Here is a 134,529-nt window from a genome sequence, read left to right as displayed (position 1 = left end):
TATTAATTGCTAAAGATGTGCAATATTTTGTGATAAATAGTTATAAGCATGCCATTATTTAAGAAATTATAAAGTGCACATATAACTACCACTAATGTATATAGAATTCCGTTTATTTGAATGTAGGATAACTATATAGAGCTGCACCGTTGCCGTGCCCTGGCTGGCATCGAACCCCTGACTTTCACGTGCCTTAATATACCGGCCACTCGGCTACGGCTCCTCCATTCCTACTCTCCTCATAAAATAATTTGCATGATAATGCCCCTTCTTCCCCCTCCCATTTTCTCATTTTATTACTCAAAATCATTATTATTTCATATTTTTATATTCATTTGCTTAAAATAATGTTCGGCCAGTAGGCCTATTCTCTCACATTTTTTTCCTCAAACCTAACTGAGAAGAAAAAAAAAAACCTTCTTAGAAAAGCAGGTCACCCCCCCCCCCTTGGCCCAGATGTATGAAAAACTTGATTGCATTGATCAATGATGGTCCCTTTTTCGTAAAGATCGACTTATGATAATAAATACTTCTTTTACAACTGAGTTTATTATCAACCAATCAAAATTAATGATCTCTGACATTGCTTTAGGGACGCACCATTAGATATTCGGGGTCTGATAGCCCCCTCCAAAAAAAATTGACTCACCATCATAGTAAAAAATGGTCCACATTTGAAAGGTGCAAAAAAAAAAAACCTTGTCTCAATGAAGTAAGGAAAAAAATCTTTGCTCAAAGATGAAAGGAAAAAAATTGCTTCAACCCAAACTTTCACCCCCCCCCCTTCCTTCTCACTGCGTGGGTATCTAATGGCGCGTCCCTTAAATTTGTTATTATAACAGGTATAAAAGGTGCCCACTATTAGGGATCTTTTAAAATTTGACAAGCAAAAAAAAGGGGTTATCATCCAAAATGTGAGAAGAATATGGATCCATAAACTAGGCCATGTTGGGGCCATGGACCGGGGCCATGGACCCAAGGCCAGCTATAGTATTTAAAATTTGGGGGCATATGTCTGGGATTTTCCAGCATAAAACCATACCCCATGTTTAGGGATTTCTTCAAAAAAAGCGACCCATTATTTCCAGCGGCACATCCCAGTATGCCTTATTTCGTGAGTACCCCCCCCCCCGCCCCGGTTTATCCAACAGGCAATGGGATCAGTTACCACTTGCGCTCGCGATTGGCCAAAAGTTTGCGCTCACAATAGCTTTCCATACTTTCCTTATACAGTACGCTTAACAATACAAATCGAATAGGAAAAAAAATCTGAAATTGCAAGCTGGCGGTCGACCGGTCCGACACGGCGTTCCAATATCCACTTTTCTCAGTTCGACAAGAAACCCATTACTTTAGTATCAACGCAGATTTTTGCAATCTTCCATTGTAGAATATTCGTGGGAATCGTTTTTGGTGAGTTAATGGCCTTATCCTGAAATAAATCACCTCTCTTCTCGTGTGTGTCAATGACAGTGTTATATTATCATGATTAACCCAGGGATCGAGCTCCCGCCCGCGCAGCGGGCGGGAGCCCAGCCCCAGGGGCCCGTATCTCAACACCTGGACAAGTTAGGCCGTGTTTATGCTTCCACTTTTCTGGCCAGAATCAGCGTTTCCAAACGTGATTAGTCCAAAACACGGTTGCATCCATGCTTACTTTCATTTAAACGCTGTTTCAAAACGCCGATCGTAAACTCACAAAAAGGTGCGTTTGTAAACTTCGTTTGACCAGAATCAGGCTTTCTGGGGAAGTATAAACAGAACCACGATCGTAAAGGTGTTTAAATGACGTCATTTGGTACATGCTTCCGGTGAGATGAAAATCCGCGGGCAAATACAGTCGCATTGCTCCATGGGCATGGTCGCATGTTACCTCCACGGAATTACCTCTCATCTCCCTTGTTTTGCATGTGTAGTACTAGTCACTAGTAGTATTACTAGTATTACTCTTCCAATTTGTCATCACGATGAAGTACGTTGAGGGATTTACAGAAGAAAAAAAACCTGGAACATGAGTTATAATGAGGAGACATCGACACCGCCAGATGCCCCAGTAGCATAAACAAATAGATATTTTATTATTTTGTATAGGGCCTACTTAATATTCTTTATTTTTTCTTACTATTAGCCTCACCATGGTGGAAATTATATTAATTATATGGCTATATCAAGAAGCTCCATGCAATGACTAAGTCTAAAATATCGAAAATTGTTCGATGTTTATATAATAGTCGACGTACCTTCCCCATAACAACACTAAAAAAAAAAAACTTTCGAAAAGGGCGCGCCCAATTTGACCTCGCTTTCCTGCTCAACGAAAATTACGATGCGAAGCCAGCTGGAGATCGTGACTTCACCTCTGAAAAGTTAAGCATAAACAGCACTCCCAGACATGCCAGAACCACGTTTACGATCGGCGTTTTGAATCAACGTTTGAAAACGCTGATTCTGTCCTCGCAATGGAAGCATAAACACACCCATACAGGGCTCGAAATTGGTGGCGGTACGGGGGCAATTGACCGCCTAAAGCTCCGTCGGGCACCCTAAAAGTCGGATAATAGTGCCCGGGCTGACCACCAGAAAAAATAAATGTAGAAAACCGAAAATGAGTAGGTCTAAAACGAATGAAACCTCTCTCATGCAATTGTAACAATTGCATTGAAATACTTGATACAGGTTTGAAAATGATACAGAGGCAATTTGTCAAAAAAATGAACAATGACTGTATTGTTTTCACTGTTAAACACCAACTTCAAAGAGCACCGAATGAATTTTAACCCATCCGGCCTTCCCCTCGATACACAGTGTACATGTGCGTCTTAAAATAGAACACACACAGAACAGCTAATTGCTGATCTGTGATTGGCCAGCGCTCCACTGATGGGAGTTGCTTTCAAGCGTGCGTGTGACCATTATCAGAAAAGGTCATGACTTCAGAGAAAAAAAAATCAACCCCTCCCCATCTGTGTGCGTGTGTGGGTGTGTGAGAGAGAGAGGGGGAGGGGGAGGAGAAAGGGGTTGGAATCATGTTTCAAAACAAAGCAAAGCAATCTGTACTACCCCCTCCCCCATACACAGGCACACCAATTTTCCCCAGAGGCCTAAAAATAACGCTCCAACACGTACCCTTCGCCTATTCATTCCATTTCTCGACTAGTCTCCAAATATAGACCCAGTTATAGGTTCAGATTATCAAAAAATGAAATTTGGAACTTAGGAATTTTGATTTTTTAATTGAATAATATTTTGCAATTACTTTTTTTTTTAAATACAGTGTGTAGCATCGTGGGCAGTCCAACAAGCTTGGGTATGGCACGTAGGCAAGGGATGAATTTTCCCCCCAAAAAAGTGTCTCTGTCACAAGAATACGGCGTGAATGAATTGTTTACTGTGAATTGGAGACAAAAAAAGACGTAAATGGACTTTGGACTGAGCTGTGAACAATGATCTGGACTGATTCATTCATATGCGGGGGTGCATAAAAGCATTGATTCAGGAAATTTTTTAAATTGAAACAATAAACTGAAAGTTATTTCATGTAATATATTTTGACATAGTCAAAGAAATCAAAGGGGGAATAAATAGTCATACTTTCATTTGTGAGAAACAGACCCTTGATGTTCAATGCAGTGAGGTCCAGTTGTATAAGTGTGGCATGGAGAGTTGTAGATTTTCGGTCACTAATAACTAGGTCAGCTTTTGCGATTTTAGAAGACGTGATTCCCGACGAACAATCAAATCATTCGATTGTTTTTTCAGGAAATAATCGAATGGTAAAAATGACATTCGTCCCAGGCCTAAACGACATGATCACTTGTTTATGTTTTGCCTCATCCAAGCCACTTGTGGTTTTGTTCCCTCTCTTTCTGTAATGTATACTTCTGGGGCCCATTTCATAAAAAGTTGCTATAAATTCTTTCGCAGCCAGAGGCTGAATTGTGGAATCTTTTACAAATCAAAAATATAACATTACATAAACATCATAAATAATTACATACCGGTAATTACACAATGCAAAATTAAAATACTAATATGATATCCAAACTATGAGTACAGGATATCATGCATTAAAAGAAAACAAATTAAGCACAGAGACTCAGAGTTTACCTTAGAGAGAGTGACAGAGAGAAAGGGACAGGGACAGAGAGAGACAGTTACACAGAGAGAGAGAGAGAAAAACATGGACAGAGAGAAAGAGAAACATGGACAGAGTTGATACTTTACAATTTGTCATGATACATTATTTTAAATATGCATGTGATGACCACCTAAACTGCCATTTGACCACCTAAAGTTCAGTCCAGGGTGCCCGGCTGACTTCCAAAAATTAAAGTTAATCGAGAGGCCTGCCATAGTCATATCTTTATCCACCAACCACGGTGATAGTTCCAATCTTACTAAACCTGTTTCTCGAAAGGCTTCCTAACTAGAATAGAGAGTGGGGCAAGAATGGAGGTTACTTCTGTGTCTGAAAATCCATTTAAATCTCTTTGATCCTTCTGGTTCTTTGAGTTTTTGTTGCTATCATTCTGTTAATTAGATTGTTACAATCCAGATTCTTGATTTTGGTGGGATATTTTTGACATCAAAAAGGATATTTTGAAGCTGAATTTTGAGTCTCCCTGCATCTGTATGTCCTCTGCCTGGCTCTGGTCCCACATGCTGGATTTCTAGTGGGACATGTCAACAAGAGGTTGTGTGGCACATAGACAGTAGGGCCTAATAATATTCTTACTTTACATAAACTAATGATTAAAGTTTCACTTTTTTCTTCTTCTGAATTTCTGTGTAAAGTTAGTCTGCTTCCTTCAATCCTGAAGATTCTTGCAGAACTTGGGGAAGTGTGTGTCACAAGGTTAAAGTGCATGTGCCAAACATATAATGAATGGTGCAAGTTCTATCAGTCTCAAAATTGGTGATTTAGAGCCAACATGAAGTTCCTCAAACGTACAAATAATTCGCTGCCAATTTCAAAACATCGCATGCGCACGTAGGGTCCGAGCTTGGATTGGACCCGGTACCTCGTGCGCCCGCGCATATGGCATGCGATATGGCAGCGAATTATTTATGTGTGAGGAACTTCATGTTGGCTCTAAATGGTTTGTCAATCACCAATTTAATTTTAAAAGATGCATTTGTTGTTAACTCGAATGTCCATTTGTACAATACACGGCAGAAAAATCTTATCCACCAACCACTTGCAAGAACCAATACTGCTTTGAATTCTTTTGTGATAGTTTAATTTAAGAATGGAATAAGTTACCACAAAGCTTTAGAATAGATCCAGTCCAACACTGCCCATATTTAAAATTCATGTCGAAAATATCTAGGCCTACCGTATTTGAAAAATTACAAAATATCTTAAATTGAATATTGAACCATATGTATTATATGTGTGTATGTGTGTGTGGATTTTCGTGTATTTTTCTTATTTACTCTCTAGATTATCAATTGTCATATATTTTTCATCTCATTCTTGCTGTAATGTTCTATTATAAGGGGCCCCTCTCACAAGCTCTGCTTCTTTGGGGTCCCAAACCTATCATGTATACTTCTCATTTTTTTTGGTTAATAAACTGTAATATCTCTCTTGTTTTGAATAAACTTGAACTTGAGAACGAACGCGACATGTGACATGCCACATGGAGGTCTAACTTTTCCCATTTTTTTTAGGGTCCATGTCCAGGACTCCAGTTTCAGTATGTCCCTCGACAGTAGCGTACCTGGCATTTTCCACGGGGGGGGGGGGGGGGGGGGGGGGGTTGGCAAAACCGTCCGCCAAAAAATTTGACAAGCAAAAAAAAAAAAGGTCTTCAATCACAAATAAAGGATTTCGTACCAGAAAAAAACTGACAAGCAAAAAAAAAAAGCTTGTGGGGGGGGCAGGGATACGTCCTTTGCATGAGTTGTGACTCGTCAGGGGGGGGGCAGACTTCCCCCCGTAGGTACGCTAGTGTCCCTCGATGTGTCAGGATTCTGTGTCACAATAGACTCATATTTATTGAGGTAGACCTAAGTGCATAATTCATTTGTTCCCCTTTTGTTTGGAGTGCTATTGCGACCCCATTCTACCCCATTTCGGAGAGTACCCATGTCTGCCTAGTATTACACGGACGAGTCCTGGGCTCCGGCCCGCAAAGCGGGGCAGAGCTCTCTGACTTAGGCCTAAGGCCGTGCCTGGCAAGTGGCAGTGGCCGATGGCAAGTGGCATGGCTTGCGGTATGCAGCTCTCTTTGGGGCATATTTTTTGTAGGCCCTCTATTGGTGGAAAGTAAAATTTAAAGAAAACCGTCATTTTTCAATCTCTATTTTTAATTTAGACAAATTAAGACTAAGGTAAATAGCCAATTCTTCTGGTAAAGTACAGACTGCCATTGTACTAGTTGTGCTTGTCAAGTGCCCAGTCTATTCTAGTTTAATAGATATTCCAAGATCTAATGCCCGGGGGGGGGGGGGGGGGCACTTCCATTGACGAGTGGGATACCATGCGCGACCTTGAGATCTCAAAAAGCACACTAAACACATTTTCCATATTCTGATAATGCACCCCTTAATAAGTATTGACGTGTGAAACCCTACTCTTCACAAGTATTGGAAACAATACTATACGGTATCTAAAACACCGATTTAAAAAAAAAGTTGGTTTTGAAAGACTGGTCAATCAGGGGGTCAAACGTATTTAGGATAGTCTAGATCTATGTTTTTTTTGTCCAAAGCTTTTTTTTTTTAAAGACTAGACAAATGTGTTTAGGGTTTTTTTTTTCCTCCAAGCCTTTTCCCCAGGACTTTTTAGATTATTACCTGATGAATTTTGGATTGACACTTATTTCAAGTGTTAGCAACTTAGCATTGTATTCCTTTGTGGTATTTTAACCCTAACTGCACTAGGGGGGGGGGTGCAATACCCATGAATATAGTTTAGTCTTTTTAGGCTTATTGTTGGCAAGAAGACGAAACTTATGGGTCATATTCTGGCGACAACTTGTTTAGGGGCCAAAATGTGTAAATGAAGCCAGTGTCTGTGAAAGGGTGTTATACTGCACACAGAGAAAACTCATTTAGGGGGCCGTGTATGGAAATAATTTGGTCACATACATGTATGTGTACAGGAATACATTAGACTGCCCCCCCCCCCCCCCGATGAAACATCGACACAAGGGTAATCATTGATTACTAATCAAGTATGAATTGTTGTTTTGCACACATCTTAGGTCACATGATCATGGTCGAAGGTCATTTTAGGTCAATGGACAGAGTATTTTTTCATCATGCATGATTTCTTTTTTGAATAATTATTCAAGAGCTGTTTTCAAAATCAGCACTGCTGTGCATCAAATTCCATAATGGAGGAGAGACTGCCAGAGGCGTTCTACTTTTTTTTCTAAAACTTTCTCACAGTTTCTGTCTACATCTTATCCTAGGTACGGAGTTATCTTGGTGCATTCAGTTTGCAAACGTGTAAAGTCAAATCACCATGCCTCTGCCAAAGACAGATGAATATTCAGATGTGCAGGTTTACTTCACAGCCAATGAATGGGAAGATATCAGTGATTATGAGAGGATTTGTATCCAGAATGTCAAGGAAAACTATGAGATGATGATACAAGTTGGTAGGTGCAGTAATTTGTCAGAAGAACTTTTCTCTATTCATTGGACAAAAAAATTTAACCATTGAAATTTGGTTCCTTAGGATAATTCAAGACCTAGGCTGGTATTCAATTTGATTCTTAGGCCAGAATATTAAGTATTTTACTCAGCATTTTTGTTCGAGTAAAACTTAACCATCTTTGGTATTCAACTGTATTTTTGGCTAAGTATTTTTCTTAAATCTAAAGTCAGTCGCCTACCAGACTTAAGTTTGGCTTGTGTGCAATATTAGTTATGATACACGCAGTCATACATACAGCACACAGATGGATACAATCATGGCAGGGTTCTTGGCTCAAACTTCATGACATCACAATGGTTTGCTTAAATTTGAATTGATAAACTAAAATACTTAGATGTGATCTGAACATGATTTGTTAATATTTCTACAAGCCAAGTAAAATTTAAGTACAATACCTACAATATCAATATTTCCAATTGAATAGAGTCCCTGGAACTTGATCATTCCTAGACCTATTTTGAAAGTGAGATTGGCTAGATCAGCAGCATTATAACCAGGTGGGTGTTTCATAAAGCTGTCCGTGATTTAAGAGTGACTTTAAAGGAAAATGGTGATCCTTTATTACGTGCTAAACAATGGTGAATAGCATTTACCACAAGAAATAATTACTAGTCGTTCTTAAAGGTCGAGTCCACCCCAGTGAAATGTATACTGAATAAATAGAGAAAAATCAAACTAGCATAATGCTGAAGATTTCATAAAGATCGGATGAAAATTAAGAAAGTTATAACATTTACAACTTTCGCTTATTTTTCACAAAACAGTTATATGCACGTAACTCAGTTACATGCAAATGAGACAGTCTATAATGTCCCTTACTATTTCTTTTGTTTTTTATTGTTTGAATTATACAATATGTAATTTTTTACAGATATGACAATAAGGGCCAACTTGACTGAACCATATAGTATTAAACAATACTAATTCCACATGTTCAGGGAGGAATTAATTGTTTCACTTGGCAATGAGGAGAAAATTAGAATATTTCATGCTGTAATAAAATGCAAAAGAAAAAGTAAGTGGATGACATCATCAGTTTCCTCATTTGCATGCCTACCAGGATGTGCATATGACTGTTTTGTAAAATTAAGTGAAAATTAAAATATCATAAATTTCTTATTTTACATCCGATTTCGATGAAATTTTCATTGGTATGCTCATTGGATTCTTCTCTTTATATTTTATTCCAATGTTTTATTGGGGTGGACTTGTCCTTTAAGGACGTTCCACATTTATGTTTGTGCGCATTATGATCTGCGCATAGTTTACACTCTGCGCGCTGACATCACAATGGATGAACAGGTGATTAATTAGCTGCGGGTATGTGCTGATTTTTCTCATCTTCTGCACTTTAACTGCAGATCAGATGCATTATTTCATGAAGCTAAACAATGGAATTATTCCATGGACCATTCAAAAAAAGATTCTCAAAATTTCAAAATACTTTACTCTGCAGTGCTGCCAAGAATCACGAATATTACCCTGAGTTTGAATAAATGGTAGAGTGGTTTTGATTTTTTCTTCACATAGATGCAAAGCATTCGGCGCATTTTTGGTGTTTTAAAAAGCACATTTGCTCTAATAAAAATAATGATAGTTTAAAAACAAGCACATGAAGCCCTATTTTTTAATGTTTGCACCTCTTCGGTATACCTTCGTCTACAACTCTACAAATTTTGGTGAAAATGACATGGATTTTGAATAAAGTGCAGCATTTATTGTACTTTTGTAGTTTGTTACTGAAATTTCACATTTTTTTTTATTGGGATTTTGTTATCTTTTACGCCATTTTTAATTACTGACAGTGCTGTTAAACTTAAAATTGCAAACAAATAGCACTATAAATATATTCTCCATTCTAACGATACAATTATTAACTCTCTTGCGAAATTTGATGACTTTTTCATGTATTTTGACTGAGTAATACAGGTTTAAACTCATTGTAGTAATCTTGGGCGGTCTAAAAATGCCAAATTCTTTTGAATGCGCAATTCATAAGAACATCAATTTGGGTGAACTTTGAAGTTCTATAGCAAAAAATCAAGCACATGGACCCATGTTAATTTTTGCATATTTCGAATATTAAGGTTCTAAAGTATATATGTGCAAAGTTTGGTGAAAATGACATGGAACGTCCTTAAACTCAATCTTAACTTACAAACAGCTCTATGACAGAACACCCTGCTTGTAGATTTTTGCTATCATTTCATGGGAATTTTGTTTGAATAATGTCAATTAATTTGTTTTTTGTCAATATTGGTGTTTCATACCAACATTGAAAAAGCAATTTTTGTTTTTTATACACAGGGGTACAGGTCAACCCACCAATGTTCATGCAGCGTCAGCAAGGAATTCATAAAGAGATAATTGAGGAAAGTGAGGATAAGGGGACAGAAAAAAGAGGTTTGTGAATTTACCATGTTTCTACATGTAACCTAGCAATATAAAATCAACAGAATGTTACACTGAAATTGTGATTTGCTCTATTGACAGATAATGTTTTGGGGGCAATTTATGCAAAGGTAAATTGTTTTTGTGTCCTTTGAAAAATGAAAATAATATCACCTTTGTGAAAGTTAAGCACTAAATTTTGAGGTGATTTTCAATTGTCTCGTCTTTCAGGTATAAAGGCCTAATTTGTCAAGTGTTTTATGATGTATCACAAATATTCACAATTGTCCAGAGTCAGAATAAATGTTTTGCTGATTGATTGGAATTGAACTTGGTTCATTGTTTGAACGTGATGATTCCAGATGATTACTGTAACAAAAAATTGATGTCGAGTGAGTATGTATATTACATCAGCAATGGCGGTGGCATTGATTAATGTACAATAATCTGTGTATCATTTGTTTTATAAAATGACTGAATTTTCTGGAGAATAATTTTTTTTTACAACCATTCATAAGTAATTAGCGATGCATTGCTAGCCATGCATCCGGTAAATTTGCTATGCATAAGTAATTACCAGATGCATGGCTAGCCATGCGTCAGTAATTACTTATGCATGGTAATCATTCTCTATCTATATATATTTGCCGGTAAATAGTTATCCATCTCTTTTCTTCTTTAGGGTCTTCTGACATTCATAATCAACAGGGAAATACATGTCATACAGAGAAGAATGAGTTACAAAAAGAGAATTTGAATACAGTAAGTACGAGTATGCAAGAAAATATTTGCATGTCTCTGAGCTCACTAGGACACATTAGTACATGCTTCGCTGCCAATGATTACAAGATCATACATTTTTTAATCCAGGTGGGTGTTTCATAAAGCTGTTCGTAAATTAAGAGCAACTTTAAGAATGACTGGTGATCCTTTCTTGTGGTAAATGGTATATTGAATTGGCGATGGTTCACCAGTCGTTCTTAAAGTCGCTCTTAGCTTAAGAAAAGCTTTATGAAACGATGTCCTGGGCCAAGTTCTGGCATATGCTTAAATAAAAATCAAAAATTTCTATGATAATTTTTTTCTTATTTTTCTTCTTAGCATGTTTTTTTGTTGCATCATCTGACATGTCAAAATGTTTGGTTTTATTTTTGGAATGTTTAGTAACTCGATTTTTTTGTAATTCTTTGTTTTTTACATTTAGTTCACTATAAAAGTAGAGACCGAGTTTGATGATGATGGCAATCTGCTAGGTGAGGCTAATCACGATGCAGAAGGGAAAATTACTGATCTTGAATGGAAGAACTATGATGAAATTACCCAGACACAAACCAATCCGATATTATCAGGTGATCAGAGGACCAAATCAGGTGATCTCGTCTCTCCATCGTGTGACCAGAAGGCAGAAATATGTGAGGCTAATCACAATGCGGAAGGGAAAATCAATAATCTGGGATGGAAGAACTATGCTGAAGTTACCCAGACACAAACCAATCCAATATCATCAGGTGATCAGAGGAGCAAGTCAGGTGATCTCATTATTCTGTCATGTGATCAGAAGGCAGAAGAAGCTTCAGGAGGCAGCCAGACTCCAACCCAATTCCAATCCATATATGAAAAGGGTTAGTGTGTGTCGCCTTAAACCATACCCTGAAAAATGGAATTTGCTTATGACTAAAGGGGCTTGATGATTTAGTCCGTGTCCTAATTTGGCTCTTGAAAACTAGAATGCTACAGTAATATTTGGGTCTGGAAAACTGAGGAGTAAGATCACATCGTTGGCACTCATCCGAACCGTTGTATCAGTCGATTATGGTAAAATAAATTGATTTTGAGATTTTTGCAGAAATTGAAAGTAAAAGATCTGTTCTTTATGTGATAAAATTTCTAGGCAGCAATTTATTTTATTTTCCTTAGATATGTTTGGATTTTCACAGCGATGCCTTACAAATTGTTGATAAACTGTGTAAGTCCTATTGGAAACGAGTACAGTAGCAAAGCAAATTAAACAACAGCTGCGCTCACTTAATATGCAAATACTTGGTAAGCCAAACCGTCATTGACTTTGCAGGTGAAAGAGTGATACAATGTTTTGACTGATGACGTGCATTGAATTCACAGTCAAGGTTGTCGCATTTCCTATGTCTTGTACAAAGAAAATATAAACGGCTCAAACCAAAATTATAAGTATTTAGCTCTTTTGCGATATTTTCTCTGATTCTTGGTTTTACATAAAAATGAAGTTACAAATGTCAAGTGATTGTCTTGGTCTTTCCAATCATGTATTTTTTTTCAAGGATTATGTTGTAAGGCTGGGAACAAAGGGTAGAAATTATAGTAAACTTTGAAGCTGATTTTCTCTAAAATGGGTTTTCACCGTCATGTGTGATACGATGGTTCAGATGACAACAGCTTTGGCAAATGTTTTATTTTAATATGTTGTGAAATGTGGAATGTTAGATCTGAGGAGCGATTTCATCAACATTTTCGTCGGACAAGTTCTTAGGTCTGACAACTTTCCTTGATTATGATTTGCTAAGAGGAACTGTTACCATAGTAACTGTCAGATAAAACAGTACTTGTACTTGTAGGATAAAATGTCTGACAAGTCCTTTCATGTAGCGTTCCCATGTTCCAAGGATCCCTTGTGTGTGTTATTCTTGCCCTTTGTAATATACACACCTAGTCCTTTGAGCACAGTAATATAGCATGGTGAAAACCTAGCATTTATACTTGAAACCACTTTTGGACACAACTGAGATAAAGTAAATAGGGGCACACTGTAATCTTCCTCCTTGAGAGGGGGAGAGAGAGCTAGAGAGAAAAAGCACAGCTAGCTCCCCATGTGTCCAGCACTTTGCAACTTGTAGGGCCAGTTTTCAGTTAAAATTTTTTACATCGCGAATTCTGTGTAATTTTGCGTCGTTCAGACTTTCATTTTGGTCTTCATGACTTTTGGACATGGAATTATTTTTAAAGAAGTATAATTTCCTATCTTTTCCTGTCCTTTTTTGTCTCACCTGCATAGCAGAGTGAGACTATAGGCGCCGCTTTTCCGACGGCGGCGGCGATGGCGGCGGCGGCGGCGACGGCGGCGGCGGCGGCGACGGCGACGGCGGCGGCGGCGTCAACACCAAATCTTAACCTGAGGTTAAGTTTTTGAAATGACAGCATAACTTAGAAAGTATATGGACCTAGTTCATGAAACTTGGCCATAAGGTTAATCAAGTATTACTGAACATCCTGCCTGAGTTTCATGTCACATGACCAAGGTCAAAGGTCATTTAGGGTCAATGAACTTAGACCATGTTGGGGGAATCTACATCAAAATCTTAACCTAAGGTTAAGTTTTTGAAATGTCATCATAACTTAGAAAATATATGGACCTAGTTCATGAAACTTATACATAAGGTTAATCAAGTATCACTGAACATCCTGCATGAGTTTCACGTCACATGACTAAGGTCAAAGGTCATTTAGGGTCAATGAACTTTGGCCGAATTGGGGGTATCTGTTGAATTACCATCATAACTTTGAAAGTTTATGGATCTGATTCATGAAACTTAGACATAATAGTAATCAAGTATTACTGAACATCCTGTGCAAGTTTCAGGTCACATGATCAAGGTCAAAGGTCATTTAGGGTCAATGAACTTTGGCCGAATTGGGGGTATCTGTTGAATTACCATCATAACTTTGAAAGTTTATGGATCTGATTCATGAAACTTAGACATAATAGTAATCAAGTATTACTGAACATCCTGTGCAAGTTTCAGGTCACATGATCAAGGTCAAAGGTCATGTAAGGTCAAAGAACTTTGGCCACGTTGGGGGTATTTGTTGAATTGCCATCATATCTCTATAAGTGTATTGGTCTAGTTCATAAAACGTGGAAATAAGAGTAACCAAGTATCACTGAACATCTTGTGCGAGTTATAGTAGTTTTCAAAATCAGCACTGCTGCTATATTGAATCGCGTGATGCAGGTGAGACGGCCAGAGGCATTCCACTTGTTTAAAGTTTAAACTCTGATGTAAGAAAATGAGGAGTACGGCTGAAATAAATAATCTCTCATGGGAAGCTGCAAGGTGCTGACCACTGATTAAATGAGGAAAACAAAATAGGGGTTGCCTGAGATACTTGGGTTCCCGTGTTATAGCGGTGGATTTTAGTTTTGATGATAGATGAACGTAATAGGGCACCTGTCACCTCAATAAATCATTAAAATTATTGATGAATATGTAATATTGTTTTTTCTTGATAGATTCTGGAATCTACAGATGCGAGTATTGTGGATCAGTCTATGCTATTCCTCTCATCTTAGCAAGGCATCTCAAGTACAAACATGGGCTTAATGGTGTTGTCTTGCCATCATATGCGTCAAAGGAAAGCATTCTACAGTTTGTTGAAGGAGAAATACGAAAATCTATGTGTGAAATTAATGATTTTACTCATGGTGAAAAGGGAATTTTGAAAACAAGAAATTGGGAAAGTATGATACTTGAATCACATCTTAAAACACATAAACGAATCCATACAGATGAGAAACCGTTTGTATGTGTTCAATGTGGTAGGATGTTTAGTCAAAAAGGTAGCCTCACAATCCATAAACTAACTCATACAGGTGAGAAGCCCTTTGAGTGTGATCTGTGTGGTAAGGCATTAAGTGATAGAAGTACACTGAGAAGACACAAGCAGATCCATACAGGTGAGAAGCCATATGTTTGTGATCAGTGTGGCAAGGCATTTAATCGTAACTATACTCTTACAATACATAAAAGACTCCATACTTGTGAGAATCTCTCTGTATGCGATCAATATGGTAAGGCGTTTTATGAAAAAATCAATCTCATAGTGCACAAACGTATCCATACAGGTGAGAAGCCCTATGTATGTGATCAGTGTGGTAAGGAATTTAATCATGAATATAATCTTACATTACATAAAAGAGTCCATACTGGTGAGAGGCCCTTTGTATGTGATCATTGTGGTATGGCATTTAAAGAAAAAAATAATCTCATAGTACACAAAAGTATCCATACATGTGAGAAGCCCTATCATTGTGATCAATGTGGTAAGGCATTTAAGCTTAAATCTCATGTTAAAACACATGAACGCATCCATACAGGTGAGAAGCCCTATGTATGTGATCAATGTGGGAAGGCTTTTAGTCAAATACGAGATCTCACGAGACATAAACGAGTCCATACAGGTGAGAAGCCCTATGTTTGTGATCAGTGTGGTAAGGCATTCAGTGTTAGAAGTTCATTGAGAACACACATGCGAATCCATACAGGTGAGAAACCCTTTGTATGTGTTCAATGTGGTAGGATGTTTAATCAAAAAGGTAGCCTCACAACCCATAAACGAGTCCATGCTGGTGAGAAGCCCTTTGAGTGTGATCAGTGTGGTAAGGCATTTAATCAAGAATCTTGTCTCAAAACACATAAACGCATCCATGCAGGTGAGAAGCCCTATGTATGTGATCAATGTGGTCATGCATTTAATCAATCTAATGATCTCACAAATCATAAACGAATCCATACAGGTGAGAAACCCTTTGTATGTGATCAATGTGGTAAGGTGTTTAGTCGAAAAGGTACCCTCAGAAGACATAAACGAGTCCATACTGGTGAGAAGCCCTATGAGTGTGATCAGTGTGGTAAGGCATTTACTGATGGAAGTTCATTGAGAACACACAAACGGTTCCATACAGGTGAGAAGCCCTATCTTTGTGATCAATGTGGTAAGGCATTTAATCATGAATGTACTCTTACAATACATAAAAGAGTCCATACTGGTGAAAAGCCCTATGTATGTGATCATTGTGGTAAGGCATTTAAAGGAAAAAACAATCTCATAGTACACAAAAGTATCCATACAGGTGAGAAGCCCTATCATTGTGATCAATGTGGTAAGGCATTTAAGCTTAAATCTCATGTTAAAACACATGAACGCATCCATACAGGTGAGAAGCCCTGTGTATGTGATCAATGTGGGAAGGCTTTTAGTCAAATACGAGATCTCACTAGACATAAACGAATCCATACAGGTGAGAAACCCTTTGTATGTGATCAATGTGGTATGGTGTTTAGTCGAAAAAGTAGCCTCAGAAGACATAAACGAGTCCATACTGGTGAGAAGCCCCATGTATGTGATCAGTGTGGTAAAGAATTTAATCATAAATCTCATCTTAAAACACATAAACGCATACACACAGGTGAAACGCCCTATGTATGTAATCTATGTGGTGAGGCATTCAATCAAATACAACAGCTCACTGCACATAAACAAACTCATACAGGTAAAAAGCCCTTCATATGTGATCAATATGGTAAGGCATGTTATGAATAGTCAAATCTTACAGTACACAAACGTATCCATACAGGTGAGAAGCCCTATCTATGTGATCAATGTGGTACGGCATTTAACCCTATCTAGGCCGGGGTATTTTGGGAGTTCATATGGCCGGGGGGGGGGGGGGCTGGGAGGCCCCCCCCCCCCTTTGAGATCTCGGCCGCGGGATCGCGTCGAAAATTGGCACGCAGGTTGCCCAGGACATAATCTACAAAATTGTATAGTAACTTATTTCATGCGAATCGTTATTAAGTGATTATGTTAATTTATGCGTAATTAGTATGCGAAATCATACTTTTTCCTCTAACTCCCTAAATAAAGCTTCAAATGTACTAATTTTTGGTATAAAAACTCTTTGTGGTGTTCTTAGCAAGTGTACATGAAAAAATTGCAATATCAAATTGTTTTCTTATGTATAATTTTGTTCTTTGCAATTTCTTATGTATTTCTTTGTTTTTAGACCTTTTGATTTTCACTGTTTTTTCAATGCAATTTGTTGGGGACTCTTCTGAGATCACAAAAAGCATAAAATAAATACATTTAGACCAGCAAAACTAAAATAATCATGCATTTATGAATTTTGGTTGAAAACACAATTTGCATTGACTTTGTACACAAAACCATGTTTTTGAGCAATTTTTGGCCTTACATGCACTTACATCATGTTACATAATTTCGGAACCACGTACCCGGGTTACGCAAAATTGGTCTGAAAAGTTGCACAAGACTTGAAAGTAAAAAGTCAGTGAGCGGCGCGGTCAAAAAAATTTGCGCGGCGAAAATATTGCGCGATTCGTTGAGGGGGGGGGGGCCTCCGAGGCCCCCCCCCCCCAGCATAGATAGGGTTAATGAAAAATCCAATCTCACAGTACATAAACAAATCCATACAGGTGAGAAGCCCTGTGTTTGTGATCAATGTGGTAAAGCATTTAATTAAGAATCTCGTCTCAAAACACAAACACATACTTATAGGTGAAAAGCCCTATGTACGTGATCAATGTGGTTAGGCATAATCAAATACAACAGCTCACTGCGCATAAACAAATCCATCCACGTGAGAAATTGTTTGTTTGCGATCAATGTGGAAGGGCATTTAGTCAATCATATACTGTAGTCTCAAAACACACAAGCAAGTCCATACAGGTGATTAAAAAAAGAGTAAAACCCACACTTCATATTCTCTGCCGAATTTCCATTTCAGGGGATTTCTTTTTCTCTCAAGAGTTTTGATCTAGGCCTATGTTGATTCAGCTGTCCCTTTTTCGTCTTTGAGGCCGTTCTCATTACGCTTTCTAAAACTAGTTTACTGGAAACCGATTCAGGAAACCACTATGGAAGATCGCTTTGCTAGCGTTTCCACTTGATCACACGAAAGTGGTTTTCAAAATCACTTCACGTAAAGCGCTCTTGTTGGTATGGAAACGCTCTCAGTGGGGTGACACGTTTCGCGCGAAATTTGAAACCGCAGCATAGGCATTCTACACCTGTCGTGTGGAGTAGCGCGCTCAAAATGTGCGAAGATCGCTTCCCGAAGAACGGTTTTGTCCTCACTTCGCTAAAACCACTTTAACGAGGCAAAGCGATCTTGAAATCTACATCGCGAGGTGGTTTTCCAAACTGGTTTGGAAGATCGCTTCCAAGACCGCTTTGACCGTTCTCACTACGCGTTAAACTAGTTTCCACTAAACTAGTTTCCAGTAAACTGGTTTTAGGAACGTAGTGAGAACAGCCTCTTTGAAGGACTGCATTTCTATCTTTAATTGTTTAAAAACTTACTGTCTGGCATCTCCTGGAATAAAAACAAAGGTTGACTGATACTTCTAGCATCAAATCATTCAATGAATATGAATTATATATAAGTATAATACAGTGCGTCCCACAAAAAAACTAAACCGAGATTTATCGATGATAACTTAATCACAAATACAATAGACAAATGACCTACCATTGTAAAGCTTAGAATCTCCTCTTTCATCTGAAATTACTTAGATTATTTCTCATTCACGCATGAGTGATAAAAAAAAATTTGAAGAGGGGATACAAAAAAGTCATTTGGCGGGCTGTATCTGGGTTTCAAGAAGAAAACCACATTTTTAGAAAGTTCAATATCTGCTCTTTAATTTGATACCTCAATTACAGAAAATGGTCAAAAAATAAAGTTCTGGGTATTTGAAATAAGGCTTGTGAATTTAAATAATTTCATAAATTGAAGAGGTTTTAAGGCCAGCGTTCAAACTCACTCGACACTCTGTTTTGTTAACGATCAGCCATGCATTAAGTCTTTTGTTAACCATGCGATAGTTTCTGTGGGAAACCGGTGAAAACATGTTTATTTAATGAAATTATGGAAATACAAGCCTTGTTTCGAGGGAACATAACTTTTTTACTTCTTGACCATTTTTTGTGATTAAGGTATCAAATAAAAGAGCAGATATTGAACTTTTTAGGCATGTGATTTTCTTTTTGAAATTCAGATACCCCCCGCCAAATTATTTTTTGGTATCCTTTCTTCAAATTGTTTTTGCTCGCTCATGAATGAATGAGGAATAATCTTAGTAATATCAGATGAAAGAGGAGATTCTAAGCTTTACATTGGTAGGTCATTTGTCTGTTGTATTTGTGATTACGTTATGATAAATCATCGCTTAATCTCGGTTTCGTTTTTTCTGTGACGCACTGTATAGACATTATTGTATCCTATTATGCATACATGTAGTAAAAGAGAAACCGCCCTGTTAGATGATTGCCTCTTGCTGAAGTTATATGGAGAATGGATTGTTTTTATTTCCTCATACAAGGAAATTTTAAATTATTTACTGACATACGATTGATACGTCCTATTTGCCATGTATTCTTATCAATTCTCAGTAGTTGACGAATGGTGCTTTTATTTTTTTTTAAGTACACTTTATTTTTAGGACCATGTGACCTGAGAGAAATGCTGCAGATCAGAATTCAATGCATTATTAAAGGAGAATGAAACCCTTGAAACCAGCTGAATCTATATCAAAGAGAAAAATCAAAGAAACATATTGTTGAAAGTTTGAGGAAGATTGAATGAATAATAAGAAAGTTATGAGCATTTGAATATTGAGATCACTAATGCCATGTAGATCCTCCCATTGGCAATGCGACCAAGATCTGTGATGTCACACACGTACAACTCCCTGATTGCTTTAGTACTTATTTCACTTATATTCTCACTTTTATAGAATCTATCACAAGGTGAGGTGTTCTCTTTATGAGAGGACAAGTACAGAGGTTTCACAACATTATATCATTGATGAATCGTTTGTCATATGATTAGAAAGAGCAAAAAGAGTTGTTTTGGGGTATATTTTCAGTGTCCAAAAGGGGAGAGTTGTTCATCTGTGATATCATAGATCTTGGTTGCGTTGCCAATGGGAGGATCTCCATAGCATTAGTGATCTCGACATTCAAATGCTCATAACTCTTCTATTGCTAGTCCTATTTTACTCAAACTTTTGTTGATCTTATTCTTTGATTTTTCTGCTTTCACAAAAGCTAACTTGCTCCAAGAGTTTCATTCTCCTTTAACTATAGAGAATATCAGGAGTAAACTAAACAAGTATTTTACGAGAATGTTGCCATATTAAAGAGAGAACTGGTAAAATATTAATGCATTTTGTCGAGTTCTTTATTTTTTGTTATTATTTCTGATGTTCATGTAAGCCCTAAGCGGATGCTCCAGGCTAAGTAAAAACAATACGATTTGAATAGCTAAAGTAAATTCTGATGAATAAAAACCCTGATCGAACTAGGAGTAACAAAGATACAATATGTTAATGTTTGGCATTATTTTGGTGAAACAGATTTCATAAATACGCAATGAGCCAGCTTGTCATATTTCTACTTATTATTTTGTATTTATAATATGAAATTATATTAGATACCAAAGTTGAAAAATTGGATTGACGTCTGATATTATGTGTAAGATACCGGTACTCATTCCTCCAAAGTATTTTCTAACAATACAGACGTGCCAAACACATTATGTATGGAAATAAGTCGTAATCATGATTTCATAAAATGTCAATCATAATAAAAGCGAAAGTAATGATAATAATAATAATCCGCTTTTATATAGCGCTTAATACATCGGAACGTGTCTAAGCGCTTTACAGATATAATTATTACCCCGGTCATCGGATTCAATCTGTCATTCCCGCACACAATATGGATGTCATATCCACTCTTTCCCTTATGATTGATATTACATCAGTCCATCTTATGAATATTCATGGTGGGGTGCATGCACATATCTTTTTTCACAAATATGCAATAAACTCTAGAATTCAATAACTTTGATATTTTTTAATGGAATATTTCAGCATTCTGCTACATGTAGGTGAATTTAAACTATGTAGATATGATCATTTTCAGCCTGAATTACCACTTTATTTGTGTAACGTCATTTGAAAATCAAAACTGCTTGGGCTTGTTCGTAGAAATGACCGTTTTAGAATGAAATTACCCAAGTTTGATGCCCTTCCCCATGAATGAAATAGAGCATTTCAAAAAAATCACCAAAGTGCCCCATCTTCCCCTTATAGTGTCTTTGATTTCAATACAATCTCTACCATCATGTATCTTAGCAGGAATCATATTCAGCATCTTTCACACTATCATTGCAATATTATTTTGAGAAACTAAATTGTCATGATGTACTACCCTATCATGTGAACATAAAATCGGGTATAAGAGAAATCTTCCTGTCTTCAATTTTTTTTTTTTTTCAAAAATTATCATTGGTGGACCTAACCCCTTTTGCAAATAAACTGAAATGAATCCAATCTCTCTTGATTAAAAAAAGTGATTTTTCTTCGCCAATTTTATTCACGTTTTCATTTGAATTTCAAATTTTCTTTGGTATCATCAGAGCGACTAAAAATTTAGAGGTTTTTGAGACAGAAAACAATAAAATTTATGATAAATGGACCTAACCCCTTTTGACAAATGAGCTCTTCAGAAGAGTTTGGTTGCAAGAGGGGTTAGGTCCACTTCAAGAAAATATTTTTTTCAATTCTCCCACATTGCAATATTCCTATGCGAAACTAAATTTTCATGATACCCTACCATGAGAATATAAAATTTGGTATAAAAGAAATCTACCTGTTATATATTTTTTAATATTCTTTTCCGAAAAAAAATCTGTGTAGACCTTTAGAACCCCGGCCTTTTGCAACAAAACTGAATTGGAACTAACCCCTTAAAAAAAAAGTGATTTTTTTTTTTGGCAATTTTATTTCAATTTTTAATGGTACTTTCAACTTTTCTTTGGCGTCATCTTATAGAGCTACTAAAAGTCTATACATTGAGAAAAAAAAAAGGTAAAATTTGATGAAAAATATGGATCTAACCCCTTTTGCAAGTGAGCTCTTTATACATGTCATATGTGCTTGAAAATAAGGTTCGGCCTTATTTTCTCACAATATAAATCAGTAGTCATTTCTACTCAAACCTAACTAAGATTAAGAAGAAAAAAAGAAACGACCCTTCTAAGGATAGCAGGTGATCAATCTCCCCCCCCCCTGCCTAGCTCCCCCCCCCCCCCCAAAAAAAAAAAAAAAAAAAAAAAAATTGAATTTGTATTGATCGTGGTCCCTTTTTCATTAAGTCTTGTTATGATAATAAATGCATACTTCTTTAACAAGTTTACTATCAGCCAATCAAAATTAATGATCTCCGTTGCTTTAAATTGTTATTGCAAATTTGTTGTTCTAACACTGAGTAACAGGCTTATTATGTAACATTGGGATACTGATCAGTGACCGCTCCTGATTTGCCATAAGTTTGCGCGCACAAAGACCTTTCCATACTTCCCTTATACTGTACGTTTAACAATACAAACCATAAGGGGAAAAAATCCGAACTGGCGGCGCGGTCGACTCTTCTTCTTTTGATAAAGCACTCATCATATCGTTGATTCCAAGATAAATTACAGCAACAACGGTAGGAAGATCAACGTTTGGTTCGGGGGGAAAGACTGGTAAGTCAAACTCTCTTACTTTTACATTTTTATAACAAATTTTGTCTATGAGTACGCCTCACATACCTGTGCTGTAGTCCCATCCCCTACCTTTTGCTGTATGGCAAATGGTCGGGGATGACGTACGAGTGTGTGATATACCGATAAAGTACAGTCCACCGACAATGACCGACTGGTGTATTCCGATACGGCGTGCCATTTTCCATTTTTCTCCATCTGACAAGAAACTCATTAATATCAACGCAGATCTTTGCAATTTTTCCAATGTATTAATTCATTGGACTTGGAGATCATTTTTGGTGAGTTAATGTAATTAATAATTACATTGTTCGGTGGCAATGGTAGAATACACTGTGAGCTTCTGGGCTCCCGCCCGCTGCGCGGGCGGGAGCTCTCTGGGTTACAGACACCCTAACTATCACGATTATATGCCCTATTATTACTTACTAATAGTAGGCTATTATTATTAATAATAATAATAGCCTACTATTAGTAAGTAATAATAGGGCATATAATCGTGATAGTTAGGGTGTCTGTAACCCAGAGAGCTCCCGCCCGCTGCGCGGGCGGGAGCCCAGAAGCTCACAGTGTATTCTACCATTGCCACCGAACAAGGGTGATTTATGGTCTAAATATTTCTCCAAATGAATTGTGAAAACAAAAAGTGTACAATTACCACGATTATATGGATGAAGGTCTAGCGAGTGGCAGATTCCTGACATCTGAGCACAGTCTGGAACCTCAAAAAAACCAAAAGTTCTCTCCTTCTACCCAGTCTCGATCGGCCGTTTTGTTACGATTTTTAACAAAAATGGCCGATCGAGACGGGGTAGAAGCAGAGAACTTTTCGTTTTTTTGAGGTTCCAGACTGTGCTCAGATGTCAGGAATCTGCCACTCGCTAGACCTTCATCCATATAATCGTGGTAATTGTACACTTTTTGTTTTCACAATTCATTTGGAGAAATATTTAGACCATAAATCACCCATGTCCGGTGGCAATGGTAGAATACACTGTGAGCTTCTGGGCTCCCGCCCGCTGCGCGGACGGGAGCTCTCTGGGTTAGGGTGTCTGAAGCCACACTGAAAAGTGTCAGCATAAACAGGCTAATTTAGGGGAAAATATGGCACATTTTTTCGGGGAAGTTCAGGCTACTAGAAAAATGTGATCTGAATTGATTATTCAGGGGCCGCGGAACGGTTTTCAAAGTGGGGGGGGGGCTGACCATGCGAAAAATCACAATCATATGGTAATTTTTACATTTTTGTACACGGTTTTGGAAAAAAAGTGGGGGGCTGAAGCCCCCCCAGCCCCCCCCCCCCCCCCGGTTCCGCGGCCCCTGTTATTAACTTGTGTTTGGCATGTATGGAAAGAGAAAATTCAGGGGCTTCTTTTGACAGTAAGGACAAGTTTATATGATCATTTTAAATAAGGATTTAGAGATAAATTGCAAACCCTTATTTTTGTGTGTGTTGAGATTGCCATTTCTCCATGCGTTTTCTATGGGAAAATGAAATTTCTGTTTTGCACAATTTTTTTCACTTTGTCACAATTTTTCATTGTGATCTGGTTTCCAAATCTTTATAAAAATCATACCATCAGATAGAGCATAAAAAATCCCATTGGACTCTTTATGGACAAGTTTTTGGCATTAATAATAAATTTATAACAGCTCTCGGAAGCTAAAAATTTGGATTTGTGTGTGTCCATTTCTTAACTACTAACTTTTTTAGTACCAACTACACAGTCTATGGCAGAGAAATGCTGAAAATTTACCTAATTTCATTCTTCTTTTTTGCAGCCAATAATTGGATTTTTTTCAAAAATGTTACATTTCTGTCGTCTGAAGGTCATTTCTCTTCAAATTCACAAAGAAATTGTGATATTTTTTTGAAATAAGAAAAATAATTTTTTTCAGTCCCCAAATCCAAAAATGGGGATTATCAGAATCACACCTACCAGAACGCATGAAAATCACCTCCTTTCTCCAGAACACAGTCCCCAACTCTCGCACAGCTCTTTAGCTTGCGAAATGATAACACACACAAATGAAACACACTTACACTTGGGTTCTCTCCCTATTATATACTCGTGATACAGTCCCCACTCTACGGGAAATCAAGTTTGATTTTCACGGCGGTGGGGACAGTTTCAACAGTATAGTATACTCGTGATGCAGTCCCCGCGCTATGGGATACACAGATCACTTTGCACGCAGTGGGGACAGTTCCAACAGTATAGCCAGGGAAGTGTTATAGAAGGAAATGAAACTCGAAAAGTTCCCTTTGTGGCTCGACACTAGCGCCGGTCCGACGGTCCCAGACCGGTAAAAATCGATGTCGGGCCGGTAGATTTTCAGAAATAGCAAGATTTACTGGTCCGACATGACCAGTAAAAAATATCATTGTCGGGCCAGTAATTTTTCCAAAAATAGCAAGACTTATGGTTCCGACATAAACAGTAATAAAAACTATTGTTGGGCCAGTAACTTTTCCAGAAATTGTCAAATTTGCTAGTCCAACATAAACATAAAAAATATTCCATGACTCAAATTGCAAACCATTTCCTCCCGTCAAATTCTGGCATTTACACACAGAACACACACAGAATGAATCGCATGCAATTTTTAATAGGGTAACATACAGTGTACATACGGCTAGCTAGCCAGCCACACAGCCCACATGGTAAATTTTCTACTGGCTGCACGAACGAAGCTTGGCTAACCTCTGTTTTCTTTCAATCTTTCTTTTCAATCTTTCTTTGTTTCTTCCCTCTCTTCTTTAATTTTTTGTTACTGTCTTTCTTTTTTAATTTTCCCTTTTCTTTGTCTTTCGTTCTTTCATTCTTTCTGTCCTTTTAATATTTTCTCTATTTCTAATGCTCTTTCTTTTTTGATTTCCTTCTTTCTTTAATTCTTGAGTCCCATCCATCCTATATTTATCTCTTCTTTCTTTCTTCCTTTCCTTCTTTTTCCCTTTCTTTCCTTCATTCTTTGTTACTTTCTGTGTTTCTTTCTTCATTCCATCCATCCTTTCTTGTTTTTATTTCTTCCTTCTTTCAGCCCTTTCTCTCTTTCATTCCTTCCTCTCTTCTTTCTGTCTTTTGTTCTTTCCTTTTCCCCTTTGTTCCATCTATCCTTTTACCTTTTCTTTCATTTTTTTTTACTGCTTGCTTCCTTTCCTTTCTTCTTTCGTTCTTTCTTTCTTTGAAGTTCGGTCTTTCTTTTTGTTCTTCCTTTCATCTATTCTTTTACATTTTCTTTCTTTTTTATATTGCTTGCTTGCTTCCTTCCTTCTTTATTTCTTTCCTTCATTCTTTTTTTCCTTCTATCATTTTCCCTTTTCTTGATTTCTTCTTTCAATTCTTTCTTTCTGTTTTCCTTCTTTCCATCTCTCCTTTTACCCTTTCTTTTTTATTGCTTCTTTCCTTCTTTCTTTCATTACTTTGTCTTTTGTTCTTTCTTTCTATATTGCTTGCTTCATTTCTCTCCTTCATTCCTTTTTTTTCTTTTGTTCTTTCTTTCCTTCCTTTCCTTGTTTAGCTTTTTTTTCCTTCCTTCACATTTTTCTTTACCTTTTTCTTCCTTTGTTTCTTTTATTCTTTCTTTCTTTCTTTTTTCCTTCTTTCCATCTCTCCTTTTACCCTTTCTTTCATGTTTTATTGCATCTTTCTTTCCTTTTTTTCATTACTTTCTGTCTTTTGTTTTTTCTTACTTTATTGCTTGCTTCATTTCTTTCCTTCTTTTTTTCTTTCTTTCTTTCTGTTTCTTTCTTTCCTTCCTTTTTTCTTTTGTTCTATCTTTCTTATTTTGTTCTTTCTTTCTTTCCTTCTTTCTTTCTTTAGTTCTTTCTTTTTTTTCTTCACATCTATCCTTTCTTTACCTTTGCTTTTTTCCTCCTTCCTTTCTTTTATTCTTTCTTTCTTCTGTCTTTCATTCCTTCATTTTTTTTGGGGGGGGGGGGGGTAACAAGAAAGGACAGCAAAATAAACTCACACATTTTTTTAATGTTTTCTTTATTTTTGGGGACCAGTAGATTTTAGGTTCGGACCAGTAAAAAATTGAAAAACTGGGTATCTACTGGTCCGACATGAATAGGTTGGACCAGTAGAAAAAAAGGGTTAGTGTGGAGCCCTGCTTTGTAGCATGCGCGGAGCCGTTGTTATTCTCCATAATTGGCTTAATCCCACTCTATCAGGCAAGCTCGTAAAATGATCCCCTGCGGTCGGTCGTAAAGTCCGCGCGCTCACGGTCGCGACAGTGCGGAAGTACAGGACTCACACAGTGCAATATGGGATAGGCTTATCTGCTAAGATGGACGCCGATTGTAAACACAGTGACATTGACGATATTCTTCGAAACACAATTCTTGGTTTCAAGATAAATAATTGAATTCAAATATCTTTAAAACTTAACAAGTTAGTCTCCTGCATTGTCATTGCAACCAGACTTCGTCTTCGGGGACTGTATACACCTCGTAAGCCTGCGCTCCGGGCCTACGCTATCCCGGTAGCTGTGTAGCCTGAGCCGCACGCAAAATCGTTCCCATCGAAACTGAACTTAAAATGAAACTTCCCAAAGCCCACCAAACACAGCATTTAATGATTTAATAAGGGAACATAAACTGAAATAAATAAATCATGGTCATTTCCATGCAATCTTATACCATTATTCAGCTGCACGAAAGTCGCTTTCCATGCACGCGTGGCGCTCGAATCGAGTCGATCAACGGCCAAACTGGAGATTTCGGTGAAAATCAACCAACTTTGAAGTACCATAACTTTTAGGCACGCGAGAACACGCCAATGAGACAACTACCATCATAAAGATATTTTATTCCTCTTCACTTACATATAACAGAAGAATAGCCAAGATTAGCGGGTCATACAATGAAATCTATATATCATATCATATACAAAAATGTAAACAAATAGATAACAAACCTTGTTACTCCGGTTTACGAAGGGTGAATTTGATGAATGAGATATCGGCTGAATCGTTAGAATACACTGGGTGCGAATGTGATAACTACGCATGTCTCCAGCAATCAACAGAGTAGTGCGCAGCCAAAACGTGTACATATAACTTTTCACTCTGAACTCAGCTATTGAGAAATCATGTAAATGACGTCATGTTATCGGCTCCGAGGTAGTGAGATCAAAAGACGAAGTCGTTTGGCTAGGAGAGCAGAGATTAGGAGCGAGGCAGGGAAAGCGATAAAAGTAAGCCTTGGTTGCGTAATCATTGCGGCCTGCAGGGGTATTTTGGGGGCTGGTGAGAGACTTATCAGCAGTTATCAGCAGGGTGTCCCCTCTCAATTTCACTTCGGATTTGCCTAAAGGGGGCAATAAAATCTTACTTTTCGAGTTTCATTTCCTTCTATAACACTTCCCTGGTATAGCTATACTCGAGATACAGTCCCCACTCTACGGGAAATCAAGTTTACTTTGCACGCATTGGGGATAGCTCCAACAGTATATTATACTCGTGATACCGTCCCCTCACAACATAAAATCGTGCTCGTTCGACAAGGGGATGGGGACAGTTTCCCAGTGCAACGTGACAAGGAAGACTCATTCAAAACCTTCGGGAATTATTATTATTATTGTCATCATCATATTATATTATCATTATTATCATTTTATCATTATTATTTTATCATAATTATTATTATTGTTATTCAATCATAATTATCATTGTTATTATCATTATTATTGTTATTTAATCATAATTATCATTATTGTTATTATTTATTTTATTATTACTATCATCATCATACATCATTATTATTCTTTATCATTGTTGTTATTATTATTGTTATTATCCTTTATTATATTATTATTATTGTTTTTATTATTATTTTTATTATCAATATTTTTTTATCATTATCAATATAATTATTTTTATAAATATCATCATATATCATTATTATTCTTTATTATTGTTGTTGTTATTATGGTTATTATTCTGTATTATATTGTTATTATCTCATCATCATTAATCATTATTCTTTATTGTTGTTGTTATTATGGTTATTATTCTTTATTATATTGTTATTAATATTGTTAATATCCCTTATTATATTAGTATTGCTGTTGTTATTATCATTGTTATTTTTATTATATTATTATTACTATCATCATAATAAATATTATTCTTTATTGTTGTTATTATCATCATAATAGTGATAATAGTATAATAAATTATTATATCATTATTATCATTATTATTCTTTATCATTGGAAATGCGCCCCTTCCATCCAGTCCATTCCTTGTATTTCATTTAATTCCTTCAAATGAAATCACTGTAGACTCATTCATAACTTTTGGGTATTATCGTAATTATTATCATCATTATTGCCATTATTTTTTATGGTATTTATTTATTATTTACCTAATATTGTTATCCTTATTTTTTGTTAACATTATTTATCTTTTATTTATTATTTTATAATAATTATTATTATTGTTATTATTCTCTATTATTATTATTATATTAACCTTTATCATAATTATTATCAACATCATTATTGTTATTAATCTTTATTATCATCATCCCCATCATTATACTATTGTTGTTATCATTACTTTACTTTTCATTTCCGTCACATATTTGTATTGATTACTTTAATGTTTTGGGGTGACTCTTTCAATAATAACAACAACAATAATGATAATGATGCCAATGATGATAATAATTATGATAATAATTAATACCCAAACGTTATTATGAGTCTACAGTGATTTCATTTGAAGGAATTAAATGAAATACAAGGAACAGAATGGATGGAAGGGGCACATTTTCAATGATAAAAGAATAATAATAATAATATAATAATTTATAATATTATCATCATTATTATAATAATAATAACAACAACAATAATAAAAAATAATAATGATATATGATGTTGATAGTAATAATAATATTAATAATGATAATAATAATATTGACAATAATAATAATGATAATAGCAATAATAATAATAATTATGATTAAATAACAATAATAATAATGATAATAACAATAATGATAATTATGATTTAATAACAATAATAATATAATGATAATAATGATAATATAATATGATGACAATAATTCCCGAAGGTTTTGAATGAGTCTTCCTTGTCACGTTGCACTGGGAAACTGTCCCCATCCCCTTGTCGAACGAGCACGATTTTATGTTGTGAGGGGACTGTATCACGAGTATAATATACTGTTGGAGCTATCCCCACTGCGTGCAAAGTGAACTTGATTTCCCGTAGAGTGGGGACTGTATCACGAGTATATATAGGGAGAGAATCCAAGTGTAAGTGTGTTTCATTTGTGTGTGTTATCATTTCGCAAGTTCTCGAGTGCGAGCTGTGCGAGAGTTGGGGACTGTGTTCTGGAGAAAGGAAGTGATTTTCATGCGTTCTTGTAGGTGTGATTCTAATAATCCCCATTTTTGGATTTGGGGACTATATCACGATTATGCCATTAATAGTAGGCTAAAGTAATACCGGTACCGGATCTACTGGAAAAATGCAATTATTAGAATTACTTATTATGCTAGGGCTAGGCTAGGGTGTCTGAAGCCACACTGAAAAATGTCAGCATAGAACGGGCTGATTTAGGGGAAAATATGGCACATTTTTTCGGGAAATCCAGGCTGCTAGAAAAATGTGATCTGAATTGATTATTAACTTGTGTTTCATGTGTTTGGCATGTATGGAAAGAGAAAATTCAGGGGCTTCTTTTGACAGTAAGGACAAGATAATTTGAAATAAGGATTTAGAGATAAATTGCAAACCCTTAATAATTGAGATTGCCATTTCCCCATGCGTTTTCTATGGGAAAATGACATTTCTGTTTTGAACAATTTTTTTCACTTAGTTGAATTTTTCATTGTGATCTGGTTTCCAAAATCTTTATAAAAATCATACCATCAGAAAGAGCATAAAAAATCCTATTGCCTATCTCTTAATGGACAAGTTTCTGGCATTAAAGGAGAATGAAACTCTTGACTTGGAGCAAGTTAGCTTTTGTGAAAGCAGAAAAATCAAAGAATAAGATCAACAAAAGTTTGAGTAAAATAGGACCAGCAATAGAAGAATTATGAGCATTTGAATGTCGAGATCACTAATGCTATGGAGATCCTCCCATTGGCAATGCGACCGAGATCTATGTCACAGATGAACAACTCTCCCCTTTTGGACACTGAAAATATACCCCAAAACATCTCTTTTTGCTCATTCTATTTCTAATCATATGACAAACGATTCATCAATGATATAATGTGAAACCTCTGTACTTGTCCTCTCTTAAAAATAAAGAGAACACCTCACCTTGTGATAGACTCTATAAAAGTGAGAATATAAGTGAAATAAGTACCAAAGTAATGTAGCGGCCGCCGCTCTCGCTTATTTCTTCCATTCCGACCTCTACGTCAGGATGGTGTTCAGTCTTTGGTGGATCACCTGAGCTTTCCTCTATTTCCATTCTTGTCTATCTCAATATCTTCCGAGCATGCAGTTTCCAAGAGAATTATTATAAGAGTGGAAGAAAATGCTAGAGCGGCTCGCTATAGATTATTTGCAATCAAGGGTCGTTTCGTCAAAATATATGACTACGGGGGTACACAGCAAAGAAAGACACAGGGGTTTGTGACTCAGATTTTAGTTTCAATGGCAAAAAGAAAAATAATGGTGCACTTTATTATTCAAATTGCATAAATATATATACATGTACTTTACTTGACTCGCCACTGTTACAGGTAAACAATGTCTAATATTTACAAATAAGCTCTAAGATGTATTTGTTATCAGAGAAATATAATGGATAATTATTAAACTTTTATTTTGGGCCTCCAAGTATAAGAATTTTCCAAATCTAACCGGCGTCTAGCTTGTTAAGAGAAAAATTCTATTTCCAGCTTCCCAGTCTCGACATTCGTTTCCACGTCTGTTAATTCCGGCGTTGATATATACGAAGAGATTGATTCCTGGACTATTTACTTCAGGTCGCTCGCCCAAAATAATTATTAAGAAAATGTATATCATAGCAAGATCTATACTCTAATTAATTTGGACCTCTATTGGGGAATTCTCATATTCATACATATGGGTTAATATAGGGACTTAATTAAATTCATATCGAGGTTTCCAGCGTCTATAGGCCTTGGCTATAGGCTTGTTTCCTGCGTCTTTTTACCTTTCCAAGTTTTCCAACGTCTTCCCCGTGGCAAGTCTTCTGCAGTCAGATTTCCGTTGTTGTGCCAGCCCCGCGATTAAACGTCTCTTATTTATATGGAAAAGTTGCGGACGTAGGTGAAAACGGTGCGCCGAGCGAGTTTGGATAGCACACACACGTCTACGCGCAGCGTATAATGTACAGAGAACTCGAACTGTGTTTTATTGAAGCCGGTTTATTCTCAATTTCTCGTTCATTACTACAAAACATTCAATAAGTCGATACGTTTCCAAAAGAATATATCTTTTTGCAATGAAATATATACAGAACCATTCATATCAGTACTTAAAAAGATATGAATTCGTCAAAAATCTATCAAAACCTGCCAGCGCTGCGATCGGACGTGTGCACTCCAAACGCTCATCCGCACTTATGCAAATACGCCGCGGCTGCGCTCTTATGCAAATTACCATGTACGTACATAAACACAGCCAGTGATGAATTACCGGTATTCAATCTATATCTACACCAATTCTGCAAAACAACTTATCTCCTAACATTTCTTCATTAAAAATAGAGGTCTCATATTAAAACCTAATACATTAATCATTTTGGAATATGAAATCTTAAGTAATTTCTAATAATATCCGAAAGACATAATACTCACGGTTGAATAAATTCTCGCAACAGCTATGAATAATGAGTAAACAATAGTCATGCGCAGGGCTGATTGTTTACGTCACGATCCTAGTTGCAGGATCGTTACAGTAATGAGGGAGTTGTACGTGTGCGACATCACAGATCTTGGTCGCATTGCCAATCTACATGGCATTTAGTGATCTTGACATTCAAATGCTCATAACTTTCTTATTATTCATTCAATCTTCCTCAAACTTTCAACAATATGTTTCTTTGATTTTTCTCTTTGATATGGATTCAGCTGGTTTCAAGGGGTTCATTCTCCTTTAATAATGAATTTATAGCAGCTCTCGGAAGCTAAAAATTTGGATTTGTGTGTGTCCATTTCTTATTCTTAACTACACAGTCTATGGCAGAGAAATGCTGAAAATTGACCTAATTTCATTCTTCTTTTTTGCAACCAATAATTGGATTTGTTTTTTAAAGATGTTACATTTCTGTCAGTCTGAAGGTCATTTCTCTTCAAATTCACAAAGAAAATGTGATATTTTCTAGAAATAAGAAGAAAAAAAAATTCTCCAGACGCCCTACTTATGCAGTCGTGTTTCCAGGTCTATCACTGTTGCTATCTCCATCTAACTATATAATGTGTGCTGTGCCAGAGTTAGTAGGGTGAGTATATTGCACTGCAGACCAAAACTTGTCTAACTGTGACTTGAATCTGTCCAACGTTGATGCAGTAACTATCTCTGCGGCAAGGAGTTCCAGTCATTTACAACTCTGGCACTGAAACTTGAAAGTATTTTTTCTAACATCCAGTCTGATTCTAACCCAGGCCCAGAGAGCTCCAGCCCGCGAGCGGTCCGGAGCTCTCTGGGTTAGTCTGCTTCTAGTTCTAGACTTCACATACAATTTGCATGTGGATGTCCACGTGTCGTCTGAGTTGATGCAGATGTAAAGAACATGTCCTTGTTCAAATCATCAATGCCATTGAATTGATCATGATCTTGTACGTCTTTATCATATCCCCTCTTCGCATTCTGTACTGTACTTCAAGGAACGAAGCCTTCTACTGTAGTCTTGATCTTTCAATGTCGAGTTCGAATGGCGCGGTGCTGGTGGCGTACGGCACGTACCGGTATACGGCGTGGATCGGCCATGGGCACTCATAGTACAATAGTAAAGATCTAGCCCTAAAATCATGTACATGGGATACAACTTCATTTCCGACATTTCTACGATATCAATTTCATCTTTAAACAAGAATTCATTCAAAAAACGAGAAAAATGTTACGAAAAGACGGGAAAAATTTGCCACCGTGTTTACGTAGCCATCTTGATGTCATTATCTTTCGCTTGGTGACAGCACGCAAATCTCACTGAGGTCAGAAGCCCATTTGTTTAGTGTGGGTGACAACAAAAATCCTTTTCAAAGCGAAAGTAGACGGTGAATTTTTAAAGTAGACGGTGGAAAGGGGTAATTTTTCATGAGGAATCTGCTTATCACATATTTATTTGCTGCCAAGGTAATCCTTTTGCAGCAAATGAGAACAGAGGAAATAGATATTGGTCTCCCAAACTGGAGACTGTCTCTGAAATTGTGTATCTGGGGATAGACCGTTAATACAGCCATGAGAAGGGAATGGGGGGGGGGATTAGCAAGAATCCTAAATAAAGCATGAGACTTGGTACTCGTCTTAATTTATCCTTCTCCATCCTAGGAAAATCTTGGTTTCTTCACTTCGGATTCCAAGTAAAGTGATGCCACCATGCCTCTGCCAATGACAGATGAATATTCAGATGTCCAGGTTTACTTCACAGCCAATGAATGGGCAGATATCAGCGATTACGAAAGGATTTGTATCCAGAATGTCAAGGAAAACTATGAGATGATGATACAAGTTGGTAGGTGCAGTAATTTGTCAATGGAGCTTTTGTCCATTCATTATTTCGGGAAAAAAAATGTTGAAAATTTGGGGGTCGTGAGAGAAGGTATATATAGGTACAATAAGCTGTCAATAAGGCAATTCTATAAAATAATCAACCTTTTGGGGAGCTTTACAGACTGTCAAAAGAACAAGAATTCAGAGAAAATTTCATGAAGGTCCCTCAAACATGGGGTCAGACCGTCGGATGTACATGTTGAAATTGCCCAATAGAATTTCATCAATTGAGTCACTGAAGTTTGGTTCTATTATGTCTTTTCCATGCTCACAACAACCTACATGTAAAGTGAGAGCTATAGGCCCGAATTCACAAAGGTGGTTTTTAAAACCCACGGTTGAGTCCATGGTTTATGCACATTTCCTGTATAAATTACTTCAAACAGTGGACTCATGGATAAAGTAGCGTATCTAAACCATGGTAACAGGCGTCAATTTGGCGCACTGTGACAAAAGCGTGCATCAGCATAGGACATTTTTTATGCACGCGCCCGATACGCGGTAAATTAAGCGTGATTTATACAGGAAATCTGAATACCGGTAAACCATGGACTCAACCATGGGTTTTCAAAACCACCTTTGTGAATTTGGGCCATAATGTCAGCAAATTAGAGTCTTATATCTTTTGTTTGAGGAATCTTGAGGTGTTCTTTTATGCAGCATTGGTAGTCCAGGCCTTAAATTCTTTTAAGCTAGGCCACTTGTCACGTGTGTGAATCCCACTTCAGCCTAGCGTCCTTTGGCAAGGCGTCTATCGTACCGTGCCACTCCATCCAGGGCCCCGTCGCATAAAACTTACCATTATAGAAACTTTGCCACGAAATGGCATCTTTCATGGAATCCTTGATTTTGATTGGCAGTTGATCATTGTTACCATGGTAGTTTACCATTGGATGGTAAACTTACCATGTAACTTTTATGCAATGGGGCCCAGGTCTTATATGGGTAGGCCTACCCGGTAGGGTGTGAAAGTCTATTTAGTATTCCTAAATATTGAGACTAGGAACTCTTTTTGGAACGGAGCGGAGAAAGTGCATACTGTAAATTGTGTGTGGGCATGCCAGGACCTGATGACCGGGGTTATTATTGCTGAGAAATGTAATGTATGAAGCGTAATATAAATGTAACTATTATTGGGCATTCTATTTTAATTATATGCTGGAAAACTCCATAGGGAGTGGGGAATGTGCATGCATTGTGTGCAGGAATGAATGATTGATTCTATTTACAGGGGTAACAATAAATAAATCTGTAAGCGATTATATACGTTCAATGTATATCTTATCATTATCAATAATCAGATTATTATCTTTTCATAGGAAACTTGTTTGAATAATATTCATTTTTTTGGTCAATATTGGTGTTTCATACCAACGTTGAAAAAGCAATTTTTATTTTTTCATACACAGGGGTACAGGTCAACCCACCAATGTTCATGCAGCGTCAGCAAGGAATTCATAAACAGATAATTGAGGAAAGTGACGATAAGGGGACAGAGACAAAAGGTTTGTGAATTGACATGTTTCTACATGTATGTAACTAGCAATATAATATCAACAGAAAGTTACACTGTGAAATTGTGACTTGCTCTATTGACAGATATTGTTTTGGGGGCAATTTATGCAAAAGTAAATTGTTGATTGTGTCCTTAGAAAAATAAAGATAATATCACCTTCTTTGTGAAAGTTACGCACTAAATTTTGAGGTGATTTTCAAATGTCTTGTCTTTCAATTATTAAGGCCTAATGAGTCATGTGTTGTATGATGTATCACAAATATTCACAATTGTCCAGAGTCAGAATAAAATTGTTGCTGATTGATTGGAATTGAAGATGATTCCAGAACATAACTGTATTTAACAAAAAATTGAAGTTGAGTGACTATGTAAATTACATCAGCAATGGCGGTGGCATTGATTAATATACAAGAACCTGTGTATCATTTGTTTGATAGAATGACTGAATTTTCTGGAGAAAAATCCATTTTTTACAACCATTGATGAGTAATTACTGGATGCATGCCTGGCCATGCATCATTAGTGTACCCATTCTATAACAATATAAACAAAAAAAAAGTTTAATCTGACTTTGATCGATAATCTCTCCTCGGTTTTAGTAAATATCAATGTGTAACTAATATCAATAAATTGATCATTTAATTCTCTTTAAAATGATACCCTTCATGATATGATTATGGTTCACATGGAGTTGCAGTGCTTTGAAATGTGGGGCAAGGTCAAAATTCAAAAGTTGCAAAATGACACAATATTGAAAGTCACTGTTCTTTTTCCATGGTGATGAGTGAGTTTCTCAGCGGTTTCTTTTTATTGTTTTCATGCACCTTAACATCAACATTAACATGCAATCAAACACACCTCTGAACAAGCAAACACATAAGAAACAAACATGCATGGGTATTTCAAACCACGACTCAAACCATGTTATCTTACAGAATCACTTCATAAACCGCTACAAAACATAAAAATGAAGAAGCAGGGGCTTGATTTGAATGGATTTTCATCTCGATTGACACAGACAAAAGAATCATGTTCTGTATTGACCCTTCATGACTTTTTCTGTTCGTTTTGCAGCTTTTCAATTCAGACCTCATCCAACACTTTTGAATCCTGGGGTGGTATTCTGAAAACGTTCTTATCTTTGTTCTTATCTCAATGAGATAAGAAGACGCTAAAATCATTGCAAATCGGTATTCTGAAAATCTTCTTAACGCGTTCTTATCTCTGTAAGGACTGCCTCCTTCTTATCTTCAACACGCCCATTTTTAAGATATTACCAATCAAAATGCGCTTTATATTGGCAGTTTAACCAATAAAAGCGTTCCTTATGTGTAGAGAATATCATGGGCGCTGCGCGTGCACTGTTTCTTGCGCACTGCGGGAAATAGGCATTTTATACGCAATGACTGATTATTATTTCGAGACACGTGCACAAAATAAAGAAAGAAAGAAAGTAAAGAAAAAAGGTAAAGAAAGCAGTTACGAATATGAATAAAACAGGACGAAATAAGTAAAGTAAGTAGGTAAGTAAGAAGACAGAAAATGGTCAGAATGAAGCAGAAATTTAAAAAAATAGAAGGATCAATGCAGAAAACAATGAAAGAAAGAAAAGGTAAACGAAAGAAAGCAAGCAAAAGGAACTTTAAAGAAAATTTAAAAAATGAAAAGAAATAAAAAGGAAAGAATACAAGAAAGAAAAAGGAGGAATACATAGAATGATAATCAATGATAAAAAGAGGAATATAAAATTGAAGGAAAAATAAAGAAGGAATAGGAATAAAAAACTTGAAGGGGAAAAAACGAAAAAGTACAAAATAAACAGATTAAAAGGGATAAAATGAAGGAAAAAAGAACCAAAAAAAGTTAGAAAAAACGAATGAAAGAAAGTAGAAAAAGGAAGGAATAAAAATATGTAAAAAGTGAAGGAAGAGAGAAAAAGGGAAAATGAAACAAAGATATAAAGAAAGAGAGGGAGAGAAAGAAAGAGATAAGAGAGGGAAGATAAAAGATGAAAGGAAAAGTAAAGCAAAATTGAAAACTAAATAAAGATAAAAAGAAAGGTAAATTCAAAGAAGGAAAGAAAAAGAAAGGGAAAATAAAAAGGCAGGAAAAATGAAGAATGAATGAAAAACGAAGAAAGATTAATGGAAAGAATAAAGAAAAAAGTGAAGTATAATTTACCCTAAAAAATGAAGAAATAAAAAGATTACAAAAATAAATAAAGTGAAGGAAGAAAGGAAAAAAGAACAGAAAGAAAGAGAGAAAAGGTGAAAGAAAAAAAACTTAGTAAAGAAAAAAAGGTAAAAAAATCGGAAAGGGAAAATAAAAAAGGAAGGACCCCTCGGTAGACCAGCAGCACCATGATTGATGTTGCTGAGCAGGGCCATCCTCCCGTTTTTCATTTATCAATTCACATGTATAATTTTATATGTATTGTTATTTGTTTTTAACGGAAATAAATTCATTTTAAAAAAAGAAAAAGAAAGAATAAATAAAATAACGCAAAAAAAAATAAGGAAGAAGTTAAAAGATTCAAAAGAATAAAACAAAATGAAGAATGAAAGAAATGAAAAAAGACAAACAGATAGAAAGGAAGAAAAAGCGAAAAGAAATAGGCCTAAATGAAATAAAGAAAGACAGAACGAAAGGAAGGACGAAAGAAAGGAATAAAGAAAAAAAGAAAGAAAGAAAAAAGGGATAGAAAAAAGAGACAGGCAAAATAAAGGGTGAATGAAAAAAAGGTTGGGAGGAATACTTGTTACTACCAGTGGCCATCGATTTTTAGCAAGAAAGAAGGTGGACAGCGTAAGATGTGATAACCCTCTAGCTATCTTAAATATTATCATAAATATGGTAAAGAGATAAGAAAGAAAAAAGATAAGAACGTTTTCAGAATACCACTTATCTTTATTTTGTTCTTATCTTTTAGCGCACTTTTGTATCATATGCGCGAATTATAAATTTACGCGCTCAGCATCGATGGAAAGCAAGATAAGAAAAAGATAAGAACAAAAGATAAGAAAAAGATAAAAACGTTTTCAGAATACCAATTTGAGAACGTGACGTAGATAAGAACAAAATTAAGATAAGAACGTTTTCAGAATACCGCCCCAGCTCTTTTTGTGATGGCATGGTCATAACAAGCATGGTATCATTTTAACTCTTTGTCCGCCAAGTTCGCCGACTGGCACACTTGCTGCTTCGCCAAGTACGCCGATCGGCACAAATCTCACGACAATCCGATTACATTGATTTATATTGGATTGTGTGTACACACGCCATTGTGTTATTCGCATCGCGTTCTAAACACTCGCACGCTCCCTGACATTAGTTGATTACATATCGTTCCCATTCGACTTTTTTGAGAAAAGTGACATTGTTTGGACTGTTTCCACAAGTTTTGAGATGGTCTCTGGTCGAAGGAGACAGCGACTTTTCTCTCCCGATGAAGTTCGAGATTCGATTATGGCTTCACTTCCAGCGGCTGACTCTGATTCCGAGGGCAGTGATTCTGAGTCCAAGGGAAATTATTTGTATTGAGTCTACAAACTACTTTGCAAATACATGTCAGAGTCACAGGGGAGAGGTGTCAAACAGTCTATTCATCTACAGCATTGCAATACATTATCATTACCACATATACCCAAGAAGGCATATTGATTTTTCATTACATTTCTATCAGGGGGTCACAATAAGAGCAAGAAACAATGCTATCAATCACAAAAGCTAAGCTCCCTAAGCTGCACTTCCTGCCTTGCCATTGAAAAAAAAATAGCCTAGGCTTAGAGTATTGGGCTTGTACTATTATTCTTTGACTAAGGGGTTATAAGTAGCTTGTTTATTTTCACCCATGTATTTGTTATGTATAGAAAGCTTATAATCTGAACTTTTGCATCATCTTACATGATGTTCACCAAAGTTCTCATATTTTGTAAAAATCTGGGAATGAATAGCCGGTACACTTATAGTTTGCCAATTGAAACTTGAAGGTTTCCATTGATCAGTGATATATATCTTCTAAACAGAAGTAAATATTTATAAAATAAACATCAATAGAAAGCTAATTTCATACTCTACAACTTTACTGTAGAACATTTTTCTGTAGGAAAAAGCATAAAAAAGTTACAGCCATGTAAACTGCGCATGCAAATCCAGAGCACCCATTTCTGGTGTCCACAGAATTAATCCGGCAATGGGGGATTCCGTGCATGGCGGACATAGAGTTAAAGATAATTGAATGATCTTTTGAATGATATCAAACATGCATTGTGTAAATTTGGGAGAAATTAATGGCCAAACTCAGATTTCCAAACTTTTTTTGAGGGGTTTATATTTGCCGGTGTGTAGTTTAGTAATCCATCTATTTTCTTCTCTAGGGTCTTCTGACGTTCATAATCAACAGGGAAATACATGTCATGCAGAGAAGAATGAGTTACATAAAGAGAATTTGAATACAGTAAGTACAAGCATGCGAGAAAATATTTGCGTGTCTCTGAGCTCATTAGGACACATTAGTACATACTTAACTGCCAATGATGACAAGATAATACATTTTTTAATCCAGGTGGGTGTTTCATAAAGCTGTTCGTATTAAGTTAAGAGTGACTTTAAGAATGACTGGTGATCCTTTCTTGTAATAAATAATATATTGAATTGGCGATAGTTCACCAGTCATTTTTAAAGTCACTCTTATTCTTAACTTACAATCAGCATTATGAAAGGATGTCCTGGGCTAAGTTCTGGCATATGCTTAAATAATGATCCCACATTTCTATAGTAATTTTACTTACAGTGTGCTGGTATATTGCTAATAGCATGTGTTTTTGTTGCATTATCTTACATGTCAAAATGTTTGGTTTAATTTATTTTTTGAATGGTTAGTAACTTGATTTTTTTAATTCTTTGTTTCTTCATATTTAGTTTACTATAAAATTAGAGACTGAGTATGATGATGATGGCAATCTGCTAGGTGAGGCTTATCACAATGCGGAAGGGAAAATTACTGATCTGGAATGGAAGAACTATGATGAAATTACCCAGACACAAACCAATCCAATATTATCACGTGATCAGAGGACCAAGTCAGGTGATCTCATCTCTCCATCGTGTGACCAGAAGGCAAAAATAGGTGAGGCTAATCACAATGCAGAAGGGAAAATCAATGATCTGGAATGGAAGAACTATGATGAAATTACCCAGACACAAACCAATCCAATATCATCAGGTGATCAGAGGACCAAGTCAGGTGATCTCATCATTCTGTCATGTGATCAGAAGGCAGAAGAAGCTTCAGGAGGTAGCAAGACTCTAACCCAATTCCAATCCATAATTGAAAAGGGTAAGTGTGTGTAGCCCCAAAATCTTAAACCATACCCTGAAATATTGAATTTGTTTATGACTAAAGGGGCTTGATGATTTAGTCCATCTCCTAATTTGGCTCTTGAAAACTAGAATGCAACAGGAATATTGGTTTCTCGAAAATTGATGTGTGAGATCACATCGTCGGCGTTCATTTGAACCGTTGTATCAGTCAAATATGGTCAAAAAATTATTTTGAGATTTTTGCAGAAATTGAAAGTAAAAGACCTGGGCCCTGTTGCAAAAAAGTTTATGTATTGATTTATGTCATGATTTATGTCACGATTTATGTCATACAGCATAAATCATGACATAAACACAGATATTGACATAAATCCGTTGCATAAAGCTTTATGTCATAAATCACGACATAACATCATGACATAAATCCATTTGAATGACATAAATTTATGTCGTGATTAAAATCAAGACATAACCTGCGGCTTTGTGCAATAAGTGACTTAAGGGTAATTTTAGGATTATTTTTTATAATTATGCCCTTTGTAATTTTGATGATATATTGAGTTTTACTTGGAGTTTCGAAATAATTTTTGTGTCATTGGATAGCCTAAGATGTATTCTTTCAATATTAAAAAATATAATTATCGTAAATATTTCCCTTATTTTTATAAGCAAAGCTAGGCCTAAGCATAAAAGTTATTGTGCTTATTTTTTTAGGATAGGACATTTTCCTTAGAATAATATTATAATTTAATATATCAACGTCTCATGTTTTTCAAGCACCACCCCTCCCTCCCGAAATAATGATAATAACTTTGACTTTCAGTCTAGAATCGCCCCTTTTGTGCTTAATTCAGATGTGATTAAACAAGAAATTTGGTACACACATTGGATGACTTCAAGTCCGGTTTTGGCGTTGGTGTTGGAATTGCGATTGCTTCCCCGAGCTCCAAAACCTATTTTGTGTGTTAGAAATCATGTTGCCATGGTAAAGGCATATTATATGACAAAAAATTGGTAAAATACTTTCAGTTTTAATTTCTTCATAAATTTTCAACCAATTCTCTTGGAATTTGGTTCACACATTGAGTGAGAGGTAAAGGTGTGAGAGACACATATTTTGTGTGTGTTGGAAGTTGTGTTGCCATGGTTACAACATATTATAAGCCCCAAATTGGGTAAAAATATATTGGTTCCAACTACTTGATTAGTTTTCAACCAATTCTCATGAAATTTGGCTCACACATTGGTCTCGAGGTAAAGACAAATACAGGACATTTTTTTACATGTGTCGGAAATCGTGTTGCCATGGTAACATTATATAATATGTCAATACCACTGTCACCCATCATTTATATTTTTTCATCTTTGAGCACCTGGCCATTTTCTGTCCATCTCTCTCTCATCAAATGTAATCCCCCCCCAAAAAAAAAAATGCTTTATCCTCTTTTCCCCTTTCATTATCATCCTCCCTCCGAGATTGGCCCACTATCATTCTCGGAACTTATCTCTTCAATTCTCAATACATCTATCTCTGTTAATGACTCCTTCACATTTATAGTACTTTTTTCTTTCCCTTTCCCATTCTACTTCACCTCGCCCCCCCCCTCTCATTATTCCCTATATATATATATATATCTTTGCATCTCTGGATCTTTCTCACTTTTATATGAATTTCCTTTTAATTTCTCGCCCTTCCTACTTCAAATCTTCATCTCAATCAATTATTTTCCTAATTTGACAATTTATGGGACAATATTCAGAGTTCATAAAAAAACAATCATACAATTTTCTACAAATATTAATTACTATTTTTAGGAGAGAAACAAGTGTGTTCTGAGGGGCAAATCATATTTTTACCACACTCCACCCCCTCCCGATTCAATAAAAAAAAACGAACAAAGAGATGAAGCAAAAAGAATGACATTTTATGTAAATTTATTACTTTTAAAATAAAATCACACTAAAATTTGTAAAACAATGTAATCTTGTTACCTGTCCCATGTCCTTTAATCATGACTGTATAAATATGATTCAAAGGTCAAATCCACCCCAGAAAATTTTGATTTAAATAAAAAGAGAAAAATCAAACTAGCAAAACGCTGAAAATTTCATCAAAATCGGATGTAAAATAAGAAAGTTATGACATTTTAAAGTTTTGCTTATTTTTCACAAAACATTGTATGCACAACTCAAACGAGACAGTCGATGATGTCCCTAACTCACTATTTCTTTTGTTTTTCATTGTTTGAATTATACTATATTTCTTCTTTTTTTATAGATTTGACAATAAGGAACAACTTGACTGATCATATAGTATTAAACAATGCTCATTCCACATGTTCAGGGAGGAATTAATCGTTCTTTCACTTGACAATGAGGAGAAAAATTGAATATTCCATATTTCATATTATAAAATACCAAAGAAATAGTGAGTGGATGACGTCATCAGTCACCTCATTTGCATACCCACCAGAATGTGCATATAACTGTTTTGTGAAATTAAGCAAAACTTTAAAATGTCATTACTTTCTTATTTTACATCCGATTTTGATGAAATTTTCAGTGTTATGCTTGTTGGATTTTTCTCTTTTTATTCAAATCAACTTTTTGTTGGGGTGGACTTGTCCTTTAAAGAGGTACATGGATTCAAATAAAACATATTATTTATATCCTAAATGAATACAATACATGTACCTCAATCAAGTGTACAACTACAAACATGATACATAATAATACGTCTTAAAAAACAAGAATAACTAAATCCTATTTTTATGCTTAATAAATATTTTCATTTAAAAGAGACAAATATTTATGTAATATCATGAAGAGGAACTCACAGTGATGTTATTTATTCTTCTCCTTTTCTCCTCTTCCACCCCTCCTCTTCTTTTTCTTCTTCATCTTCTTCTTTTCCTCCTCATTTTTGGTTGTCTTCTTTTCTACTTATAATTCATTTGTATTATTATGACCTATCATCATTAACATTATAATAATTTTATGATAACAATCATAAAAAGATATCCACAATGTCAATATAATGATTATTATCTCTGAAAAAATGAAAATTAGTACTTTTGCTAATTTTCAAATCTTAAAGCGAATACTTCAGGGTACAACCAGATAGTTCCCTTGCCATGTGCAACCAGGTCCATGTCGTCACGTCTTCAACAGTCTTGACCCTTGAATAATCTGAAATTATAAGAATAATAAGTGAAAACAACTTTAGCAACTCAACTTTATAATAGTAGAGTGTTCACATACATGTGCATGTATGATGTATCTCTTCAAGATTATGAAAGAGCCTTTTGAGATTGCAATCACAGGCTTAAATAAAAAAAATGTATATAATGTAAAATAAAAAATGGGTTAATAGTCTCCGAATATTATTTTGTATACCCTTATATGGTTGTAAGAATATATTTCATTTCAATCAAGTCATTGGAGAAAATGTTCATATTTGGCGAAAAAATACAACAACACAAAATTGAGGTCAAGGTCATGTTTATGTTATCAACTTGCGACCTCTCCCTTCTACTCCTACCACTATTTTATTCCTAAATGCACTTATATTGTGTTTATGCTTGTAAGCTCACATTGTTAGTCTCTTTGTTGAGATGAATTGTATGAGATGAATTGTAAAAGAGATTCATATTTGAAAATGAATGATATATAACAGTACATCACATTTACAACCGCTCTTAAAAACAATAAAATAAATTAGAATAAATATTACCGTATAGTATACTTGTATTTACAAGTAGAATATTTAATAAACACAACTTTATATAAAAACTTACCTTCATACTAAAAGAGATTTCTTGTTCAATGGCACACAGTGGCAGAGTGTCTGGACTTCCATCTCCTTCCAGTTGCAATCCCCCTCTTTATTTCTACCTCTTCTCACCGTTTGTGTGGTTCAACTGTTAGGAAAGTGAATACAAATTTTTTAATAGTGACATATGAGAATGAATTCATATTTACATTTTGAATAAACAACTGAAGTTCCTTCTTTAAAAAAAAATATTTTAATCATTACAGATTTTGTCAAATATATTTGACAGGGGTGTTGGGACAGTTTCACTGGCTATTTTCAGAACTGTGTAAAAATGAATTCTATCCATGAGTGCATTGAGAATACTAATCAAAGGCAAATAAGGTCTAGTCATTCAACCTTGAAATGGTTTGATGAAAACACTAAGAAGGTTCAAATTTGAACCTTAGGGGTTGGTACAATAAGGAGTGCCAATGAGCGCAATTATGCTCATTTGTGCACCTTTATGGGTGTAGCAGATTTGAACCATGTAATAAAGGTTAAAAGATTTGAACATTTTTAATGTTTAAGTAATATTATTATGCACCTTAAAAGGTAAAATGTTGCCCCTTTTATTGTGCAAACGAACATTTCTGGGTGCAAACAATAATGACAAGGTCAATTTTTGCACCTTTATCACTTAGGATGCAATATTGCAAGGAGAGTACAAGTGTTTCATTAAGGCTTCAAATTCCTTTTTTCTGTTAGAAAAATATGTTAGAAAAATGATTTACACACGCAATATGTGAATACTTCTAATGAAGATAGGTTTTGATAGGTAAGAAAATTGTAGGCCTTATAATTCTATTATTTATACAAAAATTTGGGATTTTTAAAAATTCAAATTGCCAAGGTTTTTTTTTTCTAAAAAAAAGCACCCCTTTAATAATTTATCTGAAAAATCCTTTAGAGTAAATAGGTAAAGGAAATAGAAAATAGTATAAAAAATTATTGATAACAGTCATCAAGAGAATTTCAATTATCATGGTTATTTTTATCCACAGATCAGAAACCAAATCTTGTAGTTACCGGTAATGGAAATGCCTTTTCTCCAAACATATTACTTGTGCATTGGTTTAAAATTAATAGAAAAGGCATTTGATAAGGTTTTTAACCTGTTAAACAAATCAAAGAACTAAAATGTGCACTATATCCTCAGAAGTGTATTAAACTTAGCAAACAGGTAGCTTGTCTACAGGCCAGCAGCCAGCTTGCAGAGAATATATTCAAATCAGAAAACACAGAGGATACATACATGTAGATCTCTTTTTTTTTACTGCATGTTCAACTCATTGCTTTTGTTAAAATTGGAAGAGTCTAAAATATAAATCGAAGATGTACATTAATATCTATATTAGATATCAACATACAATGTAGTCATCAGTCTCATCAGACAAGTTTTTTTGTGAAATTACATGTCTTTTCAGTTCAGTGTTTAAATTAATTAGTTCAGTGCGTAATTCTTCTCCCCCCCCCTTCTTTCCCATCCTGTTCAGTAGTCTCCAGTCTTTGTTAACACAGAGGGTGTCCCAGGGTTTTCTATATTATTTTATCACAATACACACCAATCATTTCAGTTTTTTTTGCTTAACAGAGAGGGACCCCCCCCCCCCAACTCGCTCCTAGGGCTAGGGTCTAATACTCTACATGTTATTGTAGTGCACATCTTCCAACTGATGAATCTTGACTAGATCTAGGCCTCTACCCCTGTCATTAGAAAACAATATTAGAGCTAGACTACCCTATTCCATAGCTCTATCATAAACCCAGGGGGCTCCACCACCGTAGCGTAGGCAGCAGAGGCCCCGCCTTCCAAAGGTCTAAGTTAGAACCTACAGTACTAGACTCAATTTGAATTTTAATGTCAGAGTTAAGAAGCCAGGCTTAAGATTAGACATAGAATGGATCTAGAGTAACATTTGTAGTTCTAGTAGATCCATAGTGTTAGATAATCTATGATAGATAGGCCCTACAAATGATTAGCTTACTAATGATGCAAAGACAGTTTCAATTTTGGGCCCTAGAATATACAAATAAATTACAAGCAATCGTTCGTTCTGCCTGAGCTACATCTATTTCAGATCTCTTGTATTGCTAAACTAGATTGGGTCCCGAATTAGGTCTCGATTTTGATCTATAATAAAAGCATGAATGGAAGGAACCCAAGCCAGACCCGGTCCAGGGGCAGGGCTGCACCACCTCATTCCCTGGCCAGAACCAAGGCCCAAACCGGGGTAGGCCTACATGTAGATCTAGTAAAGCAGTAATACAATGGTAGAGCCAGCTCGGCTAACCAAGACAAATTAAAATTTCTTAGATCTAGATCTAGACCTGGGAGGTCTAGTGACTAGTCTAAGTCTAACTAAGACCCTAGATAGAAAACTAGATCAGAATATATCTACTGACTACTGCAGATCTAGACTAGAACTTAAAAGGGGCCAAGCTAATATAGCTAATATAGGCTTTGGGCCTGGCCCTGTCTACCTCAGGCGAGGGCTCGTATACTATAGGCTCCAATACACTTCACTACCGCTACCCTCCACTCAACCTATCTCATTTGTATCTGATAGTGGAGCGGACGGTAGCGGTAGTGAAGTACGTACTATCTATAGTGGAGCCTATACATGTACGAACCCTCGCTTGAGGTAGGCCATACCTAGGCTCTACTCTCTAGCCTAATTCTTTTTTATCTACTAACATAGGCTCTGTTATAACTTATTATAGGTCTGGCCTGGCTAGGCCCTAACTTATTCTTACTTAGTTTGTCTTAGACTTTACTGAGGGCTAGAAAGTCTAGGGCCTGGCTCTGACGCGACGGTCAGTGAGTGACAGAGCTGGATAGACTCTAGTCTAGGCCCTAACTAGAGGGTCTAGACTAGTCTAGTCGAATCTAACATTAGGCCTAGACTAGATCTAACTTGTTAACGTTAGAATTTAGACTCTAGAAAGACTACCAATATACTGACTAGATTTAGAATTTTCCAGAAAGGGCGGGGGTGCTCTAAAAAAACCCTTAAAAATCAATGTCTAATATGTCGTGAAGATGAATTAAAACTGTTTTCTGTCGGTGTTCATTCCACGCATGTTCATCCGACATGCATGTTCATCCGACACGCATGTTCATCCGACACAGGAACCTTAAAAACAATGTCCAATGTCGTGAAGATCATTTAAAACTGTTTTCTGACGGTGTTGATTCTATGCATTATTTGTCTGTGTCAGACGCCGGAACCTCCGGCTAGCACTGCCGGCGTTGTACGGCTAAAAGCAGCCGGAGAGTTTACAAGCAATCATTGCATAAAATTGACGGCGATAATGATTAATTTAAAATATCTCTTTATACTAAGAAACTTTAATTTTTAGTCAGAACGTGAGATAGATCTATTATCTATGATATATAACAATGAAATTGGATACATACCAAAATATGCCTCTATCCCGTCAAAATGGGAAGCCGATGATCCTTTTTCGCAAGAACTTGCTGCGGCTGAAAAATGACAACTTATGCCAAGTTTATGTCAACAGGCTCGTTCATGACTATTCAGTTTATGTAATGATGATTAAATCGCGTCATAAGCTAAAACAATACATAAATATTTTTATGCAACAGAATTTATGTCAACGGCATAAGCTATGCATGATTTTATGTCATGATCGAAATTTATGTCATAATGACATAAATTTTTTTGCAACAGGGCCCTGTTCTACATACTTAAATTTCTAGGCAGCAATTTATTTTAGTTTCTGAGATATGTTGGGATTTTCACGGCGATGCCATACAAATTGTTGATAAAATGCGCAAATCCCATTGGAAACGAGTACAGTAGCAAAGCAAACAATAGCTGCGTTCACTTAATATGCAAATACGTGGTCAGCCGAACCGTCATCGACTTTGCACGTGGAAGAGCGATACAACGTTTTGACTGATAACGTGCATTTAATTCACGGTCAGGGTTGTTACATTTCCTATGGCTTTCATGTACAAAGAAAATATAAACAGCTCAAACCAAGATTATAAGTATGTAGCTCTTTTGCGATATTTTCTCTGATTCTTGGTTTTATGTAAAAATGAAGTTACAAATGTCAAGCAATTGTCTTGGTCTTTCCGATCATGTATTTTTCTTTCAAGGATTATGTTGTAAGGCTGGGGAACAAAGTTTGGAAATTGTAGTAAACTTTGAAGCCGATTTTCTCTAAAATGGGTTTGCACCGTCATATGTGTGATACGATGGTTCGGATGACAACAGCTTTGGCAAATGTTTTATTTTAATGCGTTGTGAAATGTAGAATGTTATATCTGAGGAGCATTGCATCGAAATTTTCGTCTGACAAGTTCTCAGGTCTGACAACTTTCCTTGATTATGATTGGCCAAGAGGCACTGTTACCATAGTAACTCTCAGATAAAACAGTACTTGTAGGATAAAATGTCTGACAAGTCCTTTCATGAAACGCTCCCCTGTTCCAAGGATACCTTGTGTGTGTGTTATTCTTGCCCTTTGTAATATATACACCTAGTCCTTTCAGCACAGTAATAATATAGCATTATGATAATGAAGAGATTCAACCAATGACGACAGTTTTCTTTTATAACAAGGAAAACAGCCTTTGCCAATACTCCGGACAGATACCACTACATAATGTAGGCCAGTGCTAGTGTCATACTCCTACAGCTCCTCTTCCAATCATTCAAAAGACAGATTAAAATCTCACCAACTGGCCATGAAATAAACAAATCTTCAAAAGGAGAAACATGACCTTGGAGAGTCAGAGCAGCTGGAGACAAGCGGTCTCTCTCCTTTCCAGAAAGTGATCTGACCCGGCCTTCTTCCTATAGTTGCTCTTGCTAGCTGGCTCCACACAACCCAAGACATAGGGAATCACTCACCCACTCACACTTTTACATTGGGAATAAGAGGGTCCCTAAAAAGGCGGGATATTGCCACAATACATTTATAATCATCCCTATAGGGTGTCGGCACATTGAGCATTTGAGTTACCCCCTAAAAAGGCGGGAAAGCAAGGTCATTGTCTCAAGAGGATGGGGCCTTACTTTGATCTGCCCCATACCCAGAATACAATTCCTAAATACAACTTCATTGACACAAAATACACATCAACACATAACTGCATAATTACATAATACATTAATAACCTAGCATTTATACTTGAAACCACTTCTGGACAAAGCTGAGATAATTTAAACTGGGGCACAGTGTAATCCCCCTCCTGGAGACTCAACCTTGATGAGGGGGAGAGAGAGAGAGAGAGAGAAAGCACAGCTACATGTAGCTCCCCATGTGCTCCGCACATCGTGACTTGGCAGGCCAGTTTTCAGTTAAAATTGTTTATATTGCAAATTCTGTGTCATTTTGCATCGTTCAGACTTTCATTTTGGTCTTCATCTCAATCATGAGTGACTTTTTGGACATGGAATTATTGTAAAACAAGTAAAAATTTCCTATTTTTCCTGTCCGTATTGGGCAGAGCCCCAGTAAGAGTTTAAACTATGATGTAAGAAAATGAGAAATACAGCTGAAGTAAAAAAAATAAAAATAAATAATAACCTCTCATGGGAAGCTGCAAGGTGCTTACCACTTATTAAATGAGGGAAACAAAATATGGGTCACCTGAAATATGTAGGTTCCCGCATTATAGCGGTGGGATATAGATTTAATGATAGATGAACGTAATAGGGCACCTGTCACCTCAATGAATCATTCAAATAATTGATGAATATGTATTTTTTTTTCTTTAAAGATTGTGAAATCTACAGATGCGGGTATTGTGGATCAGTCTATGCTATTCCTCTCATCTTAGCAAGGCATCTCAAGTACAAACATGGGCTTAATGGTGTTGTCTTGCCATCATATGCGTCAAAGGAAAGCATTTTAAAGTTTGTTGAAGGAGAAATGCAAAAATCCATGTGTGAAATTAATGATTCTATGCATGGTGAAAAGATAATTTTGAAAACAGGAAATATGGAAAATATGATACTTGAAAAGAAACCTTATGTATGTAATCAGTGTGGTAAGGCGTTTATTACTGTAAATCATCTAACAACACATACACGAATCCATACAGGTGAAAAGCCCTTTGCATGTGATCAATGTGGTAAGGCATTTTATAAAAAATCCAATCTCACAGTACACAAACGTATCCATACAGGTGAGAAGCCCCATCGATGTGATCAATGTGGTAAGGCATTTAATCATAAATCTCATCTTAAAACACATAAACGCATCCATACGGGTAAAAAGCCCTATCTATGTGATCAATGTGGAAAGGCGTTTAATGAAATATCCAATCTCATAACACATAAACGAATCCATACAGGTGAGAAACCCTTTGCATGTGTTCAATGTGGTAAGATGTTTATTCAAAAAGCTAGGCTCACAAGCCATAAACGAGTCCATACTGGTGAGAAGCCCTTTGAGTGTGATCAGTGTGGTAAGGCATTTAGTGACAGAAGTTCATTGAGAAAACACAAACGGATCCATACAGGTGAGAAGCCCTATGTTTGTGATCAATGTGGTAAGGCATTTTATAAAAAATCCAATCTCACAGTACACAAACGTATCCATACAGGTGAGAAGCCCCATCGATGTGATCAATGTGGTAAGGCATTTAATCATAAATCTCATCTTAAAACACATAAACGCATCCATACGGGTAAAAAGCCCTATCTATGTGATCAATGTGGAAAGGCGTTTAATGAAATATCCAATCTCATAACACATAAACGAATCCATACAGGTGAGAAACCCTTTGCATGTGTTCAATGTGGTAAGATGTTTATTCAAAAAGCTAGGCTCACAAGCCATAAACGAGTCCATACTGGTGAGAAGCCCTTTGAGTGTGATCAGTGTGGTAAGGCATTTAGTGACAGAAGTTCATTGAGAAAACACAAACGGATCCATACAGGTGAGAAGCCCTATGTTTGTGATCAATGTGGTAAGGCATTTTATAAAAAATCCAATCTCACAGTACACAAACGTATCCATACAGGTGAGAAGCCCCATCGATGTGATCAATGTGGTAAGGCATTTAATCATAAATCTCATCTTAAAACACATAAACGCATCCATACGGGTAAAAAGCCCTATCTATGTGATCAATGTGGAAAGGCGTTTAATGAAATATCCAATCTCATAACACATAAACGAATCCATACAGGTGAGAAACCCTTTGCATGTGTTCAATGTGGTAAGATGTTTATTCAAAAAGCTAGGCTCACACGCCATAAACGAGTCCATACTGGTGAGAAGCCCTTTGAGTGTGATCAGTGTGGTAAGGCATTTAGTGACAGAAGTTCATTGAGAAAACACAAACGGATCCATACAGGTGAGAAGCCCTATGTTTGTGATCAATGTGGTAAGGCATTTAATCGATCTGGTGATCTCACAAGACATAAACGCATCCATACAGGTGAGAAACCCTTTGTATGTGTTCAATGTGGTAAAGTGTTTAGTCTAAAAGCTAGGCTTACAAGCCATAAACGAGTCCATACTGGTGAGAAGCCCTTTGAGTGTGATCAGTGTGGTAAGGCATTTAGTGACAGAAGTTCATTGAGAAAACACAAATGGATCCATACAGGTGAGAAGCCCTATGTTTGTGATCAATGTGGTAAGGCATTTAATCGATCTGATGATCTCACAAAACATAAACGCATCCATACAGGTGAGAAACTCTTTGAATGTGTTCAATGTGGTAAAGTGTTTAGTCGAAAAGCTAGCCTCACAAGACATAAACGAGTCCATACTGGTGAGAAGCCCTACATGTATGTATATGATCAATGTGGTAAGGCATTTAATGAAAAATCCAATCTCACAGTACACAAACAAATCCATACTGGTTAAAAGCCCTGTGTCTGTGATCAATGTGGTAAGGCATCAAATACAAAAGCTCACTGCACATAAACGAATCCATCCATGTGATAAACCCTATGGCCCGAATTCACAAAGGTGGTTTTGAAAACCCACGGTTGAATCCATGGTTTATGCAGATTTCCTGTATAAATTACGCTTAATTTAGCGCGTATCGGGCGAGTGTATAAAAAATGTCCTATGCTGATGCACGCTTTTGTCACAGTGCGCCAAATTGACGCCTGTTACCATGGTTAGATACGCTATTTTATTCATGAGTCCACTGTTTGAAGAGTGGACTCATGAATAAAATAGCGTGGATAACCATGGCAACAGACGTCAATTTGGCGCACTGACAAAAACGCGCATCAGCATTGGACAATTTTTAATAATATAGGGTCTTTATATTGTGCACATATCCACCTTGTTAGGTGCTCAAGGCGCTCCTATATTACCCAGCTAAGCTAGGCGTTCATTGCGCACACAGCTTTTTAAGGAATTACTTCCTACCGGTACCCATTTACCTCACCTGGGTTGAGTGCAGCACATTGTGGATCAGTTTCTTGCCGAAGGAAATTACGCCATGGCTGGGATTCGAACCAACGACCCTCTGTTTCAAAGTCCGAAGACTAATCCACTGGGCCACAACGCTTAATATACGCGGTAAAATAAGCGTAATTTATACAGGAAATCTGCATAACTCATGGACTCAACCGTGGGTTTTAAAAACCACCTTTGTGAATTCGGGCCTATGTTTGTGATCAATGTGAAAGGGCATACCCGGTAAGTCCTTTGTGGTTGATTAAAGAAAATAAAAACCCACACTTCATATTCTCTGCCGAATTTTCATTTCAGGGGATTTCTTTTTCCCAAAGAGATTTGATTTATGTAGATTCAACGTACTGTCCCTTTTCATCTTTGAATTCATTGCAAGCCAGGCTATTTAAACATTCGTCATCTGTAAATATTATTAAAGGTTGATTTTTACTTCTTTTGACATCTTTATCAAACCAATATACCATTTGATGAATATAAATTACATTTAAGTACAAACAGTACAGGCCAAAAGTTTGGGGCCACCCTCAGATTTAAATGATAATCAAACATTACACTGCATTCTACATATAAGCAAATGTATTGATACTGAATGGGCCAAGACACTTCCATTACATCACACAAGCATGTTTCCAAGAACCCTAGCTGGTTTTCTTTATATATTCATATTTAATGCAAAATTTTAAGGTATGGATAAAATTTGAATATATTTAAACCAATGGTTTTTGACAATCTAGAAGTTTGTCCTAGAGGTGGTGACATAGCACCAAATAATATCTGCAAACTGGATTCTAGCAGAAGGTGATTGAAGGTTTGCATGGTGGCATAAACAATCCCTGAAGTTGTTTATATGGTGCACAATATGTAAAGACCTGGAAAGGACTGAGATAAAAGTGGATAGAGGCAGAAGATAAATGGAGAGGTTAGAAAGTAGAGTATCTTTCGGAAATGAGTGTAGTCTTAAAGAGGACTGTAAACCAGAAAGAGTGGAAAGCTTGAGCAGTAGGCAGGATGAGAGTCTTGAGTGGAAGGCTGGTTGAGATGGAGGGGTGAGAGAAGATTGAGTAGATGAGAGAAGGCTGGCTTGAGTTGGCTAGTGGAGTTGTAGAGCAGGAGCGGGAGAGAAGACTCGACATTTCAGGCAGGATTACGATGTGATTGACAGGTTGAATATCTGCAGATTGACATGAATTATTTGCTGCTATGTCAGACAAGCCTCTGACAAGCTTTCAGGTTGTCAAAAAACAACCTTTGCTTTAAATATTCAAATTTTATGCTTACCTTAAAGTTACGCATATAATTTGAATATATTATGAAAACAGACTGGGGTTTGACAAAGTGCGATCAGAAACAGTTGGAAACATGCTTGTGTGATGTCATGGAACTGCCAAACCAAACACAGAATCACTGTATTTGAATGAATGCAGAACGCAGTGTATTGTATGATTTTCTTTAAATCTGAGGGTGGCCCGAAAATTGTAGCCTGTACTCTATAGACATTATTGTATCCCATTATGCATACATGTAAGAATCCCAGCCTGTTTGATGAGCGACTCTTCCTCGCTGAAGTTATGTAGAAAATGGATTGTTTTCACTTTCTCATACAGGACCAACAATGACATTTTAAATTATTTACTGGCATACGATTGATATGTCCTGTTTGCCATGTATTCCTATAACAGGTAAAGTACACCCCAGAAAAATGTTGATTTGAATAAATAGTTAAAAATCAAACTAGCATAACGCTAAAAATTTCATCAAAATAAGACAGACGATGATGTCCTTCACGCACTAATTCTTTTGTTTTTTATTGTTTGAATTAAACAATATTTCCTATTATACAGAATTGAAATGAAGCACCAACTTGACCAAACCACATATATTAAACAATGCTAATTCCACAAGTTCAGGGAGTAATTAATTGTTGTTTCACTTGACAATGAGGAGAAAATTAAAATATTACATATAATGAAATACAAAAGAGTGAGTGGATGACATCAGTCTCCTCATTTGCATATCATGTGCATATAGCTGTTCTGTGAAATTAAGCAAAAGTTAAAATGTTTTAAGTTTCTCATTTTACAACTGATTTTGATGAAATTTTCAGTGTTATGCTTATTGGATTTTTCTCAGTCTATTTATTCAAAAAAAATTGTTGGGGTGGACTTGCCCCTTAATTTTCAGTAGTTGACATGTTTATTTTATTTTTTTTGGAAGCATGCTTTATTATGAAGACTAAGTGACTTGATAGAGATTTTACAGAATTCAATGTAAATGCATTATTAATGTTGAAGAATATCAGGAGTAAACTTAACAAATATATGAGAATGATGGCATATTAAAGAGAGAACTGGTAAAATATTAATGCATTTTGTTGAGTTCATTATTTTTTGTTGTTACGATTTCTGATGTTCATATAAGTCCTCAAACAGATGCTCCAGGCTAAGTAAAAAATATGATTTGAATAGATGAAAAAAATTCTGGTAAGTTAAACAGTGACAAGGAATAACAAATTTATGACATTTTAAGGTTTGGCATTATTCTAGTAAAACGGTGCTATGCCTGTCTTCATCTTCTGCGCCTTGGGCACTCTGCAGAGTGGATTTGGTGCACTACAAATCACATATATTATTATTAACCTGGATTATTAAAGACGCGATGAGCCAACTTAGCTAATGATATTATACCTTTAGTATTCTTTTTGGTTTTATTAGATGAAATTTTCTGATTCTGGTCACCAAAAGTGAATTAGGCCTCAACTGGATTGACAACTAACTTTATGTGTAAGATAATCATTCCTCTGAATTATTTTGTAACAATACCAAGCACATGTATGAAAATACATATAATAATCATGATTTCATTTAATATAAATCATAAGAATTTTAAGGGATAGTGTGGATGTCATATCCTTTTTGTCTCGCCCACCAGAGGTGAAGGCGAGACTTAGGGATCCAAATGCCGTCCGTTCGTCGTCTGTCGTCCGTCCGTCACAAACCTTATGACACATAACTCTGCAACCGTAAGACACTTTTCAACCAAACTTGTATGGTAGATGGACTTGGTGACCTGCATGTTATGCTGTAGTCGGAGGTCACATGGTAAGGTCAAATGTCATTTTCAGGTCAACGTTAAACTTTACATGCAAGACTCTTATGACACCTAACTTTGCAACCGTAAGTCGCTTTTCAACCAAACTTGGATGGTAGATGGACTTGGGGGACGTGCATGTTCTGCTGCCGTCGGAGGTCACACGGTAAGGTCAAAGGTCATTTTCAGGTCAACATTAAAGTTTACGTGCAAGGCTCGAAGGCTGGCCTCAAAAGGCCTATGAGTGATCAAATGGTTACATATAAAATCACAATACCTACATGTAAACCATGAAGTATATACGTGTATGAAAAAAAGGTATAAGAATTGGGCAACTGGACCGAAAGTAAGGGTAATATATGGAGGTCAAATATTTCTTGAGTATATTATTACTTTACATATAGTGAGAATTTCATTTGCATATCTGTCTATTGAGCAGAGTGCATATCAGAAGACATAAAAGGATAAATTGTTGTTAAAGTGGTTAGATAATTGAACTCAGGGTAAATGTGTGAAATAGTATTGATTACAATGGTAAACTATACATTTCATAGGCAAGACAAATCATAAAACAATGGAACTCATCTTCAATATTATCAGAATTACAAATGATACAAAAACGTTCTTCGTATGGAATTGATAACGCCCAGTTTCAATTGCAATAGGAGCACATCCACATCTATAAACAGTGCAAATGCACATCTATTTTATCTATTTTGGCACTAGTTAGTATTGCCTGAAGTGGATAATTATTGCTTAAAATTATGATATGTTCTGAGTTTGTTTTTTGCATTTGCTTAATTTCTCCTTGCATCATCAAAATACGCTTTTTCCATTTATCCTCTATATCTACTTTACAAGCATCAGACACTGACTTTACAAAGTTGCCATATACTCGCAACATGAACAAGGTTCAATTTGAATACCACATTGTAGCTTTACAGATAACTCTTTAAACCTATAACACCAGTTTTTAATTCCATATTATTTTCCAATAACTTAGATCAAGCAAAGATTTTACTTGGATAGCGCCAATAATTGAGTTTACTTAAATTACTCCACAATTAACCTCGCTACCGATTATACTTTGATGATAAAAAGGGGGATTCCAACCCATTTTCACCCATAACAGCATTGTTAGGTGTGTATTTACCAATTCCCAAATAAAACCTACATGCTCTAAAAAAATGACTTTGATAGAAGAAAACTACTCTATCCCACAAAGACCACTCGTATATTGCAGGATTGGTAATATAAAGTCATAGGCCTGTATTCTGAAGTCAGGTTTAACTTAGACCACTATTCATTTTATTTTTTATTGTTTGAAATGTACAATATTTCAATTTTTACAGATTTGACCATAACCAACTTGACTGAACCATAAAATGTTAAAGCAATGGTAATTCCACATTTAGGGAAGATATAAAACTTTGTTTTACAAGACAATGAGGAGAAATTTATAAAATTTTCATATTTCATATAAAGAAATACAAATAGTGAGTGGATGACATCATCAGTTCCCTCATTTGCATACCGACCAGTATGTGCATATAGCTGTTTTGTGAAATTAAGTGAAACTTCAAAATGCCATAACTTTCTTGACATCTGATTTTGATGACATTTTCAGTGTTGTGCTTGTTGGATTTTTCTCTTTTTATTGAAATCAAATTTTTGTTGGGGTGGACTTGTCCTCTAAGTTACAATTGACATTAACAGTGCACATAGTTCACTTTCATTTTGTCTCAGACGCCTAGACCACGCGGCTACGGACCCTCCAATCCTACTCCTCATATTTATTTATTTATTCATTTATTGGTTTTATTTATTTTATACTGCAGGGTAGGCCTCTTCAGTTATGCAAAAATGCTTGGCGCCCTGCAGTTTAACTATACAATAATTCGACTGATGATCCCCCTCCGGCCCACTTTTCCATTTCTCATGTTATTTCACAAAATCATAATTTCATATTTTCATATATGAAGAGTTTAGTTGCAAAGGGGTTTGGTCCACTTTGGACATTCTGAGAAATACCATGTTTTTTATTCTCACTTAATTATTGCAATATTCTTGTGAGAAACTAAATTTAAATTGTCATGATGTACATGTACTACCCTATCGTGTTAAAGGACAAGTCCACCCCAACCAGAAGTTGATATGAATAAAAAGAGAAAAATCCACGAAGCATAACACTGAAAATTTCATCAAAATCGGATGTAAAATACGAAAGTTATGACATTTTAAAGTTTTGCTTAATTTCACAAAACAGTTATATGCACATCCTGGTCGGTATGCAAATGAGGAGACTGATGACATCATCCACTCACTATTTCTTTTGTATTTTATTATACGAAATATGAAGTATTCTAATTTTATCCTCATTGTCCAGTGAAATAACGATTGATTTCTCCCTAAACATTTGGAATTAGCATTGTTTAATACTATATGGTTCAGTCAAGTTGGTCCTTATTGTCAAATCTGTAAAAAATGAAATATTGTATAATTCAAACAATAAAAAACAAAAGAAATAGTGAGTGAGGGACATCATCGTCTGTCTCATTTGCATGTCACTGAGTTGTGCATATCACTGTTTTGTGAAAAATAAGCGAAACTTTAAAATGTCATAACTTTTTTATTTTACATCCGATTTTGATGAATATTCAGTGTTATGCTAGTTTGATTTTTCTCTATTTATTCAAATCAACATTATACTGGGTTGGACTTGACCTTTAACATAAAATTGGGTATAAGAGAAATCTACCTGTCTTCAATTTTTTCTATATATTTTTTTTTCAAAAATTATCATTGTGGACCAAACCCCTTTTGCAAATAGACTGAAATGAATCCAATCTTTCTTGATTAAAAAAGTAATTTTTCTTTGCCATATTCACGTTTTCATTTGAATTTCAAATTTTCTTTGGTATCATCAGAGCGACTAAAAATTTAGAGGTTTTGAGACAGAAAACAATAAACTTTATGATAAATGGACCTAACCCCTTTTGACAAATGAGCTCTTCAGAAGAGTTTGGTTGCAAAAGGCGTTAGGTCCACTCCAAGAAAATAATTTTTTAAATTCTTCCATATTGCAATATTCCTATGCGAAACTAAATTTTCATGATACCCTACCATGAGGACATAAAATTTGGTATAAAAGAAATCTACCTGTTCTCTTTTTTTTTTTTTTTTTTCCTAAAAAATCTGTGTAAATTAACTAACCCCTTTTGCAACAAAACTGAAATGGACCTAACCCCTTTTGAAAAAAAAGTGATTTTTCTTTGCGATTTTAGTTCAATTTTTAATGGGAATTAAAACTTTCCTTTTCGTCATCTTATACAGTGCGTATCCAAAAAAAAGTTTACACTTAGAAAAAATTATGTAAAATTATACATTTATGATATCCTGAAGATTTTTCCACATTTTAACATTGGTACAGATCCATTTAGGCAAATGACGTTGAGCTGTCGAAAAATATTTCCGCTTGAGTGAGCACCACTTACTTTTGAAAAGTTAATGAAAAATGATTTGCGCAGATCTTCGAAATAGTTATGCAAATAAAAGTAGACCTTAATCATGAAGAACAAGTTGAATTTAGCTAGTAAAATTGATTTGAAGATATCTTTTACCTTTTTAACTTGTTTCCTTGCCCAAAACACTTCGAAGAGTCCATTGCGGCCCACCCCACTCCACACACAGAGGCCATCGTGACGATATTTGCTTTACACTGAGCTGTGATTTACATGAAATGGCTTAGGCTTGATTTTCATTTTGTTAATCATTGTCAAGCTTGGAAAAAGTGTGGAGCTAAACAAGTATTAAATGAAAAATGAAATGTAAACCCACTTTAAATGATAAAAACTTAGTGAAAAAATGCTGGAGATGTCTGCTATAAACTTTTGTTTAGATTTAGTTATGTCCTCAGATCCAGCTGGCACAAAAGGGTAAAGGTTGTGCTTACTAAGTGTTGAAATTTCAATTTGGGTGGCAAAATTGTTACAAAATGCTTGAATGTATCCATTTATTACAATTGACAAAAAGTGCAATGGGAAATGTATGAGAAATGTTTCGCAGGGTAAGTTTGATTTCGCCCTTTCCCCTTGACACAGCGTGAAAACGAGCATTTCTGCGCAAACAGATTTCTGCGAGCTTTACAAAAATGGATAGTGCTCACTCAAGTGTAACATTCTGTCAAAACTTTTACTTTCATTGGATAGATGAGACCCAAACCCAAGATTATATGTGAAAAAATTACCCACATGTTGTATATTTTTTAATTCCCAGGGCTTTTTCAAAGTGTAAACTTTTTTTTTTGATACGCACTGTAGAGCTACTAAAAATCTATACATTGAGACAAAAATCAAATTTGATGAAAAATTGACCTAACCCCTTATGCAAGTGAGCTCTTCATATGTGCTTGAAAATAAGGTTCGGCCTTATTTTCTCACAAAAAAAATCAGAAGTCATTTCTATTCAAACCTAACTAAGATTAAGAAGAAAAAAAAGAAGTGATCGACCCTTCTAAGGATAGCAGGTGATCAATCCCCCCGCCCCCCCTCCAAAAGAAAAAAAAAACTTGAATGTTTATATTGATCATGATCCCTTTTTCATTAAGACTTGTTATTATAATAAATGCATTCTTCTTTAACAAGTTTACTATCAGCCAATCAAAATTAATGATCTTGTTGCAACATTTGGATACTGAGCAGTGACCGCTCGTGATTTGCCATAAGTTTGTGCACACAAATAGCTTTCCATACTTCCCTTATACTGTACGCTTGAACGTACAAACCAAAAAGGGAAAAATCTGAACTTGCATGCTGGCGCGGCGCGAGCCGCGCGGTCGACTCTACTGATAAAGTACAGTCCACTGACTGGTGTATTCCGATACGGCATGCCAATTTCCATATTTTCTCAATCCAACAAGAAACTCATTAGGATAAACGCAGATCTTTGCAATTTTTCCAATGTATTAATTCATCGGAGATCGTTTTTGGTGAGTTAATTTCAGACAATGCATTTATTATGGTCATGACGGTCGAGTTCAAGCGGTGCCGGTGGCGTGCGGCACGTATACGGCATGGATCGGCCATGTGATGGGCATGCATGGCCGTGGCCACTCCAGGGTTCTTGGTGCGAGGTTATAATATACTACCTCGCAATATGTGTGAGTGGGCCATGGCGGCATGCCGCCAAGGCTTGCTGCACTCACACGTATTGCAATGCGAGGTTAGTACTAACCTCGCACCTCATTCTAACCTTATTCTTTGAAAGAAAGAAAGAATAAAAACAGGAAGGGAGGGAAAGAAAGGGATAATGGAAAAAATTATAGAAGGAAAATAAAAAGTGAAAGAAAGGATGAAGCATTGAAGGAGAGGGAACAAAGAATGAAAGAAAGAAAGTAATACTAATAGTAATACTAATATGGGAGGAGGAGAGAAAGAATGAAAAGGAGAGGAAGGGAAAAGGAAGCAAAGAAAAGATTAAGGAAAGAAAGAAAAATGAAGATTTCAGGTCCCTCGGAGAGGACCTTAAGCCGTTGGTCCCCTGGTTGCTTGCTCACAGGCATTCGTGCTTTCTTAGCAGTCAGGTAAAACAAACTCGGTATAACAACACAGAGAGAAAGGATCAGGAAAGAAAGATGACGGAACAAAAAAGGGGCAAGCACAGTCAGTCCGCAAGCCCCTGTGTTAATGAGCAAATGAGCAAGATTTATCCAAGTCCTCTCGTGGCTGAATTCATGTCCCTGCAAAATCTCGTGAATTGTGAGACTTTCTTTCTCAAAAAATTTAACCACTTTCTCCTTGAGTAATATTGATTATTTTTGTACCATGGGCAAGAGTAAATGTTACCCTTTTATATTGGTCATTTCTTTTGAATGAAATAGTTTGATAAATAAGTGAATTTTTTACCTGAAAAGATGCATCAAACATAATTTTCTTCCTCTGTTTTCACTTGCAAATTGTGCAACATTTTGTGTTTTAGGCACCAACATTATTTATATCATCAGAAAGCTCAAACTCTATACTTTCTTACAATGTCACTCTTGATATGTGGCATCTTTTAGATGGGTCAGCAGCCAGTTATTTCCATCAAGATGCAAGACGAGATTTCTGAAATTTCTGAGTAACATAAAATCCAGAGTTCTGATTGGCTGAATACTGTTTTCAAAACAAACAGACGCGGGTAATTTGAAGAGATTTACCACATGGTGAGTGTGACCTTGCAGAGGCCCAGTGTGGGGAACATTGGAATTTGCGTGGGTGTGTGGTCTATGACCAATCAGAGCGCAGTATTCTTGTTTTTGAGCTGCCAAATGTACTTGGCCTATGAAAAGCTGGCTGCTGACCCATCTAAAATACATCTTCTTATAAAATTATATTACATTAAAGCTTAGATCTTCAGCTTTATCATGATTTAAAAATCATTTGTGCCTAAACAGAAATTAAGTGTGAAAACAACAACTTTTGTTGCATGAAAAAAAATATTTTGTTTCATGTTTTTGATCAAAAGTTTTTCCTATATTACAACATTCTTTTAAAAATCCAAACACATGACCTAAAAGAATGATTCTTCTTCTTTACAAAGATACCAAAAACATGAAATTTGGTCAATATTTAGAGCAGCAATGGCCGAATAAAAAGAGGTGTTTTGGTTCGCACCAAGCTCATTAACTATGCAAAAACCCTCTTGTCATGAATATCACTTGGATAAAAGAAGCTACTTTTTCAGGGCTTGCGGACTGACTGAGCAGGAAGAAAGAAGGATAGAAAAGAAAGAAGAAAAAAAGTTCAAACTTCAAGCAAACAATCTAACAAAAATCATAATGATATTTGGTGTTTTTTAATATATTTTTTGTCTCGCCTGCATAGCAGAGCGAGACTATAGGCGCCGCTTTTCCGACGGCGGCGGCATCGTCAACATCAAATCTTAACCTAAGGTTAAGTTTTTAAAATGACATCACAACTTAGAATTAGAAAGTATATGGACCTAGTTCATGAAACTTGGCCATAAGGTTAATCAAGTATTACTGAACATCCTGCCTGAGTTTCATGTCACATGACCAAGGTCAAAGGTCATTTTAGGGTCAATGAACTTAGACCATGTTGGGGGAATCAACATCAAAATCTTAACCTAAGGTTAAGTTTTTGAAATGTCATCATAACTTAGAAAATATATGGACCTAGTTCATGAAACTTATACATAAGGTTAATCAAGTATCACTGAACATCCTGCATGAGTTTCACGTCACATGACCAAGGTCAAAGGTCATTTAGGGTCAATGAACTTTGGCCGAATTGGGGGTATCTGTTGAATTACCATCATAACTTTGAAAGTTTATGGATCTGATTCATGAAACTTGGACATAATAGTAATCAAGTATTACTGAACATCCTGTGCAAGTTTCAGGTCACATGATCAAGGTCAAAGGTCATTTAGGGTCAATGAACTTTGGCCAAATTGGGGTATTTGTTGAATTACAGCCATAAATTTGAATGTGTGTTGGTCTAGTTCATAAAACTTGGACATAATAGTAATCAAGTATCACTGAACATCCTGTGCGAGTTTCAGGTCACATGATCAAGGTCAAAGGTCATGTAAGGTCAAAGAACTTTGGCCACGTTGGGGGTATTTGTTGAATTGCCATCATATCTCTATAAGTGTATTGGTCTAGTTCATAAAACGTGGAAATAAGAGTAACCAAGTATCACTGAACATCTTGTGCGAGTTATAGTAGTTTTCAAAATCAGCACTGCTGCTATATTGAATCGCGTGATGCAGGTGAGACGGCCAGAGGCATTCCACTTGTTTTAAGGTTCATTTAGGGTCAATGAACTTAGACCATGTTGGGAGAATTATTTTCAAAATCTTAACCGAAGGTTAAGTTTTTGAAATGACATCATAACTTAGAAAGTATATGGATCTAGTTCATAAAACTTGGACATAAGGTTAATCAAGTATTAGTGAACATTCTGCCTGAGTTTCAGGTCACATGACCAAGGTCAAAGGTCATTTAGGGTCAATGAACTTTGCCCAAGTTGGGGGTATTTGTTGAATTACCATCATAACTTTGAAAATTTATTGATCTAGTTCATGAAACTTGGACATTAGGTTAATCAAGTACCACTGAATATCCTTTGCGAGTTTCAGGTCACATGACCCTGGTCAATGGTCATTTAAGGTCTCAGAACTTTGGCCGTGTTGGGGGTCTTTGTTAAATTACCATCCTAACTCTGAAAGTTTATGGATCTAGTTCATAAAACTTGGGATATAAGAGTAATCAAGTATCACTGAACATCCTGTACGAGTTTCAGGTCACATGACCATGGTTAAAGGTCATTAAAGGTCAATGAACTTTGGCCGTGTTCGGGGTAATTGTTAAATTACCATCCTAACTCTGAAAGTTTATGGTTCTAGTTCATAAAACTTGGACATAAGAGTAATCAAATATCACTGAACATCCTGTACGAGTTTCAGGTCACATGACCATGGTTAAAGGTCATTAAAGGTCAATGAACTTTGGCCGTGTTGGGGGTATTTGTTGAATTACCATCCTAACTCTGAAAGTTTATGGATCTAGTTCATAAAACTTGGGATATAAGAGTAATCAAGTATCACTGAACATCCCCTGTGAGTTTCAGGTCACAAAACCAAGGTCAAAGGTCAGTTAAGGTCAATAAACTTAGGCCATGTTGGGGTAATTGTTGAATTGCCATCATAACTTTGAAAGTTTATGGATAGAGTGAATGAAATGTGGACATGGGTGTAGTTGACAAGTCTTACTTTTGCCCCAATGGGCAAGTTTATTTACAAAAAAAGAACACGTTTACAGAAGTCAAATTATAAACATTATTCAAACAAATGTTTCAACATACTCCATTTCAAATTAAAATCTTTCCTTTTTCCATTCAGATCACAAATGTAACATTCATCCAAATAATAATTTTGTATTACCTTCTTAATCTTCTTAAAATCAGGTACAGTCTTGTTCAACCTCGAGAAATATAATTGTTGTTCTACTAAAATGATAATACAATTCAGGGCATCATTTCGCTTTTCTTTATATCCAAACAAAATATTCTGTGGAGTAAATGTAAGAATAAACATAGGAGATGATATCCACGTTTCTATTTTACTCCAAATATTTCTACTAAAATTACAGAAGTAAAAGAAGTGTTCAATTGTTCAATTATATGAATGGTGTTTTTGTGAATGATTATTTTATAGTAGTTTTCAAAGTTAGAACTGCTATATTAAATCGCGTAATGCAGGCGAGACTGCCAGAGGCGTTCCACTTGTTTAAATAAAAAAAAACTATAATGTTTTAGAAATGAATAAAATATCAAAGTGAAACATTGTCAAACTTCATAATAAGACCAGGAACAAGACTCAAAACGAAAGCCGAAACAACTAGATCTAGTTATGAAAACTCAATAACTTGTTCCTCCGATTACAGCTCCAAATTAGTAATCCGAGAATCCATAATATAATTACAAAAATTTCCCGCCGATTTTGTGATTATTTTGGTGGAAAAAGTGTTTATCATGTGAGATTGTTGCACCATTGAGAATCTCCTCAGATCCTACATTCCTAGCTATAGCAGCCTGCCACAAAATTCTGAAATACGGGACAAATAGGCATCCCGGGAAGGGTTTGTCGGGACAAAGGAGCAAAATATGGGACGATCATGGGAAATACGGGACGTCTGGTCACCCTGCAATAAACTTCCACCAAAGTCTTTACAGTAAAAAGATTGGACACTTTGCCGACTTCGCGTAACGCTTTGCCTAGATTTACGTGGAAAATAGTTTTTGTGCCTAGTCTTTCCCTTATAGTGTCTTTGATATGAAGATAGATCGCGTGCCCTCTTTAGCTAATTAGACAAAAAATTGGGGAAATACAAGCAAGCTCCGTGTTTTGTCAACGAGCAGAAAAATCATCCCTTAAATGACGCTATTTAAGGGATATTCATCATAATACGGGGAATTGACTTAACATCGTTTGGTAAGTTTCGTAGGAGGGCTTGATTTTATAAATCCTCTTCTGAAATTCGCAGGAGTTTGTTGCAATTTTGCATGCGCTGTGCCTTCAATTTTCCTGTACACGGCTGCAGTAATGCACCCATGGGTGGGCTTGCTGCGCCTTTGCCTTTGTTTGGCTTTGTGGCGTCTCTCGACTCTGCAACTTGCTACTTTGCAAGGCTGAGCTGAGTCGCTGATCTCTGGCATTGTGACACCTTTTTGTTAAACTTTGAGTTGGACCGTCGAGCGGCGCACTGCTGCAAAATTGTATAGGGCTACATAAAATAAAATGGATGTCGAATCACATGGCAGAGTTTAGACAAGAATAACCATCGTTTTTTAAATTTATTTAACAATTTCTTACATTTTTCTAGACTATAAAATCCCCATTCACTAGTAGAGGCGCACGGCCAATATCGGAGACCCTCTCCAATATGGGAGAATGTCTCTTTGCTTCGCAAAAGAACAAAACGAACACCAACAAAAGCATAATTTTTTCCACCCATGACCCAAAATTTTGTCTCACTGAGGTCGGAAGCCCATTTGTTTTGTGTGGGTGACACTAAAAATCCTTATCAAAACAAAAGTTGATGGTGAATTTTTAAAGTACAGGGTGAAAAGGGGTAATTTTTCATAAGGAATCTGCTTATCACATTTTTATTTGCCGCCAAGGTAATCCTTTTGCAACAAATGTAAACAAAGGAAATAGGTCTACCAAACTGGAGACTGTCTCTGAAATTGTGTATCTGGGGATAGACCTTTGATACAGCCATGAGAAGGGGATTGGGGGGTATGAGCAAGAATCCTAAATAAAGCATGAGACTAATTGGTACTCCATCCTTCTCCATCCTAGGAAAATCTTGGTACCTTCACTTCGGCTTCCAAGTAAAGTGATGCCACCATGCCTTTGCCAAAGATAGATGAATATTCAGATGTCCAGGTTTACTTCACAGCCAATGAATGGGCAGATATCAGCGATTATGAGAGGATTTGTATCCAGAATGTCAAGGAAAACTATGAGATGATGATAGAAGTTGGTAGGTGCAGTAATTTGTCAGAAGAACTTTTCTCCATTCATTGGAAAAAAAAAATTTAACCATTGAAATTTTGTTCCTTAGAATAATTCAAGACCTAGGCTGGTATTCAATTTGATTCCTAGGCCAGAATATTAAGTATTTTACTCAGCATTTTTGTTTGAGTAAAACTTAACCATCTTTGGTATTCAACTGTATTTTTGGCTAAGTATTTTTCTTAAATCTAAGTCAGTCGCCTACCAGACTTAAGTTTGGCTTGTGTGCAATATTAGTTATGATACACGCAGTCATACATAGTGCAGTAATTTGTCAATGGTACTTTTGTCCATTCATTATTTCGGGGGGGGGGGGGGGAATGTTGCAAATTTGGGGGTCATGAGAGAAACATATAGGTACAATAAGTTGTCAATAGGGCAATTCTATAAAATAATGAACCTTTTTTGCACATCCGACCCCCATTTTTCTCAAGTTTTACATCACTTCATAAAATGACCAATTCATAATCATTTGATAGCATTACAGACTGTCAGAAGAACAAGAAATCAGAGACAGAAAATTTCTTGAAGGTCCCACAAACATGGGGTCGGACGTACTTACAGAAATTACCCAATAGAATTTCATCAATTGAGTCACTGAAGTTTGGTTCTATTATGTCTTTTCCATGCTCACAACAACCTACATGTAAAGTGACAACTATTTGACATAGTAGTAATGTCAGCAAACTATAGTCTTATCTCTTTTGTTTGAGGAATCTTGAGGTGATCTTTTATGCAACATTGGTAGTCCAGGCCTTAAATTCTTTGAAGCTAGGCCACTTGTCACGTGTGTGAATCCCACTTCAGCCCTGCTTCCTTTGGCAAGGCGTCCATCCCTACTGTGCCACTCTCCATCCAGGGCCTCGTCGCATAAAACTTATTATTATGGAAACTGCCATGAAATGGCATCTTTCATGGAATCCTTGATTTTGATTGGCAGTTGATCATTGTTACCACGGTACATGTAGTAACCATTGGATTGCAAAGTTACCATATTAGTAACTTTTATGCAATGGGGCCCAAGTGTTATATGGGTAGGCCTACCCGGTAGGATGTGAAAGTCAATTTAGTATGCCTAAATATTTTGTCTAGGAGCTCTTGTTTGAATACTCCCAGGGAGTGGAGAAAGTGCATACTGTAAATTGTGTGTGGGCATGCCAGGATCTGATGACCAGGGTCATATGAAGCGCAATGTAAATGTAACTATTATTGGGCATTTTCTTTATTATATGCTGGAAAACTCCACAGGGAGTGGAGAATGTGCATACGTTGTGTACAGGAATGAATGATTCTATTGACAGGTGTAACAAATAAATCTGTAAGCGCTTAGATACGTTCAATGTATATCTTAAGCGCATTATAAATAATCAGATTACGTGTATCCTATTATCTTTTCATTGAAAATTTGTTTGAACAATGTTCAATTTGATTTTTGTCAATAAAGGTGTTTCATACCAACATTGAAAAAAAAATTGTTTTATATACACAGGGGTACAGGTCAACCCACCAATGTTCATGCAGCGTCAGCAGGGATTACAGAAGGAGATCTTAGAAGAAAGTGAGGATAAGGGGACAGAGTCGAGAGGTTTGTGAATTTGACATGTTTCTACATGTAACCTAGCAATATAAAATCAACAGAAGGTCACACTGAAATTGTGATTTGCTCTATTGACAGATATTGTTTTTGGCAGTTTATGCAAAGGTACATTGTTTTTTGTGTACTTTGAAAATAAAAATAATGTCACCTTGGTGAAAGTTACTCACTGAACAGGGAATAGTTTTCCTGGCATCAGAATTTGCTCCACATTTTTTAAAGAGTGCTATGCATAAAGTCTTTTGTACAGCATATTTTTCCATAGGACTGTACATTACTTAGTTGAGAGCTTTTCTCTTATGACCAAAAGTGTTATTCAAATTTGTAAATCAAAATTATTCCCTGCTAAATTTTAAAGTGATTTTCAATTGTCTCTCAGGTATAAAGGCCTAATGAGTCAAGTGTTGTATGAAGGATCTCAATTGTCCAGAGTCAGAATAAAAATGTTGCTGATCGATTGTAATTGAACTTGGTTCATTGTTTGAACATGATGATTCCAGAAGATTATGTTACAAAACAATTGAAGTCGAGTGAGTATGTAATTTGGTAAATGAGCAACGGCGACGGCATTAAGTGATATTCAGTTTTGTGGGCATTAGGTAACTATGGAAGTGTTTAACCCACAAGGCTCAGCCAAGTGGGTTTAGACTAGTTTCCATAGTAACCGCGTGCTCAGTAGCCCGACCGATGCACAAACAAACCTGTGTATCATTTGTTTTATATGATGGTGGAATTTTCTGGGGAAAAAAAAATCAATTTTGTACAACCATGCATAAGTAATTACTGACACCTGGCTTGCCATGCATCCGGTAAATAAAGCATGCATAAGTAATTACCGGATGCAAGGCTGGCCATGCGTCAGCAATTACTCATGCCTGGTGCCCACTCTATATTAATATATATATGACTTTGTGAAGTTAGTAATCCATCTCTTCTTCTCTAGGATCTTCTGATGTTCATAATCCCGATCCATGTCATACAGAGAAGAATGAGTTACACAAAGAGAATTTGAATACAGTAAGTACGAGCATGCAGGAAAATATTTGCAAGCCTCTGAGTTCATTGGGACAGAACAGGGTCCCGTCTTACAAAGACAAAAACTAATTATAGTTGCTGTTGCTTGCTTTCCATAGTTGCAATTGATTGCCTCAATCGCAACTATGGAAAGCCAGCAACAGCAACTATAATTATTCATGTTTGTTCAAACATTTTCTAACAATGATGCATATTCGTACATTCCTTGTTTTCTTGAAAACTTGCTGTACTTTTTGTTTTCAAAAGACATTGTGCAAATTTTCTGTAGAAAAAATTATGACACTGATGGAATTCCATAGAGTTACGATTGATGGGACCAATCGTAACTCTTTGTAAGACGGGGCCCAGTACATACTGAGCTGCCAACCATTACAAGATATTACATTTTTAAATCAGCTAAGTTCTTGCTGATGCTTAAATAATCCACATTTCTATGGTAATTTTTTTCTTGCATTGTGTTGGTATAACTGTTAATAGCATGTGTTTTTCTTGCATCAGTTGACAAGTCAAAATGTTTGGTTTGATAATTTACTTCAATAAACATATTTTTGGAGGCTTTTTTTTCAAGTGTAAACTTTTTTTGTTGCCCTCCTTTAGTCCTTTTCTTGTAATGATATCAATATATTGTATATGCGAACATAAAATTTGATTATGTTTTAATGAATAATCAAGAATAAATTGAATTTGAACCTGCCTGTTATTTTTAAGTTCTGCTGTAATAAGCGCAGACCATCCGAAGGGTACACCAATTCTTTGCGCCAGCACGCAGTCTACCCTGCCCTTGTACACGGCCCATCATATAAGGGAAGCCATACTTCCTCTTTCTGTTTTGCCCTCCATCATAAATGGATCATGGATGTTCAGCTACATGTAAATGCTCTTAAATCTAGCAATTTTTTTTTACGTTTATAGCGCTTTTTACACATTTAGCAACTCACAATCTTACCCTTATGGGTTTTGTTATGATTTGTGATGTTGTCTTATGTATGTGGGTCCTTACAAGAATTTTGATAATATTTTGTATCTCTTTTTCCCAGGTGTTGCTTTGCCTCTCATCAGTCATAGCAGATGGGACGCTTTATGCTTTCTCACCCAAACGTGTCGTGTTACTAATTTTTTTTTTGCGTTCAGTGCTTTATGTGCGACGCTACCTTTTGAATTCTTGCTTTGCTTTGAATCTTTTCATGCCTTGTCTTGAATTTATTTAGCTAGGTGGAGTTGTCTTGCCATTGCTGAGTATGGATTTGATTAATGAATACTTTATTTACAGCCTTATCTACAGCTTCCTGTGATATTTTCAAAGCGCAAGAAGGCAGCGCAGCAATAGTTTATGAATTTTTTCTTTCGATTCTCGCGCATTTTTTTAGACCAAATTTGCGACATACAGGTATAGCGTCGCGACGCTACATAACTTTTTACAGGACAATGTCATGCGGAAAATTGCTCATATTTATACTTTGTGTACAAAGTCTATGGGAGATGAAATTCATATAAGGGTGATTATTTTTCATTCTAATTGGTCTGCTTAATTTAGGGTTTAATTCAGTTGTTAAATGGTATGTAATAATTTACATTGAAAAAACAATGAAAAAAAAGATGAAAAAAGAAAGAAATACATAAGAAATTCTAAAAACAAAGAAATACATATTTAAAAGGAAAAATTGGTTTTTGCAATTTTGTTTTGTGGGAACCTTTAAATCTTTTTACAAAGATGACATCTGGAAAATTTGAACTAAAATTGTGTGTTTAAATGTCAATAATGGTTTTCACGAATAAATCTGCATATTCTATTCATGATAAACGAAAAAATACTTATTTCCAAAATTATTTTATACTGGTTTGTAGTTTATGCGGTAAAGAATGTGTGTGCCACTTTTCGGTGCGATCGCGCAAACGGCGGCCGAGATCAGAAGGGGGGCCATCATGGTCCCCATCCAGTCCTCAATACGTCTCAAATAGCACAGTCCTTTTAGGGTTAATCTATGTTATTAATTTACAAATTTTCTTACTTACGGACGGTCTTCTGCCTTGAAATTTTTTTTCTTCCAGATGGTCTTCTTTTTTAAATTTCCTTGTCTTTGGACTTTGTTTCTCAGAAACCTTCTATTGTTTTTAATGAATTAACGGTAATTAATCTGTCATATTTTTTTTGGTGTGTTTCAGGAGGGCTTCTTCTGTCATTTGACCTGTTCTTTTGAAGCAGTATTTTTGCTTAATTAATTAGCGACACTTGGTTCATATTAATGAATTGAAACATAAATACTTTCTTTTTTTCTTACAGGTGATCTTCTTAACCCTTTGTCCTTGGACTTTGGCTTAAGATGCCTTGTATCATTTAATTAGTAAACAGCTTCTGTTCGTCTTAATTAGTCAATAAAAAATTGTTTTTTTCTCACAGATGGTTGTCCTATTATCTCGTCTTCGGACTTAGTTTTAGAAAACCTTATCTCGCTTGATTAATTAGCGACTTCAGCTCGTCTTGATTTGAAAAAAAAAATGTTTTTCTCTCTCAGGTATTCTTCTTAGCCCTTTGTCTTTGGACTTGGTTTTTAGAAACCTTGTCTTGTTTTAATATTTAGCATTTCTGACTACGTTTTCATTATTTACTTTAATCCTTCTTTAGGTTTTAGCTTCTCAGCTGTTCTTTCCCATAGGGGGACCTTGGAATCTTTTTCCTTCTTCTCCCCCCATCCTTCCTTTCATCCCTCTTTTGTTCTTTCAGACTTAAGAACTTTCCAAGAAGATGAGTGTATCCAGCTCATCCCTTGACGATACCATAACTGCTGTTGGGGGAAGAACCAATCTGAAGTTTGTTTTTTTTCCCCGCGATCAGCGGTAGTGAGTATGAGGCAAACAGAGAGAGACTCTTTGCGTCTGCTCGTGCCCAAGAAAAGAAGGGAGGAGCCATGGATTTGCGTGTCCATGTGCCCTAGACGGTCACGCACCTGAGAGAATAATGTGGAATCGTGGAGTTGCGGCCACGCACCCACCAAGTGATAGCCAAGGATCCCTCGTCGGGAACTCTTTTGGGGAGAAGTCTGTACTAGATTAAAAAACTTATCCTCCAGGGCTGCTCGACCCATCGGCTATCGGGTCAACAAGACTGGGATAAGAGCGAAGGACTCTTTTCTCGGCATCGACTAGGTTTGATGCTTTGTCAGCCTCCCTAAGGGACCATCAGCACATGGATACCAGCCCTTCATAGGAGACACAGGAGTTCTACCCCGTCGGGCTGACGCAAAAATCTTACCCGTCACTCAGATATGGGAGACATATCTTCTCTGCCGCCGCAAAGAAAACTCGCTCTCCCCAGTCTCCTGTACCTTCTGCTCTCTCGGCAGAGCCTGCAAAAAAAGAAGAGGAAAACTAAGCTTGTAAACCTCGTTATCTCGGGCAGACCTTTTTTCTGATTCTTGTGCCCATGGCCAGGTGTGGTAACTTTATATGTTGCCCCAGAACGCCATCAAGCGGTGCGGGCTTGTTCCCCCACGCTCCACATCAGCTTCTGTCGCCGATGTCCTCAAGCTCCGAGCAGATTAAGCACATGCCCGCCATCCCACACACTGGAGAGTCTCTAGTGATTCGGCATGAATTGCCGGCCCACTCATCTCATCTCCACGAGAAACCCCCCCCCCCCTAATACGCAGGTGCTACCAACACACAGGTTTTCGTCCCAGTCTGTTGACAGACTTCCGAATCTGGCCATGAGTCATCTACGGGGCTGTGCAGGTTATGTCCGAAGAACCATTTACAGACTCGCCTGGCTATACAGCTCTCGCTTGCCGCACAGGATGCCACTGAGCTCCTCCAGGGGAACCTTCCTCACATCTACCCCCCCCCCCCGGCCCACTCATCTCATCTCCACGAGAAACCCCCCCCCCCCTAATACGCAGGTGCTACCAACACACAGGTTTTCGTCCCAGTCTGTTGACAGACTTCCGAATCTGGCCATGAGTCATCTACGGGGCTGTGCAGGTTATGTCCGAAGAACCATTTACAGACTCGCCTGGCTATACAGCTCTCGCTTGCCGCACAGGATGCCACTGAGCTCCTCCAGGGGAACCTTCCTCACATCTACCACCCCCCCCCCCCCCCGAGTGGTCCCGTAGATGGAGAGGAAGAATCCCTCTTTTCTGCCTCGGGCACCTCGCTCATTAGGGATTTTAAGGCTGCATCCGAGAGGCCAGCGTACCAGGCCCACACACGCGCCGTTCTCGCGGGGATGCCGCCAGGCTTTGACATAATCTTCCTTTTCTATTTATAAAATTAGAAGGCTTGTTTTTCCACAATTCCTACTCTCCCCAACTCTATCGTGTGAGGGCTAGACTAGGCACCACTTTTCCCAGAGTTCTCTGCTGTAGAGAGGTCGGATCTCCAAAATGGGCACCATACTTGCTCAGCGGTTGAGCTTACTCACTTCCTGGAGCCCTGCCGGGTTTACAGGTCAGTGAATACAGCCTACATGTGCCACTGCGGCTGGCATGGCGTGGTTTGCCTGATGGGAACAGCTACTTTTTAAAGTTGATTATTCCCAAGGACTTCTTCGGGGGAGGAGCGGCCTCACTTTTCAAAGAAGGGATTGATTACAAGCAGGTGCCGAGCTCATTTATAGAACTCAAGGTCTCCCACCCATCGGTGCCTTCCACAAGGAAGCCTGCCCCGAGGGTGTGTCTCCGAGTCTCAGTCCTGGACTAGCTCCCCATTGGTCCGCCGATCATAAACCAGACCACAGGCTGAAGTTACCCATGGTGGCAAGGATAGAGGTGGGCGGTCAGCCGCCGGGGCTTTAGCCAAGCCCAAGCAGTCTGTTTGACAGACTGCCCCAAGCATGGGGTCCAGTTGGTGGGTGTCTCTGCCACTTCCTTTACGCACAGGAGTAACAGGTGACGCATTCACCCTATCCGCCGCGCGGGACAGCTTCTTTTTTATATAGAAGCCTCGTTCCAATGTCACGGTGAGGTGGTCTTCCCCATCCTCCTCCAACAGTACATCGTGACTGAGATTGCCATACTACTGGAGAGGATGCGATCGAGAGAGTAACAGACAATCCACATCTTTGTCTTATCCCCAATTTTTTACCCCTTAATGCTTGGGCAAATTGAGGATGTTAACTTGAAACTTTTCAATTTCTTTGGAGCATTCCGAATAGAAAAATTGGCTCCTATCCTCTGTTGCTACAGGCGTCAGACCTTGCCGTCTCCCTTGACTTACAGGACGTTTATTTTCACGCCCCCATTCATCCTGATTTGCAGGAATTACTGGGGCTTTCAGATAAGATGTATCGACACCGGACCCTCCCGCTCAGTCTGGGATTGGCGAAGCAGAGCCCTGCAGCTGTTCGTTTATCTAAACAACTGGCTTCTCGTCACAGACTCCGAGGTGTAACCTCACCCTACTCCTTCGGGTAGCTCAGGAGTTAGGGGTTGTCTTCAACTCCCGCGTCTCGTTTGCTGGGGCATGGAGTTAATCATTCTCAGCCAGTTCACCCAACCCATTTCTGACTGGGTATGGTCAATCACATCCCCCGCTCGCTCCCTCTGTGGATACATGGCCGGTTTAGCCAACATGTTATCAGACTGTCGCCTACACTTTAGGCTATTCCAGAGGCATCTTCTTTGCCATTACATGCCTGGTGTAGACTCGCTGTCGTTTGGCAAGCCACTTCACACTTCTCCCCCGCCCACTTCGGTGTCGACGGACAACTTCCTCCCTCGCTGGGGCAGTCACTATGCGGGAGAGATGGTGTCGGGGATCTGATATCAGCCGCACACACATGATTCTGCTGGAGATGCAAGCTGCCCTCAACTTTCCCTGACACTGTCCAACAAATATTGGTTAGCTGGACTGTGTTAATCCGCTCAGCAGACAGGTCTGCTGCGGCTTACAGAAACCAGCAGAATGGCACTAGTCGAGCTCCCTTGTCATGCTTGCCTGCCCGCCGAGAGGTCTCTCCCTTTTGGGCCGTTGGAATTAGACCGGTTTGCCATGGCTCTCAACCGAAAGTGGCTGATCTGTTCTTGGGTGAAAAAACAGACCACCTTCCTTGATGTCCTTTCCCTCATTGGAGGCATTTGAGATATTTCGCTTCCCTCCGTTTGCGTTACTATCACTTCTATTACGCAATGTTAGGGAGGACGGACATGGTCTCCATGTGGCTCAGGAAACTGTGGTTCCCCCAACTCCTTTCCCGTCTGGAGGGGGAACCTCTCGCCTTTCCATGAGGGCGGACCTGACGTCTCGACCCCTCTCGGAAATTGTGTATCCGAAGCCAGCAGTTCTTTGTTAAATACTTTGCCGCTCTCGGGGAGGATGCTGGGGCCTTAGAGTTCTCTGAACGGATGGCTTAGTTTTAGCCATTAGCCCGAAAAACTCGAGTATAGGCTAATACATTTCTCGACCTAGTCCAATCGCTGGGTTCCTTGTCAAGGTTTTTTTTCGACAAAGATGGTTTGTTCTCGAACATCAATGGCTATCGCTCAGCCATTGCAGCCCTTTACGTCTCCGATCCAAATCTTTGAGATTCTTGGGATCTTTTTCTCTTCCGTCTCAAGTTAGTTTTGCCCTGTCATGGAGCCTAGAGGCCGTTCTTGACATCTTGACTTTCTTTGAGCCATTGGCTTAGGCATCTTTGCTTATTTTATCTGTCAAGACAGCCTTTTTGTTTTCAAGCGCCTCCGTTCTTAGACGTAGCTCATCGCATGTTTGTGGATTAAACCTGGTCTCATTAGGTGGGAGAGGCGTGGAATCTGCATGATTCCAACCAATCAGTCGCGCCTGGTTTTGTGGAGTCGTTTCTGACTCCCCTTCAGATTTTCCTATGAGGATACATCTTGAAGAGACGCGCCTCTTCTGATGCGAGGCCGAAGGCCCACTATACAAGGAGTATTGAGTCATTGTGAACCCCTTCCGCAGTATTCCACTTGAAAAGTTTTTCTTGGGCCACTGTTGGCATTTTGCCAACTCTTCACGTCATTTTATTTTAAGAATTTCAGTCTGATGAGCTGGATCTTGCCTCAGCTTCATGTCGTAGTCTCTCTATTTTTTGCGCTCTTACTTGCTTAGACACCCCCCCACTGCTAAGTATGTGTTGTTGTCGCATGGCAAGCAGGTGTCATATTTTCTTACTAGATAACCAAAGGCACCTGCTTGTGTCCCTCCCACTGGCCCCTCGCTTTGCTTGGCAATATGTCTCGGTGTCATGGGCTCAACATGAGGAAGTAGGGTGCTGATTATATGATGGGCTGCGTACAAGCATACAGGGAGACTGCGTGTTGGTGCAAAGAATCGGTGTACCTTTCGGATGATTTGTGCTTAAGTAGAACTTAAGCATAACAAGCAGGTGTCTTTGGTTTTTGTTGCATTTTCTGACATGTCAAAATGTTTGGTTTAATTTATTTTTGGAATGTTTAGTAATTTTATTTTTCTTAATTCCTTTTTTCACATTTAGTTCACTATAAAATTAGAGGCAGAGTATGATGATGATGGCAATCTGCTAGGTGAGGCTAATCACATTGCGGAAGGGAAAATCAATGATCTTGGATGGAAGAACTATGATCAAATTACCCAGACACAAACCAATCCAATATTATTAGATGACCAAAGAGCCAAGTCAGGTGATCCTATCTCTCCATCATGTGAGCAGAAGGCAGAAATATGTGAGGCTAATCACAATGCGGAAGGGAACATCAATGATCTGGGATGGAAGAACTATGATGAAGTTACTCAGGCACAACCCGATCCAATATCATCAGGTGATCAGAAGGCAGAAGAAGCTTCAGGAGGCAGCAAGACTCCAACCCAATTCCAATCCATAATTGAAAAGGGTAAGCGTGTGTGGCCCCCAAATTGAGGAAAGTGAGGGCTCTGAGGGGACAGAGACAAGGGGTTTGTGAATTTACCATGTTTCTACATGTAACCTAGCAATATAAAATCAACAGAATGTTACACTGAAATGGTGATTTGCTCTATTGACAGATAATGTTTTGGGGGCAATTTGTGCAAAGGTTAATTGTTTTTTGTATCCTTTGAAAAATGAAAATAATATCACCTTTGTGAAAGTTACGCACTAAATTTTGAGGTGATTTTGAATTGTCTCGTCTTTCAGGTATAAAGGCCTAATGAGACATTTTTCGCGATAAATCCGCCGCGCGAAATCTTTTGACCGCGTCACTCGCTGACTTTTTACTTTCAGGTATCGCGCAACTTTTGAGACCAAAATTGTGACCCCCGGGTACGCAGTTTCGAAATTACACAACATTTCGTAAGTGCATGCAGACCCAAAATTACTCAAAAACGTGAATTTGTGTACAAATCCAATGCATATGGTGTTTTTAGCCAAAATTCATAAATGTATCTTTATTTTTGCTTTTACTGCTTAAAATCAATTAATTTGATCTTTTTTATGGCAAAAATAAAGTCCCTGACGATTTCCATTGAAAAAACAATCAAAAACAAAAAGTCGAAAAACAAAGATCGACAGCCGAGATCATAAGGGGGGGCTGAATCAGCCCCCCCCCCCCCCCCAGTCTTCTTAGGTGTCGAAATAGCCCAGTCTATTTAGGGTTAACAAGTTTTGGCATGTGAAACCCTACCCTTAACAAGTATTGGAAACAAAATGATACTCTTGGCAAATATTCCCTGAAATGAACCCCTAAACAAGTACAGGAATGTTTTATTGTTACGGGTCCTTCGGTCTTCGGCTTTACCTCATTTGGTTTAGTACGACCCCACCTTCTACACCTCGTGCAAATCGGACTCTAAACATTAAAGTGTTGGGGCAAAAGGGACATCCTTTATAAAACATTTTAATTTTGTTTTATCATCCCCGCAAATTCGACCCTAAACACGTAATATTCCGAGCGAAATTAGATACCCTTTTTTCATTATTTTTGTGTTTTTGACACCCTTATCACGTTACGTACGTAACGAGCCCTATCGTGAAAAAAGACATCCTTTTTACATGTTTTTTGGTAGCGCATGGTATCCACTCGTCAATGGGATCGAGGGGCATGGAAGGCCGGGTGGGATTAAAATGTTCAGACCTCTTTCAGGTTGGTGAATGTGATACAATCATTGTTCATTTTTGATGAATTATATCGGTAACATTTTCTAAAGCTGTATCAAGTACTAAAAAAAAATTGTTATCATTTTTATCTTGTCATTTTGTTACTATTACTTGAGTAATCGAGTTATCCCAATTGTCTAATCGGGATCTGCCGAACATTCAATTAGTGTAAATTTTGCTAATCGATTAGCGATTGGCAGCAAGCCATTCGAACCATTCGATCAATCGATATTTACTCCCAGGCCTAGCGGGCACCACAATGCGTGCAAAGGTCAACCTAAGAGAATTATTCGAATAGTTAAAGGAGAATGAAACCTTTACAATGTAGAACAAGATAGCTTGTGTGAAAACAGAAAAATCAAAGAAACAGTTAATGAAAGTTTGAGAAAAATCAGACAAATTATGAGAAGGTTATGAGCATTTGAATAAATATTGCGATCACTAATGCTATGGAGATCCTCACTCTGACATGCGACAACATGTGTGATGTCACTTGTGAACAACTCTCCACATTACTTGAGTATATATTTCACTTAAATTGCCTCTTTTATCTCATAGATCAGTAGATCATGAGTTCTTTCTATCGGAGGGCATGTAGTAGAGATTTTTAGTAGAGACGCCCGGGTAAGCGGTTCCGAAATTACGCAACATTTGTAAGTGCATGTCAGACCAAAAATTGTTCCAAAACGTGATTTTGTGTACAAAGTCAATGCAAATTGAGTTTTCTCCTCTTATTCATAAAGATATGATTATTTTTACTCTAAACAGCTGAAAGCAATTGATTTTAGTATAATTATGCTTCAAAAAGGTTGTGCAATAAATCTGGTGAAAAAAAACAAACAAAAACAAAAGGTTGAAAAACAAAGAAATACATAAGAAATTCATAAAACAATAAAATACATAAGAAATTGATTTCCAAACCGAAGTTTTTTTCAATTGCCATTGTTAAGAATGCTACAAAGAATATTTTTACCAAAAACTAGCATTCTAGGAGCTTTATTTAGTGAATTAGAGCAAAAAGTATGATTTATGCATAAATTAGCATAATTAATTCATATAAAATTAAATCTCATTATTTTGGAAAATTTTACCATACAGCCTTGTAGATTACATCGCACACTACCAGTGTGCAAATTTTTGTGGCGCTCGCGCGATCGGCGGCCGAGATCTCGGGGGGGGGGGGTTGAATCAACCCTCCCCCCGGCCACAGAACAGCCAAAAAAGCCCGGCCTAGTTAGGGTTAAACTTTTGTTGATCTGTTTCTTCAATTTTTCTGTTTCGACAAAAGCCTAGTAGACTTATTCCAAAGTTTTCATTCCCCTTTAAGAGTATGTATCATCTTTTCTTGATAGATTCTGGACTGTACAGATGTGAGTACTGTGGATCAGTCTATGCTATTCCTCTCATCTTAGCAAGGCATCTCAAGTACAAACATGGGCTTAATGGTGTTGTCTTGCCATCGTATGCATCAAAGGAAAGCATTCTACAATTTGTTGAAGGAGAAATACCAAAATCTATGTGCAAAACTAATGATTTTACACATGGTGAAAAGAGAATTTTAAAAATACGAAGCAAGGAAAATATACTCGAAATGAGACGTTATGTTTGTGATCAGTGTGGTAAGGCATTTTGTCAATCTTATAGTCTCACAACACATAAACGAATCCATATAGGTGAAAAGCCATATGTATGTGATGTATGTGGTAAGGCATTTAATATAAAATTCCATCTCACAAGACACAAACGTATCCATACAGGTGAGAAGCCCTATGTTTGTAATCTTTGTGATAAGGCATTTAGGCAAGAAAATGTCCTCAAACGCCATAAACGAGTCCATACTGGTGAGAAGCCTTATGAGTGTGATCAGTGTGGTAAGGCACTAAGTGATAGAAGTTCATTGAAAAGACACAAACGAATCCATACAGGTGAGAAGCCCTATGTATGTGATGTATGTGGTAAGGCATTTAATGTAAAATCCCATGTCACAAGACATAAACGAACTCATACAGACGAGAAGCCCTTTGTGTGTGATCAGTATGGTAAGGCAATAAGCAATAGAAGTGCGTTGAGAAAACACAAACAGATCCATACAGTTGAGAAGCCCTGTGTTTGTGATCAATGTGGTAAGGCATTTCAAAACGAGTCTAGTCTCAAAACACATACACAAATCCATTCAGGTGAGAAGCCCTATGTATGTGATCAATGTGGAAAGGCATTTAATAGAAAAACTCCTCTCACAAACCATAAACAAATCCATACAGGTGAGAAACCCTATGTGTGTGATTTTTGTTGTAAGGCATTTCGGCAAGAAAATATCCTCACAAACCATAAACGAACCCATACAGGTGAGAAGCCCTATGAGTGTGATCAATGTGGCAAGACATTAAGTGATAGAAGTGCATTGAGAAGACACAAACAATTCCGTAGGGGCTTTGTGTGTAAGAAAACCTGTAAGACATTTAGTCGTGTATCTACTCTCAAAACACATAAACAAATCCATACAGGTGAAAAGCCCTATGTATGTGATCAATGTGGTAAGGCGTTTTTTGAAAAATCCAATCTCAGGATCCATAAACGAATTCACACAGGTGAGAAACCGTATGTATGTGATCAATGTGGTAAGGCATTTAGGCAAGAAAACGGCCTCAAAAGCCATCAACGAACTCATACAGGTGAGAAGCCCTTTGTGTGTGATCTATGTGGTAAGGCATTAAGTGATAGAAGTGCGTTGAGAAGACACAAACAGATCCATACAGGTGAGAAGCCCTATGTTTGTGATCAGTGTGGTAAGGCATTTCGACATGAATCTAGTCTCAAAACACATAAAGAAATCCATACAGGTGAGAGGCCCTATGTATGTGATCAATGTGGAAAGGCATTTATCAGAAAAACTCGTCTCACAAGCCATATACGAACCCATACAGGTGAGAAACCCTGTGTTTGTGATCAGTGTGGCAAGACATTTAGTCATTTATCTAATCTCAAAACACATCAACAAATCCATACAGGCGAAAAACCCTATGTATGTGATCAATGTGGTAAGGCATTTAGCCAAAGAATTCATCTCAGAATTCATAAACGAATTCATACAGGTGAGAAACCCTATGTATGTGATTTTTGTGGTAAGGCATTTCGACACGAGTCTAATCTCAAAGCACATAAACAAATCCATACAGGTGAGAAGCCCTATGTACATGTATGTGATCAATGTGGAAAGGCATTTAGTAATGTATGTAATCTCAAAACACATCAACAAATCCATACAGGCGAAAAACACTATGTATGTGATCAATGTGGTAAGGCATTTAGCCAAAGAAGTCATCTCAGAATTCATAAACGAATTCATACAGGTGAGAAACCCTATGTATGTGATTTTTGTGGTAAGGCATTTCGACACGAGTCTAATCTCAAAGCACATAAACAAATCCATACAGGTGAGAAGCCCTATGTACATGTATGTGATCAATGTGGAAAGGCATTTAGCAGAAAATCTCGTCTCACAAGCCATAAACGAATCCATACAGGTGAAAAGCCCTATTTATGTGATTTTTGTGGTAAGGCATTTCGGCAAGAAAATATCCTCACAAACCATAAACGAGTCCATACTGGTGAGAAGCCCTATGAATGTGATCAGTGTGGTAAGGCATTAAGTGATAGAAATGCATTGAGAAGACACAAACAATTACATACCGGCTTTGTGTGTTAGAAAACCTGTGTTTGTGATCAATGTGGCAAGACATTTAGTCATGTATCTAATCTCATAACATCAACAAATCCATACAGGTGAAAAGCTCCATGTATGTGATCAATGTGGTAAGGCATTTAGCCAAGGAATTCATCTCAGAATTCATAAATGAATTCATACAGGTGAGAAACCCTATGTATGTGATTTTTGTGGTAAGGCATTTCGGCAAGAAAATATCCTCACAAACCATAAACGAACCCATACAGGTGAGAAGCCCTATGTATGTAATCTATGTAGTAAGGCATTTAGGCAAAGAAATGGCCTCAGAAACCATAAACCAATTCATACTGATGAGAAGCCTTTTGTGTGTGAGGAATGTGGTAAGGCATTTAGTCTTGGACATCATCGCATGTTCCATAAACGAACCCATACAGGTGAGAAGCCCTATGAGTGTGATCAATGTGGTAAGGCATTAAGTGATAGAGGTGCATTGAAAAGACACAAACGGATCCATACAGGTGAGAAGCCCTGTGTTTGTGATCAATGTGGTAAGGCATTTCGACACGAGTCTAGTCTCAAAACACATACACAAATCCATTCAGGTGAGAAGCCCTATGTATATATCAATGTGGAAAGGCATTTAATAGAAAAACTCCTCTCACAAACCATAAACAAATCCATACAGGTGAGAAACCCTATGTGTGTGATTTTTGTTGTAAGGCATTTCGGCAAGAAAATATCCTCACAAACCATATACGAACCCATACAGGTGAGAAGCCCTATGTGTGTGATCAATGTGGTAAGGCATTAAGTGATAAAAGTGCATTGAGAAGACACAAACAATTCCATACAGGCTTTGTGTGTAAGAAAACCTGTGTTTGTGATCAATGTGGCAAGACATTTAGTCATGTATCTAATCTCAAAACACATCAACAAATCCATACAGGCGAAAAACCCTATGTATGTGATCAATGTGGTAAGGCATTTAGCCAAAGAAGTCATCTCAGAATTCATAAACGAATTCATACAGGTGAGAAACCCTATGTATGTGATTTTTGTGGTAAGGCATTTCGACACGAGTCTAATCTCAAAGCACATAAACAAATCCATACAGGTGAGAAGCCCTATGTACATGTATGTGATCAATGTGGAAAGGCATTTAGTAATGTATGTAATCTCAAAACACATCAACAAATCCATACAGGCGAAAAACCCTATGTATGTGATCAATGTGGTAAGGCATTTAGCCAAAGAAGTCATCTCAGAATTCATAAACGAATTCATACAGGTGAGAAACCCTATGTATGTGATTTTTGTGGTAAGGCATTTCGACACGAGTCTAATCTCAAAGCACATAAACAAATCCATACAGGTGAGAAGCCCTATGTACATGTATGTGATCAATGTGGAAAGGCATTTAGCAGAAAATCTCGTCTCACAAGCCATAAACGAATCCATACAGGTGAGAAGCCCTATTTATGTGATTTTTGTGGTAAGGCATTTCGGCAAGAAAATATCCTCACAAACCATAAACGAGTCCATACTGGTGAGAAGCCCTATGAATGTGATCAGTGTGGTAAGGCATTAAGTGATAGAAATGCATTGAGAAGACACAAACAATTACATACCGGCTTTGTGTGTTAGAAAACCTGTGTTTGTGATCAATGTGGCAAGACATTTAGTCATGTATCTAATCTCATAACATCAACAAATCCATACAGGTGAAAAGCCCCATGTATGTGATCAATGTGGTAAGGCATTTAGCCAAGGAATTCATCTCAGAATTCATAAATGAATTCATACAGGTGAGAAACCCTATGTATGTGATTTTTGTGGTAAGGCATTTCGGCAAGAAAATATCCTCACAAACCATAAACGAACCCATACAGGTGAGAAGCCCTATGTATGTAATCTATGTAGTAAGGCATTTAGGCAAAGAAATGGCCTCAGAAACCATAAACCAATTCATACTGATGAGAAGCCTCTTGTGTGTGAGGAATGTGGTAAGGTATTTAGTCTTGGACATCATCTAAACGAACCCATACAGGTGAGAAGCCCTCACATTATGTGATCAATGTGGTAAGGCATTTGGTCTGGGACATCATCTCACGCTACATAAACGAACCCATACAGGTGAGAAGCCCTCATATGTGGTCAATGTGGTAAGGTATTTAGTCTTGGACATCATCTCATGCTACATAAACGAACCCATACAGGTGAGAAGCCCTCATATATGTGATCAATGTGATAAGGCATTTAATAAATCTTGTACGATCATAATACACAAACAAATCCATTGGCCCGAATTCACAAAGGTGGTTTTTAAAACCCACGGTTGAATCCGTGGTTTATGCAGATTTCCTGTATAAATTACGCTTAATTTAGTGCGTATCGGTTGCGTTTAACACAAATGTCCGATGCTGATGCTCGCTCTTGTCACAGTGCACCAAATTGTACGCCTGTTACCATGGTAAGATACGCAATTTTATTCATGAGTCCACCGTTTGAAGAGTGGACTCATGAATAAAAACAGTCGACTCATGAATGAAATAACGTGGATAACTACGGCAACAGGCGTTAGTTTGGCGCTGTCATAAAAGCGCACATCAGCATTGGACTTCTTTTTGAAAACGTGCGCAATACGCACTATCTTTAGCATGATTTATACAGGAAATCTGCATAAATCATGGACTCAACCGTGGGTTTTCAAAATCACCTTCGTGAATTTGGGCCATTGAGGTGATACAGTTGTAAGGCATATAGAGATGTAACTGCTTTCAGAAAAAGAAATAAACCCATACGTGTGATACCGGTAAGCCCTTTGTGGGTGATAAGTGTTGTGAACCATTTAGTTATAGAATTATTTAAGAAAACTTACAGACCAGAAGCACTTTATTTGTGATCTTTAGTCTCAAACAGTTACAATAAGTCTTTGATGCATAATCACTATCCCTAAAGAAATACACGATCCTCATCATCTAATTTCTTACAAATTTCAGTTGCTAACCAATCATGCAGGGCCTAACATGGGGAATTCTCTTCCACAGAGTTTAAAAACCCAGACTTCAGCGACCACCTTCAAGGGCAACCTGAAAACATTTCTATTTAATAGTGCTTTTTGAAAGACATTGACTTATATTGTTCTAATTTTTTCTTGAAAAGATGATAAATAGTGAAAAGTAATGGAAAAATATCATAATTGGATAAAAATGACAAAGTTTTTGCATTTTATTGATTCTTACTTATTTTCACTCAAGGGTAATATGGAGGGCATGTGTGCAATGCAAGCATTAAATCTGAATGGTTTGCTTACTTTAGGATTACAATAAAGTTGTGTGGTACAGAAGTATTACATTTTTGCTTATTTTCACAGAATTATGGTGAACTTATGGTTACAGAATTATTGCATTTCATGATTTGCCTATTTAAAAAAAATTATGGTGAACCTTTGGGTGCATAAGTATTGCATTTCATGATTTGCTTATGTTCACAACAGCGGAGTGATATATATATGTAAGTGAGGTTGTAAGCATGCAAATAAGGGTACTGTTTACAATATGCAGATTTGAAAAGCATTGGGCTTATCGAAATACTATGTTTGGTATTTTATTTTATTCAAATTTACATTTCCCCCCTCCCCCTAATTATAATGTTAGATTATGTTTGATTTATCCCTGAACATGTGGAAATATTGCTGCATCTTAACATGATTGAATAAAAAGTTGAATGAAAAACCTAATTATGAAGTACGAAAAAAATATCGCGCCAATGGGCACATGAGAGTAATTCATCCGCGCGCAAAGCATGTCGGACAGGCGTAAGTAAAGATCACATGACTTTATTGATTAAAATAATTTCTTGAAAATAGATCAAATGTTTGTATATCAAAAGAAAAACGATAGAGATAATGCTGTGTTCATACTCTTTCATAATTAATGCGTTTGGGGAGGCTAGACTGCATTTTTGTATTTCATTTTAATTATTATTACCCACAATGCAGTTTTTGTTTTTCTGGCAATGAACTGGCTGATATTGTGGTTAGTCTTATTTCAGGCCATTTAACTTTTGATTGAGCTGGGCAAGTACCTGATTAACATATCAAGTCTTAATGTACTGTTAATTGTGACTTACGTCAGTGGATTAAAGCAAAATCTATCGAGGGATTGATTTTTAATGATTTTTTTGATGAGCTATGATATAACACGTGAGTAAATGGGGGTCTGTAATACTCCTGTGTGCCCCAATATGTTATTGAATTTGAGGTGTCTTGTGAAATGTCGCCCTCTGCGAGGGATGATGTCTTATCGGCCCTTACGATGGCCGCGCACAGATAATGAGGCTTGCCCTAAAGTTGGTATGATAATAAAATTGTTATTACTGTAATTGGTTTCCCCATCTCCTTTATTTCTTAATATCTTGGTGACAGCTGGGATTTGAACCTGGCCTGCTCCGCACACTGATGGGATTCATGCTGTCCGAGCAACCAGTTGGTCGGCAAAAATGTGTCGTGATAACAATTTTTTACTTCCTCAGTGCCGTAGTCCCACATACAGTCCTTCGAATGGCTGTTCCCCACCGAGGTCAAGACCTAGCCCCCAGGCCCGAGAGCGAGGCCGCCCCAATCAAGTTAGTTCTTGTACTTTCCTATCTGAGAGTTATGACATTTATAGCAATACAATCAGTAATTCAAGTGATTACACACTTAGTAAATCGAGAAATTACACAGACACAGTCGGTAGATCAAGGAATCATTGTGTGGATGATGATGAGAATGTTGAATTTGTCGATGTCAGTCACAGACACAGTGGTCGTAATTTGATGAGAATGAACCGGACTATGATTATGAAGTGGAGAATGATCCAGAAGATGATAATCATGATGAGAATGAACAAGAACAAGATGGGTATGATGAGAAGAATGATTATGAGGTTGAGAATGAACCAGAAGATGATTATGTTGATGAGAATGAACCAGAAGATTATGACAGTTTTCATTGTGATCAAGTTAGCTATAAGTTGGATGATTCCAGATGAAAGTCATGCCTAGATCTACATTGCCAGTCATATCCTCAGAATCAGATTAGAGTTTTACACGTGCACTTAACTAGCCATAAGCTTAACAATCATCGAGCCTTGATGATCATGAGACGATGATATCGGTAGTAGGTCTAGTAAAGAGATGTATGATAGATCTGCCTATTATGACATGAATGATGACCACAAGTGTGATGCCTGTACCTTGCTATCGGTATACGTCGAGTCCTGAACATATCCAGGCTACCGATAGTTATAGCATGACACCTACATCGATTCAGACTAGTCCTAGGCCCGCCTTAGTTCATCATAGGCCTAACGTTAACCAAGTTGTGGGCCCACTTTGTCTTAATGCTAGTCGGCATTGTTACTGCCACCATATTTGTTATGTTTTGGGTTCATCCAGCTGAATAATGACACATTAAAGTCTCAAGTTTTGCTTAACTCAAAATGTCTGTTGACTCTTTTTTGCTTCTTCATTGTACAGTCTCTCTGTGTGTATTGTGCAATCTCCCCTTTATATGCATATGTATACATAATACAGATTCATACATGTTGCTAGTCTGTACATGCAGACCTTATTACACATTTATGTTATTCTTTACATTCCAACCTTTATATATAACATTCCTCCCCCTTACATTAATGTACATGGGTAATTTTTGAAAAATAACACTTTCTGTGTACCATGCAATTACAGCATTTTAATTTCTACCACTATTTCACTTCCATACTTCAATTTGCAACATTTCACTGAAGGAAGGTTTAATTATTTGGCTTCGAATTCCTCAATCCTCGGTATTCTGATTAAAAACAATCTCTGCAAAGTGTTCCTTACACTTGTATGCAATCAAACTTTCTGTTACAATTGTAAAATATAACACAATCTCATAACACAACTTTAACAAAACATATATGCCAAGTTACAATTAACAACTTTTTTTCTTTGCTGTTACAAAAACTAAGTCTACATTTTGAATTCTTCCTTATTGTTATCCAAAATCTTTCAAGCTGCATCTCCAGATGACAATCACCATCAATAAAGCTGCTTGAAGCCTTGACATGTCCCTGATTAGCCTCTCCAGATATCGGACCATGTAAGGACCATCCAAGAATTGTACGTACAGCATATGGTCCAGTCTATGGTCCAGTCTCTGCCTTTCTCACCTCCAGAGGAATGAGGGCCTCAGGTGCATCTTGACCAATCAACAGACCGATCTCTTGCCCTCTTGCAATTGTCAAATTAATATCTTGTTGATGAGGCCAACCAGAAATCTCTCCTACTGATGCCATGTGATCACTCCTGATGTTTATCCTCTCCTTAGTGAATACATTTTCTATCCTAACTGCTTCAGACATTGGGCCAGTGTCAACCACCAGATCCACTACCTTGGTTTCCAATGTCTGTTCATTGTCGATGGTGGTCAACGATAGCCTCTGTGTCTGACCTTTGGCATTCAACTTCTCCGCCAGGCTCTTGGTACAGAAGGAGTTCGTGGATCCTGTATCCAACAAAGCAAATGTTCTCAATGCTTTACCACCAGATGCTGCTTGGACTCGAACAGGCACAATGAGCAGGACACATCTTTTACCGGCCCCCGTGGCATTACCAAAGGTGCTGTTAGCAGTCTCGACGAACCCATTCTGAGATGATGATGCTGTGGTCCCATCAGTCTCACTGGAACTGGATGACTGCTGTCTTGTATCCTTCAGAACATCTGTCTTCTGTGAATCGTCCTTCCTCTTAAGATGCAGAAACCTACTATGTTTCCTATTACATCCTTTCACAGAGCAGGTTCTATTTAGGAAACATTTACTTGAACTGTGTCCTGGCTTGAGACAATTAAAGCATAAATGCTTATCCTTCGCCATTTGCAGACGTTCTTCAGGTTTCATGTCCTTAAACAGGTTACAAGAAAAGATGCCATGTCCCTTGTCACAAAGAGCACAGTCCACTTCCTTCTTCTTCTCTGATCCAGCAAAGTTGACCCCAGCTGCTTGAGATGATCTTTTCCCAAGTGACTGTTTTGATCCTTGAGGCTGCTTCTTCTTGTCTCCAAACAGCTCTCCATAGACTGGATCATTGATTTCACAGGCTGCGTCAGTCACAAAGCGTACCACATCTTTCAACTTGGGAGATCTACCTTGGTGACGGACATCTTTGACGACCTTGAGCCACCTGGCTCTCAGATAGTAAGGCAGTCTCTCTACAATCTTTACAAGGTGTTGTTGCGAACTTATCTCTGCAACCATGTCCACCGCCTGTAGAGTCTCGCAGCAAACCTGCAGCTCATCTGCGAACTTCTGCAGTCCTTTCTTGTCACTTGGCTGCAATGTTGGCCCATTAATGACTTTCTTTGTCCAAGCATCTCCTCTCTTGAACTTGTTGCCATATCGTTCTTCCAGGATGCTTCTGGCTTTCTTGTAGGCTACTGCAGAGTCCATGACCATACACGACTGAATAATGGATCTTGTTTCACCTTGGCAACAACTGAATAACTTCAGAAGCTTGGAGCTGTCATCCAGGGACGTCCTTCCTACCAGACTTCCATCAAATTTCATGAGTTCTACATTTTGCAGACTGATTGCTTCCAACAACTGCTGATTTGGGGCAGGCAACACTCCATAAGATCCCTGAAAGGATGTCTGCTTGTCATCTAGAGGATATAGAAGAGTTTCATCTTGAGTTTTCTGTTCCAACTGGAGACTGTCCTGTAAGGAACCTTTCTTTTCCTGCTTACTAGCATGCGATGGATGACGACTCACTTTAGAAGACCTTTCCTCATCAAAGAGACTGAAGATCTGCTCTTCAGCTTGAGCAATTTCAATTTTAGTCTGCAAGTCCAATTCTCTCCTTTTCTGCTGCAACCTTAACTGCTCGAGTTCCAACTCCTGCTGCTGCTTAAGACGTTCAGCTTCCGCCTTCAAGGCTGCTCTTTTGGCCATAGCCTTTGCCCATAGTCGAGAACCTGACATGGAGCTGACTGCAGATCCATTACACTGACTGGCTGAGTCTTCAGGTCTAACAGAATCCTCCTCAAGTTCAACAGAGACTTGTTGGTTAACAGTGTCCTCAGGTTTAACACTCATCTTGATTCTGCGAGTTGAACAGATTCCACTCATAAACCTTGTTGTGTCGAACTTAATGTGACGTTTAAGTCTCATTAATTTGTAAGTCCCTCGTTAGCAAGTCACAAAATCAAACCGAGTTGCGATACCAATTGTTGAACTATTGAATGCATGTTTCGACCTGCAGTTTAATGAAACAATAAACAATCATAAATTGAATGTCATGAAAAACTTGTACAATTGTCGAATGTAGCGTTAATAATCCAATACCTATACATTCACAAAGCCTTTAATTGTACACGAGTCTAAGACATCAACTGACCAGATAATCTAACAACTGTCCTTATTTGTTTCTTATGTTGTTATCATAAAGCTTTCAATTACCGGTATTCATCATTAGGCTGCATCCGAATGAAATAACTACAATAACAAACAATTTTGTAACTGTAACCTCAACTGAAACATCAAGGTATGAATAAATTATCACATTTGTTTCTCATATCCAAAATTCTATATTAAAAACACATTCAGCCATGCCTAAGGCAACAGAAAATATGCCCCTAGCAATGCATCCCTAGGTTATCTTGTAACCTTTGACGTACTTTCAGTCATACCACTTGTGCATGACTATTATGACATAAATTACCACTATTATCATAAAGGCATGAATTATCATCACTAACAAACTTCATGCAATTATGTACCATTTACTTTTCATATCTTATGTAAACAAACGTTTACTAACCTAAATCAACACACGTGAGTGCTGCGGTCAAGTTTCGCGCACTACACACATTATTGTACTTATACATATGTACATAGACAAACCGAAAAACTTTCACTGAACATGAGCGATAATTCATACAACTTTTGTAACAAAATTTTCACCAAAATATTCATCATTTAAAATCATTTCTCAATACAAACTATCAGTCAACTATTCTTTATCATATAAACATCTATTTTAGAATACTTACAACATTGGGCTTGGTCAAAAGCAAAATAACGATGACAACAAATTAGCAAGTAAAAAAACTAAGTAAAAACATGGGGGACAAAGTACAACGCCCTCTACCGATTGGCAACAAAAACCTACTCTTCTGACGTCACCGAAACTTTGTGACCCAGAAACGATATGTAAATTTCACACTATAACCACTTTATAAAAAATTTGCATCGTACACTCTACAGTGTGGTTCGAAAAACTTACAGAGACAAGGGACAACCTCACTCAATGATTGCCTGTGATGAACTGCCCTGTGCTGAATAACTTTAAACCTCAGGGGTTTATTTGGCAGTAAATATTAACATGCATGATTTATATATAACAAAGGTAAATAATGAATATTCAAATATCAAAGATAGCAAATAAAAGATATATATGAATATACATGGCAAATGAATAGCTGTTAATGAATATTAATGAACCTAAGTCAGAGGGAGAGAACCAATCAGAGAATAAGAACTTAGCAAGAGTCAAGTATGAGTGAGCATGAACAAAAGAAAGGGATGATAGAGTGAATCTGGCATGTTGAAAGGAATGTAAAGAAGGTGATGGAATTTTGACGACTAACAAGAGAAGAGAGGATGATCAAGAATAATGAAGAACAGTACATCTATAAAACCCTGTTCACGCTACAGCTCTACAAACAATATCTCCTCTTACAAATAAAATGTCCTCATTTTAAAATTGCAGTAATCTTCATGTATGAGGGAGAAAAAAATATTTGACAATATAAAAATGTTTGTTTTCAATGATATCTGAATTAATAAAGTACATATCAAGTTGACATTTCATATCAATCATGATGACTTCGAAATATAACGGTTTGAAGTTTAAAAATATATATATATGTATTTTTCTTTATATACAAATCAGTTCTGCAATGAAATTTTTATATACCTTGATCAAAGACATGACCATCAATTAATCAACATGTTAAAATAACTGTTTCATCATAAAAGAGTATCTTTCAAATTCTATGATCAGAGAAAAACAAATTTTATCAATTTGTCTAAGTCATAATCAATTTGACCAAAACTTTGAAAACTTTTTTTTAATAAAAAGACTAAATATACATTTTTTTTAAATACAATAATTATCTAGCATTGTCAAATTATTACCCAAGCAAAGTATTTTTTTGTAGGGAAAGCAAACTTCTTCAAATTTCTCTAAAAGTGACATTTTTATCTCAATACTTTTTTTCTAATTAAATATCACCTAAATTGAACTTTTCACAATTCAACTGACAAATCTAGTACGTCATTCAAAATGTATCGAAGTTTATCTTTTTAGGCACCAGTCATTTCGATAGCGTGCATGGGTTCGAATCCCACCGCTGCCACCAATTTGTAGATTGGCCAGGGCCCGTATTCCATAAACGAGATAAGCACGCTTAAGTCAAAAATCTAAGCATTTTGTCTTAGTTTTCTGTCTAAGACAAAATTCTTAGCCAAAACGCATATTCCATAAAGAATTGGCTAAGAATTTTGTCTAAGAATTTGGCTAAGAATTTTTGCGCAACTAAGACAGATTTAGGATGAATGGCTAAGTAACTTTTCTTAAATATGCAGAGTCTGTATTTCATAAATTCTACATGGCTAAGAATTTTGCCCTAACTTTAAGACAGTTGTGAGTTGTCTTAATTGCTTTAAGACAACGTTTAAATCCAACAAATCATGGCAAATTTTTTAAAAGAATTTATACCTATATTGCATTTCGAGCTACTTCCTAAGTTTTTAACCGATTTTCATGAAATTTGGAACACACATTGGTCTTAAGGTAAGGAGGTGTAAGAATTTTTTTTTTGCTTTTTCAGAAATTGTGTTGCCATGGTAACAGTATATTATGGCCAAAATTTAAAATTTAAATTACTTCATCGGTTTTCTACCAATTCTCATGAAAGTTGGCTCACACATTGGATTTGAGGAAAAGATGTGCAAGACACAATTTTGCATGTGTCGGAAATTGTGTTGCCATGGTAACAGTATATTATGGCAAAAATTATGTATAAATCTTGCTATTCCAACTACTTCCTCAGTTTTTAACCAATTCTCATGAAATGTGGCACAAACATTAGTCTTGATGTGAAGATGTGCAAAACATATTTTATGCCTATATACAAAAATTGCGTTGCCATGGTAACAACATATTAAATAACGAAAATTAGGTGAAAAATTTGTGGTTTTAACAAGTTTACAATATTTCAACCACTTCTCATGATGTTTGCCACAGACATAAGTCTTGAGGTAAAGATGTGCAAGACACATTTTCGCATGTGTCGGAAATTGTGTAGCCATGGTAACGGTATATTAGGGCAAAAATTATGTAAAAATCTTGCAGTTCCAACGACTTCTTCAGTTTTTAATCAATTCTCATGAAATGTGGCACAAACGTTAGTCTTGATGTGAAGATGTGCAAAGTATATTTTATGCCTTTATAAAAAATTGCGTTGCCATGGCAACAAATAAAATAACTAAAAATAGATGAAAATCTTGTAATTTGAATTACTTTATCAGTTTTCAACTGGTCAATTCTCCTAAAATGTTGGCGCACACAATAGTCGAGTTGAAGATGTCTAAGATATACTTTTGCCTGTATCAGAATTCGTGTTGCTATGGTAACAACATATTATATAAAGAAATTAGGTGAAAATCTTGTGGTTTGAATCCCTTTATTAGTTTTACCAATTCTTATAAAAGTTGGCTCACACATTGATTTTGAGGTGTAGATCTGCAAGACATATATTTGAAAATTTGTTGCCATGGTAACAGCATATCAGATCAATAAATGTGTAAACAGCATGTGTATTGAACTACTTCTTCATTTTATGACATTGGCCTATATGTCCATGAAATGTAGGTTTTGAGCTAAAATAATCTGCAAGACACATTTTCTCATTCATCAAAATATGTGTTTGTATGATAACTACATGTATACGCCAAAAAAGATTAAGACAATGGTCAATGCTAACTTTTGTTTGGCTACATAGAGAACTACATGTAGCTGAGGGCTTAGACTTAGTTCTAGTTTTTTTTTTGGGGGGGGGGGCTAGACCTCAAGATTTCGAACTACAGCACCTAGTTTAGATCTAAGCCTAGATCAAGATTCTTTAGTCCTAGAAATAATCCAATGCTAGATCCTTAGCCTACTTCCTTTCTCAGGCCTAACGTTAGATGAGTAGAACTAGACTAGATCTAGCCTACATTTACTATTTTTAGATCTAGAATCTACATGCATTGAGATAGAGTCTACAAGTCTCTAGATCTAGACCTATTACTATGACCCTATGTACACCTAGATTGGTATAGTTCTAGATCTAGATAGGGTCTAACTTTAAGTCTAAGTGAGTAAGTCATTTAGTCTAGATCTAGGCCTAGGTTAGAGATTTCTAGATCAAACAGTAGACTAGATCAGCCAGTCCTAACGTTAGGGCTACCGGATAGGCTAGAAATAAAATGTAGAATGAATAGAAGAAAGCACAGGCTAGGCCGCCTAGGCCCTAGATCTAAATTCTTATATAAATCTAGGCCCTAGTCTAGACTGAGCTGTTGCCAGTGTTGGTCTAGGTTTAGGCCTGTTTTTTAGTCCTGGAAACCTAGATCAAAACAAGTCCTCAAAATGTATAAAATAAAAACTCCAAACAAACAGATGGACCTAAACTCTAAAGCAGGAGTAGATCTAGATAGATGTCTAGACTACTACTAGGACTAGATCTAACTTTAGGCATAGTTGGCAAGCAATGCATAGCGATATATCTAGCACTGTTGACAGGAATAACCGTCATTTCTGGGGATTTATTTAAAAGTTTCTGACATTTACTGTCATATCACATTGGTGAGACTAGGCCAACGTAACGTTAGACTGTTTAGTGTCGTACTCGTAATGCTAAAATAGCGGAACAACCAAAATACAGTCTGAGACTGAACCTTTTGGTCTAAGTCAGATCTATTCTAGACCTACATGTAGATCTAGATAGATCTATCCCTGTCTTAAGGCTAAGCCAGGCTAAGTCCTGCATGTTCTAGGCCTAGACCAATACTAATATAGGTCTACCGTTAGATCTAGGCCTATGTAGCTTCAGTCTCAGTTGCTCCACTACGGCACTAGACTAACAAAGTTACGTTTTGCTTCAGCCTTAGTTCAGGAAAGTAAAAAGTAAAAACAATGTTCAATTCTCCTCCAAACAGATAGATATTAGTTGTAGATCTTGGGCCTAGCTCTAGGCTAGATCTAGGCCTAATGTTAGACCCAAGACTAGTCTCAAAAGTTACAAATGTTTTCCCTTGGCTTAGACCCTAGGTCTACTTCAACTGAAGTAGAATAAAGATGTCGAGAGGAATCTACCCTATTCCATTTAGATTTTGACAAACAATACATGAAAAGTAATGAATGGGACTGATACATAAAAAACTGTGCAAGTCACTCGGTTTGGGATTGAAATGTTTTGGTAATTAACAAAATATAGAATAATCTGAATAAAGAATTCTTACCATATATGGGTGATGAATGCTCTTCTTTTACTACAATAGTTGTAATTAGTTTCAATAAAATCAAACTTGTTAAGAAAAAACAACTTCAATGACATTTTTGCTATTTTGTTGCAGTCACCCCTGCAGCAGTTTAGAAGGTCATAGAATTTGACTTTGAGACTTTGGCTTAGCCATATCGTCTAACTTGAGACAAATGTCTTAAAGTTTATAGAATATCGTTAGGGAAGATTTCTTAGACAAGCAAAATGCTAAGACAAATTGCTAAGACTTAAGCAAAAAGCTTATCTCGTTTATGGAATACGGGCCCAGAGCGGTAAAGGGCGTGGTTCTAAAGAGACAACCTCACTCAATGATTGCCTGTGATGAACTGCCCTGGGCTGAATAACGTTAAACCTCAGGGGTTTATTTGGCATAAAATATTAACATGCATGATTTAAATATAACAAAGGTAAATAATGAATATTCAAATATCAAAGATAGCAAATAAAAGAAATATATGAATATACATGGCAAATGAATAGTCAGAGGGAGAGAAACAATCAGAGAATAAGAACAAGATAGTCAAGTATGAGCAGGGTGACCAGACGTCCCGTATTTCCCAGGATTGTCCCGTATTTTGCTTCTTTGTCCCGGCGTCCCGACAAACCCTTCCCGGGACGCCTATTTGTCCCGTATTTCAGAATATTGTTTTGTTTTTCAGAATATTTGTTTGTTTCTTTCTTTCAAAGAATGAAGGAAACATTTTTCTTTCCTTCATTCTTTCTCTCTTTCCTCCTCCTTTTTCTTACTTTCTCTTTTTCTTTCTCTCCTTTATTTTGTCTTTCACACATTTATTCTTCTTCCATTCCTTTCTTTTTCTTTCTTTCTGTATTCAATTCAAAGAATGACGGAAACTTTTTTCTCTCTTTTATTCTAACTTTTTTTTATTTCACTTCATTTTCCCCTTAATTTTTTTTTCTTTCTTCTCGATCGATTCATCTCTTTTCTTTCGTATTTTCTTTCTCTCCTTCATTCTTTCGTTCACCCTCCCTTCCAATTCTTTATAATTTTTCACAGGTGTACTGTAGCCTAATTTAATTGTCGATTGTCCCCTTACAAAAAATTCCTGTAGTACTCTGTGATATGTACTGCAGGAAGTATCGCAGGAAAGTACTGCAGGAATTACGTGCACGTAATTTGGGACGGTACTACAGAAATGTACAACAGGAGTACAACAGGTCCGTGTCCTGTGATACTTCCTGTGGTAATAACCGCATAAGTATGGCAGGAAGTATGACAGGACACGATCACCACAACCGCTACAACAGCTACAACCACTACCACACCACTACTAGTACTACAGGACAGTATCACAGGAATATCACAGGATAGTATCACATGATAGTATGATAGGACAGTATGACAGGACAGTACTACAGGAATTCCGCAGACCAGTATCACAGGGAAGTACTACAGGACAGTATCGCAGGACAGTACTACAGGAGTACCACAGGCTTCTGGTACTGTGTCCTGTAGTACTGTCCTGTGATACTGGTCTGGTATTCCTGTAGTACTGTCCTGTGATACTATCCTGTGGTGATAAATAGTATCACAGGACAGTATGACAGGACAGTACTTTAGGAATTCCGCAGACCAGTATCACAGGAAAGTACTACAGAACAGTACTACAGGACAGTACTGCAGGAATACCGCAGGCTTCTGGTACTGTGTCCTGTAGTACTGTCCTGTGATACTGGTCTGGTATTCCTGTAGTACTGTCCTGTGATACTGGTCTGGTATTCCTGTAGTACTGTCCTGTGATACTGGTCTGGTATTCCTGTAGTACTGTCCTGTGATACTATCCTGTGGTGATAAATAGTATCACAGGACAGTATGACAGGACAGTACTTTAGGAATTCCGCAGACCAGTATCACAGGAAAGTACTACAGAACAGTACTACCCCTGATAGCAGACACGGTCGTAATGACGTCATTAACTGATCGTAAAGTGGTAATACTCGTCATGTCGTCGTATTTATGACGTTCTTACGACGTCATTTTGACGACTTAGAATGGCAACTTTCATTTGCATTTTTATTTGACCAGATTATGACGTGATTTTGACGTCATTTACTGACCAATTTACGACAAGTAAATTTGCTCGCTTATATGACCAGATTATGACGTGATTACGACGTCATTTACTGACCAATTTACGACAAGTAAATTTGCTTTCTTATATGACCAGATTATTACGTGATTACGACGTCATTTATCGACCAATCTGCAACAAATGAATTTGCATTTTTATATGACCACATTATGACGTGATTATGACATCATTTATTTACCAAACAACGACAAAGAAATTTGCGTTTTCATATGACCACATTACGACGTGATTATGACATCAAATTTTACCAATCAACGACGAGGAAATTTACAAGTTTAATTTCAAAGCCACATACTATTTTGCCATTTTTTCAACCTTGCCATGTTAGCAAGGCTATTTCTACTTATAAAAGGAAAAGTAAAACTAAAAAAAAATAGTACAGAATTTTTTTTATTTTAGGTAAAGTATATAATTCTTCAAAGAAAAAAAGTTTCAAAAGCAGTGGCAAAAATAATCATTTCTTAACTGGTTGCCAACCAAACCAAACAAGAGGAAGCTTTATATGTCAAAGAAGTTTGTATCTATTTTAAAACTTTTTTTTCGCAAGTGGTGTCATGCCCCGGTGTCATGCAAACCTCCTATCTAGTTAGCTCACCCCCCCCCCCCCCATGCACGCCCCCCGGGCTCACCCCCTATAAAAAAATCATAATTCGCCGCCGGGCGTCGAGCCTGCGCATGCGCGCTGCACTGCATGCAACTGGCGCAGTCGCAACCATTTAATTTGAAAAAGGATTGCGCCCGTTTTTCGCCGTAAATGTTGCAGCCTAATTTTGGATCGAGAATTAAGTGCGACGAAGATGGCCGTTAATAATAGTTCTACTACTTTAAGAACACGGTTCAGATTTGGATAACGACTTCGAAGGCATTCGCAGGAGACCAAACAGTAAGTTAGATAACCATCTTCTAAGATTTTATTTTCGGAGCGCGGCTTGCCTTTGTTTGGCTTTAGATTTCGTGCACTGACACTACCCGGCCGGGGTGGCTGCCCCGAGCGCCGGCATGCTGAATAGGACAGGCTGCGCTGGTGGGCTCAGGGCCCAAGTCTGCACAGACACAGACAGTGCACACTTTAATGCCAGTTGTGGTAACGATATCAAAATGAGTTCGTACAGAATCCAATGAAATGACCACCAAAGTGTCTGTCTATATTTATAAATAATATACCGTATGTGCCAAAGGATTCTGGAAGAAATTGTGTAATTGCTGCGAAATAAGCAAAAAAAGCACAGGATTCGGGTCAACTCGAGCCAAGGCAAGCGTCGGGCCGACATTAATCAGAGCAATAATAACTGTCCCACGTGCTCTTATCTGTGTTGGTGATCTTCAGTTTGAACATTTTTCAGCGTAGATTTCAAGATTTCACAAAGTTCAGTTTATGTAACTGTACCAGATCTACATGTACCGGTATACCCAGTTGTTGTGTGTCCGGACGATCAATTTTAGAAAGTAATTTGGAAAAATTTACAAGCGAAGTTTCATCAATCAATTTTTAGTTCAAAATGTTAGGAAATATTAGAGAGAACAAAATCGAAGATGATTATAAAATATAACTATTGAATTCATAAATCATATTTTTAGTGTAATCCAAAGACAAAAAAGAAGGCTTCAAAAATATAAAGTGTCCGGACACCCGATCCCCCATCCTACTATGTAGATCCTCGATGATATACCGTACTGACAATTTTTTTAATCCTAAATCTACCAGGGTATTTAGATTCTTGTCATTCCCGGGGGGGGGGGGGTATTATTGCCCCCCCCCCCCTTATAAGATCTCGGCCGTGGATTGCACGATCACAACGAAAATTTGCATGATGGTAGAGAATGACGTAATCTACGTAGTTGCATTGGTAAATTTCACTGAATTCATATTTTTTTATTCTATATGAATTAATTATGCTAATTTATTCATGAAATCATACTTTTTGCTCTGATTCACTAAATAAAGCTCCTAGAATGCTATTTTTTGGGTGAAAATATTCTTTATAGCATTCCTAACAATTGTGAATGAAAAAAAATCTGGTACCAAGACCGATTTCTTATGTATTTTATTATTTTTTTAATCATGTATTTCTTTGTTTTTTTACATTTTGTTTTTTATTGTATTTTCGATGGAAATCGTTCTAGACTTAATTCTAATCATAAACAAGGCAAAATTAATTAAGTTTAATCAGTAAAAGTAGAAATAATGATAAATTTATGAATTTTGGCTAAATACACAATTTGCATTGGATTTGTACATGAAATCATGTTTATGAGCAATTTTGGGTCTGACATGCACTTACATAATGTTGCGTAATGTCGTAACCGCGTACCCGGGCGTCACAAATTTGGTCTCAAAATTTGCGCGAGACTTGAAAGTAAAAAGTCAGTGAGCGGCGCGATCAAATTTTTTTGCACGACAGCGTAGTGATGAAATTTGTTGAGGGGGGGTCAAATTGACCCCCCCCCCCAGTTTAATAAGGGTTAAGGGCGTCACATGAAATGCCCTATATTCATTATTTTTCTACCAAAAGCACCATTTTGAGTAAGATTTTTAATGAATAGATCTGTTTGACATTTCAGGAGAAAGAGAGGGAGACACAAAACCACCTGTCTCGGTGTCACACATGAGGAGTTGAGGAGGAGATGAAGTCAGTGAATATGACCTGGCCTGGGGGAGTTTCCAGAAGAAGGCCCAGAATCGCTGGATGCCAGGAGTGGAGATCCTTCGTTGCTGCCCTACATGATAGGAGGCATCGGGCAGTAGGTAAGTTAGAAGGCTATTTCAGATGTAAAGCCTTTTTTTGGGGGGGGGATCATTGGGAACCTCTATTATCAGAATCACGCAGATTTGGGTGTGCACAAACTCGGGGCACCTTATAATCTGTTAATGGTCCTGACTGTACTTCGAGGACTCTGTGATATTTTTTCATTGTATTTTCATTCACGGAGCCTAGACAAATCTCTGTTGCCTGTAGAACTTTGTACACTAGGATGGATTTCACTAGAAAATCCACCCTTCCCACAATAATTTTGGGGCAAACATTTAATTTGTCCAATTTGTAAGCTTTTGTACTCTAAATGCATACAAAGGCTTAAAAAATGTTAATTGTTGGAAGGTAAAAATTTTGAAGGATCACTTTCTTACAATTCCCACGCTATATAACGCAATGACATGAACCATAACTCGAGTGACGTACGTATGCAAGAAATACAGAATTGGTGCACATGCATAGCTGATTGATTCATTGTGCTAGTACTGGTACTAGATCGGTTTGGACGTTCTAATTTCAATGACAAGTTTAGATGGTAAATTGGCACTAATAAAATTTTGCATTGGTCGATCTCGCGATGCCAGAAAACTAATTCCACCTCTAAATTTGTCAGATTTTTTTTCTCAAAATATATATTTAATTGATCCTTGACCTGAATTTAAGCCAAATCAGGCATAGGGAATGGCTGTATTTCAGCCTCGAAGTTCGAATTCTCGGTCCTGACAGTCCTGGTTACCCCATAACCATTTAAAACACATAAAAAAGGCATGAATTAAAATTGTAATTATAAAAAAATAATATGTTTTATGTGTCAAATAAATTGATTCTAAAATTCCCTTCCTTATACAGAGATGGTTAAAGGTCTTGAAGGCATCATGCCCCCCCCCCGACTTGACTTAACATGTTAATATTTGAAGTATAAAATATGTAACAAACCCCACATCGTTTTTTAATCATTTAAAATAAATTGGAAATTAATATTGAAACCATCTAATTTTTAATGAAGATTAATAAATAGTTTATGTAGAAAAAGTTTTTATGTTTCTCCTCTTCTGTTATTTTTGCAGATGCTGTAATTTGAAACGGAAGGTGTCCTGCCAATAAATTTTCATCCCACCTGAACTGCCTTGCCTGCCTGCACCCAGTCATCTGTTCCTGAGCATTTTCATTTTCCTCTATTTTTCATCATCGTTTGTTTCGGCCTGTATGAAGTGAATTTCACATTGATTGGTGGAGCTGCTAAGTTGGCATTACAGGGCCACGCCGGGGTATGATCCTTTGGGTTGAACATCATGACTGCTAGTTGGTCGGCAAAGGTGATGGGATCGATCAATGTCACATGGAGTAAGATCGATACCAATCTGCTTTGCTACATTTCAAACAATCTCATACGGATACGGATATTATTGCGACAGGAGTACTGCTCGATGTGGTCAAGCCTATTTGACAAAGCATTATGGTGTTAGTCATGTTATCAGAAACCGATTTTTCAAAATCACGGAGTTGCTTCAATTTAGTATCGATAGATATTTCAAGAACGTGTAGACTAGTGAGCTTTTCATCAAGAATTTCACGCAATTTATTTTCGCGCTTATCCATGTCATCATTGAGTTTTTGTCTCTCGCGTTCCATTGCCACGGCCACCGCTCTTTGAACGACTGTATCAATATGATCTAGGTATGCTGGGCTTTGTTTAGATCCAGTTAATGATGAAGCAGAGGATTGTGTACATGCGTTAGCCGAGTGCAAACGGCCTCTTGATCTGGTGGATATCTTAGACATGTTAGAGATTACGTAATGATATAATTGAAAAGTGGGATGGGCTGTGCATCTGCCAACTCACCAGTCAACCAATTAGAGACGGCCTTCCAAAGTGACACAGCACGAAAATATCAATATGGGACTGGTCTAGTCAACACATAGATCCTGACAAAACCATGGAGACCGTAGACGCAAAATGACTTCCATACATAAAGATATGATGCACAATTTCCAGTGGGTTCAAAACACTGAACACATGCTATGCTGATACACAGACTATCATATTAAAGAACTTTATCAAGCAAAGGAAATCTGGTATGAAATCTCTCAGCTCACATAAAAAGCCTACGTAGCTACATGTAGGGAAGAAAATGTGTAATTGCTGAGAAATGAGCAAAATAAGCATGTAATTCTATCAAATGTCAGATATTTTTCGAATCGATTATAATACACTGTCCCACATATGCTTTTCTGTGTTTACAGCGATCATCAGAATTATCGATTTTAAGTTAAAAAATTCATGATTTTACAAAGATACAAGTTTACATTAATGTACCAGATGTAGATTATGTACAATATATTGACAATGAACTTTGATTTTATAGATTTTCTCAAGAAATAATTGTTTGCTGCAACTACTGTCTTTTCCTTCTAAGTGATAGTGTAATACAACAGTTCCACAAACTATTTTCATCAGACTTATTGATGCATGATTCTTTCACCCAAATGCAAGCTTCCATAAATCCTGAAAACTTTGCAACTCAGGTATTTTTTTTTTTTACATACAGTATATTTTGTCCTACATTGCATAGTTGCCTTAAGTTAATAGCGCACCTCTAGTAGTAACTATCTTCAAATGAGTTCGAACAGAATCCAACAGAATTACCAGCAAAGTGTATGTATATATAAAAGATGTGTGCCAAAAAGCTCGGGAAGAAAATGTGTAATTGCTGAAAAATGAGCAAAATAAGCATGTAATTCTATCAAATGTCGGATATTTTTCAAATCAATCATAATACACTGTCCTGTCCCACATATGCTTTTCTGTGTTAGTGATCATCAGAATTATTGATTTTAAGATCAAAATTCATGATTTTACAAAGATACAAGTTTACATTAATTTACCAGGGCCCCGTCTTACAAAGAGTTATGATTGATCCGATCAATCGCAACTATGGACGGTCAGCAACGTTAACATCTATTAAGCATGTTTGTTCAAAATATTTTCTAGCTATGATGTATGTTCATGCATTCATTGTTTTCTCAAAAATTCGCTGCGCTTCTCTTTGCATACAAAGGACATTGTGCGAATTTTTCGTAGAAAAAATTATGACACTGATGGATTTCCATAGAGTTATGATTGATCGGATCAATCGTAACTCTTTGTAAGACAGGGCCCAGATCTAGATTATGTACAATATTTTGACAATTAACCTTAATTTAAGAGACTTTCCGAAGAAATAATTGTTTGCTGCAACTACTGTCTTTTACCCCTGGCCCTAAGTGATAGTGTAATACAACCCAAACATTTCATAAGAATTAATGTACATGTATGATTCTTTCACCCAAATGCGAGCTTCCATAAATCCTGAAACTATTCCAACTCGGGTATTTTTTTTTACATACAGTATATTTTTACCTACATTACATAGTTGTCTAAAGTTGAAGGTATATTTAATTACAATTTCAACGAAAAAGCTTTATTCTTGGAGATCATTATGCCTCTGTTATGTATTAATGTGTATTTATACATGTACAATTGTATGTATTGGTATAACAAACATTGTAATTTCATTCCTTTGACCCTAATACTGCATTTTCATAGAAAAGTGTTTTTTTTTTTCAATCTATTTAGAGTTTTCAACATTTTGTATTCCTTTTTTTTTTGCTGGTAATATGTTATGCAACTTTTATTTATTAATAGAATATTTGCCACGATTTCGTAATTGAAATGCGTACATGTATTTGATTTCGTTTTCCATTTTTGTATATATTCTTTTTTTTTTTTGGGGGGGGTCATGTTCTTGAGACCGAGACAAGTTATGCAAGGCCCTGGCATGGAGGATCATTATATTGTTACTGGGAATGCTGGACATTGTCAGACCACCTCAGTATTCACCAAATATAGATAATCCTCAATGACAAGGTCTTTGAAGTGATGTGTGTATGTACATTGCATGTAGAATTTAATGTTTAGGTCATTATCACGTCAGAATACGTTAAGATATCATAGTTGACTCCAAAAGACGTCATATTCATTTCAATATGCGACGTCAATATGACGTCTATTACTAGTCAGCAATATGTTGCAAAGTCGTCATTCAGACGTCGTAGTTGACTTATAAACACGTCATAATTACATCAATATGACGTCTAAAACTGGTCAGGAATACGTCGCAAAGTTGTCATTAAGACGTCGTAGATGACTTTTAAAGACGTCATAATTACATCAATATGACGTCTAAAACCGGTCAGGAACACGTTACACGGATGTCATTAAGACGTCGTTGTTGACTCTCGAAGACGTCATAATCACGTCAATACACGACGTCATTCTGACCCTTGATACTGGTCAGGAAAACGTTGTAAAAACGTTGCTAAGACGTCATTAAGACGTCGTAGTCACTCTTGGAGACGTCATAATGACGTCAATATACGACGTCATAATGACGTTATTCGCGGGTGCAAGATCCCGTCAATAAGACGTCATGATACGACGTCAAAATGACGTGACACTCGTCGTTAAACTGACGTAATTATGACGTCATTTTTACCAGTTTCTGCTATCAGGGACAGGACAGTACTGCAGGAATACCAAGAGACCTTACCGCAGGACAATTCCTGCAGTACTGTCCTGTGGTATTCCTGTGATACTGTTCTTTGATATCTTCTGTGGCATTATCGGTCTCATCCTGCAGCCTTCTTGTGATACTTTACTGTGGTAATCCTGAAGGGATATTCTTGTTGATTTCCTGTGACAATCCTATGGTATTGTCCTGTAGTAGTCTGTGCGATTTTCTCACGACACCGTCCTGCACTGGTTTGTTAGGCGTAGTAGTTTGTAAGAATTTCCTGTGATCCAGCACAACAACTTTCACATCTTGACTAATGAAAAGAGGGGTGAAAAAACCCACAAATTTGCAAAGACGTTAAAAGCATATTCACATACCTTTATTATGTATGAGTTGTACTATGCACAGTATAGAACATCTTTGATATCATAAATGACTGCTAGAATAATGCAGTAACATTTCATCTTTAGGATAATACATGTACAAAGATTTATATCCACCAACATTGAGATGCCACATGAACTACTTTCACTATTCATACATTGCTGCCATTTTGAGATCACATAAAGAAAGCTAGATTCGACCCAGAATCCTTCCCTCTAACACAACATTAAGCGATTATTATTAATACCTTGGTCACATTCCTTGACCGGTTGCCTTACGGCGAGACAAAATCAGCAGTTTTAGGTATTCCTGTACAAACCACCCACGTGTAGCTGGTAGTAGCTGGTACAAGGATGATTAAAACTGCTAATTTTGACTCGACGTAAGGCCACGAGCCGGCGAATGTAACCAAGGCTTAACCAGTATTATGGTTGCAAAAAAACCTGTAATAGCTGAGCAATTGCATTTTCCCCTTCTTGTCAACACCCGATTGGCTTAATACTAAAAGCAGAACATCCTTTACTCAACCATGTTATGAAACAATGGATAACCACTTCTGCATGTACAGATAATGCATGTGCATGGTGCACATACAGTAAGGGATGAAATTATGATGTGTTGATCACCAGTATAAACTTAAAGTACATGAACGTAATCATAATCACTTCATTTTGCTTAGAATTCACTTAAGTCCATAAATACTGAAAGATATTTTTGAATGAATTTCACATGATTTAGAATGTTCACCATAGGTTAGAAAAAATATGAACATAAGATTACTTTGCCAAAACGTAGATCAAATCTATTGAGACATTAACCTTTTTGACATTGAATAGGCATATCATTGTTTTACACAGTCTTCTTGTCTAAGAATTGCTCCAACTACGTATTGAAGGGTTATATATGAATGTAAGCATGAGCCCATCATAAACACGAAATTGCGGCATGTAATTTGATTTGCTACATGTCATAATTGATAACTAAATGACGTTCAATACATGATGTTGCTACATAAAATAATTAAGGTCATGTGGCAACGTGAATTCATACCTACTCGAGCCATTTAGTAATTTCAATTAGTATATGACCTAATTAATTATGACATATAGCTCAAAATTGACCAATTTGATTGACCTCAATTATTTGAAGTAGCAACATCAATTATTTAACATAAGCACTCTCAATCGACGTGGAGTAACTCTTCTTTAGGTCATGTTACTATTCGAATTGGAACATGTTATTGTTTAGGTCATGCAGCAATTCAAATTACTTGCTCAAGTAAACAATTACAATTGTAATATCACGCAAAATGAATTAGCTGTACATGACATAATTCTGTTTTTTGATGGGCTTATGCTTCCATATATTAAGTAAATAGCTTTAATTCTTAATGATTATCCAAAAATTCATATACATAAAATAAACCAATATGAAGAGCATCATATCCAAAGTGATCACCAGTTCACCCAATGTTACAGTACAAAAATAAAAAGCTGATTTTCTTATGTACTTTCACACACGTTATACATGTGCACTGTATGTCACTTGACCCTGGCAGACAATAGAATTGACAAGCAGTGAGTCCTACATGTACATGTAGCTGCCTGGTTTGCTTACTTTAATGTTATATGAATTTCAATCATGGCCATGTGCTGTTTATACACTAAATGGAGGGATCTTGTCATAATGTTATGTCAATTAAAAACTAAATAAAATCCCAATTATCCTGAATAGACTAGCCCCCTTGCAATGGACATTGTAATCTTGTTTTCTTTTACCTTTCATTATTTTTGAAAATTTTCATACAACTAGGGCTGGGACTAAAACCCGAGTACCCGGGTCCCGCCCGGAAGCCTTGGGTACCCGGGTAGAAAAATCAATACCCGATACCCGAAAATTGCTCACCAGTATAATGTACATGTATTTGATTTGTATTGCGTAGTGTAAGACATGATTGTAACTCATCACAAAAGTACACAAGCCTCATTTTGAATTTCACCAATTACCCTCTAAATATCCATAAATATACAAGTTTTCAAGTGATGATGATGTGACCGAGATCGTTCAATCATCGCCATGTTTCTTTTGCAGCGCAGTGACGTCATCCAGCAACTGCGACGCAAACCAATTTATGAATGAAAATATAGTAAGCATGCGCATTGCAAGCCTCAGCCCCACTCAGTATTCCGTCAAAACAAGTCTGCAATACTCCGTCACCTCATACCAAAATCAACCTACGAAGCGCCAGCCAATCACGTTCTTGTTACCATTTTTAGTTCATCATAAACCGAAAATGGGAACACGATCGTGATTGGCTGGCGCATTTGACGCTCCGAAACCCTGAAATCAATTGACTTTGTTCACGTAGCGATACAAACTCACGAACACGATGTAATATCGACGCTACTTCGTAAGATTTTGACGGAAAAGCAAGAAGTAATAAAAATTTGCTTACCTGTGCAGTATCGGTGAGAAAACCTTTTATAATTCATATGAAATATAGGAAAGTGGAATTCTAGGTCGATTTTGGTACGAGGTGACAGAGTATTGAAACTTAATTGTTTCGATTGAATACTGCGTGGGGCACGGGAGGCTTGCAATGCGCATGCTTACTATATTTTCATTCATAAATTGGCTTGCATCGCATTGGCTTGATGACGTCACCTATGGGGTTTTTCCACCAGTCATATTTCAAGTGACATGATTTTCGGGTACCCGCCCGAAAATTACCACGGGTACCCGAAGAGAAAAAACCCGAAAGTCCCAGGCCTACATACAACTCTTTGGTTTTTTTTTATACTTTATCAAAGTTTTTATGATTATAAATGTAATTAAATAATTTGACTTTAATCTTGATAAATGTATATTACTGATATACTAATTGTGAATTTTTAGCAAGAAACAGTATTTGTGTTGGATTAATACATAAAAATGTTGCAAAATTTCGGAACAGCGTACCCAGGCATCACAAATTTGGTCTCAAAAGATGTGCAAGACTTGAAAGTAAAAAGGCAGCTAACAGCCTCCCAGTTATTAACCCTCAGTTAAATTGGACCAATTTGACCCCCCCCTTCCAAAAATTTTGCGACCATGCTGTCGCACAATTTTTTTAAAACATGCCTCTTTCTAGTCTTGTGCATCTTTTGAGACCAATCTTGTGTCACCCGGTACGTGGTTCTGTAATAACGTGACATTATGTAAGTACATGTCATACCAAAAATTGCTCAAAAACGTGATTTTGTGTACAAAGTCAATGCAATAGAGGAAAAAGTATGATTTTGTATTCTAATTACGCATAAATTAGTATTATCACTTAATAACAATTTGCGTGAAATAATTTACAATCTAATTTTGTAAATTATGCCCTAGACAACCCATGTGCCCATGTAAGACGCGATTGTGCGGTCGAGATCTCAAGGGAGGGGGGGGGGGGCCCTGGAAACCCCTCCCCCCCTTCCCCGGCCATATCAACTCCCAAAATACCCTGGCCTTAGTTGACTTTCTGGCTCCTCTTGAGTAGTCACCATTCATTGGACAGCTTGTTTTTATCCACGTCTGTATAGCACGAGGCAGCTTAATCTGTAGAAAAAAAAACACACGTACCATTACGATAACATGAACAACATAAAAATACAAGAAATAAGGTGTTTTGCCACCATCTAGATCTCTTTTCACAAGTACATACCTATCGGATCATGAGGTCCTTGCGGCTATCTCTCTTAGCATATTCTTGCTTATAAAGCAAACTAAGCCGAAGAGTGACAAACAATTTATAATGCAAACAAATTGTCATAAGCACATATTGAAACTCTTTAATAAAAAAATGAAGAATAAATCTACATCTTCTAACAAGGATTACACTGTATGCCACTGCATGAATACAATCTGCTTAATTTTGCAATTATAATATCTAGTGAAGTGAATGCCTACATAATCACCTTTTATGAACTCCAACCGTGTCTTGTACATGATCATGGCCTTTTCTGTGTACACCTGTAGTATCTTTCCCACATAATGCTGGACTTGTTGCTCGATCATCCAGAGATCCCTCTTTGAATCTTTAATGAAATGAAATGAATTTGAGTGACATAGTAAAATTTTATTTGCAGATTAATAAAAATACATGATGATAAAACTTCTTCATTTCCATATTTCAGTGTTACAATTCAGGTGCAAAGAGTCATATTCTTTAATAATATTCAACATAAAATCAATGAAAACTAGTGCTGTTGTCGATAGGCCTCATATCGACATTGATGTCGACATACAAAGGATTTTCAAAATTCCGACATGTCGACATGCACGCACCCACATCGACATGTAAACATAAAATAAAAAGGGGTCTAGCCTACAGTCACGAGTGTAAAGATTAGCTGAAAAGTTAGAAGCATTTATCCACAGTAATTGGCGCGATTAAAAGGTTTATTCAGCTTAGCAGCGCATTAAATGAAAAAAGAATACCTGCAAGCTGTGCGGCAGTAGAAATACGTCAGTGCAGGGCCGGCCTGCCCGATCGAGCCGCCCTCGATATCCCGCTATAGCGAGCGTAGCGAGAGTAGCATTCACCGTACCCATCCACGGAAATATGTACCCATCGCGCGCTATTCACCGTGCTTGATAATACGTTGCTCCTCAATGCATTACTTTTCACATAAACGTGAACAGCAGCGAACACGTGTTTTTGTCAAAGTTGTGACCGCAGCAATTGAGCGCTTACTTCATATCACGAAGTCACAGAAAACTTCCCTTCATTCGTTTGGAGATCGTTGCACGGATCGCCTCGGAAGTGATACTGAAATTATCGGTCGATTTTCATTATTTCTCATTGTCAAATTGAGGAGCTTGCGTTTGCAGCACATGGTACCAGCGTATACTACGCAATGATCACTGTTGTAATTGGTGATTCTCAAATTGGCTACGAGTGTTATTGCGCAATGCTTTCGAGACCGGATCGTGGTACAAAAACTTGATTCTCCAGAAAAAAATGTGGATTAAATCGGTGATTTTGGAAGTGAATTCACTCCAGCTTGGTAAAAAATATGTTTTCCCGAACTGAGCCTGTATTATAGATCTAGTGTGGGGATATCACTCGTGTCAAGGTGAATATATTTGATTGAGAGTGTTGTTCCACGATCGAATGCTTTTTTTATGTTAGGGAGCCCATGCAGGCTAAATTACGGTCCCTTTTTCATGTCGACATTGTCGATTTCGGGATTAATTTTTAAGCGACATGTCGACATAGATTTTTGTTCCCGACAACAGCACTAATGAAAACATTAAAAGTAGAGGAGCATTTTAACCTTACTCACAGTCTGTTATTGTCGCTAAAGTCTTTACAATAAGAAGATTGGACACTTTGCCGACATCGCGTAATGCTTTGCATCGATTTACATGTATATTAGTCTTTTCTATGTAGTGTCTTTAATATGTAGATAAAACATGCGTCCTTTAGCTAATTAGACGAACAATTTTGGAAATTAAAGACGGATCCATATTTTATCAACCGGAAGAGAAATTAGTGCTTAACTCTTTAAATGCCGTTGGCAGCTATGCGTGCCCTTAGCCCTCTAATGCCATTGGCACGTATGCGTGCCCAGATAACTTTATTTTTTTAAACCAATTTTACAGCCAGAAAATCAACACCATATTCTCTGTTTTTTATGTTGTTATACTGGCCAGGAATTCACAATTCATTTTATCATATAAAAAATAGTGGTTTACATAGACATTTTTTGAGTAAAATTGTATTTTTGCATCATTATTTTCAAGAGTTGATTTCGGATATTGCTGCGATCTGAATCAAGATTTCCCCTATTGACACGTGTGATATAACGGTTGTGTGTAGCAATACACGTACTTCTATGGGCAGAGCAAAGGCGAATGTGCGAAGACATTCAGCTCGGAATTGACCAATGACCGAGCGGTACGATGTTCCTCACCCAACACTACCCAGGACCAAAATCCAATTGAAACCAGTTGGATTTCCAACTGGTTTTAATTGGTTTCAATTGGTTTTAACTGGTTTCAATTGGTTTTAACTGGAATTTACAATTTCCAGTTGAAACCAATTGAAACCAGTTGGGCAACTGGAAATCCTAACTGGAACCAGTTGGGTAACTGGAAATGACTTCCAATTGGAAATGATTTCTAACTGGAACCAGTTGAGTAACTGGAAATCCCAACTGGAACCAGTTGGGCAACTGGAAATCCTAACTGGAACCAGTTGGGCAACTGGAAATCCTAACTGGAACCAGTTGGGTAACTGGAAATGACTTCCAACTGGAAATGATTTCTAACTGGAACCAGTTGGGTAACTGGAAATCCTAACTGGAACCAGTTGGGTAACTGGAAATGACTTCCAATTGGAAATTATTTCTAACTGGAACCAGTTGAGTAACTGGAAATCCCAATTGGAACCAGTTGGGCAACTGGAAATCCTAACTGGAACCAGTTGGGTAACTGGAAATTACTTCCAACTGGAAATGATTTCTAACTGGAACCAGTTGGGTAACTGGAAATCCTAACTGGTACCAATTGGGTAACTGGAGATGACTTCTAACTGGGAAGATGGGTAACTGGAAATGAATTCTAATTGGAACCAGTTGGGTAACTGGAAATAAAACTGGAACCAGTTGGGTAACTGGAAATGATTTCCAATTGGTTTCCAATTGGAAATTTTCCAGTTACCCAACTGGATCCAATTGAAACCAGTTAATTTGCATATTATCTGCCAGTGTGCACAGATTAATGTTTTATGAGATTCATCATCATTAACAATGTATCTATTTAATTCTTTTCAATTTCAAGTGCCACACTTTTTAAAGATAAGTATTTAGAATACTTAGCAGTGAAAACCATGTTCATAAATGTTATAGATTATGATTAAAACAGATTAAAGGATAATTAGTACACCACTAACTGTTACCAAATTACATCAAATAAAAATACATATATTTGAAGATCTTCCATACAATAAATACATATGAAAGTCTGTATTTTATCAATGCCCTTTACATTGGTATTAATAGACATATAATACTGCTTCTGTGTTGGCATATGAGCAATAGTTAGTGCAAATGCTAATTAATTTGTAACTAATTATTCATTCCAATTAGTTCCAATTGGATCCAGTTGGAAACCAATTGGTTTCAACTGGTTCCAGTTGAAACCAGTTGCCTCCAATTGGTTTCAACTGGAACCAATTGAAACCAGTTGCCTCCAATTGGATTCAATTGGTTTTAATAGGGAAATTGGAACAACTGGAACCAATTGACACCAATTGCCAACTGGTTCCAGTTGCCCAATTGGTTTTAACTGGAACCAATTGGCAACTGGTTTTCAATTGGAACCAGTTGTTCCAATTTCCCTATTGAAACCAGTTGGCCAACTGGTTTCAATTGGTTTTGCCCTAATTGGTTTTAACTGGATTTTGGTCCTGGGTACTCGCCCATTCGCTATTGTTACATGAATATTCATGAGCTATCGATCAGGTCTTTTGCAGGCCTGTATGGTAGTATTCTTGTGTCAAGGCTTTTTTCTGCCTGCAAATGTGCACGGTTTGGGGATTTTTTTTGGGGGGGGGCGGGGGAAAGGTCTTATACATTGTTTTTAGCATTGTCACAAAATTGTTCTCGTTATAAATATATTAGTAAAGAAGCCTGTCATTTCCAACTCTCGTCTGCGCACTGCAATCATCACACTCATTATTTATTTATTCATTTATTATTGTTATTAATATTATCATTATTAGTATTAGTTGAGAACACCAATGATTGATGCAATTTAATGTGTATAATTCTACATGTTTGTTACGTAACATTTATATTTATATTTTATTTCTGATTGTAAGCGCTGTGATACTTTTTGTGTATAAATAACCATTATTATTATTATTATTATTATAATTATTATTATCATTATTGTTATTGTTATTGTTATTATAATTATTATTATCATTATTCTTCTCTTTCACCTTCTTTTTAGTATAAAAGGGATGGTCCCGGCTGAAAGTATTTATAGTTTTATATACAAAGCAGAATTCACTGAGCAAAATACCGAAATTTTCATCAAAATCGGATAACAAATAACAAAGTTATTGAATTTCAAAGTTTAGTAATATTTTGTGAAAACAGTCATAAATATTATAATTATATATTATGTCATAAAATGATTGTAATCATATCAATTGCATTTCTCCTGCAGCCAAACTCTCTCTTCATAAACTTAAGATCAGGTAAATAATGGTTCATATTCGTTTGTGTTTTTATAGCCCATACCATTATAAAAAAGAATTATTGATATTGTTACGCTTATTAATATCATATTCAAACTTCTCACAAAAATATTAATTGTTCAATTTTCTCCTCGAATAAAATAGGACGAAGAAAAAAGAGAGTGATAATTAACCCTTTGCGTGCGGGCCCGCGAATCCCGATACCTCTCCCTGCGGCGGAGCCGTTTTGGTACATTGCTGGTATTTGGATCTGTGGCGGTGTTTTCCGAATCAATTGCTAATTGCGCCAAACTAAAGTATTTTCAGGATTTTTAGTAAATGTAAATATGAAAGAGCAGACATTTTTTTCTTTCTAGAAACAAAGGTATTGTTTCTCAAATCAACAGAATAGTTAAGAAATTTACGAGGAAAAAGTCGTGTTATTTTGTAAAATCTTCGCTTTTCCCCAAGTCATGATGACCGTTTTGATAGATTTAATTGTGACATACTTAATTTTTGAGAATAGGACCTCCCTTCGGCACATATACGTTGGAATTATGGAATTCATAAATGGCTCATTATAACCATATTCACTTTATACTCCCTTTATGCCAGCAAAAAGATGATGGGTAAATTCCCCTACACGCTGAGCTCTTATGTCAAATGTGATATCATTATACTACTAAATGAAAAAAATGAATCAGACAAGCAAATTTGATAACAACACCAAATAATGTACCAAGTTTGGTGGAAAAAATAAGCATCAAATTTGCATCGGTTACGGAAGAAACCTAAATATTATTTTGATCATCAACAAAATATATGATGTCAATGTGGCAAGGGCGAAATAAAAAGTATGATGTGTGTAACGAAGAAAAAAAGAGAAAATGGGAGTGAGCGAATCAAGCGAGTAAACGCACTTTTCATGATCTTTTATTTACATAATTCTGTGAATGTCATGCATTTTCCGTAATGCTTTTTTTATTCTTCCTCATTTGTTTTATTAGCGAGAAATAATTTATATCAATCAATGCATAATTTCTTCCGATGTTCCGCTTTCTTTTGTTTCTCCCTTTTTGCCAGCAAAACGATGATGGGTAAATTCCCCTACACGCTGAGCTCATATGTCAAATCTGATATCATATACTACTAAATGAAAAAAAAAATGGATCAAGAAAATTTGATAACAACACCAAATTACGTACCAATTTTGGTGGAAAAAATAAGCATCAAATTTGCATCAGTTACGGAAAGAAACCTAAATATTATTTTGATATTCAACAAAATATATGATGTCAATGTGGCAAGGGCGAAATAAAAAGTATGATGTGTGTAAGGAAGAAAAACAAGAGAAAATGGGAGTGAGCGAATCAAGCGAGTAAACGCACTTTTCATGATCTTTTCACTTTTCATAATTCTGTGAATGTCAATTATGTGAATTCTGTGAATGTCATGCATTTTCCGTAATGCTTTTTTTATTCTTCCTCATTTGTTTTATTAGCGAGAAATAATTTATATCAATCAATGCATAATTTCTTCCGATGTTCCGCTTTCTTTTGTTTCTCCCTTTTTGCCAGCAAAAAGATAATGGGTATATTCCCCTACACGCTGAGCTCATATGGCAAATCTGGAAGCATAAACTGGATTACTACTAAATGGAAAAAAAAATATATATCAAGCAAATTTAATAATTGGAAATGTAAATTGTACTAACATATCGAGTATGTTGATTGTGCATAAGTCCTACTGCATGAATATTGACAATGCACGGTATAAAGAAATTTAGTGGTGTCACTTATATATCATTTGAACAGCAAATAATGTCCATTTAATTTATTATTTCAGGGAAGGGGAAGTAAAAATAATCCTTACTAGATTGATATTTTAATGACGGGGTAATTATAAATATCACAAATAAAGAGGTGTAGAAAATATAATTTCTGATATTGTCGAAAGCAATATCTTACTTTTCTGATAGATGATCAATTACAAACATATTATTTGAATAAACAATCGTAAGGTTCAACAATTTATAAAGATCTAAATTTCTACAAATTGTTAGTAATTTTTACCTTCACACCCCATTGCTTCGTTATTTATGTTCCCTCTTTTATCTTTCAATTTCCTGTATTTTTGATTTGTCAAGGATTATATAGCCTATACATTTCTTCAATCTTAAATCTTATCTTTATCCTTTATTTCTAAATTTGCAAAATAGGCTTCAGCTACAAGTTAATTAAATTATTTTAAACTATTTGTTTTTCTTTATGCTTTTGATAAGTGGAAGTAACAATGCCAGTGTTTGTGCTGGTGGTCGTGGTGGTGGAGGTGTGCTGTTTCCCCGTGATTTCATTCTCGACATTATCCATGCCATCTTTACCATCATCACTATCATCATCATCATCATCATCATTTAGATTACAGGAAATTTGACGCATATTGTCGATGCTAAATGTCTTAAAGTCGAAACAGTGTTGGGGAAAGAGACAGAGGAATCTTAATCTTGATCTCAACGGAGAGAAAAGCTATTGTGCGTATCGGAACCTTTGAAAGTATTCAATTGTCAAATCAAAAGACGCGCGCGTGGCACGATTTCTATGAACATCCTGTGCTAAATTGCTCTCCTCGATAATAGGTCAGGAGGGGGTGCGGATTAGACATTCCTCATGAAAGAGAGTCTGGGGATCTATTGTTCATGACTTGGTGGAATGAACAATAAAAATGCAGTCGCTATCAGACAGGTGGCTACTTTGCTCGCTTGCGGAATGAATGAAGCCTATAGTTTGAAAATAATCAATTATTCAAAGACATAATATGCAATGGGGCCCTTTTTTTGTCTAAAATTTCCATTATATTTTCATATTCATATTGCATTATATTATCCACACGAAAAAGAATATCCGGCATGTATTGTCCATTCCTTGGCATGTACGAGATGCATAGTTGGCCCAGATTACAGTCTTTAAATTGTCAGAATACCAGTATTATAATGACTGTAATCACAAAATTCTAATTGCGTAATTATTCATTATGTTTATCTTAATTTTGGTTACCCTGGAAGCCGCGGGGGGGGGGGGGGGTCTCTTACTTCAAAACGGCTCAACATTAACATTTTTTGACAGTTTAAAAATGAGTGTTCACAAATATCAACGTTCATAATATTTTAATACTTTGCCAAAAACGCCCATATTATTTTGTGGGATTTTACACCCCAAACCTGTTAGTATTGAATCTGTCCGATCCCTCTTTATCTATATTTCAATATATCATCTTTAGTTTTCTATATTTTGTTTCCTTCTGACTGGCAATAACTTTGTTACAGTCGAAAGCCCGTATAGTATGTACGACGAATCGACCCTGACAAAATATGGCCAAACTTTTCACTGATTCATGCTTTAGAACGATAGTTGAGTGGGTCGCAAATGTTTGTTGCCGACACTGGATAGAAATCGCCTACATTATCCAAAACAGTATATAGTTGAGTGCATCGCACACCACAACTCGTATCCAGGTTACGATTTTTCTAAAACATGTTTTGCATTACGACAATATTGACAAGAATTGAAATGACATAAAATTTACACTGCGCTAATAATTTTGTTTCCCCAATAGCGGTAGTTTCGGAATACCGCGCATTCTGAAAAATTACAGGGTCTTGTTTTGAAGACTACACGAATGTAAGGGTACGGTTGGCTGCACTGTGAAGATACATGGCTCCAATATATTATTGTGTGTGTTTGCGTGGGGATCGCAGCTGTGCTGTGATTGGTCACTTGATCGACGACAATGCCCTTTTTTTGGAAAGGTCGGTTTCAATTTCGTGTGTATAAACCCTCTCACATTTCAGAGGAAATAACTTGAATAGCAAAATAGTATTTCATTAAAAAGAGCATTATTTTTCATATTTCTGTTTGTTCAATTTCATCAATAGATACGTCATTTGAAAGGGTAAACATTGAACTTTCATTTTATCCTCTTAATTTGTTGGTATCTCTATAATTACCGAGGTTATTTACTCTTTGAAATGTTCATGAAATCATAATTTTCTATGTTTTACTTATTGAAAAAAAACGATGTAAAATATTTCATCTTTTCTCAATTTTTCCGATTGCAAATATGAAAGGTCATAACATGATCATAAAGTTCATGAACCATGCATCATTTCATATGTAGAAGGTTTCATTATACAACGTACGGGTAAAGAGATATGACCGTTTTAAAATCGGTCTCTGCTTACGTTTCGGTCAATTTAGGATTCCCTCGAATATCCCTGGCACTAGAGGGGTATTGGGCATGACATAGTAAGAGTTAAATGAAGCTATTTGAGGGATATTGATGATATTTAGGGTGAATTGACTTCACATCTTTTCGTAAGTTTGTCATGTTCATAGAAGGCCGGACTTGATTTTATAGAAACCTCTTTTAAATTTGTGGGATTGCCTACTAGTGGAGCGGTTATGTGACAAAAAATGGCCAAGATGCTCGGATCTGGCAGAAAGTGTGAAATTTGGCATACAGGGGTATTTTTGGGCGCTGATTTCAAAAATTGCCGGCCCCAAGCGATTTGACCATCCGGTTGGCCGCCATTTTGAAATCCAAGATGGCCGCCATGATAAATCATTAAATGTCATTTTCTTGAGTTTTACATGGCATGTGACACTGAAATTAGGCATATATGGGTATTTTGAGGCACTGATTTCAAATATTGCCGGTCCCCAGCAATTTGACCATTTGGCCGGCGGCAAAATGGCCGCCATCTTGAAATCCAAGATGGCCGCCATGATATATTATTGCAATCATTTTCTCGAGTTTTATATGAACTGCGGTCTTGAAATTTGGCATGTAGGCCTAATTTGGGGTGCTGATTTCAAAAATTGCCGGCCCCAAGTGATTTGACCATCGGATCGGCCGCCATTTTGAAATCCAAGATGGCCGCCATGAAAAATCATTAAATGTCATTTTCTTGAGTTTTACATGGCATGTGACACTGAAATTTGGCATATATGGGCATTTTGAGGCACTGATTTCAAATATTGCCGGCCCCCAGCAATTTGACCATTTGTCCGGCGGCAAAATGGCCGCCATCTAGAAATCCAAGATGGCCGCCATGATATATTATTGCAATCATTTTCTCAAGTTTTATATGAACTGCGGTCTTGAAATTTGGCATAAAGGCTTAATTCGGGGCGCTGATTTCAAATATTGCCGGTCCCAAGTGATTTGACCATCGGGTCGGCCGCCATTTTCGAATCCAAAATGGCCGCCATAAGAAATCATTAATGTAATTTTCTTGAGTTTTACATGACATGTGACACTAAAATTTGGCACAGTTTGGGTATTTTGAGGCGCTGATTTCAAATATTGCCGGCCCCCAGCAATTTGACCATTTGGTCAGAGGCAAAATGGCCACCATCTTGAAATCCAAGATGGCCGCCATGATATATTATTGCAATAATTTTTCGAGTTTTATCTGGACTGTGGTATTGAAATTTGGCATATAGGCTTAATTCGGGGTGCTGATTCAAAATATTGCTGGCCCCAAGTGATTGGACCATCAGGTCGGCCGCCATTTTGAAATCCAAGATGGCCACCATGTATATCGAAAAATAAGACCCCAAATTTCTTCTCCCTTTCACTGCAAACTTTCGAGTGCACTTAAGCGTATAACCAATACATAAAGACACGTCGATTGAGATCAATAGGGGTGCATGGTAGATATACATGTCGGGTGAACAATGGGTGCGAAGGGTGACCGTTGTTGTATGAGCTTGATTTCACCCTTCATGGAATACACTATTCCACCACACAGATTTGTCATGGTACTATCGCCAATCCTTCTTGCTACGAGTCTGAAACTGCATAGATTTCCCGTTTTACAGGCAAAACGATTGGAGCTATATCGCATACGATATGATATTTCAACAACTGAACTTCTCTTGCAAATTATATATCGAGGAATTCATAATTTTACGACAAGAAAATGTAAAATTTTGAGCTAAACAATGTATATCGTCATAAGTTCGATGGCTAAAAATGAAACACAAAATTCGTACCTGGAACGTGCGGTACGGGCACATTGTGGAAGCCCCATTGAATACTGTATAAAACGGGCTTATGCACGTGCATATATTATTGTGGTCTTGGGTGAAATAAAATGTGTCTTTTGATTAGATGGTAAATAACCAAGTGTTTTCAATAATCAAAATATATGTATCATCCAGGGGCGTCGATCCATTTTTCAGATTGGGGGGGGGGGTAAAATCATAAAATCAACTTTCCAAAGGCACTCGATCACACAAAACAAACAAACTCACACACACACACACATATATGCCTATATATATAAATATATAATATAGACTCATAAGATAGAGACACATACCTCGCCAACAAATGAATGCGAGCGCGAAGCGCGAGCTGAAAATCTAGATATTTCGATCAGAAAAAAATTGAGTTTAATAGACGTTTTTAATAAAGAACAAGATCTATCCAACAAAAGATTATTGCAAATGGAAGCGCGAGTTATTTTGAGGTTTAGAACTGAAAACGGGACATTCTATTCACCTATTAATCATGAAAAGTATGGGTTTCTTCTACAGAAATGATGCAAGCGCGAAGCGCGAGCTGAAAATTTTTATATTCCAATCTGAAAAGCGGACATTTTGAGCATGATTTTAAATAAAGAACGAGTTGTGTATTTTAATCTCGCTTGCTGATTTCTGTGTAAAATTAAAATCTTATTTTATTTTTTGCACATGCGGAATTATTGGGGGGCAAAACGATATGTTTGCCCCCCCAATATCTTCATTGGTTGGGCGATCGCCCCCCCCCCCTGCCCCCCAGGATTGACGCCTCTGGTATCATCAGTCAAAAGAGAAGAAAATAAGCTTTCTTTTGGCGTCCGAGTTGCTTTCTACACGTGTGTTAAGTTTGATGGCATCGCCCACAACTGGGAGTGCCCTGTGATCTCCATAGACTTCTCTCGAATTCAGTCATGTTCATCCAATTTATGGCAGCCATCTTGAAATCCAAGATGGCTGCCATAGAAAAAAATCATTAAAATAAATCAAGTATCATAATTATAACGTAGTTATTATTTTGAAATTTGACATTTTTTGGATATCCATCGTGTGTTCGACAATCTGACAATGGGAGCATGTTCGCCTCACAATCGGGAGTTCAAGCTCCGACAGCATCAGACCAAAAGATGTTAAAAGAGGGGAGTTGCTTCTAACCTGTTTGTCGGTCAACGAATTAAAAGGAAAGTTCAACCTGACAAAAAGTTTATTGAAACAATAACAGAATATATAATCAAAAAAATATTGAAGGTTTGAGGAAATTTCATCAGATATTTTAAAAACTATTGGAATTTCATTTGGTGTATTTGTGACGTCAGATGCAAGCAGTTCCCCCATGTTTCTTATACTACAAAATCAATGAAATGTAGCCTCCTCAAATAAAATGAAAATGTTTTTTATTGAACCCTCAGTATATCAACAAACAAATGATTTCACACCCACTCCAGAAAGAAAAAAAAAATACCCATGATGAACCATGCATTTTATATCACACAATATGCTGCTCGTACAGTAGCCTATATGACGTCACAAATCAAAAACTTAGAATTTCAATATCTTTGATGGATCCACCAATATCTTTTTTATATCATATTTTCTTTTGTTTTTACAACAAACTTTTCTCCAGGGTGAACTCCCCTTTTTAAGGGATACAGCAACGTCCGATGTGGCGCTGCTAAGTTGCTGCCGAGTGTTACTGAATTTCATTTTGAACAATAAAATGTGTATTATCATCCGTCATTAATATTAATTTCATCACCATCATCATCATACTACTATAACCATCAGTACGTCTGGAGCAGTTTCCTTCATGTTGATTTGTAATAAAATATTGCAATTATTGGAGCAATATTCTAAAACCAGCAGGCCAAAAACCTGCCTGTATGTCTAAAATGCAGTGCCTCAAATTATTTAAAACCAAGAAAATGATTTTGATTAGTTTTCATTACAGTCGATCCTCTTTAGATTTCAAGATGGTGGCCATTTTGCAGCATATCTATTGGACAGATTACTGGGGGCATTTTCAATATCCCTAGATGCCATACTTTAAAATAATACGTTATGTGATACTAGATAAAGTGATTTTTTTTTCAATGATCTTTTTCATGGCAGCCATCTTGGATTTCAAGATGGCTGACATTTGCTTATGACTCGGGATCAGATCGAGGGCCAGCAATATTTGAAATAAGCACCCCACACTCCGTCGATATATCAAAGTGCAATACTGCAGATCATATGAAGAAATAATTTACAGCCTGTCAACAGAAAATGATTGTTCCGGTTGGTTATTATTCAACCAAAGCCACTTCAAATGTGTAACTGCAGAAGAAGCTAGCTGGTTTGTTTATGTATGGTGCTTCATACTTACGTAACATCTATATCAGCAATTAAGGGTGCCAAATTATTGTTGCAACGGACAAAGATGTGGTTGTGTTGGATTTGTTTTCAGTGCCTATACAATGGGTTTTACTCACCATTATAATGTTGTACATCATTTAAACTTGGTAACCATATTGGAATTCAAAATAGCATCTATTTATTATGTTCTTTTCATTGATCAAGGATGCAAAGATCAAGTTTTCTCTAAATTTAAGGTGCTGCAGGCCATACGTAAGCCTTGAGCAAATTATCTTTCATGGCGGCCATCTTGGATTTTAAGATGGCGGCCGTTTTGCTGCTGACCTGGAGGTCAAATTGCTGGGGGCCGGCAAAATTTGACATCAGTGCCTCAAAATACCCCTATATGCCAAATTTCAGAGTCACATATCATGTAAAACCCAAGGAAATGACATTTAATGACTTTTCATGGCGGCCATCTTGGAATTCAAAATGGCGGCCATTTTTCCGCCGTCCAAATTGTCAAATTACTGGAGGCAGGCAATATTTGAAATCAGTGCCTAAAAATACCCCTATATACCAAATTTCAGTGTCACACGTCATGTAAAACTCAAGAAAATGACATTAATGATTTCTTATGGCGGCCATCTTGGATTTCAAAATGGCGGCCGACCCGATGGTCATATCACTTGGGGCCAGCAATATTTGAAATCAGCACCCCAAATTAAGCCTATATGCCAAATTTCAATACCGCAGTTCATATAAAACTCGAGAAAATGATTGCAATAATATATCATGGCGGCCATCTTGGATTTCAAGATGGCGGCCATTTTGCCGCCGGCCAAATGGTCAAATTGCTGGGGGCCGGCAATATTTGAAATAAGTGCCTCAAAATACCCCTTTATGCCAAATTTCAGTGTCAAGTGACATGAAAAACTCAAGAAAATAACATTTAATGATTTTTCATGGTGGCCATTTTGGATTTCAAAATGGCGTCCGACCTGATGGTCAAATCGCTTGGGGCCGGCAATTTTTGAAATCAGCACCCCAAATTAGGCCTATATGCCAAATTTCAAGACCGCAGTTCATATAAAACTCGAGAAAATGATTGCAATAATATATCATGGCGGCCATCTTGGATTTCAAGATGGCGGCCATTTTGCCGCCGGCCAAATGGTCAAATTGCTGGGGACCGGCAATATTTGAAATCAGAGCCTCAAAATACCCATATATGCCAAATTTCAGTGTCACATGACATGAAAAACTCAAGAAAATGACATTTAATGATTTTTCATGGCGGCCATCTTGGATTTCAAAATGGCGGCCGATCCGATGGTCAAATCGCTTGGGGCCGGCAATTTTTGAAATCAGCGCCCAAAAATACGCCAGTATGCCAAATTTCACACTTTCTGCCAGATTCGAGCATCTTTTTCACATATCTACTGGACTATACCTCGAGTGAAGTTCGTGCAGGCTCCACTCCACTTCACTATTGCTACACTACGCTCCACCTACCCAAACTTTGAGACCGTGAACTGGATCTGATATTCCGAGTGACAAAAAGTGGTATTTTATGGGGGGGATATAAAATTCATGCAACATCACGCTCTTTAAAAAAATTAAAACTAATATTCTTCCTGCACACAAAGTTTCACTTCTTCCCCATGCCTCTATCCGTCTCAAAATTGATGATTTAGAGCCAACATGAAGTTTCTCACACGTATCAATATTCAATACATCGCATGCGCGTGAGGTCGGTCAGGTCAGACCAGACCCGGTATATCGCGCATATTGCATCCGCATGCAATGTTTTGAAATCGGCAGCGAATTATAAATATGTGTGAGGAACTTCATGTTGGCTCTAAATCACCAATTTTGAGACTGATAAAAGCATGGAACTAAATGAAACTTTGTGTAAAGTAAGAATATTAGTTTTAATTCTTTTTAAAAATCAAGATGTTGCATGAATTTTATATTCCCCACCCCCATAAAATCCCACATCTGTCACTCAGAATATCAGATCGAGTTCATGGTCTCGAAGTTCGAGTAGGTGGAGCGTAGTGTTGTGTAGCCGTAGTTAAGTGGAGTGGAGCCTGCACAAACTTTGCTCCAGGTAGGGATTGCCATGCAACTGTTGACATTGTACACAGCGGCACGTAATACACCCATCGGTGCTCTCTTGGCTTTCCATGTGATGCCACTACCGTCTATCATTAAGAAAGAAGTTGACAGGTTGAAGGTTTGGAGGTGTCATAAATATTTACTATTTAGTTAGGTTGTTGTCCAAAATCTGGCGCTAATGCAGTTTCGCACCGGCCGATTACCAGCATACCTCATCACCAATATCTGTTCCAAATGTCATGACAAGTCTCGCAGTCATATTTCGATGTCAATATACCTACTCCTTTTCAAAATATCCTGATCGGGAACGGCTGTATTTCGGCTTCGATCTTGACCTCGTTGATCTAATCCGTAGACATCGCTTCGCAGATCGCTTGGATTTGCCATCACTGTAATGTGAATATGGACTGAATTTAGCAACCAAATAATGTGAGCAAAGCGGTGTTTGACTGAGGATTCGATGTCTTCGAGATCGCAGTCAAAATACAGCCGTTACCCCTTACAATATTTGGGAAAGCAGTGGGTATATTGATATCGAAATGTGAACCAAGAGACTTGTCATGACATCTGGGAACAAGTATTGGTGATGAGGTATGCTGGTAATCGGCAGATGCGAAACTGCATTAGCGCCGGAAAAGCAGTGGGTATATTGACGACGAAATGTGACTGAGAGACTTGTCATGACTAGCCTGGAGGCATCTGGGGAGTAAAATTATTTCTACTATACGTAGGCTTAGCACATAAATATTTATTGGCTAATGCAAGTATTTTATAATTCACGATTATCATCGGCTGAATTTTTTTTTTTTTAATTGGCACTGCTCATGATATCGTCGCCCTCTCTTATACACGTCTTTTAACTAGGCTACGAACAAAGAAGGAAATATGGCGACAAGATCATCGGTGAGTATCTGCTCATCTTCTCACATGATTTTTCTTAATATTTGTATTATTTTTCGTGTAAAAAACTTTATAAGTGCCTAATGGGGGAAATGAACTTCTTTTCCATTTACAATATTGAGTGATAAGCAAGTTAAATAAATCAAATATTTTGGAGCAACATTGTTTTCTCAAAAAACTCTCCTTCGTGTGGCCCAATGCCTTGCCAGGCATCATGGGGAGTAAGCCTACATATACATGTAGTAGAAATAATTTTACTCCCAGACACCTCCAGGCTAGTCATGACAAGACATGATTTGGGACAAAGTATTGCTAGCCTATTAGTGATGAGGTATGCTAGCACTGTAATCGGCGGGTGCGAAACTGCATTAGCGCCCCCGATCTTGCCTTTCTTGAAATGGTTAGCGGACAAGTAGCTTACTATCTTTGATTTAGTCAAGAAGTTAGACTTACGACGGTGTTGAAGCCTGGAGGCGTTTGGGGAGTGAAAGTAATATACTGTAACGAACTATGTTTCCGATTTAATGTCATAGAGATGTTATAGGGTCTGTAAACGTAGACTATATGGAAATCGTATGTGTATACGTTCTATGATTTAACGAAAATTAGCCAAAATCGCACATTTTATAAACATGTTGGAGTTGTCATGAAACCTTTTGATTAATTTATTATTAGCAAAGTTGTCTAAGCATTATCCAGTTGTTTTATTCGAGAAAGCTGGTTGATTAGCAAAGTTAATTAGGTTATTGTAGTTGTTGAAGTCATCTTTAGTAACTGTTTTATCGAAGTGTTAAAAAATGCATAAATACGAGGAGCCAACTTCCATTAAGGAAGCTCTGTGTTACGGCCCTTTACCGTAGTGCAAATGCTGCCCTTCATCTCTTGTATCTCATTTTGTTCTGTACAATGATATATCTTTGAGAAATTAAAGGTAAAGATCAAGCATTGAACCTGCACTCTGGACTACGTTCTTTTGAGTGTTATAAAGGATCAAATGATTGGTGTACGGAACGAATGCTGGTGATTGAATGGTCGACGGATGTCCGATTGACTGAAATGAGACGAGAGAGGTGATCGATTGCAATCGACGGATGATCTGACTGGAGAAACCAGAGACGACGGTTGGTGATGGTTGTTAATCAGTCTTTTCCATAAACCATCAGCAACGGTCATATACTTTGACCAAACGAACGCAACTGACGGTCAGGCACGGTGGCATCCTGACAAGAAAACCGTGTCAGCTGAAAGTTGGATTAGAGGCCGTCACACGTGGTGTCAGAAGTGGGATTGCTGCTGGTTTGACTGGTTGGTGCAGAACTGGTTGGAGAAGGACTGGTTGGTCAGAACTGGTTGGTGCAGAACTGGTTGGAGAAGGACTGGTTGGTGCAGAACTGGTTGGAGAAGGACTGATTGGTGCAGAACTGGTTGGAGAAGGACTGGTTGGTGCAGAACTGGTTGGCGAAGGACTTGGTTGGAGCAAAAATTGGAGAAAGATCAATCGGTTTACAAAAGTTGACAATCACCATTTTCTGAATTAAGCTGTCGAACATGGAAGCAGTACAGGGGAATCCTGCTTATCATTTAACACCTGCGGAGCTGATCCAACAAGTGGAAGACCATATTACAGAAATCAACGAACAACTCACTGATTTGCACCGAACATCTGGGTCTCCACTGCCACGTCGTCACTCACAGCAGAGCACTCCGCTCTTCCAACATTCTGGTGATACAGGGATTGCTAGCATGCCTCCCACTGGCGTTAGGACATCGGCTATGAATGACGGAGTGCGAGAAACAGAACCATCTCTTCAACCGAGAAGGCTGATCAGAGGGAGTACCGCACATGAGATTGCGGCTGACTCAACAACTCCTATCGGTTATCCACGCATGCCGCCTGTAGGAAATTCCCACCAAACATTTGATAACTTGCCTACGACGTCTGACCACACAGTAGAGGGAATTCGGCAGAGCCCTCGGCCTTCCTTTCCTGGGTCATATAGTCCTCAGATGTACCAACAGTTTCCAGTTAGGGATGAAACTGCCTCAAACTATCAATTCCCTGGCCGAATGAGCGACCACCATGATCGATTTAATAATCGACCATCTTTCAAAGGACAAACAGAGGACATTAATGCAAAGCCTTGCATGTTACCAGATCGCTTCGACGGGAAGGCTCCAATCCTTGATTACTTGGAGCATTTCGAGGCATGTGCTGTCATCAACAACTGGACGGACAGGCAGGCATCACATTTCCTGGCAGCTAGTTTGAGGGGTCCGGCACTGAAACTTTTGGCGAAGCATGGTGAGATGGAGCTGCCATATCAGGAGTTGGTCAACAGACTTAAACAACGTTTTGGTCCTTCAGGGAAGGCTGATGTATTTCTAGCAGAGCTAAGAGCACGACGTAGGAAGCCACAAGAGACACTCCAAGAACTTGGGCAAAGCATCCGAGACCTGGCAGGGATGGCCTATCAAGAGTTTGACCCAGATGGTCAAGATAAACTAGCCCGAAGTCATTTCATGGATGCAGTGGTGAACCCGGCAATTCGAGAAGGTCTGTTTCGAGCTCAACCACGTACCTTGGATGAGGCCATACAGGCAGCTCTGAACACAGAGGCATTCCTTAAGATGGAGACAGAGCGAAGCGAATTCAGACATTCTCCCCGGCACAGTCATAGTCGGGCACTGACCAACAATGAGCAGCCGCAGAGCCCTGCTAGCCCCAATACAGCAGAAGTCGTTAGAAAGATGGAAAAGATGCTAGCTGATCTTACAGCTAGGTTGGATTTGCTAACCAAATATGTAAGCAGTGCGTCACAGGGAGGCAACACCGGACCGCAACTCCAAAAGAGACGACAGTATGACGGAATCTGCTATAACTGCGGACAGCAGGGACATTTCGCCCGAAATTGTCCTTATGAAGAGAAAGACACCAAACGCTGTCACCTTTGTCATGGAACCGGACATTTCAAGAAGGACTGCCCAAATAATCTACTAGATATTGAGAGGGGGCAATCCAGTCATTCCAGTCCAGATGGAAAAGATTCAGGAGGGAACAGACAGCAAACATCTAGACCGGATGGCCAACCAGGAGCTGGACAAGTTCGAGTTGGTACGTCAGGAAACGTCAAGCGGCAAGGCATTTTCATTGAGTCTGAAGTCAATGGGCAGTCAGTAACATTCCTGATTGATACTGGATCGTCGCAATCTTTTATTGCCGACAATGTTTTCAACATGATCGACAAGGAAAAGCAGCCAGTCTTGGAGGAAATGAATAACACGGTGCAGCAGGCTGATGGATCACCTTTAGACACAAGGGGAAAAGCCGCGATGGAACTGCACATTGGAGGATTGGTCTTCATGGTCGAACTGACCGTGGCTACATTGAAGAATGAGGGTATCATCGGTCTTGACCTGTTAATTCAGATGCATGCTGAACTAGATTGCCATAAGATGGAACTTCGAACACCCTGGCAATCCATCCCATGTAAAGACCAGGAGGGCAGACACTTTTGCTGCAGAGTCGTGGCCTCCGAAACCAGTATCGTCCCTGCCGGGCATGAGGTTGTTCTCAAAGGAGAAGTGGCTGGATGTAACTCCATGACCATTAGCGGGGTCGGATTGTTGGAAGCCCCTACCAGTTCGACAGAATTGAGCAAGAAGGGCCTCCTAGTAGCCAGGGCTGTGGTTCCAGCAGATGCAGAAACTTTGCCAATAAGGATCTTCAACTCAACTAGAAGGCAAACCACTGTCAAGAAGGGCATGATGGTGGCAAGTTTGAGTTCGATTCAAGAAGTAGAAGATATGGAGGAAGCCCGCTGTCCCCAATCTGACCAGATGTCGAACTCTGTACCAAAACATCTAGAAAATCTGTATCAACGAAGTACAGAGCAACTCCCTGAGCACCAGCGTGAAAAAGTGGTGGCATTGCTACAGGATTTTGCAGACATCTTTGCACAAAGTGCAAATGACCTGGGGAAGACCAGCCTGGTACAGCATTCGATCAACACAGGGGATGCAAGACCGGTAAAACAGCCAGCAAGACGACATCCAGCAGGCCAGAGGGAAGAGATCGACAGGCAACTTGGTGACTTACTGACTAAAGGGCTGGTCGAACCGGTGTCAGGTCCATGGTCGTCTAATGTTGTTCTGGTTACCAAGAAGGATGGCACCAAGCGGTTCTGTATAGATTACCGTCAACTGAACGAGGTGACAGTGAAGGACGCATACCCCCTACCCAGGATTGACGACACCCTGGATTCCTTAAGTGGTGCCAAGTGGTTTTCAACTCTAGATCTTGCCAGTGGTTATTGGCAAGTCCAGTTGGATGAACAAGCCAAGTTGAAGTCAGCATTCATGGCCAATGGTGGGTTGTATGGATGGCGTGTCATGCCCTTTGGACTGTGCAATGCGCCCGCCACCTTTGAACGGCTGATGGATAGAGTACTGTCCGGGTTGACATGGAAGATGTTGCTTGTTTACTTAGATGACATCATCGTGTATGGGGAGACGGTTGAGGAGGAACTAGCTAGACTAAGAATTGTCTTCCAACGTTTGAGGGAATCTGGATTGAAGCTAAAACCGTCAAAGTGTCATCTGTTCCGGACCAGTGTCGTCTATCTGGGGCATGTGGTATCAGCAGATGGAGTCACAACAGACCCAGAAAAGACAGAAGCCATCAGAAATTGGCCAATTCCACGGTCCGTTAAAGAAGTCCGAAGCTTTATTGGACTAATGTCCTACTATCGACGCTTTGTGAAGGGATTTGCAATGGTGGCAAAACCATTACATCAATTGACGGAGAAGAACCGAGAATTTGAGTGGACAAAAGAGTGTCAGGAAGCGTTTGAAGAGCTGAAACGGAGACTGATTACTCCACCTATCCTTGCTTATCCATCTGCAGAAGGGCGCTACATCTTGGACACCGATGCTAGTGACATGGGCATAGGGGCTGTCCTTTCTCAAGTGCAAGGAGGTGTCGAGAAGGTGATTGCCTATGCTAGTCGCACTCTACACAAGACAGAGCTGAACTACTGTGTCACCAGGAAGGAGCTTTTGGCAGTGGTGGTATTCCTGAGGCAGTTCCGCCAATACTTATATGGCCGACATGTCACCATCAGAACAGACCATGGATCTCTGCAATGGCTGGTTCACTTTAAAGATCCAAGAGGCCAGTTTGCTAGATGGATGGAGATTATAGCTGAGTACGACTTTGACATCCAACATAGGCAGGGACGGAGTCATGCGAATGCTGATGGTCTTTCCCGGAAACCTTGTTTGCAGTGCTGCCGGGAGGATGAAGGTTGTGTTGGACAGATTATGGCTACATGGGAGGTTGCACCCGAGCCAGCAACAAACATTGGTGACTTACAACGAGAAGACGAGAATATCAGCCCTGTGCTGAATGCAAAGACCTCAGCAACCAAACCTTTGGAGGAAGAAAGTGCATCATGGTCAGTTAAAGCTAGAAGACTCCTTGAACACTGGGAAGCACTTGTTGTCATCGATGGGGTACTCTACCGACGCTGGGAATCTGAGGATGGAGCAACAATTCGCCGGCAGTTGGTCGTCCCAAAAGTCATGATCAAGGACATCATCCAGGAGACTCATGCAACCTTAACTGGAGGTCATTTTGGCGTGGAAAAGTCAATGGGAAGGGCTAGACTAAAGTATTACTGGGTCGGAATGAAAGAGGATTTCCGTTCTGCTCTAAGAGAATGTGACATCTGTGCTAGACGGAAAGTACATGGCCAAACAAGACGAGCCCCCTTGCAGCAAAGAATAAGTGGTTCACCCATGGAGAGGATTGCTTTAGACATCCTTGGCCCTCTACCCAAGACCGACAATGGCAACAAGTATGTTCTTGTCGTTGGGGATTACTTCACAAAATGGATGGAGGCATACCCAATCCCCGATGAGAAAGCTGAGACGGTGGCAGAGAAACTTGTCACAGAGTTTACATGTCGGTTTGGGGTTCCTAGGTATATCCATTCAGACCAGGGGCGCAACTTCGTGTCTGAAGTCTTCACAGAAGTCTGCAAGATCCTGGGAGTCACCAAAACCAGAACCACTGCCTATAATCCCAAGTCCGATGGGCTAGTCGAAAGGTACAACCGTACCCTGGTGGATACAATCGCTGCATTCCTGGACATGGATGGAGAAAGGAATTGGGATCAATTCATCCCCTTCGCTACATGTGCTTATAGAAGTTGCCCCCAGGGATCAACCGGTGAAACACCCAACATGTTAATGTTAGGGCGAGAAACAACCATGCCTATGGACTGGGATCTCCCTCCTCCTGAGACCGCCGAATATGATGACCAGACAGACTACAGTGCCAGGCTCCGGAATCGTCTAGAAAGAGCTCACAAGGTAGCAAGAGAATCCTTGAAGACAGCGAGTCGTCGGCAGAAGTCGTTCTACGACAGGAAGGTGCATACAGCTCTTTATGCTGTGGGACAATTTGTATGGCTACGAAAGAAAACCAGAGAAAAGGGCCGCTGCCCGAAACTGCAACCACGATGGCTTGGCCCTTACCTAGTTGTTACTCGCCTGTCAGATGTCACAGTTAGGATTCAACAGTCACGGAGGTCTAAACCACTGGTCGTACACATTGACAGGCTGAAGCCCTATCAAGGCGTAAGGCTTCCCACTTGGGAATTCAGACCCGCTGGAGAAGACTTGGTCCCGGAGAATTCAGCGGATGAAGAATCAGGACAAAGTTCGCCAAGTAGTGCCAACAGGCATGACACAACCGACTCCCCAGCAGACATCCTACCAGATGTTGATGTGCCTGGAGACCCACCAGACCAGACGCCAGCAGGTGAAGACGCATCTGATAGACCAGAAGATGACACGTTAACAACTGACCATGATACTGAAAGTTCCCCAGAAGACGTTATGCCAGATGTTGATGTGCCTGGAGATCCACCAGACAGAAGCCATGCCGCAGATGATACCCTTGCAGGTGAACCACATGAAGCTTCGGCGGACGACCACACTTTGGAAAGCTCCTCAGGAGACATTCCACCCAATGACGATGTACCTGGAGAGCCACCAGACAACAGTCCAGCAGACGCAACAGATGGAGCAACAGCAGGGGGTACAACTAATGAACAATTACCCACTGCTACAGGAGAAACCACACCTGAAAAAGAAACTTCAGCCAGACGGTATCCCTCCCGTGACAGACGACCTGCTACATACCTGCGGGATTATTTTGTGACATGAGTTTCCTACAACTTTAACCAGGACTAAGTTACCAGTTCTGAAGGATACATGATAATGAACTCAATTGCAATCTTCAAGCTTTTTACGGATACCGGACGTCAAAAATATTGACTTTTGTGGACTTTAATCAATGCATAATTTCAGTGTTGCTTTGCATTGTATAAAAAAAAGTTGTACTGAATTACCTGTTACAAGAAATTATATGACAAAGTCTTTATTGTGTTTCGAAACTTAAAGTTGAAATTATGTTGTTTTGGAGTTTTTCGTTACCTTCTGTTTAGTAGTTGACAGTTTGTTATTAATTAGCTTGGGGACCAAGCTCGAGAGAGGAGGGAGTCGTGTAACGAACTATGTTTCCGATTTAATGTCATAGAGATGTTATAGGGTCTGTAAACGTAGACTATATGGAAATCGTATGTGTATACGTTCTATGATTTAACGAAAATTAGCCAAAATCGCACATTTTATAAACATGTTGGAGTTGTCATGAAACCTTTTGATTAATTTATTATTAGCAAAGTTGTCTAAGCATTATCCAGTTGTTTTATTCGAGAAAGCTGGTTGATTAGCAAAGTTAATTAGGTTATTGTAGTTGTTGAAGTCATCTTTAGTAACTGTTTTATCGAAGTGTTAAAAAATGCATAAATACGAGGAGCCAACTTCCATTAAGGAAGCTCTGTGTTACGGCCCTTTACCGTAGTGCAAATGCTGCCCTTCATCTCTTGTATCTCATTTTGTTCTGTACAATGATATATCTTTGAGAAATTAAAGGTAAAGATCAAGCATTGAACCTGCACTCTGGACTACGTTCTTTTGAGTGTTATAAAGGATCAAATGATTGGTGTACGGAACGAATGCTGGTGATTGAATGGTCGACGGATGTCCGATTGACTGAAATGAGACGAGAGAGGTGATCGATTGCAATCGACGGATGATCTGACTGGAGAAACCAGAGACGACGGTTGGTGATGGTTGTTAATCAGTCTTTTCCATAAACCATCAGCAACGGTCATATACTTTGACCAAACGAACGCAACTGACGGTCAGGCACGGTGGCATCCTGACAAGAAAACCGTGTCAGCTGAAAGTTGGATTAGAGGCCGTCACAATACTGTACGTATGGTCACTCCCCTTACGCCTGGCATTTGTACTTATAGGCTCCCACACACCAAAGAAAAATGCAACTATAAAAATGCGCCAAACTGCTAGTTATGTTTAGATTCTAGTTTTAACACTTCTGTACATGGGTAAAAATATTGGTTGGCAACGTTTGGCAAAAAATGGATAGTTATGGTTACAAAATGATGCCAGAATTATATGAATTAATAAAAGTAGAAGAGAGTTTACTTACACTTGTTGACATCGCCATCTTTGTAAATGCAACCTAGTTACGTTATGCGTATAGAGGGCGGCAAAATCA

The 134,529-nt window shown here is 37.6% G+C and overlaps 3 protein-coding genes, 3 long non-coding RNA genes and 2 pseudogenes across 6 annotated transcripts; 5 read left to right on the top strand and 3 right to left on the bottom strand.

Moving 5' to 3' along the window:
* The first annotated feature begins 1,272 nt into the window (after positions 1-1,272).
* Positions 1,273-16,528, top strand: LOC129263849 (zinc finger protein 493-like). Its single transcript, XM_064100827.1, has 6 exons — positions 1,273-1,413; positions 7,422-7,610; positions 9,977-10,072; positions 10,743-10,822; positions 11,265-11,682; positions 14,325-16,528. Exons 2-6 carry the CDS (start codon positions 7,475-7,477, stop codon positions 16,412-16,414), a joined length of 2,820 nt encoding a protein of 939 aa, XP_063956897.1. The 5' UTR covers positions 1,273-1,413; positions 7,422-7,474; the 3' UTR covers positions 16,415-16,528.
* Positions 16,529-33,950: 17,422 nt separating this feature from the next.
* On the top strand, positions 33,951-55,610 carry LOC129263851 (zinc finger protein 678-like). Its single transcript, XM_064100826.1, has 7 exons — positions 33,951-34,140; positions 35,588-35,683; positions 40,071-40,150; positions 40,615-41,032; positions 50,586-51,581; positions 51,750-54,309; positions 54,411-55,610. The coding sequence occupies exons 1-6, from the start codon at positions 34,005-34,007 to the stop codon at positions 52,682-52,684; spliced, it is 2,661 nt and encodes an 886-aa protein (XP_063956896.1). The 5' UTR covers positions 33,951-34,004; the 3' UTR covers positions 52,685-54,309; positions 54,411-55,610.
* LOC135154520 (uncharacterized) lies at positions 42,934-48,336 on the bottom strand. Its single transcript, XR_010293867.1, has 3 exons — positions 48,249-48,336; positions 44,814-44,936; positions 42,934-44,205 (listed from the first exon to the last, which is right to left on the bottom strand). It is a non-coding gene; the product is annotated as an uncharacterized LOC135154520 (long non-coding RNA).
* A 5,535-nt stretch (positions 55,611-61,145) lies between the features above and the next one.
* On the top strand, positions 61,146-87,178 carry LOC129263852 (zinc finger protein 93-like; annotated as a pseudogene).
* LOC135154496 (zinc finger protein ZFP2-like) lies at positions 82,875-83,606 on the top strand (annotated as a pseudogene).
* Positions 87,179-88,968: 1,790 nt separating the features above from the next.
* LOC135154495 (uncharacterized) lies at positions 88,969-90,918 on the bottom strand. Its single transcript, XM_064100703.1, has one exon. It carries the CDS (start codon positions 90,916-90,918, stop codon positions 88,969-88,971), a length of 1,950 nt encoding a protein of 649 aa, XP_063956773.1.
* An 8,342-nt stretch (positions 90,919-99,260) lies between these two features.
* LOC135154519 (uncharacterized) lies at positions 99,261-105,000 on the top strand. The gene is made up of 3 exons (XR_010293865.1): positions 99,261-99,425; positions 101,105-101,288; positions 102,363-105,000. It is a non-coding gene; the product is annotated as an uncharacterized LOC135154519 (long non-coding RNA).
* Positions 105,001-106,205: 1,205 nt separating this feature from the next.
* Positions 106,206-111,041, bottom strand: LOC135154518 (uncharacterized). Its single transcript, XR_010293864.1, has 2 exons — positions 110,171-111,041; positions 106,206-109,811 (listed from the first exon to the last, which is right to left on the bottom strand). It is a non-coding gene; the product is annotated as an uncharacterized LOC135154518 (long non-coding RNA).
* Between the last annotated feature and the right edge of the window lie 23,488 nt (positions 111,042-134,529).

Source organism: Lytechinus pictus, chromosome 6, assembly GCF_037042905.1.
Source record: "Lytechinus pictus isolate F3 Inbred chromosome 6, Lp3.0, whole genome shotgun sequence".
Lineage (NCBI taxonomy): Eukaryota > Metazoa > Echinodermata > Echinoidea > Temnopleuroida > Toxopneustidae > Lytechinus > Lytechinus pictus.
Note: the sequence above shows the minus strand (reverse complement) of the source record. Positions and strands in the feature narration are given on the sequence as shown.

What these genes read in the sequence shown, in the direction of transcription:
- LOC129263851 (XM_064100826.1), top strand. Translation starts at nt 34,005, where the DNA reads ATGCCTCTGCCAATGACAGATGAATATTCAGATGTCCAGGTTTACTTC. An exon ending in TGAGATGATGATACAAGTTG is followed by an intron (nt 34,141 to 35,587) that starts GTAGGTGCAGTA and finishes TTTCATACACAG; the next exon opens with GGGTACAGGTCAACCCACCA. An exon ending in CCAATCCATAATTGAAAAGG is followed by an intron (nt 41,033 to 50,585) that starts GTAAGTGTGTGT and finishes TTTTCTTTAAAG; the next exon opens with ATTGTGAAATCTACAGATGC.
- LOC135154495 (XM_064100703.1), bottom strand. Translation starts at nt 90,918, where the DNA reads ATGAGTGTTAAACCTGAGGACACTGTTAACCAACAAGTCTCTGTTGAA.
- LOC129263849 (XM_064100827.1), top strand. Translation starts at nt 7,475, where the DNA reads ATGCCTCTGCCAAAGACAGATGAATATTCAGATGTGCAGGTTTACTTC. An exon ending in TGAGATGATGATACAAGTTG is followed by an intron (nt 7,611 to 9,976) that starts GTAGGTGCAGTA and finishes TTTTATACACAG; the next exon opens with GGGTACAGGTCAACCCACCA. An exon ending in AAAAAGAGAATTTGAATACA is followed by an intron (nt 10,823 to 11,264) that starts GTAAGTACGAGT and finishes TTTTACATTTAG; the next exon opens with TTCACTATAAAAGTAGAGAC.